General features: G+C 36.9%; 4 protein-coding genes across 5 annotated transcripts; 3 read left to right on the plus strand and 1 right to left on the minus strand.

Moving 5' to 3' along the window:
* Positions 1–42,809: 42,809 nt before the first annotated feature.
* On the minus strand, positions 42,810–94,309 carry LOC127811054 (ubiquitin carboxyl-terminal hydrolase 14). Of its 2 annotated transcripts, none has more exons than XM_052350770.1 (21): positions 94,196–94,309; positions 94,000–94,116; positions 93,405–93,576; positions 74,101–74,213; positions 73,536–73,872; positions 71,801–71,895; positions 69,479–69,612; positions 69,243–69,299; positions 69,032–69,109; positions 67,712–67,766; positions 67,587–67,628; positions 66,973–67,053; positions 64,005–64,203; positions 63,873–63,930; positions 63,673–63,795; positions 62,564–62,652; positions 62,373–62,462; positions 60,016–60,186; positions 59,773–59,906; positions 59,531–59,654; positions 42,810–43,528 (listed from the first exon to the last, which is right to left on the minus strand). In XM_052350770.1, exons 2-21 carry the CDS (start codon positions 94,093–94,095, stop codon positions 43,350–43,352), a joined length of 2,427 nt encoding a protein of 808 aa, XP_052206730.1. In that variant the 5' UTR covers positions 94,096–94,116; positions 94,196–94,309; the 3' UTR covers positions 42,810–43,349. The 2 variants fall into 2 exon arrangements, with proteins under 2 accessions (XP_052206730.1, XP_052206729.1); XM_052350769.1 differs by having other exon boundaries at positions 63,673–63,798.
* A 42,098-nt stretch (positions 94,310–136,407) lies between these two features.
* On the plus strand, positions 136,408–136,869 carry LOC127811163 (uncharacterized). Its single transcript, XM_052350870.1, has one exon. The coding sequence runs from the start codon at positions 136,408–136,410 to the stop codon at positions 136,867–136,869; it is 462 nt and encodes a 153-aa protein (XP_052206830.1).
* Positions 136,870–137,004: 135 nt separating this feature from the next.
* LOC127811164 (uncharacterized) lies at positions 137,005–138,065 on the plus strand. Its single transcript, XM_052350871.1, has 3 exons — positions 137,005–137,245; positions 137,357–137,483; positions 137,678–138,065. Exons 1-3 carry the CDS (start codon positions 137,005–137,007, stop codon positions 138,063–138,065), a joined length of 756 nt encoding a protein of 251 aa, XP_052206831.1.
* Positions 138,066–142,500: 4,435 nt separating this feature from the next.
* Positions 142,501–143,718, plus strand: LOC127812060 (uncharacterized). Its single transcript, XM_052352359.1, has 2 exons — positions 142,501–142,971; positions 143,067–143,718. The coding sequence occupies exons 1-2, from the start codon at positions 142,675–142,677 to the stop codon at positions 143,559–143,561; spliced, it is 792 nt and encodes a 263-aa protein (XP_052208319.1). The 5' UTR covers positions 142,501–142,674; the 3' UTR covers positions 143,562–143,718.
* The last annotated feature ends 461 nt before the right edge of the window (positions 143,719–144,179 follow it).

Here is a 144,179-nt window from a genome sequence, read left to right on the forward strand (position 1 = left end):
CTCACACACAAAGCATGTCCCCCAAATGAATGCAATCCAACCCCTTGCAGCACACATATCATTATATGCACAAAGCTAAGACAGGAATTTGGCAGTACCAGCTCTTACGACTTGTCTAACACTTATCGTAACAGCCGATGACTGACGCTCATACATCCAGCCATCTACTGCCATGATTCACAGTTGATAGTCAGTGGCTTTGTACCCCATACCCTTAGACCCCCATAGACAATATTAAGTTTACATCTTTTAGAGTTAGAGTCCCATGATCTTTCATGTACTCAGTAACATAAACATTAACATACCATATTTGTCCTCGTTTCTCATCATACATAAACACCTGTCTCAACACTCACATATTAAACATTCCATCTCTCTCATTGAGACTTTTAGCAAAACCTCATAAATCTGACCATAGCCAACTTCTTCTAAGAACTTAGCCCCCAACAAGTACAACATCATTCCCAAGAAAAGCAGAGCGATACAAAGCCTTGTGACAGACGAAGTTAATGACACAAAGAAACCATTTACTTGACTATTTTCATCACAAATAAACTCATTAGTAATTTATAGGTCATGGAAGGGTTGGCACGTGGATGATCATTATTAATGCGTGGAACCGAGTCATAGTGAGGGAGGGAATAAAATATGAGAAACCACGGAGACTCAAGTAAGAACTAGAGAATATAGGGTGAGGGTTAGAAACTTACTTGCAAATAGCCGATCCTAGCTTTTCTCACACTTCCACTGCGAAGTAATACAGTTAAAGTAAATAATGAATTCTCGGGCTCCAATTAATTAATTTCAACCGTATAAAATTAATATTTCCATGTATATAATGCTTTAATAATTTATTTAGCTTAAGTGGCCACTTAAAACGCGGATTAAACCAAATTTCCTCCCCACTTTCCTCAGGTTTTTCTCCCCCGCGTGCTGCTGGTTGAGGCCCCTCGTTTCCCACTTTTCTTTCTGTTCTTGCTGGCTTGGAGGCGCTCGAATTGGGCTTAAAAAGGTGCAAAACGAGTGGCTTGGGAAGAGCCACGTGGCGGTCGTGGAAGCAGTCGTTGGGAGTCACCGCCTTTAGGCTGAAACGACGTCGTTTTGGCCCTCCCTTGGCTGAATAAAACAATCTTTTCTCCCAGTACACGAGCCTCCCCCACGGATCGAACCTGCAACCGTAGGTCCCCCCTTGCGCACGCGTGTTGCCTGCGTTGCTGCCTTCTTGTCAATATATATACACCTTTAATTAATTTTAAGGTGACTTCCAACCATTTCCGAGATTTGCTGCACCACCCCAGAACTTCTGAAAATCCCATGTACACCCTACATCCGACTTTCCTCTTATTTAACTTTCGTCTCAAAATTTTCAGAATTTCACCAAATCAATTCATTTTATTCTTTCATTATTTTCATAAATACTCTCAAATAAAATAACTAATTATCCTAATTACCCATTTCCAACATAGATTATTATTTCTTTCTAAATTTTTAAATATTCAATAATATTCTTAAACACCAAGTTGATGATTATTATTTATTTCCCAAAATTACTGGACGTTACTGTTGAGTTACATAGATCTTATCATATGCGCAGCGGAAATTAAAATTTAATTTGGAGGTATCCCGTTTTTCAGAAATTATGGTTTAATAAAACGAAGGCATAAACGAAAAATACCTCTTTGATGAAATCTTATTTCACCGTTAGATTTCCCGCCGTATAATCCTCCAAGTGTAGGATGCCGAGTCGGTCCACCCGAAATCACTTCTATTCAAGAATATCAAAGAGAGAAGATAAGTAGAAGAAATTTTTCACAAAAATTTCTAACTTACCTCTTGGATTCAAGAACACTTCTCCAAAATTCTCTCTACATTCAAGTGAATCAAGAAGACACTTATAAGAGAAAATAAGAGTTTGGAGCTATTTATAGTTCCAATTAAAAACTATTCTTCATTAAATGGGTTGGGCTTCTCAAGCCCATTCCATTTAATGCAATTGGACCAAGCCCAATCCAATGGAATTTATTTGAATCCAATAGTGCCATTGGGCCAAGCCTAATGTACTAGCAAAAGGCCCAACCCAATCTATGATTAAATAATTACATTCATAATATAATTATTTAATTACTCTTATTTATCCAATAAATAAATGCACTATAATTAGTAATTATAAAATTACTAATTTATTTATTTTCTCTTTGAAAGTAATTTCTTTTTGGGTGGGACTTTCTGGGTCCACAAATAAATTGGCAACAAGAATAATCAACAATTAATTCTCGTAAACCATGAGTGACATCTAGCAATATATCATGATTACCCAATTTATTGTGAAGCGGGTATTGTGAACCTTTTACTACGTTACCATACAATACGGTCCTTCTATCATCCTATATCCCGACAAGATATGAGATCATGGTCAGTAGGTCGAATCTCTTAATCTTGTCATATGACCAAATCCAAAATCAATCTTGACAAATTATGACACAACCCGTATGGAACAAATTCCATCGTCATATTACCTCGGCCAAGGATTTATCGTCAAGTGATTACTGGATCGCATAGGATATCCTCCTCATAAATCTCGAGGTGATAGATTCCATGTCTAATGCACACATACCTCATGTATCACTGAATCAGGCACATAGATACGTATGATTATCCTTGATTAGAACAACCACATGATATCGTTGATATCCTAATCCACCAATACACAGATATCCATGTCATCTCAGGTCTAAGGACTAGTTGTAAAATCGCAGCTAACATTAAATCATTGACCCGTGAGAAATAACCCATGTGATTTAATGTTAACAGTCCCGTTCAGTGAACTCGTTCTTGTAACGAGCACCCACTTATCTTCCTTCTATAGCTCATACAGAATGGCACGAGACTCACCAACCTTATCTTTCAGTATCTCATACTGAAACAAGGAGGAAGACAATGTGCTGGCCTTTACGAGTTGCTATCATCCATGATAGGAATTCTATGGCCAGGAACATGTTTATAGTATAACAAATTGTGGATTATCCGTAACTCGTATTCTTAACACTTAAGAATGGTATCCACTTCTTATTATACTAATGGATATATGTTTTATAATTTAAACCATATTGCAATTTAAATAAAAACATAAACTTGCCATTTAAATAATATTTAAAGAATTACAAGATCGAGTCCCTTTGTGTCACTAGAACTGGTCTTTAGGGCTCATATCTAACAATCTCCCACTAGCACTAAGACCATTCAGTGTGGTATCTCATACCCCACCTATCTAGATGAAAATCTAGTTGCTTCTGGTTCATGGCCTTAGTCAGTGGATCTGCTGCATTCTGTGATGTATCTATTCTCTGCACATTGACATCTCCTCTACCAATGATCTCTCTAATGAGATGGAAGCGTCTTTCAATATGTTTGGACTTCTGGTGAGACCTCGGTTCCTTAGCTTGCGCTATGGCTCCATTGTTGTCGCAAAACAAGGGGACGGCAGACTTTATAGAAGGAACCACTCCAAGTTCTGTCACAAACTTTTTGACCCAGACTGCTTCCTTTGCAGCATCCGATGCTGCAATATACTCGGCTTCTGTTGTAGAATCGGCAGTCGTATCCTGTTTGGAACTCTTCCAACTGAATACTCCTCCGTTGCAGGTAAACACATATCCAGAGATAGACTTTCTATCATCAACATCTGATTGAAAATCAGAATCTGTGTAACCCTCCACTTTCAATTCTCCTTCACCATAAGTAAGGATCAAATCCTTAGTTCTTTTCAAATATTTAAGGATATTCTTAACGGCAATCCAGTGTTGCTCACCTGGATTAGACTGATATCTGCTTGTAACACTTACAGCATGAGCAATATCAGGCCTAGTACATAGCATTGCATACATTAGGCTTCCTATTGCTGAAGCATAAGGAATCCTAGACATGCGTTCTCTCTCTTCTTGTGTCTTGGGGCACATATCACGAGAGAGGTGGATTCCATGTCTAAAGGGCAACAGTCCTCTTTTGGAATCTTCCATGTTGAACCTCTTCAACACTCTTTCTATGTACTTATTTTGGGAGAGTCCTATCAATCTCTTGGTTCTATCTCTATAGATCCGTATACCGAGAATATAGGCTGCTTCTCCCAAATCTTTCATGGAGAACTTACTTGACAACCAGACCTTTATTTTTGACAACAACCCTACATCATTCCCAATGAGTAAGATATCATCTACATATAAGACCAAAAATGCTATTGCACTCCCACTAGCCTTTTTATAAACACAGGGTTCATCAACGTTTTGTATGAAACCAAACGATTTGACTTCATCATCAAAACGAATGTTCCAACTTCTGGATGCTTGCTTAAGACCATAAATGGATCTCTTAAGCTTGCATACCTTCCCTGCGTTAACTTTAGGTGTGAAGCCTTCAGGTTGTTCCATATAGATTTCCTGATCTATATAACCATTTAAGAAAGCTGTTTTCACATCCATTTGCCAAATCTCATAGTCATAATGAGCAGCAATGGCTAGTAAAATTCTGATGGATTTAAGCATGACGACTGGAGAAAAGGTTTCTTCATAGTCAATCCCTTGTCTTTGTCGATAACCTTTTGCCACAAGTCTTGCTTTATAGGTCTCTACCTTTCCATCTGAACCTATCTTCTTCTTGAAGACCCATTTACAACCAATAGGTACTATACCTTCTGGTGGATCTACAAGAGTCCAGACTTGGTTCTCATACATGGAATCCATTTCAGATTTCATGGCTTCTAGCCATCTTTTCGAGTCGATATCTGATATCGCCTCTTGGTAAGTGGTAGGATCATCTGAGTGATCATTGTCTCCTACAAGGAACAACTCTTGTTCATTTAGAAAACCATATCTCTCGGGTTGATGGGGTATCCTCTCACTTCTTCTAATGGGACGTGCAACACTCGACCCTGGCTCCTCAATTGGTACTTGGACATCTCGTGGCATAGTTTCAGGCTCGGTGAACCCTTCACCAAGTTCTATTTTCCTTTCATTGCCTCTTTCTTGAATAAACTCTTTTTCAAGAAAAATGGCATTCCTGCTTACAACTACTTGTTGCAGTTCAGGAATATAGAACTCATATCCTAAGGTATCTTTAGGATAACCCACGAAACTACCCTTTAAAGATCGTGTCTCAAGTTTCTCTGATTTAAGCTTTTTCACAAAAGCTGTACATCCCCAAATCTTAACATGTTTAAGACTGGGCTTCCTATCAAACCATATCTCATGTGGTGTTGTAGGAACTGACTTGGAAGAAACTCTGTTTAAGATATATATTGCAGTAAGAAGGGCGTGTCCCCATAGAAACAAAGGTAAGTCTGTACAACTTAACATACTTCGAACCATATCTAATAAAGTCCGATTCCTTCTTTCTGAAACTCCATTCAGTTGAGGCGTTCCTGGTGGGGTCCGTTGTGAAATAATACCTGAGACTTTAAGAAAATCTTCAAACTCGTTACTAAGATACTCACCTCCACGATCTGATCGTAAGGCCTTTATCTTTTTACCAGTTTGATTTTCTACTTCAGCTTTAAAATCTTTGAACATTTCAAAAGATTCAGATTTATGTCTCATGAGATAAACATATCCATATCTAGACATATCATCTGTAAAAGTTATAAAGTATTGATAACCTCCTCGGGCTATTACATTAATAGGCCCACACACATCCGAATGTATAAGTCCTAACAATTCTGTGACCCTTATACCTTGCCCAGTAAAAGGCAATTTGGTCATCTTTCCAAGGATACAAGATTCACAAGTTGGATATGGTTCAGAACCTAATGGACCCAAAAGCCCATCTTTCTCCAACTTAGTGATTCTGTCATCCCCTATATGACCCAATCTGTAATGCCACAGAATTTTAGAATTTGGGTTATCACGTGGTCTCTTATTATTATTTGATACATGCAGATGCTCACTATTATCAACAGTCACATTCAAAATGTAAAGACTATTGACAAAATTACCAGTAGCAATCAATTTATTTCTAAAATAAATTTCACAAACATTATTCTTAAAAGAAAATTCATAATTTTCTTTCACCAATACAGGAATAGAAATAATGTTCTTAAAAGCTCCAGGTACACATAAACAATTGTTTAAAATTAAACTATGTTCATGTGATAAAATTAAAGATACAGTGCCGATAGCTGTGGCTGCAACTCTTGCCCCATTTGCTACCTTTAGCACAATCTCATTATCTGCAAGCCTTCTACTTTGTTCCAGATCCTGTATAGATGCACAAACATGAGTTGTCGCTCCAGAATCTAGAATCCATAAAGTAGAAGAGTAAGCAATGGAAAAATACTCATGAACTATCATCATACCTGTCGCTTCCTTCTTCAAGGAACTAAGGTAATCTTTACAGTTCCTTTTCCAATGTCCCTCTTTGCCACAATGGAAACATTTTCCTTTGGCAACAGTTTTTCCCTTCTTCTTTTCAATCACTTTAGTTGCTTGGGTGGCCTTCTTTTTACCTTTCCCCTTTCTAGTCTTACTAGTAGAGGACACAGCCATCACAGTGCCTGTTTTCATGGTACTCTGGGCCGTTATTAGCATATTCATAAGTTCCGCCGGGGTACACTCAATCTTGTTCATATAGAAGTTTGAAATAAAACCCCCATACGAATCTGGCAAAGACTGAAGAATTGCATCTATTTGAAGATATTGATGCATTGGAGCATCTAATTCATTCAGTTTATCCATCCAGGAGATCATTTTGAGAACATGGTCTCCAACTGATCCTCCAGCAGACATCTTTGCTCGAAAGATTGATTTAGATATCTCATATCTAGCACTTCGACTTCGCTCACCATACAACTCTTGTAAACGAGCAATAATCGAATACGCATTTGGCATCTTATTATGCTGCCGCTGTAACTCTTGACTCATAGTAAGCAAGATGTAACTCTTAGCAACAAGATCATCATCTTGCCACTTATTGAGTGTATCTTGTTCCTCCTGAGTAATATGTTCAACAGTTGGCTCAGGGATAGGCGTTTCCAAGATATATGTGATTTTTTCCAAGTTTGTAATCAATTTCAAATTTAGAAGCCAGTCGTTGAAATTTGGTCCAGTTAGCCGGTTTGCGTCAACAAATTTAGAAAGTGCATTTAGTGAAGCCATTTGATATATCTGCAGAAAATAAGTAGATTATTAGATATCTTGTTTTCTTAACTATCTGATTTTGGTCTTTAAATCAAACAGTACCTCCCACTGAGTTTTTCAAATTCCTTACTCCCATTTAAAGGAACAAGCAAATTCACATTGGCATGAATTCTAGTGGGTATTTGGATTCTTATTAATTTTATTACTCCTCACATAATAGATTCTTGGAATAATAAATTCAATAAGTGGACAACGCTTGTCCAGTACATCTTATGTACGACCCAAATATTTTGTTTCGGCTCCCAGTCCAATATACCTCACATAATAGTTTCTTGGCAATTGAACATAGTTAAATCATACCATCACGCTGACAAGTCTACACAGTTGAATATCGATTGCCTCACATAATAGATTCTTGGGTCACGATATTTGTGCATCCCCATCTCATCAAATGTTTTAAATAGAAATTAAAGTATTTTAATCAATGTGCAACCCCTATGTATCCATAGCCGATCAACACACAAATTAAAAAGCCCCAATTTCTACCGTGATGGAGAGCCCCGATTAGATTGTCTTAACTCTTAAGGTCCAACCGGTTACAATTTAATTTTATAAATATGGGAGATTTTTTAATTAATTGGTCTCACTTTTCACATGCAACGTTTTAACATACATCAACTATGTAAATAAACATTGCATAAAATTAGTCGATATGGTCATGGACTCAATCATGCATTCTAAGCGCAATTCCAGCCATTGGAATTGTGCGGTGCATTCGTGGGTGAATAAATAAGGAAACGCCTATAACTATTACAAACATAACCCTTTCACATAGGGTCTTCATTTCCTTGATTATTTTGCCATCAATGACTTCACTCCAAGCCGTGCCTCGATTGATGTGAATCCATTGCTTTTACAATTTACTATAAACTACTTTTACAATAAAATTAAAACAATAAATAATTATTTTACAACCGTCATGAAAAAGACGGCTACCTTCGGCACGCAGGCCGTTAAATAAAATAATCCATACATCCACATCACACATACATCATCCATGTAGTGTCCTAAGTCCATGACCATTACCGATATGCAACAAGGCATCCACAACATGCTATTAACAATTAAAAGCATATTATAAGCAATCATATGATTATTGGACAATTGTATAACTAATTATACATTGGTATTTTTTTTTAAATAATAAAATAAATAAATAAAATAATAATAACAATTATTATTATTTATTTTATTCATTATTATTATTATTTTAAATAAAACAAATAAATAAAACAAATAATAATAACAATTATTATTATTTATTTTATTCATTATCATTATTATTTTAAATAAAACAAATAAATAAAACAAATAATAATAACAATTATTATTATTTATTCTATTTTTATTTTTAAATAATAAAACAAATAAATAAAACAAATAATAATAACAATTATTATTATTTATTTTATTATTATTATTTTTATTTAAAACAATTAAAAATAATAATAAATAAATAAATCTGCCAATGGCAGACAGAGGGGGGGGGCCAGCCCCCACTGCGCGCACAGTGCGCGCGCATAGTGCGCGCACTGCGCGCGCATTCCGCGCGGTGGTGCGCGGGCGGGGCCCGCGCACCCACCAGCGCGCGGCGCTGGTGCGCGGGCCCTGCCCGCGCCCCTGCCCGCGCGGCGCGGGCTAGCCCCGCGCCTTGCGCGCATCTGGGCGCGCCCATGCGCGCCCAGCGCGCCCAACGCTCGCGTCTGGGCGCGCTGGGGCGCGCCCAGCACGCACCCAGCGTGCTGGTTGCCCCCCGGGATGCACCCGGTACTGCCCGTCCGTCCCGAAACAAATTTCGATACTTCCAGCTACGCCAAAACTGATTCCAGCACTGTCTAACAGTGTTAAATCAGTTTTAAAACGCTGCCGGCATGCAACTCTTCTTCGGATCTCATCCAAAATTGTTTTATTTTTCAAAATACCAATTCAATGTCCAATAATCACATGAATAAAACCATAAAACTGAAAAACGATGTCTCTGATACCACTGTTGAGTTACATAGATCTTATCATATGCGCAGCGGAAATTAAAATTTAATTTGGAGGTATCCCGTTTTTCAGAAATTATGGTTTAATAAAACGAAGGCATAAACGAAAAATACCTCTTTGATGAAATCTTATTTCACCGTTAGATTTCCCGCCGTATAATCCTCCAAGTGTAGGATGCCGAGTCGGTCCACCCGAAATCACTTCTATTCAAGAATATCAAAGAGAGAAGATAAGTAGAAGAAATTTTTCACAAAAATTTCTAACTTACCTCTTGGATTCAAGAACACTTCTCCAAAATTCTCTCTACATTCAAGTGAATCAAGAAGACACTTATAAGAGAAAATAAGAGTTTGGAGCTATTTATAGTTCCAATTAAAAACTATTCTTCATTAAATGGGTTGGGCTTCTCAAGCCCATTCCATTTAATGCAATTGGACCAAGCCCAATCCAATGGAATTTATTTGAATCCAATAGTGCCATTGGGCCAAGCCTAATGTACTAGCAAAAGGCCCAACCCAATCTATGATTAAATAATTACATTCATAATATAATTATTTAATTACTCTTATTTATCCAATAAATAAATGCACTATAATTAGTAATTATAAAATTACTAATTTATTTATTTTCTCTTTGAAAGTAATTTCTTTTTGGGTGGGACTTTCTGGGTCCACAAATAAATTGGCAACAAGAATAATCAACAATTAATTCTCGTAAACCATGAGTGACATCTAGCAATATATCATGATTACCCAATTTATTGTGAAGCGGGTATTGTGAACCTTTTACTACGTTACCATACAATACGGTCCTTCTATCATCCTATATCCCGACAAGATATGAGATCATGGTCAGTAGGTCGAATCTCTTAATCTTGTCATATGACCAAATCCAAAATCAATCTTGACAAATTATGACACAACCCGTATGGAACAAATTCCATCGTCATATTACCTCGGCCAAGGATTTATCGTCAAGTGATTACTGGATCGCATAGGATATCCTCCTCATAAATCTCGAGGTGATAGATTCCATGTCTAATGCACACATACCTCATGTATCACTGAATCAGGCACATAGATACGTATGATTATCCTTGATTAGAACAACCACATGATATCGTTGATATCCTAATCCACCAATACACAGATATCCATGTCATCTCAGGTCTAAGGACTAGTTGTAAAATCGCAGCTAACATTAAATCATTGACCCGTGAGAAATAACCCATGTGATTTAATGTTAACAGTCCCGTTCAGTGAACTCGTTCTTGTAACGAGCACCCACTTATCTTCCTTCTATAGCTCATACAGAATGGCACGAGACTCACCAACCTTATCTTTCAGTATCTCATACTGAAACAAGGAGGAAGACAATGTGCTGGCCTTTACGAGTTGCTATCATCCATGATAGGAATTCTATGGCCAGGAACATGTTTATAGTATAACAAATTGTGGATTATCCGTAACTCGTATTCTTAACACTTAAGAATGGTATCCACTTCTTATTATACTAATGGATATATGTTTTATAATTTAAACCATATTGCAATTTAAATAAAAACATAAACTTGCCATTTAAATAATATTTAAAGAATTACAAGATCGAGTCCCTTTGTGTCACTAGAACTGGTCTTTAGGGCTCATATCTAACAGTTACAAAATTAGTTGACACTTGACTAGTACTGCAATAACCTTGTCCACTTTGACTAGAACATAATTTTTTATACTCATTAAATAGATTGTTGAGGGCTTATTTCACCTAATTAGAAACTTCCAAGGCTTTTTTTTTGCTTATACATTCTAGAAAGACTAATATTTAAAATATCATATTTCCTTTTAGGATCAAGAATAACTACAATCTAAAGGGTTATTAGCACGAAAAATTTAAATATTTTCATGTTCTTGTGATTTTATTTAAAAGTTTTAATTTTGACAATAATGTCTCGATTTAATCAATTAATTATAATTTTATTCACGACCTGGGTCCGATTTGTCGGCGTCCAAGATTCGCTGACATGATATGCCACTTGACATTTTAAAATATTTTGAATAGGCCCCACATGTGCATATGTAAAAAAAATAGGTTTATTAGCACGAAAAATTCAAACATTTTTGCCTTTTTGTAATTTTATCTAAAAATTTTAATTTTGGCAATAAGGTTCTGATTTGATCAATTGATTGTGATTTTATTCACCCGGATCTAATTCGAGAGGCATTCACGATCCGTTGACATGGCATGTTACCTAGTATTTTAAAATATTTTGAGTGAGCCTCACATGCATGTGTATAAAAAAATAAAAAATAAAATGATATTATATATATATATATATATTTAACATATTGTTTGGGAGATTGTCTCACATATTTGACAGCTGCACATATATGATCTATGGATTGATATGTTTCTTTTAAACCATCCCACACAACAAGATTAATGATGTGAGCAATGCATTTCATATGAAAATATTTAGTCTCAGAGATAAACCTCCCATTTGTGTAAGTTTTTTCTTCAAATATGAACGAGCAATATCATTAGCATTGTTAATAGTTATGGTTAAGACCTTATTTGCAAGTTCTCAATCCAATAATGCAGCGGCAACAGTTTAACCAATAGCCTAACCCTTATGACTAGAAATTACACAAAAATTCAAATTTTTTTATACGATTTCCAACCATTATCTATAAAAATGTGTAGTGAGACACATATAATTAAGAGATAAATTCATAATTAACAAAAAAAAATGGACACAATTGTTTTTAACTCCTTTTTTGGAAAAAAAAAAAAAACATTTTGAGTCCTTCAAACAAACTAATTATACTCTATAGCTACTTTTTTTTCAGTGAAGGTACCTAAACTGGTAATGTGGCAAGGTCAAAATGTTTAAATAAAAATGGTAGATTTGTAAAATTAATTGGCAGGGTCAAAACTGGTAAAGTAGCTATAGAGTATAACTAATTTATTTGAGAGGCTAAAAACTGTTTTTTTTCAGAGAAAAAGTTAAAGGCAAATTTCCTATTTGATATATGGTTGGTTTTTGCAATTTTTACTAATTAATCATTTATTAAATTAAAGTTCAAGTATTACTGGTAAGACAATCTCTTTGACATAAAGGTACTCAAAAACTCCTTTAAGTTTGTCCTTTTACTAATATAGAGTTAAAAATAATCACGTGGAATGGAGATACATAAAGGTTAGGAAGAGCTAGGACATGCAATGAACATCAAATTCTTAAAACTAGGATACTCAACAAACTTAATAGGTACTTCATCAACAATGATCATTTGAGCTATTGCTTTCCTAATAGCTTCTTGATCAAATTTCTAACATGACAGGGTACCCTTTCCTTCATGGTCCTTATCTCCCCCCAGTTGAAAATTCTAACTTTTTTTGTGTTTTTTTAGGTTTTTGTTAATTAGATGGATTTACTTGACATTCTAACACATTTTTAGTTTTCTTCCTATTAGGGTCAATGGCATAATCACTTCTACAAAAATTACAAGATGCCATAATAGCCCCATCTTCATTCTTATCTAGTAAAACAATTCTAAACCTTTAACCTGGTTGTTGATCTCTTTTTTAGGGTGTATTTCCTCGTCAAATTTGGGGAATTTTTTTTTTTTTTGAAACACTTCCCATAAGGATACTTCATCAACCTTTACGATTTACATGTTGTTTCAAAACTTTCACACACTTAACTTTACCCTTTTTCACTAATTTTCCTCAAATTCACCTGAGATTGTTCTCCTAAAGGACACTTAAGGAGGTTTACCTCTAGTGGCCCCTGCCTTTCCACTCTACCTCTTGTGTTTGGTTTAGTTTATCAAAACAAGATCTATATGAGTGCGCTCATTTTCATGGATCGAATCTAGTTTAATCCATAACTTGTACTAAAGTCCAAATTTATGATTTATCTCAAAATACAAGGTATGAACTAAACCAAATTTGTGATTCACACCCAAATTTACTACAAGTCGAGACATGAACATATAGTCATCTATTTCCACCAAAAATGATATAAAATAATAGACCTCAAATAAAAGTCATGTTTGTACATCAAGCCTAGCATGTTAATACATTTGTTATCTCTCAAAGTGAAAACCTATACATGTTTCTAGAGTTTCCCATAGGGTAAAAGGCAGTTATAGCATTCACAAACGTGACATGCTACTAAATACAAAAAAAAAAAAAAAAAAAAAAGAGATGAACCTTCGAAGTGAGGATAGATCCCTTAAAAATTGCTATGCTTAAAGTACTTCATTTCCCTTAAAAACTACTTGTATCGCTTAGAACGTTTGAATATTCTAAGAGATAAATCGAAATTATAAGATGAAACTTCGAAGTGAGGAAAATGAAAAAAAAAGTATTTATATAAAGAGTCGTGCTACAATACCTGGAAAGATTGACGCACGGACTTACCGAAAAATTCGATTGAAGTCCGCTAGGATTGCCAGGCGGGCGAACTTCATCCATGATGAAGTCTGCCCGGTGCCCGAATTGGGCGGACTTCACTTCAAGTGAAGTTCGCCCAGCAATATGGCTAGCGGTGTAAGGCCCACTTCTGAATATTCGAAAGAAGGTCCTTACATAGATGATATAGAACAAAACTGAACTCATCTCATTCATTTCTAGTAGCAGAAATTTAAATAAGATTTAATTACATTCCCAACATCTCATAACTCTAGGCTCGATGGCCATACAAAATATTAAGAGGCTCAAATGCCCATAACATAACAAATTCTCATTGTTACAAACATCACCAAATCACTAACTAGGATCTTTAAAGGTAGGATGCGTCTCCGTACACCACTATCCCTTGGCTACAGTCCTACAGGACTCGCCCCCAAATAACAATCGATCATTTACCTAGAATGGCAAAGAAGATCAAGTGAGCCACAAGACTTAGCAAGTTCGAGAAACAATAAACAATATATAGGATCCAAGAACACGATGACACCAAGAAGAGTAATGAAGGACTCCACAATTATATACAAGATTCATAATTCCTGAATTTATCAATTCACTTAATATATCATATCACCATGTATCACTATGCAAATGTACATAAAATTTCAATGTCATTATCAATTCTCATAGGCTCTCAAACCATCAATCAATAAATGCAAGAATGCATTATCTCATTATCAATATCAATTTTCCTGGCTCACAAGCCATAAATCAATGCATGCAAAAGTGCATAAGTTCCATAAAATCTCACAAATAAATATGGAGCCAACCTGCCGGGCTATGACCACCTCGTCCCGTGCCAGGTGCTCTAGGGTACCCTTTCTCTCTCAGCACAAAATAATAGGTGTGCAAAACATATATATATGAAACATGTACATGTATGCATCATGTATGCATTTGCCAACCACATGTATTTAAATTCTTGATTCTGCGATATTCATGCTGTTAACATCACTTACCCATATCGGGTATTTTCCCCATCATTAGATAAATTCAACATATCTTACTTCATAATGTTTACCACATTCAAGATGTAATTTATGACACAAAAATGCTTAATGTAATTTACAATACAAGAATACTTCTTTGAGAGATGCTATTTAATATTAAATCTCGATTCACCAGCTAAGGAGTATTATAAATTTAATAACTATTCTTCCCATCATATGATTGTTGTGATTTCATTTAACCAGTGATAATATGCATTTACTTGCATTCGTGTAGCTCAAATTCATTATTAATCCCCATGCAATCAAATGACTACACCACGCGAAATTGCTGACCAAACATAAACCTGAAATTTTTCTAAGGCAATGGACTAAATAGAACATATTTTGAAAATGTCTTCATTTTGAAAAACTAACTCTCGGTAATTTGATAACTAGCATTCATTGTTGTAAAAATGATTTTTAATGAATTTTTCAAGAAACGAAAACTATGTATTTTGATGGTGGTAAAATTGCAAATTCGTGGATTTGTACTAAAACCAAAATTTTAACTTTTTATTTTTATGGATTTTGATTTTTTTGATATTTTTATTGAATCCAAATGGGGGTACTCTCTTATTTACATTTATGTATTAAAGTAAATGAAAGTAAAATATAAATTAAGGAAAATGCAAACATTTACTTAAGTTAAGAAAAGGTAAATAGATAGGGTGTGAGCAAGAAGCTCCCATTCAAAGGCTTATGGGATGAGCTCGGGAATAGCTTGAGGTCTTTGAGTTCGCAGCTTACAGAGAGAGCTTAAGAGAGCTCGCGGAAAGGACAAGTGAACGAGCTCGAGGTCATGAGGTCAACATGAGTTCGCTGAACGAGCTCGCAGTCAAGAGGTTGAGCAAGAGCTCGCTAGAACATCAATGAAGCTGAACGTGTATATATATATATAACTGGGTTTGTCGAACAGAACAAAACAGGGGCATTCGAATAACTGTTTAAGCATGAATATATGGTGGATTAGCTAGGCAGGGCATGCTCTAATAAGATTTACAAATCTCTGAGGGGTATCAGCTCGTTACGCATGTTGTATATATGTATTTACAAGTGGGTCTCATATATGGGTGAACAGTATATATATTCTTAGTTGAGCTTTTGCTGTTTGTGTGAGACCTCTAAATACCTCAATGAAATCATTCGAATGGACTGAGCATTTTACATTCAAACACAACACATATACATATAAGAAACATTTGGATCAACAAGCTCATTTGGATATGATATACGCACACACAGATATATATATATATACATTTAACACTGCTTCTTTGGATGCAAAACGAGCAGAGATTCTCATCCTCACCTAGCTATATAAAATGCCATTCACGAAGAAAGTTTGGGATGAAAACATACCCCATTTCGAGACCACAAGGAGACCCATAAAGAGATACAGAAACAAAATGTTGAACACAGTGAGCTAAAAAAATAGCACAGCGAGCTAATATGAGCTAAAATGAACACAGGGAACCAACATGTATGCATCTATAGTTTCAGCAGAAGAAGATATAGGCTAGCTTGCACAAGGATATAAGAATATATAAAAGAACTTGCACTGCAAATCAAAAGGAAGTGCAAGAAGAACTTGCAGAACAATAAATGAGATAGCAGAAATCCAAGAGAATGAAATATAGGGCATATAACCGAGCTTGCATTGAAAACAAATAAGGAGTGCAAGAAAAACTTGCAAGAATGAAGAGAGAGTGAAAGAAGGGAACTTGCCTGATGACTTCGCTGTGCAGAAAAATCCTCTATTCCTGAAGCTCCTCTCGGCCAACAAGAAAATGGGACTAAAAGGTAGAAAGGAAAAAAGAAGAAGAAGTAGGAAGAAAGAGTTGCAAGAAATGGAGAAGGCAGGCACACAACAAATAAAGATTGCTGGTGCAGATGAAGCATGAAGAGGGAAATGTGCAGTCTGCACCTGCAACTTTATCCAAATGACCTGATTGCCCTTCACTTTTACAATGGTTAAATGGAAGATCAAGGGCACTATTGACATTTAATGACCAATTTATTTTATTATGATTTTCTTTCAAAAATTCCAAATCTCATTTCCCAATTGGGCTCAGCCCATACCATAGGCCATTCCATGGCCCAACTCATTAACCCAAATAAATTATCATAATCCAAACCCATTCGTAAAATAATTAAAATTTCAAACACATCTTAATGGCCCAATCTATTTGGACCTTCCCCACATTTTGAATCCCAATTGGATGGCTACCAAATTATTATTTCCACTACACTTCATTCCAAATATATATATATATATATTTTTTCAATCCTCAATTAATTAAAGCAAAAATTTTTAAACCCAAAATAAAATACTTGAAAATGTCTAGATCCCCTAACGGGTCATTACTGGCGGACTTCAAGTCCGCCAAGTCCGCCAGCCATACTACTGGGCGGACTTCATTTGATGCGTGAACGGTATGTTCGAGGCGATGCGACAATTTCAAGGTGAGAATATATTTTTCATTTGATGCTTTTTAGTCATCGCGTGTGTCAACTAATTCTGGTAAAGTAGCATTTTCCTATTATTATATGAGCCGTGCTATAGTTTTGTAAAGATTAACGCACGGACTTATCGAAAAAATTGATTGAAGTCCGCTAGGACTGTTGGGTAGGCTTTATCACTGATGAAGCCTGCCCAATAGTGTGGCGGGTGGGCTTCATCATGGATGAAGTCCGCCTGAACTGGGCAGATTTCAAATGTCCGCCCAACAGTTGGGCGGACTTCACTTCAGTTGGGCCGCCGCAACAATGTGGTAGGCGGACTTCATCCATGATGAAGTCCGCCCGGACTTCATTTGATGTGCATGCGGTATGTTCGAGGCGAGGCTGCAATTTCAAGGTGAGGATATATTTGTCATTTGATGCTTTTTTGTCATCGCGTGTGTCAACTAATTTGGGCAAAGTAGCATTTTCCTTATATAAAATGTGTGCATAAAGAAAAATGCAAGTTTTAACTCCGCGATGCCACGTGATTGTGTCGGCCTCTTTACAAGAATTTTCTCATTCAACATGAAAAGCACCTTTTGGAAGGTACTTGACCACATCACCTCATGCATATATAGAAGAAGATGAAAATTTCCACTCCACAATACCACTTATGATCGTGTTAGCCTCCTCCGAAAAACTATCTCAATTAGTGCCAAAAATGCCTCTTATCAGGTTCCTAACCACATCACTTCGTGCCTTAACGGGATAAGGCAAAAATAATATGGCTAGACAAGATTTATGGATATAAATGAGAGAGTAAAACAAAATGCATTTCTAAAATTGTTCTTTCATTATGCTAATGAGATGTTAAGATAAAAATGTACTTTCAAACCGATTTCTCATGCAACAAGAAGAAGGAAAAAACAGAAAAAGAAAGACCACAAACTAAGAGTTTGAGGGTAGGAGAATCTCACCTTAGAGTTTCTTCGATGAAAGCTTTGCTTGCTCTTCCTAGTTTCCCGATCTCCATGATGGGTAAGCCTCTCAGTCTTATTTTCTTCTCTTATTCCTCTATTCTCCCATTTTCCTGCTCTTGTTTTCCAACCTCTCAAATGGGAGAAAAATGTTATCTTTGTGTAATCTAATAGCACCTTACACCCAAGAGGGGGATGAATTGGGTATTTATAAATTTTAAAAATTTGTGGAAGTTTCAAAAAAATATCAAAATAGTGAATTAGGAGCAAGGGAATATAAATCAAGGTAATCAAAAGACACAAAAGATTTAGAATGGTGCAGTTCAACCCATTCTACACCACTATTCTAGCTCTCTACTAGAAATTTTAAAATCCACTATAATATATTACTTAATCAAGTAGGTCCTCTAGCAAAATCGATAGGAAATTACTGTTAGTGTTAGTGCCCTAATGCTATATTTAGATGACATCTGGCAATTGTAATTGTTGGACTAATGATGTAATTCTTGCGAATGTAATAAAATATATTTTCATATTTTAAGGTTATATCTTCATTCATACCTTTCTAATCAATCATATGAATGAGTTCTTAGATTTCCTGTCGAAGTCTTATTCTTAAGTGTTTAGAATATGTAACTAAGACTTTTAGATTAAGGATTTCTTAATATAATTCTCAAATCTTATATTTCTCATAAGAGGGCTATGAGTAATCAATTACAGATTGGCATATGGATTATTACCTTTGATTAGTATGAAATACTAATGATAAAATATGGTGAGTCACATGTCATAATCCATGAGATAGATATAGTAGACATGTGGGTAAAAGTTAGTTAAACATGTACTAAATGTGACGCATGTGATAGATCACATAACTGAGAGGATTTATGGTTTATCTGTAACGACCTGTTAATGGGTCTAGAATTTTATGAGAAATATTATTTTATTATGTGTGATGCATTTCGAACATTGTCCAAATTAAACGGGTCAAAAATATTTTATGTGTTTATAAAAAGGCAAATTAATGGAAATGTTAATTCATGGAAAAATGAAATGTAAGTGGAAAATTTAAATGAAGTATAAATTGGGTTGATCATGTCAACCAATGGGTTGGGCCAATGATTGAAAGGCCTAAATGCAATGGATTGTTGGAAAATTTAAAATAAACCCATCTTTAATGGATTACGCTGTTGAAATTGGGTTAAGCCCAAGTGTAATTGTGTTGTATTTTATTTTAAGTTAAATGGAATGGGTTGGACCAAGTTGAAGAGTTAACCCATTGGGCTTAATAAATGTGTTGGGTCGTTGATGTGGGCTTGAGCCCATGTGCAATAAAATGTGATGTTTTAATTAAATAAAAAATGAGATGGTGTAATGACTAAAGAGGGTTTATATTTTGTATTGTGTGTAAGAAAAAGGTAAGGGTAATGAGCGGATTTCGCAAATGAGTGGAATAAAGAAAATGTGAAAGAAATAAGAAATTGGTAAAGGACCAAAATAGGCTTGGGCTTATATGTGTGTGTGTGTGCAATTGAAGGGCAAATGTGGAATGGGAAAAAGGGGTGATGGGAGTAATTATGGGTAGACGTGAATGCCATGCCCCCTCCTTTTTATCTTGCTTTGCTTCTTCTTCATTTCATCTCTACCCCTTTCTCCTGATATTTTCTTCTTCTTCTCATTTCTCCTCTAATTTCTTCTTCTTTTTCTTCTTTCATTGTTCTTGTATTGGAGCTTTAAGAAGGTGGATTTCCAGCTCTAGCAAGTTGCTTTTTCTTCTCCTTGGTTCAAGCTTCAAAGGCAAGTTCCTACTCTTCTTCTTCTTCCTTCAAGCAAACATCCAATATATATTTCTTCTAAATGATGGCTAAAATGTTTCTTTTGTATAAATGATCATGGCTTTTATCCTTGTGGTGGTCTTGAGGACCATTTTTGTAGTTAATGGATTTTATTCCATTTCTTCCAAAATTTATGGGTTTTCTCTTAAAATGTTGTTGAGTCTCATTGATAGTCTCTATGGGGTTCGTTCACCCTATGTTTTCCTTTAAGGAATGGCATTTGTGGGTTAGGAAACCAACTATGGGATTGGGTATCTTATGTGTTCTTTTGTTGCCCATTCGTGTTTGTTCGTGAGCCCTCGTCATGACTTTGATCGACTAAAGTTGCCATTTCAATCGACCTAAGTCACCTAGTGGCTTATATGTAGTTTCGGTCGACATAAAATTATGAATAAGCATCCTGCCCAACTTCGATCGACTGAAGTTAAACTTCGATAGACCTAAATCAGAATTCGATTGACCTAAGCTTAGAAACCTTCATTTTGGCTAACTTCAGTCAACCTAAGTTAGATTTTGGTCGAATGAAGCTGAAAATCCAACACTCTACCCAACTTCGGTAAACCTAAGATACTTAGTCATTTTTCAGCACAAGGAGTTATGCACACCCTGTGTTTTTTTGGGCATAACTCTTCGTAGAAATATCGAAATCGAGATCCGTTCGAGTTGTAATCTTAACTCAATAAGCTTAGATTTGGTATAGGATTTGAACCATTTGGACAACTAGTGAGCCTCTGAGATTTCTTTGAAATGTATGCTTGATTCGTAGCTTTCTCCTTCCTTAAAATTTGTCTTCATTTAAATGTTGAATTGTGTGAAATAGCCAAGAATCTTAGTGGGCAAAAATTGAGGGGGGTGTATAATATGTTTGATTGTGCTCTCAATTACCGTGATTAACTCCATCTAAATGCTAAATGATGCAAGTAGACTTAAGGGCTTTAGAAGTAAAACAGGAATGATAATGTGGTTAATTATGTGGTTGCATGAATTAAGTTGTGAAATATGTATAAAAATTTCAAATACACTGAAATGTCCCTATAATTATATGATAGATAGGGGCCTTCGGTAAAGGAAATACACCCATAAAACACTAAGGATAATTAACCCATAATATGCCTTATGATTGTGATTATATAAGTTGCATGTGAAATTGATTGTGATGGTGGGATTATGGCATATATGAAGTATGTTATGCATGGTAGTAATTACTATTGTGCATTCATAGTATGGCCATGTGTATGAGCTATGTTTTAAGAGCTTGCATGTATTAAGGTATTTAATTTTGTAATGGCATACACATGAATTGCGTAAGAAATGTTTGAACATAAGGATATGAAGATGAAATTGTGCATATTTTGTATGGGGGTGTGTCTGTGTAATTATACAGCATGGTAGTAGTGGTAGTGGAAATTGGCTTGTGATTGTGATACGTAAGACTGTGGGTGGATGTGACGCCCCGTTCCCACTTACGGGTGCCACTCGTGAACAATTACCCGAATCGTCCACCTGCCCGGCCTTTAGCGAAGGGCAGACCATGTTTGAAGACGAAATGCTCTAGGTGGGAACTAGGCTCGTCCTTCCCTTCCCTCAACCCTAGGATTCATAGTAGAATTGGGCTTAACCACACCGCACTTGGCTAAAAAGAAAATCTCATTAAGACGCCCAATTACCATTTTCTCATTTATATTTAATTCTTTTCCCATCCAAGAATTTCACCGGGCTCCAAAAATCCACCATTTCAATCCATACATTGATTGATTACCAATTTTGGAGGAAAAACTCAAAAATTTTAAATTTTTAAAATTCGGCATTTATCTCCAAAAATGCCCGAAAAATCTATTTATTTTGAAAATTCATCCGGGGCCCAAAATCAATTAAGAAATGCCCCAAAATCCAAAAAAATTAGCCGGCGGGGCCTGCTATCGTGCCCCGCGTGCCTGCTGCTGCCGGATGTGGCCCCCTGCCGGCCAGCGCGGGCCCCGGCAACTGCTGCTGCTGCCTCCACTGCCTTTTCCTTTTTTTTTTTTTTTTCTTCTTGGGCCTTCTAACCCAAAAATTTCCAGATTTTTCTCATTCTAAAATAAACACCAAAAACTGTATCAAGATAAGATTGGAATACTTTTCAGACTAAAATATGGAATGGTCATTAGGGGACATATGGGTCTTTTTTTTTTTTTTTTTTATTTGTAAGGTTCAAAATAAATTTATCGGGAGAGGGGGAGGGGAGATATAAATTTCAAATAAATTTATCTAAACAATCATAGATAAAAATTATGCAACTTCTTTTCCAAGGGTTGTCAGATAAATTTAACAAATATAATGAAAAATATTTTTATCTGGAATGCTTTCCATATTTCACTTTTTCTAACTCATATATTTGTTAACAAACACTATCTTAAAATGACAACAAAATGCAATATAGCCGATTTTGCAACAATAAAAATATGTAATATCATGAGAGGTGTGTAAATGTAAGCTTTTGACATTTGCTCTTTGACTATAAAATTTTTGAACACCTTTATCATGATCACATAAATTTAAAATCTTTCCTTTTAAAATAGGTTTCTTATTCAAATCACTATTAGAAGATTTCGATTGAGTTTTGTTAAAATATTTTTCTAATAAAAACTCCTTATTGGAAGCAAGCAAAAGTTTATTTTTTGTTTGTAAAACTTTCAACTCATTTGATAAAAACTTCAATTGCTTTTGAAGAAATTTGTTTTTCAAGCAAAATTTTTCAAAATCGGTATGTAAACTCATTAAAAGCATTTAATAACTCTTCCTTAGAAAACTCATCATCACTAACATAAATAGAAGTAAAGATTACCTCATCTTCTTCCTTAGCCATGAAGCATGTGTTTGAATTTAAACTTTCTACTCGTGATGTAATATTCTAGTATTTTGAAAATAATAGTAATTAATTTTTGTATTTAAAATATTTCTTTTGACATCCATTAGAGATTATAATTGAGAAAACTAATGGGCTTAGAGTTAGTGGGCTAACTTGAAAAATAAAATATTAAGTAAATGGGCTTAGAGTTAGGAGGTTAAGTTAAAAAAAAAATAGAAAAAAAAAAGAAATGTTAGGTAAATGAGCTTAGAATTAGTAGGCGCTAAATTTTAAAAAAAGGCTAAGTAAATGGGCTTATAGTTAGTGGGTTAAGTTGAGAAATGAAAGATTAAGTAAATGGGCTTAGAGTTAGTAGGTTAAGAAAGTGAGCTTAAATTTATGGACTAAATGAAAGAATAGTCCATTCAAAATAAGATTTAGTTGAAAAATAATTAAAGATAGTGGGTGAAATAATGGAGAAATGTGGAGACAAAGTAGAGTGTGCACAAATAATCAAAGATAATGGGTGAATTAATGGAGAAATGTGGGAGACAAAATATGGTGTGAACAAATAATCAAAGATAATGGGTGAATTAATGGAGAAATGTGGGAGACAAAATATGGTGTGGACAAATAATCAAATATAAAGGATGAATTAATGGAGAAATGTGGGAGACAAAGTAGAGTATGGCCAAATAATCAAAGATAATGGGTGAATTAATGGAGAAATGTGGAAGATAATGTAACGACCCATTAGAGAGTTTAGATTTTTATTTAGAAATTATTGTATTTCTTAATTAGTTTGTTTGGAGAATTTTTGCCAATTAATTGTTAATGTGGCAATTTAGAGATTTAATTGAGAAAATAGCATTTAATTATGTTTAATTATTGAGAAGATTAAATGCAAGGACGTGTTGGTCATTTAAGGATTTGATATTAGAGTTTAATTGTTAAACAGAATTAGTGTGATTAAGGGATTAATTAACCCAGCCGTGAGAAGGATTCGATTTGAAAGACTCCTAGTTATATTAGGAGAGAGAGATGGCATTAGGGTTTCTCTTAAGCATATGTATATATATAATAGTCATTAGCCATGTTGTCTTCGCCGTGTGAAGAACAACAGAGGGAAGAAGAAGCTTCAACAGCGAATTAAAGGCTTTGCGTTGGAGGCTTCTGTTAGATCATTGGATTGATCAGAGAGTTTGAAACACAAGTTCTTCTCCGTGTAAACCTTTCTTACAGGATCGTATTTAGCATTCGATCATCAGTTTCAGCAACTCTTTGTTTAAGTTTCAGGTTTATGTTACAGTCAGTGTATATATATATATATATATAGGCACGAGCAGTGAGTTCAAGTCTTGCATAGGAGGCTCTCGTGAGATCATTAAGTCGATCAAGAAGATCATAAGGCAAGTATCCTTCCCCTGTAATCCTTTCTTACAGGTCTTGATTGAGTTGGATATCAGATTTCCATAATTGAATCAGTTCCAGTGCATGTATATTCATATATGTGCGTTACAGTGAGTTATTTCAGTTCAGTGCATGTTTATATATGTATTTACATGCGTACAGTGAGTACCAACCAGTTCATGTATATATTCCTTGCAATGTTTACATTAGTTATGATCAGTAAATCATCCCTCAAGTTGTTTATATATCAATTGGGATTGTTCTCCCAAGATTTCCTTTGGAATGGTGTAGTAATGCTAAGTTTTGAATTCAAGATTTGGTCTCTGTTATCGTAAGCTTCGTTTTGTATAAGTTTTCAATCATTCGAATGAGTTCAGTGGTATCCGAATAGGTTTCAGTGTTATCGTGATGTTTTTCCCTTATATTGTATCAGTCATTCGAATGAGTTCCTTGTCATTCGAATGAGTCTTGAGATATCGTATCATTCGTATGAATTTTTGAGGTTTTTTTACTGTCATTCGAATGAGCCTTGTTGTCATTCGAATGAGCCCTTGAAGATGTGAGTAAGTTGCTGCTTTGTATAGCTTAGCATTCGAATGAGCCTTCTTGTCATTCGAATGACCTTCAAATTGATTCGAATAAGGTTACTGTTGCATTCGAATGAGTCGAGTTTTGCCAGTTCAAAAGTTGAAAATTTTTAAAATTCATTCGAATGAATTTGAGAGTCATTCGAATGAGTCCCAGATCAGATCCGAATAGCCTTTGAATATCATCAGTCATTCGAATGAGCCTTCTGTCATTCGAATGAGTCTCTGTCATTCGAATGAGTTTTCTGCCATTCGAATGAGCTTGCTAAAATCCATTTTTTTCATTCGAATGAGCTGCTTTTCATTCAAATTGCTTCCTTAGACTTTCTCAATCATCCAAATAGTATCAAATGGCATCCAAATAGCTTCCAATAAATTCTTGATTCAAGTTTTAAATTTAATATGAATATTCAATTATTCAAATATTGAATTTTTATGCCAAGATATCATCAAATCCAATATGCCATGCCTATACTTAGAAATTTCAGAATATTTGAATCTCAATATTTCTAGTAAAAATCATATACCATGTTTAACAGTTCATTATGACATGGTCAGCATTATTTTGTGAGATTATGTGCATACACATTGTATGAGCATTGAGCATGACTTATGTGGAGCACTACATATCGTGTGCTAGCATTTATATGAGCATTGCATTATGCGCGCCAGGCGGCTTGTCCGCGGGGATCCCACTAGTATCAGTACAATTATATCTCAGTTATGAGATGCTCGCCTGATGTCGACCAGGGAGCTAGGGGCATATTGCCCAAAGTATGTGCTTACAGTTTTTATGTTTGCAGGACTCAGATCAGTCAGGTATGTGTTACAGTTATGTGGGCCTATGGGCCAAAGTTGCATACCTGCATTTAGTTTACAGCTTATGTGCATTTCATCTTATAAATTCCATCCAGTGATTATTATATCTCTCAGTACAAGTTCAGTAAGTATTTTTATCAGTATCGATATTCTTCGATTCAGCTTCAGTTATTCTTTCCAGTTTATTACTTGCTGAGCTTTGTAGCTCACCTTGTACTCTTCACCATTCCAGGTCCTAGTGGGGGAGTACCAGACGTGGGGTCTAGCAGCAGTGTCCAGTAGTGTGTGTACGTGGAGTCGCTCAAGACCAAAGATGTCTGGGAGTTATTAGTTGTTAGTTAGTGCTTGATCAGTTTAGATTCATTTTAATTTCCAGTTTAGGGAATTTCCCTTAGATGCAATTATGATTTCAGTTTTTGTTGACTCAGAGTCTTATTACAATTAATTGATATATACAGTATTGGTATCAAGATTCAGTTATCAGTTGGTTTATTTTATTATCCCCAGTAACACCTCTTCTCGGGCAGTTCTAGGAGAGGGGGTGTTACAGATAAAGTAGTGTATGGACAAATAATTAAAGATTATGAGTGAGATTTAGTGGAAAATAATTTTAAAAAATAATAAAATAATAAAATATAGTGGACCACTACAATTATACTAAACTTAATTCAACCTCTATAAATAGAGGAAACTTGAAAGGTTGGAGGACTTGAATTAGAAAGACAAAGGTTGTAAGAAAGAAGAATTTAAGAGTAAGAGAGAGAATTGAGAAAGAGAAAGAAAGAATATAGAGAAAAATACCAAGAATTTCTAGAAAAATCCTATAGGTTGGATTTAGTAGTTCGTGTAAAAATTTGTGGCAAAATGTGTTGTTGGATACGCAAACCGAGGCTTCATCGCAATATAGAAGAATACCGAATCACTCCGTGAGAAGGTAAGTTATTTTCAAAAATTTCTTTAAAAATTCCAGAAATATTATAATGATATTCTAGAATTTGTTATGGTGAAATTGGAAGAGAAATGCATGATTAGTATTTATTATGGATTTTTGAGGCAATAGATGCTTGAAAATCAAAGGGAAAATGAGAAATAAATAGAACATGAATTTTAAAATTATGAGAAAATTTTTGGGGCTTAAGAATATTGTTTTAGGAATTATTGTGAAGAGAAATTGAGAAAATTTTATGAGAATATATTTATTTCATAATCTTGAGGAAATAATACGAGGAAATTGAAGAAATTAGAGAAATTAGAGAAAAATTAGAAATCTGATTTTCTTAAGTAATTATGATGTCAGGGTACGTCAAGATTCATAATTAAGTACAATTGGAAGTCCGACGCGAATTTTGAAGCAAAATTACGCTAGGGGCAAAATTATCTTTTTATAAGGTAAATGGTACTATTCAACTAGATTTAGTTTATGAAAATGGCTTGTAAGTGGTTCCACCAAAAACTTGATTTTATGCAAATAATTTTATCATGTTGTCATGCCTTGATGTGAGTTTGTCATGTAGATTGCATTTACATGTATTGATTTATGAAATATGCATATCAGCATGATTAGATTCACGGTCATATGTTGCATGGGTTTGTGATTAGGTACTGGCTCCATTACTTTGCCAAGGGTGCACCCATACACCCCGGTCTGGTAGGGAGACTGGAAAAATGGTAAGTAATCTTAAGGTGCAGTCGAACCAAACATGAGAGTTATGATGTTATGTGCATTGCATACATACATATGCATTATGATGTACTCTTACTTAGATGATTCATCATCTAATGTGGGCGTTGTCCCTAGAACATTCAAACGTTCTAGATGAAGTTTGCAGCGGAGACATGGAAGTGGATGAACTGTAAGGACGCAAGACATTATGAAGTTAATTCCTGCATTTAGTTTCTGTATAAGGACCCGATCATGTATCAGTCATGCTATGTTATGCTTTAAGTTATGATTGTTATGTTTTCAAGTTATGTTGAAAAAAAAAATAAAAATAAAAAAACTGATGTCATGTTTCATGTTATGATGAAGGACTTAAGTACTATTGTCGAGTAATCTTGTGTTACTAATTTCGTTGAGACGATCATGTAATATTATTAATGTTTGAGGTATGTTGAGGTTCGATTATTGCTTCCGCATTTGATATTTATGATGATTCTCTTTGGAGATAAATAAATGAAAATTTTGGGATGAATAAGAGCAATGATATGGTTTAGTCTTAGTTTTAGTAGTATTAAAAAAAAAAATTATCCCAGAATAGTCCTGAGTTATAACGAGCTCGAAAAGCGGGGCGTTACAGTTGATATCAAAGTGAACTATAAGAAAACTTAGGAAAGATTATCAGGAATCCATGAACCCGAGGTTTAAAAAAACTTAGATTTAGAAATCTCTATTTAGAGATTCGGGGATAGATAATCGAAGTCTCAAAAGTTACTGGATTTAAGTGTGGTGTAGTGGAAGTGAATGTCTAGGAAAGTTCTGGCTAAGGAAAGACTTGGTATTTAAGTGTGTCCGTTTGTGACCCACCTCTCTTTCCTGGGAACTTACCTAGTGTACTAATCACATACAAACACTATACAGTTACTATTTAATAGTGAAAATTTGATCGATTTTTCAATGTCAGCATGGAAGAAGATTACCTTGAGCAGTTTTGGGTGACCCACTGGATCTTTCGTTGGGTCGATAGTGAACCGGTGGCGGAAGAAATCTTCGGCTGCCTAAATGTTCTCGAGCATATCTTAAGGGATATACCGCCCAGCTGCATTGCACGACCAAACCTGATTCATGCCCAAATGGAATTCCTGATTAATCACTTGGAAGGTGATTGGAGAGCCTTAGCTGAAGGGATCCGTCACGAAGGCAATCATGTGTCCTTATATCTCTTATGTCAGCAACTCTGTGAAGACGCCGCCCTCATCTACGAGGAGGCTATAATAGAAGATGAAGACTCAAATGGGGAATGGGACGCTGAGGTGATAGCCCTAGCCAACGAGATTGGTATCGATGACTTCAACTTCGATGATGATGAGGAAGGGGCGACTGTACTTGACGATCCTAATGGACTAGAAGTTGAGTCCGAGGACAAGGCAATGGATGACGACGCTTGGATTTGGAAATCATCTCGTTCATAGAAAAAGCCTCGGAATTTTGTTATTTAATAATGTGTCGATTGAGTATTTTGTTGTCTTATTACCTTAAGTAATGTCGAATGTTGGAACCTAAAGAACTGAAATTATTTTTAAGGAAATTTCCATGAAATGAGATATTGTCTTTCTTTTCAGATGGTAAATACACGACAAGCAACACAACCTATGACATCTGAAAGACGAACCAATGGCATACCTGAAGGTAGCTCAAGTTAGGTGGAGGAAAGATCAAATGGAAACCATTGGGATCAAATCGAGAGAATTGTGGGAAGCATGGCAAGGGTCATGCAAGGGATGCAAACCCAAAGCTGGCGTCCATCATTCATGTTGCACCTATACTGCTGACAAAACCCACCCATTTTCCAAGGAAAGCTGGGAGCCGATCCCAGTGAGGGAGAGTTCTGGATCGAACAGACTGAGAAGTTGCTCGACTATCTCCATTGTGGAGAGGACGAGAAGGTGAACTGTGCGACTTTTATGTTGCAAGGCGAAGCCCAATGATGGTGGAAGGGAGTGAAGAGGGCTATGGCCACCCCAACATCAGCAAGGACACCTTATGTCAGGTGGGAGCGATTCAAGGAGCTATTCAATGGTAAAGGAAAGGGAGTTCATGGATCTAAAACAGGCAAGGGACATGAACGTGGCTCAGTATGAAGACGCATTCACCCGACTGGTCAAATATATGCCAATATATGAGACAGATGAGAGAATCAAAGCGCAGAAGTTTCTAGGAGGGTTAAAGCTAAGGATTCAGAAGACGCTTGGTAATATAAGTACGGAGTCCTGTGTTGAAGTAGTACGGCAAGCAATGGCCGCCGAGGCAAATTGGGATCGAATTGACTCTATTCAAGGATCCAATCAGTAAACCCCCAAGAGCAAGTCAAGTACAAGGAAAATGTTGGAGCCCAAAAAGCCTCAGTTCAAGCCCGAAAAGCCTTGCGTGAAATGCGGCAAACTACATACTGGAAGGCCTTGCAGGCAAGGAATGAGCAGTTGTTACACTTGTGGGGACGAAGGACACCTCAGCCGAGAATGTCCAAAGAGAGGAACAATTTGCTTCAATTGTCACCAACCAGGGCATTTGTCAAGGGACTGCCCAAAACCAAGACCGTCAGGACAAATTCAGGTGCCAGCATCAAATTCCAGAGCTCAGCAAGGGAGAGTGTTCAATTTGACATGTAAAGACACGGCTGAGCACCCGGTCGTCATCCAAGGTACCATGTTTAGCTCTGGTTTTCCTATGCATGTTTTGATAGATTCAAGAGCAAGTCATTCCTTTATTTCACATGCATTATCCGAAATACTAGGGGAAAAACCAGAGAATTTGAAATGCCGTATGATAGTAGCAACCCCTATGGAGAAGTCTCTAGAAACCTCGTCAGGATATAAAAATAAAAAAATTCAGATAGGGGAAGCTGAGTTCTTGGTGGATTTAATCCTTCTTGAATTTTGGGAATTTGACATAATTCTAGGAATGGACTTCCTAACCAAGTACGATGCCACCTTGGATTGTAAGGCCAAGGTAGTTAGTCTCAAGAATGGAAACTCGATTATTAAATTTTGAGGACAGGGTGGAATAAACGAAAGGAAATGGGTCTCAGCCCTAAAGGCAGATAAAATGTTACGAAAAGGAGCTTTCGGGTATCTGTCATATATTCAAGAAAATATAGAAATCCCTACAGGAGTAAGTGATGTGTTAATTGTCAAAGAATTTGGAGATGTGTTTCTTGAGGATTTACCAGGATTACCCCCTCAACGAGATGTTGAGTTTTCAATAGAGATTGTGCCAAGGGCTAACCCTATCTCCATACCACCCTATAGGATGGCTCCCGCATAATTGAGGGAATTAAAGATCCAGCTTCAAGAATTGTTGGATAAAGGATTTATTAGACCCAATATGTCACCTTGGGGGGCGCCAATCCTTTTTGTCAAAAAGAAAGATGGAAGTTTGAGGATGTGCGTGGATTATCGGTAGTTAAATAAGGCGACCATCAAGAACAAATACCCGCTTCCAAGGATTGATGAGTTATTTGACCAATTGCAAGGTGCGAAGGTCTTTTCAAAGATAGACTTGAGATCGGGGTACTATCAATTGAGGATCAAAGCTGTCGATATACCCAAATCAGCATTTTGATCTCGATATGGTCATTACGAATTCCTAGTCATGCCATTTGGATTAACCAACGCCCCAGCGACATTCATGGACATGATGAACCGAGTTTTTAAGCCACATTTGGACAAATTCATAATAGTATTCATAGATGATATTTTAGTTTACTCACATTCTGAGGAAGAACACGAGAACCACTTGAGGATTATACTACAGACGTTGAGGGAAAACAAGTTATACGCCAAGTTTACCAAGTGTGAATTTTGGCTAAAACAGATGGCTTTCTTAGGGTATGTCATATCGGCCGAAGGAATATCCGTTGACCCATCAAAAGTATCGGTAGTAAGAGAATGGAGCCAACCCAGCATCGTTACCGAAATCAAGAGTTTCCTAGGGTTGGCCGTGTATTACAGAAAGTTCATAAAAGGATTCTCAAAATAGCCTCACCCCTTACAAAGCTAACTCAAAAGTGCGTGAAGTTTGAATGGAACGAGCAATGTGAAAGGAGTTTTCAGACGCTCAAAGAAAGACTCACAATCGCTCCGATTCTAGCCATGCCGAATGGGTCTGGAGGTTATAAGGTGTACACTGACGTCGCGAAGAATGGATTGGGATGCGTGCTAATGCAGTACGAAAAGGTAATCTCCTATGGGTCTCGGCAACTAAAAAGACGTGAACAAAATTACCCAACCCACGATTTGGAATTAGCTGCGGTAGTGTTCGCCTTGAAAATTTGGAGGCATTACTTATACGACGCGAAGTTTGAGATCTTCACTGATCACAAGAGTTTACAGTATGTATTCTCTCATAAAGATCTTAACATGAGACAACGTCGATGGATGGAATTCCTAAAGGATTATGACAATGTCATTCAGTATCATCCTGGTAAAGCCAACATAGTGGCCGATGCCCTAAGCAGAAAGGAATTGGTATGTATAGCTGGAATGATGATGTCCGAATGGGAATTAGTTGAAGCTTTCACTCTGATAACAGTGGGAGTTGTTCCGAAAGGAAATTTAGTCTACATAGCCAGTCTCACCATCCAGTCAGAAATGATAGAGCAAATACGATAAGCTCTCATTGAAGATCACAGAATAAAATTATGGGTTGATGAACAAGGTCAAGTAAAGACCTCAAAATTTGAATTAAGAGATGGCATACTCCGATTTCAGGTAAGGATATATGTTCCACGAGTGAAGGAACTAAGAGAAGCAATTTTAAAAGAAGCCCATCGATCTAGATATTCGGTCCATCCAGGAAGTACCAAGATGTATAGAGATTTAAAGATTGTGTATTGGTGGCCGGGAATGAAGAAGAGCATTGCAAGATACGTTGGGCAGTGTGATATATGTCAAAGGGTAAAAATCGAGCATCAAAGACTAGGTGGAAGTTTACAACCATTAGAGATTCCAAAATGGAAGTAGGAGCACATCACCATGGATTTCATAACAAGTTTACCGAGAAGCCCTAAGGGAAATGATGCCATATGGGTGATCGTAGATAGACTAACCAAATCTGCTCATTTTTTGTCTATGAAGGTAAGTCAACTTATAAATAAGCTGGCCCAACAATATGTCAACGAAATTGTTAGACTTCATGGCATACCAGTAAGCATTGTCTCGGATTGTGATCCGAGGTTCACCTCAAGGTTTTGGGGTAGTCTGCAAAAGTGTTTAGGCACTCAGCTTAGGCTAAGTACGGCCTATCATCCCCAAACTAATGGTCAATCAGAAAGAACCATTCAAACCTTAGAAGATATGCTGAGAGCATGTGCTCTAGATTTTTCAAGAAGTTGGGAAGAACACCTACCATTAGTGGAGTTCGCCTATAATAATAGTCATCACAACAGTATTGGTATGGCTCCCTATGAAGCGTTATATGGACGCAAGTGTAGATCCCCAGTATGTTGGACTGAAGTTGGCAATCGACAAATATTAGGTCCCGAGATAGTACAGATAACTACCGATAAGATAAAGACCATACAAGACAGAATCAGAAAGGCTCAAAGTCGACAAAAGTCTTATGCTGATGTCAAACGAAGAGACTTAGAATTTCAAGTCGGCGACAAAGTGTACTTGAAGTTATCTCCTCTAAGAAAGACAACTCGGGGCCACAAAAAAGGTAAGTTAAGTCCTAGATATATTGGACCATACGACATCATAGAAAGAATCGGGTCGGTGGCTTATCGACTTGCTTTGCCAATGACCTTATCCAATCTACACAATGTGTTCCATATGTCGTAGCTCCGAAGACATGAGCCAGATCCATCTCAAGTAATGCCATCTGAAGCCGCCGAAATACAGGAGAATCTTTCTTATCTCGAGAGACCAGTTAAAATTCTGGATCAAAGATATCAAGTGCTAAGGAACAAGACCATACCACTAGTACAAGTGCTGTGGAGGAATCCAATAAGTGAGGAGTTAACATGGGAATGAGAAACAGAAATGAGAAGTAATTTTCCATTTTTGTTTGAAGAATCAGTAGGTAGAATGGATGTAGAGTGAACAAATTTCGAGGACAAAATTTTTGTAAGGAGAGGAGAATGTAATATTCTAGTATTTTGAAAATAATAGTAATTAATTTTTGTATTTAAAATATTTCTTTTGACATCTATTAGAGATTATAATTGAGGAAACTAATGGACTTAGAGTTAGTGGGCTAACTTGAAAAAATGAAATGTTAAGTAAATGGGCTTAGAGTTAGGAGGTTAAGTTAAAAAAAAAAAGAAAAGAAAAGAAATGTTAGGTAAATGAGCTTAGAATTAGTGGGCTAAATTGAAAAAAAAAATGCTAAGTAAATGGGCTTATAGTTAGTGGGCTAAGTTGAGAAATGAAAGGCTAAGTAAATGGGTTTAGAGTTAGTAGGTTAAGATAGTGGGCTTAAATTTATAGACTAAATGAAAGAATAGTCCATTCAAAATAAGATTTAGTTGAAAAATAATTAAAGTAAAAAATAATTAAAGATAGTGGGTGAAATAATGGAGAAATGTGGAGACAAAGTAGAGTGTGGACAAATTAACAAAGATAATGAGTGAATTAATAGAGAAATGTGGGAGACAAAATATGGTGTGAACAAATAATCAAAGATAAGGGGTAAATTAATGGAGAAATGTGGGAGACAAAATATGGTGTGGACAAATAATCAAAGATAAAGCATGAATTAATAAAGAAATGTGGGAGACAAAGTAGAGTGTGGCCAAATAATCAAAGATAATGGGTGAATTAATGGAGAAATGTGGAAGATAAAGTAGTGTATGGACAAATAATTAAAGATTATGAGTGAGATTTAGTAGAAAATAATTTTAAAAAATAATAAAATAATAAAAGATAGTGGACCACTACAATTATACTAAACTTAATTCAACCTCTATAAATAGAGGAAACTTGAAAGGTTGGAGAACTTGAATTAGAAAGAGAAATGTTGTAAGAAAGAAGAATTTGAGAGTAAGAGAGAGAATTGAAAAAGAGGAAAAAAGAATATAGAGAAAAATATCAAGAATTTCTAGAAAAATCCTATAGGTTGGGTTTAGTAGTTCGTGTGAAAATTTGTGGCAAAAGGAGTTGTTGGATACGCAAATCGAGGCTTCATCGCAATATAGAAGAATACCGAATCACTCCATGAGAAGGTAAGTTATCTTCAAAAATTTCTTTAAAAATTCCAGAAATATTAGAATGATATTCTAGAATTTGTTATGGTGAAATTGGAAGAGAAATGCATGATTAGTATTTATTATGGATTTTTGAGGCAATAGATGCTTGAAAATCAAAGGGAAAATGAGAAATAAATAGAACATGAATTTTAAAATTATGAGAAAATTTTTGGGACTTAAGAATATTGTTTTAGGAATTATTGTGAAGAGAAATTAAGAAACTTTTATGAGAATGTATTTATTTCATAATCTTGAGGAAATAATAAGAGGAAATTGGAGAAATTAGAAAAATTAGAGAAAAATTAGAAATCTGATTTTCTTAAGTAATTATGATGTCAAGGTACGTTAAGATTCATAATTGAGTACAATTGGAAGTCCGACGCGAATTTTGAAGCAAAATTACGCTAGGGGCAAAATTGTCTTTTTACAAGGTAAATGGTACTATTCAACTAGATTTAGTTTATGAAAATGGCTTGTAAGTGGTTCCACCAAAAACTTAATTTTATGCAACTATAATTTTATCATGTTGTCATGCCTTGATGTGAGTTTGTCATGTAGATTGCATTTACATGTATTGATTTATAAAATATGCATATGAGCATGATGAGATTCACGGTCATATGTTGCATGGGTTTGGGATTAGGTACTGGCTCCGTTACTTTGCCAAGGGTGCACCCATACACCCCGGTCTGACAGGGAGACTGAAAAAATGACGAGTAATCTTAAGGTGCAGTCGACCCAAACATGAGAGTTATAATGTTATGTGCATTGCATACATACATATGCATTATGATGTACTCTTACTTAGATGATTCATCATCTAATGTGAGCGTTGCCCCTGAAACATTCAAACATTCCAGATGAAGTTTGCAGCGGAGACATGGAAGTGGATGAACTGTAAGGACGCAAGATATTATGAAGTTAATTCCTACATTTAGTTCCTGTATAAGTACCCGATCATGTATCAGTCATGCTATGTTATGCTTTAAGTTATGATATGTTATGTTTTCAAGTTATTTTGAAAAAAAAAATAAAAATAAGAAAACTGATGTCATGTTTCATGTTATGATGAAGGACTTAAGTACTATTGTCGAGTAATCTTGTGTTACTAATTTCGTTGAGATGATCATGTAATATTATTAATGTTTGAGGTATGTTGAGGTTCGATTCTTGCTTCCGCATTTGATATTTATGATGATTCTCTTTGGAGATAAATAAATGAAAATTTTGGGATGAATAAGAGCAATGATATGGTTTAGTCTTAGTTTTAGTAGTATTAAAAAAAAAAATTATCCCAGAATAATCCTGAGTTATAATGCGCTCGGAAAGCAGGGCGTTACACTTGAGACATGGGAACTAGAACTTCTTCTTTATTTTCCACATGTACACCATCAACACATTCACAACTTTAGTTAATAAGATATATTGAATCAAGAGTGTTTAATATATCTTTTGCATTAAAACATCCAGAAATTTTAACATGATTGTTCTCATTTAAAGCATGATGTAAAATATTCATAGCTCTAATATTTAAAGATAAATTCTTTTTGTCATGCTCAACCCACTCCAATTTTGGTTTTAAAACAAATTCATTTTTCATAATATTTCAGAAGTTAAAATCAATAGATGTAATAGAAATACAATTTTTTTTTCTCTAATGATCGTAATATGTGTCGTCAAAATAAAGGGTTATATCTATAGGATAACCTTTCTTAGACATAGAAACTTTCATGATTGTCATGGATCTCTCCTTAGGTTGTTAAACTTGTGAAAACAAAAACAAAAGAGACTAAGCTTTGATACCAATTATTAGTTTTGTGTAATCCAATAGCACCTCACATTCAAGGAAAAGGGTGAATTGGGCATTTATAAATTTTAAAAATTTGTAGAGGTTTCAAAGAAAAATATCAAAATAGTAAATTAGGAGCAAGATGATATAAATCAAGGTAAGCAAAAGAAACAAAAAATTTAAAGTGGTTAGATTCAACCCAGCCTACTCCACTACTTTAACTCCATATTAGAGATTTCAAAATCTACTATAACATCCTACTTAACTTAGTAGACCCTCTAATAAAACAACTAGAAAATTACAACCTCCTATTTATACCAAAGTATGCCTTCTAACACGACTGCTAGGAATTACAACACAATTAGATTAGAATAATATGAGAGTTAACACTCTCAGTTACAAAGATCTCTCTAAGAATTACAACAAGCCTTAAATAAGATAATACAAAAAATACATAGCCTTAGTGGAGAGAAAAATTGAAAGCATAAGCATTATTGATAAGAATAAAAACACTTGTAAGCTCTTACCACTTGATCAACCTCTTTAGTGCATCATTGGGTTGGTATTTATAGGATTCTCCAGTGCATTGAATTAATTAGCCGTTGTAAGAGCTATTGGGAACTTTTAATGGCTTCAAAAACTTAAAGTTTAAACATGTCAGTGAAGAAATGATAGACAATTTACCAAATTGTTCGATAGTTTTTTTCCAAAAATTTGAAACATCCTTGTAGCTTTAGGAAAATGGTCGTCTTCTTTAGAAAAATGGTCGACTATTTTCATAACAGGTCGACATTATACAGTAATGGTCGACTTATTTTGAACTCACGCAAAAATAATCGAGAGTTGAAATTTTCCCTATCAACAGTTTAAGAAAATAGTCGGCTATTTTTGCTAAAAGACTAAAAATGATCGAAGCTTTGCCTTGATTCTATAGTCCAAATTTCAAATGTACAAAACGGTAAACAATTTCACTAACATGGTCGACAGTTTTATCTTTAAAAAGAGTGTTCATGATTTGAAAAATATTTTGATACTCTTTTCTTATAAGAGATAACATAAAAATTTTGCCTTTAAAATTTGTCATCATCAAAGACAAAACAACAAAAAAATCCTTCCAATACATAGGTTCTAATTCTTTTCTTATAAAAATTAATGAGAAATTTTGTGTTATCTCTTTAAAAAATTACCTTTTTTTTTGGTGTAAAATCTCTATGTTGTATAAATTAAAAATGTAAGGCGCTTCCCAAAGCAGCCCGTGCATAGCCTCCCCCATGTATGATATATATAACACCTGCCGCCCCTTTACATATATATATTGTACATGCTGCACATTGCCCCTTGCATATATATAAATATATATATATATTATTTGACCCATTTTCCAAATAATTTTTTTCTTAAGTTAAATCTGAATTAATTTTCATACATCCCCAAATATTTCAAAATAAATCCATATAAATTACTCTCAAAATTTAGTCCCAATTTATTTCTTCCAACTTCTAAATATTCAAAATATGTATATATATTTTGGGGTAATACATGGAGTTGTACTCTTTTTTTTTTTGAAAATCTACCCTCTAGTAAAGAAAACAAATAAGTTCATTAGAAATAATTATTATTTATATAATTTAAAATTTATAAATATAATCAAGTTATATGAAAAATGAATACTTATGTTGCAAGATGGCATTGTTAATGAATCCATGGTTACTTACTAAGGGGGCATTTGTTAAAATGAGCAAGATAAAAGACATCAAGATAAGGTTGAAATGCATTCTAGATCAAGATATGGAATGATCAAGATAAGGTTGAAAAGCATTATAAAAGACATTAAGATATGGCATTGTTAAATTTTTTAAAATGCATTAGAGGACACAAATGTCTTTTTTTTTCCCTTATCTATAAAAACTAAGATATGCTTATCTTGAGAGGGAGGGTGGGAGGGGGGGGGGGGGGGAGAGATGAGCATATCTTGAAAGATCAAGATAAGAGGTAATTAATGATTTTTTTAAAAAAATTCAAATAAACTTAACAAACATGTTGGAAATGATAGAAATCCGGGATGCATCCCATATCTTGGCTTTTCTATCTCATATCTTGATTAACAAACGCCCCCTAAGGAAGTAACTCTGAAACACTGAATATGGTACCTATAAGTGAAATGATCATTAAAACATTATCTTATCAAAAGATATAACTAAATAAAGCAATGATAGAAGATGAAATGACAATCGCCTTGGCTAATGTGGTCGATAGTGACTGTGAGGAGGTGGAAAATGGTGGCGGCTGCAACAACAATAGGAAACCCTTGAAAAAGATGATAATAAAGGATTGCATATCTAAGAGTTAAGATTGAAAGTTGTTGATGGTTTGATTTAAGGGTTTTGATACTAATTTGTAAGATTTTAAAATCGAAAATTCACCATAATCAAATCATCAAACACACAAAAATTTATGTGAAAAATTCAAAATTGGAAAAAAAATTACAGGCAGGTAGGCACAGAGAAACAATATCACTATGATGAAATTAGTATAATAATTTCAGAGTATTGAATACCTATTTATATACATAAGATTTATCTATAGATATATACAAAAATATTAATTATACAAATCTATATTTTGATTAGAAAAGTCACGAAAACTCTTTAAATTGTTGATAAATTCCAAATACAATTAAATTTAAATTTCAAGTGACAATTATCACAACATATTTGAAAGAGGCATCTTCTAGTAAAAACATAGGTGTTGGCAATGCAAAAGTAAAATTGTTTGTCCTTTGTTTAGTTTTGTAGTGTCAGACAATCTCAATCTCATGGTCCATTGCTATTGCTTGTGAACATGGTAATTGAGCAATAAGTTAGTGGATTTTTAGGGTTACATCTTGGGACATTCATGAGAGAAAGCAGTTATGGGTTTAGGATAGTGTTTTTGTGATCAATCTAAGATTTTTAGATACATTGTTGTTTAATCTCTAAAATATAAAAGTTCATTTTTTTTTTCATTTATCAGGTAGGGGAATTTAAATTTTGATTCAAATTGAACTAGACTGGATTGAAGTACCTGGTTCAATCTAAGATTAAGTATACCCTGATCCAATCCTTGGTTCTAGAGTTGGGGAGCCCAGATCTGTTGTCCCAAAAGTATGTCTCATTCCCTGTCCATCCAATCAAATGCTGCCACATCACCCATTTTTAAATAATAATTTTTTTAAAAAGTTATAAAATCAAATCAAAAAATTATAAATGACATATATATTGATTATATATATGTTATTCTTTAATTTTATAATTTTTTAATTTGATTTTATAACTTTTTTAAAAAAATTACTATTTTAAAAATAGGTGATGTAACAGTATTTGATTGGGTGGACAGGGAAAGGGACATACTTTTGGGACAACAGATCTGAACTCAAAGTTGGGAGGTCAATTTACAATATTATTTAATATTTATAAATTACAATTATAAATACTATATGCATAATTTTGACTCTCGAGTAAAAGAGAAACCTTAATTAACTATTATCTCTCTCATCTTATCTCCTATTCTATAATTCAAACTTATAGACTTGGTCTTCACGCTCATTGGTGCATCGACTTGTGCTTGACCTGCCAGTGACAAATATGAAATATTCCAGATTATTTTAAAGTAAACAATGAAGAGTTAAGTCTAAAAAAATTTTGAGAATTTCTTTAAAGGGTATTAGTTGTAAGTTGAAAATTTTAAAAATTTTGAATATTTAAAAAATAATTAAAATTAGACCCAAAATGGGGATTAGTGGTAATTTGGTGAATCCTCGAGCCTTAGGAGGAATCTAGGAGAGTTAAACATTAATTCATGAAGAATCGAGTTTAAGTGAAATTGATTGAAAATTGTAAAAATAAGCCACTTTTGTTGAGTTAAGAAACCAATTTTGAGCACAAAATTAGATCAAACCAAATCAAATTTAGATGAGCCAATATTGGGTATCATAGATGGGTGACGAACTCATGGGACCCAAGTTTTATAGAAATTGCCAAGCGGATTAAAAGTGATTCGATTCTAAAATTGGTCGAAATATATGACGGGTTGGTTGGATTATCTACTTCAAACTTGAATAAAATTTGAACGATTTTGGATTGAAACAAACAAAAAGATGGCCATTGAAATAGGGATAACTAAAAACATGATAGTACAACTAAATTTCACAGTTGACCCTCAAATTGAAAATAATTGACCTTGGAAAAATGTGGAAAATTTTGCGTGAGACATAACAAATAATTTGGATAGACCACTTTAAGCTAAGATTTTGAGCAAACAGTTGCAAATTGTATTGAATTGTTTTATGATGCCTATAAATGACATGGAAGAAAACAAGTTGGCATTTTCGAAAAAAAATTCTAACCATAGATGAGTAAGATATTGAAGCTAAAAATATGTAAAAAAAAACTAAAGAAAATCAAATGAGACATCTTTGAATCAACTGGGCAATTTAAGAAATTCTTGGATTTGATCTACAAACGTCTTGGATTCATTACTAGTTGGTCTGAGACTTGAAATGACAAAAAAATTTCACAAAATCCTAAGAAAACATTGGTCCCGAGAAGGACAACACAATTGTTGTCAGGAGTGATCGATGGCAATAGGGCAATGTTACAAGGTGATTGGCGACATGAACATTGTGTGTACGGGTTGAAAAAAAAAAAAGGGTTATAAAAGCCTATATTGTCTAAAAAAGGAAAGGAACAAAAAGGAGAAAAAATCAAGATTTTTGGTTGCCAGAAAAACCAATCTAACGACCCAGATTTGTTGGAGAAAACAATCAGATGATGATTTCAACACTTTTCTAGCCTTTTCTAATAGCAAAAACCAGTGAACGAGAGTCAACGATGATTTAAGGGAGTTAGAAAGTTTCTTAGGTGGTAGGTGATAGACAGGGATCGGCAGGGGGGGGGGGGGGGGGGGGGAGTAAATTTAGAAGTTTTTAAGTTTTGCATGTGACACTTTTACCACAAAAGTTTAGGGTTATTGCATATAGACCCAATATTTTTAATTTATTATGCATGACTTCCAATTTCATTCAAATTGCGTTAGGACCTTGGAATTTACATTTTATTATACATGAGACTGTTTATTTAACATAAATTACACTACATAAAATTTTTTCCAAATATAAAGTTTATGTTTATTGCCTTAAAACCTTTTTTTGGGGCAAACATGCATATATCGTCATAGGCCTATCATAACTTGACGAATAAATAGAGGAATATACTATTATTAAGTAAGTGAAGCATTTCACCTTGAACTAAATAATTTAGGTTTGTTTGATAAACAATAAATGGTGATTATCATCCCATTTATTATAATTGGGTGTAGAAAATGTATTCATATAATTGTTTGATCATGTGTAAAAAATATATTTTTTATGTGTCATTAAGTAGTTCATCATCTTATTCGATATATTCATATGTGCTAACAAATGAATTGTGCATATCGAATGAAAAAAAAAAAGATGATTGGATAGAAAATTGTTTGTTAGTATTAATTTTTTACGATTTTATAGTCGACTAAACCTAACTTGAACATGAAATATTTAAATTTTAGTTATTACATGTCAATTAAGTTTAATTTAGTCATATTTCTTGCAAAAGTCTAATTAAAGTTAACGGGGCTAAAAAAGAAATTCTTAGAATAATATGAGGACATTTGGTGCAAAAATTTAATTATAGTTAAAGGAGCTAAAAAATAAATTTTTTAAAATAATATGAGGGTAGATATAAATTTAAGAAATATTAAACTTTCAAGATAAGGTAGCCGCTAGAGCGAGGTATTACATGATGACCCAATGCCTACATGCCAATTGATTTAGTGACAAAGTCATCATCCATAATCGACCCCTTTCTCTCGCCCTCGCCGCCTCCCCGCACTCAAGTGGATCACCTGTCTGTTGCTGCCCATTGCCCCCCTTTACCTTGTCGGCGCCTTTTCAATTGCCGTTATTATTTCATCACCAACTCACCGTCCATGAGCTCCCCCCCTTGGGTGGCTAGCTACTGGCATGCCGCTGCCGGCAACGACTAGGTCTACCAGCAGCTGTGTTTAGCTTTTAATTTTTGTATTCTTTCAGCGACAACTGTAGTCCGATCCAATATTTGACCCCATTTTTATAAATTTTATAGTCCCAATCCAATCCGATTGAACGCCTCTATTTAATACATCATAGTTAGCAACAAATTATTAATTAGGAACACCAAATTTGATGCTAACACGGTGCCTCAGAGGCACAAAATAATTTTTCCAAGAGTTTGCAGGTAAGACAAGTTATAAATAGCAACAAATCATCAATTTAAAACACCAAAATTTGTTGCTAACATGGTACTTCAGAGGCACAAAATAATTTCTCCTAATATAGTGTGAACAGGGTTTGCAGGGGAGAGAGCAATGGCAACCATGAAAATAGGAATTGGCCTGTAGGAACACAATGTGAAAGGAGAAGGGAGAAAATGTGAGACCAAGTCCCTACATGCTCTTTTTCGCCTGCCGCCCTGGCCAGATATCAACATGTTTTGTGCAGGGCATATATCCCCGATGAAACTCAGTAAGAACCATTCAAACAGAAAATCAAAATGCAATTTGATAACCAACATCATCCCTACAGAAAAATTGTAGGGAACAAGCATCACTGACCAAATCAAACAGCGCAATGAAAGATGTAATCACAAAATATGAAATTTGAATCTTGAACTAAGTTCAGAAAACTGTAATACAGTTATTTGATCCAACAGTACAACCTACTCTTGTTGTTCAACCTCCTCCTCTCCTCTTTCAAAGCTGAAACACTATAGCACCCTTCCCTCCAGAAATAAGTCAGAACTGAGCAGCAAACATAAAATCCTACGCAAGGAATTATTCCATTCCCGCCAATTTATCCTCTCTTTCCTTTGATGAACACTTTAGTTTGACATGCCACCAGAAACCTGTAACGTTCCATGAATGCTAATGCCTGAAGCCACAGGTACAAGTTAAGTATTAAATGGGTAAAATGTTTATCATGACCAACAGAGCAAAGGTCAACAAGATTCCAAGAGATTAATGCTCCTTTCTAGCTCTTCAATCACTCAAAAGTCTTTCAACTGAGGTATATCTTGGCTTTCAACTGTTGAGCCTTTCAAAAATATACAAGTATCCCATGTCCTTGGGAGGGTTTTTGGAGACCCCAACTTTATCATCATTGAAAATTACCCACCTCCCTTCTTTGTAGATGTGCGCGACATAGTGACCACAATGGGTAGAAGTACCAATGTGGCTTACTATGCCCATAAGTTTATATTCTGCGTAATGACAAAAAATAATAATAATAATAATAATAATAATAATAATAATAATAATAATTAGAACAAATTACCAAAACATAAAGCACCTAGCAGCATTAGATATTTCAAGCAGCATGTTATCCAAGTTCTAGACCAGATTTACCATTAATAATCAGTAGGATAACAAATTTTACAATTAAACTTCATAATCCAAACTGAAAACTAGAGCAGTAACATATACACTTCCCTTCGAGAAAATGTTGTACAACAAATACTTGCCTACAAGTAGTCAATTTCAGTGATAACAAATTTTCTTTTGAAAAATAATGATGATCTCAATAAATATTGCTGGACTACCGTAAACAATTCCAATAATATTCTAACAAACCAAATTGGACCAGTCAAACGCAACCATCAGGTCTTGCAAGTAATCTAAAAGTGTGCATGGAAGGCCATTACAAAAAGAGGTAGTGTGGACAAGTAGATTGAGTGGGCTATTGTCCCAGGACATCATTTCATTAGTAAGGGCTGCCCAAGGACCTCATAATGTGCTGGCATAAGGGTTATAATGGAGCTTAATGGTGTACAGACTGTACAAGGAAATGGGACTGTCAAGCTAGCTCAGGACGGGATTAGGAGCACAGCCAGAGAGGCAGTCACAGAGACTGAGAATCTGAGTTCCTGGGTAGTTGGTCCATTAGTTGGTCCATTATGTGTCCCTCATTCTACAAGATTCACTTAATCATTCCACTAGGCAGCTGGCGGCCAGGTGTTGGTTAATTGAATAGTGATTTGGACACATTTACAAAATAAAGGGCATCTCTAGTGCATCAGGCTCCCTTCTCAAAGAGGAGTTTTCCATAACTTGAACCTGTATCCTTCCAAATATTAAAAAGCAACCTCCTTATCGTTACTACCAAGGCACACTTGCACAATCTGCCCATCAAATTGATTCTTGACAGTTATTACTATTTGAAAGTGCATATGGTAGTGACACAAGATCAATTACTCTTCCTAAGTGTTTAGGTTAGATGATGGCTAACAATTTAACATGATATTAAAATTAGCAAATGCATTGTGATCAAACCTTAAGGTCAAAACAAAATATCTAAATACTTGCATGTATTAAGACTTCATACGTTGTTGGTAGATTCCATCTTAGAGAGCCCTCTCGCATGAAGGCAAGATTTTTCCTAAAAGGTTATATTTAGAGGGAAAGTAACTTTTACCTTTTCTATTATTTTTATTTATACTCTCTAGCTCCTAGCTAGACTTTCCTACATTTAGAGAAGTCTTATGGAGGGTTTTAGAGAAGGAAGGAGTGTTCATATTTCTAATATTCACGTTATTAAAGGCATATTATGGAGTAAAAATTGTCATAAGTTTTTCCTAAATCCATAAATACCATATATAAATAATTTTTTGTTTATCTCTACATCTTTTACATTAGTGAGTATACAGTTTCTATAATTTGACCTATTAGACATGAAACTTAATTGGTTTTCAGACACCTTGGTTTCTCTTCTCAATCTTTGCTTAATCACTCTCTCCAAAGTTTCATAGTGTGGCACATTAGCTAGATTCCCCTATAATTTTCGCAACTTTGAACATCTCTTTTATTCTTATATATAGGCACTAAAATGTTCTTCCTCAATTCATCAAACATTCTTTACGACTTAAGGATCACATTGAATATTTTCATTTTATTATTCATCATTTTTCCATGCTTTTATCAAGATATTATCTAGTCCAACTAATTTATTATTCATCATTTTTTCTAATACTTGCTCTATTTAGTTTGGACATATACATCTATAGAACACGTAATTCCTATCTTCTTCAAAATTACTAAGATGTCTCAACATATTTCTCCATCTCGATTAAATAATTTTGAGAAAATACTTCTGGTTTTCCTCTTTCATGCATCTCACTTGGCTCAAATCCCTTGTTTTTCTCGCTTACCATAAATAGTGCTAGTTTATATAGATCTCCCATTTCCATCTTTCGTGTTAAGTTATAGATTTAAATTTTCACAAGTTCATGACTTTGCCTACTTTATTTGCTTCTTTTTTGGCCAAAATATACCTCTTTTGGTGTTTTTTCCATTGCAATATTTATAGTGTCTATAAGAAATGCTCTTAATTTATTTTTTCATGCAACTCTTCAATCCATTTTGAATAGCAATAGTTATTTCCATCCACATTTGATTAGCTGTCACGGCTTGTGACTCAGATTGGCTAGCTAATTTAGAGTTAATCCGCGATAGTAGTAGTAAGCTGGGTAGAGAGAAAGAAAGGAAGAAATGGCAAGGGAGAACAGACGAATATAGAGGGAAAGAGTGAAATCTGAATTCGATTGATAATCTTGTTAGTGGACCCAAAGGTCTAAGAAGGATATATAGGCAGTGTTCTAAAACGCGCTAGGCATTAGTCGGACGCCCGATTGGGGCCTAGCGCCTAGGGCGCCTAGGCGAGGCCTAGAAATTTTTATTTATTTATTTATTTTAAACATTTTGATGTTATTTTTAAGTAAATTAAAGTTGAAACAAGTGAAATAATGAAATTAAGCTTGAGAAAATAAATTGTTGTTTGCTAAGAACCAACAATAGCAAGATGCAGCAACAAGAAGTTGTTATAAATATTAAATAACATTAACAAATATTAAAATACAAATAACATTTAACTTGTTTGCTCACAAGTTACAAATATTAAAATATTTAAAACAATAATAAATATTTAAATAACAAATTCACACATTAATAAATATTAACATAAATAATAAATTAACTAACAAAAATAAAAAAAAGGCAAGGCAACTCGCTTATTGCTAACCGCAGAGTAAGGAAGACGAGAGAGAGAGAGCTGGAAGGCAGAGTGCAATGAAGGTTGGCGGTGGCAGCGTGAGACGAAAAGGCTAACAGAAATGGAAAGCGACGACGACGACTCCGCAAGAGACGGCAGTGGCGTGCGAAGAGAGAGGCTTTGACAGAAAGGGCAAGTGGCGACGGCGACTCGACAAGAGACAGTCGGCGGTGGTGTGCAAGAGAGAGAAGGGGAAATCGACAAGGTAAGGGGAAACAAAAACCCTAATCGGCCAGGCGGTTCACGCGATTAAGCGGCCGCCTTGGCCGACTAGGCGCCGCCCGGTACCGATTAGCCGGGCCAGCGCCTAAGGGGGCCGATTAGGCCATAATCGCGACGGTCTGTGTCCGCCTAGCGCCTCGGCGCCGCCTAGGCCGAGTTTTCGAACACTGTATATAGGCCTCTGCATATAGACGATAACCAGAGGATTCCTTCCCTAAACGGTATAACAACCTATTTTGTCCTATTCAAGCCCTTACACGCGAGCTGCTTTTGGAATATTCTCTCTAACAAACTAATACAGCTGGAAATTAAAACAATAGTTGAATCTAAAGAAAGCAATAACATAATGTAATGAAAGAAAATCAAGAAGAGTATTGCCCGTGTGTGACATTAGCCTATACTTCTACAGACCAATTTCTTTTGCTACAAACCTTTTTCCTTCAAAATAGCTAGTTTTTCACCTTTTAAATCCCACCATCCGATTCTTTGACTTCACTTTTGTATCCATTTTCGATTTGAACATCAATGAACATGAGTCACATGTAAGTGGTCAAGCATTCTTTCAATATAGCTTCACAATCCTTGCAACATAAGAGGACCTCGTGATTAGAACAAATAACTAGATATTATAAATTAATATGTGATTATTTTATTTCTTTTATTTATCTCCTGTTTCCTTTTGTTTCCTAATTTCTTTTGATTCCTTTCATTCGTAGTTATGATGATGATGAGATTCAACACAATAGGTAGGATTTTCAGTGAATAAGGTGAGTTTTAGTTGTATTGCAACTCTCAATTACAAGGAAAAACAATGTAAACAAGCAACAAAGCTGGGCATTCGAGAGGCCCAGGACTCTCGAGCAAGAAAACTCTAAATTCTTCACACCCTTCTCTCTCTTCTAACCTCCTTTTTATGGTTGTTATCCCTCCTCCATAACCGTATTTAGTTATGCACATGCACATGCTGGTTTGTTACACAAACCAGCCAAGTGCCCACTCTACCCCTGGCGCACATGCTGGCTATTTTGCCCTCTCGCTGTGTCCCCAATATTCCTTTGATTCTTGTTGCGCCTTTGGTATGTCTGCAGTATCGACGGCCTAACATTACTCCCCTCCCCAACCTTCACCTTGTCCTCAAGGTGAAAAGAGGGAAATTGCTGCTGAATTAGGCTATAAAGCTCCCAAGTGGCTTCCAAATGAGGTAACCCCTTCCATTGAAGTAGGATATCCAATCCCCGTAAATTACTTCCTGTTCCTGGCCTGACCCCCAGCACTGCCTCCGGTTCAACCAACATCTCCAAATCTGCACTTAACTGATTGGAAATCTCCACAGTGGCTTGCAATGCACCCTTGGCTTCTCGTAGCTGGGACACATGGAAGACGGGGTGAATGCTGCAGTGTGAAGGCAGCTTTAACTTGTAAGCTACAGGCCCGATTTCCTTTTCAACTTCAAATGGACCATAGAATCTAGGAGCTAACTTCTCATTGGAACGACCAGCCAATTTCTTCCTACGATAGGGTCTTAGTTTCAAGTAAACTAAGTCCCCTACCTTAAACTTCACTGCTCTTCTTTTCATATCAGCCCCCTTTTTCATTACTGCTTGAGCTCTTAGTAGCTGTGCCTTAGGTTCCTCCAAAATGTGATCTCTTTCAACCAGTTGTTGCTCCACTACTGAAACAGGAGTGGATCCCCTTTCAACCCTGAATATTGCTGGCGATTCTTGCCCATAAACTGCCTGGAATGGTGTAATTCTCGAGACTGTGTGGTAAGAAGTGTTGTACCAAAGTTCAGCCCAAGGCAGCCACACAAACCAAGCTTTAGGTTTAGAGGAAGCAAAACAGCGAAGGTATGTCTCCAATGTCCTATTCAGCACCTCTGTTTGACCATCCGTTTGTGGATGGTAAGCTGTGCTGCGGTGGAGCTTGGTGCCTTGGAGGCAGAACAATTCCTCCCAAAATTTGCTCATGAAGATCTTGTCCCTATCGGATACAATGGACCGTGGTAAACCATAAAGCCTCACAATTTCCTTGATGAAAATTCCTGCCACCTCTCCAGCTGTAAAAGGGTGTTTAAGCCCGATAAAATGACCATACTTACTGACTCTATCCAGCACCACCAAAATCGAGTCCATTTTGCCCGACCTTGGTAGGCCTTCGATAAAGTCCATAGCAATGTCATCCCAAATTTGGTTTGGGATAGGAAGGGGCCACAGGAGCCCTCCCGGCTTCAGGGCTAGCACCTTGTTTTGCTGGCAGACAGCACAATGACTTACATACGTGTGGATGTCCCTCTTCATACCCGGCCAATATACATTTGCTGCAATCCTCTTGTAAGTTTTCAAGAATCCCGAGTGTCCTCCCACATTCCCATCATGTCCCTCATGTAAAAGCAATGGAATGAGAGAAGAGCCCTTCAGTAGGTACAACCTACCATTGTAGAGGAGGTGGCTGTCCACCAACTGGAAATGGGGTCTGGAAGTAGGATCAAGCTGGAGATCCTTGACCACCTTGCAGCCACTCATTTTCTTCTACTTCCCGAGCCAGCTGATCAAGTTGGAGAACCTGAGGGACGGTTAAGGCTAAGAGGGCAGCAAAGTGGCTGATGCGGGACAATCCATCTGCTGCCTTATTTTCCAGCCCAGGCCTATATTGAATTTCGAACTGAAATCCCATTAACTTGATCATCCACTTCTGATATTCTGGGCTCACCAACCTTTGCTTCATAAAAAATTTGAGGCTCTTTTGGTCAGTCCTGACCACAAACTTCTGTCCCAACAAGTAATGCCGCCACTTTTGCACCGCAAATACAATGGCCATCAATTCTCTCTCATAAACTGATTTCCTCCTTCCCAATTGATTAAAGGCATGACTGAAATAAGCAATAGGTCTATGATCTTGCATTAAAACTGCCCCCATACCTTGTCCAGACGCATCCATCTCAACCACAAATGGCTTGTTAAAATTCGGCAAAGCCAAAACAGGCAGTGACACCATGGCAACCTTGAGCCATTGGAAAGCTTGCTCAGCTGCCTCATCCCAAAAGAAATTGTTCTTTCGAAGTCTCTCCGTGAGAGGCCATGCTAACCTTCCATAATCATTAACAAAACGCCTATAATATCCTGTGAGACCAAGGAAGCCACGCAATTCCTTCAATGTGGTAGGAGTGGGCCAATCTAACATAGCTTTTACCTTGCTACAATCAGCTGAAACCCCTTGTTGTGATATAATGTGGCCTAAGTACTCAATTTCCAGTTGTCCAAACAAACACTTCTTCCTATTTGCAAATAGTTGGTTAGCTGCCAGCACCTCCAAAACACAACATAAGTGTTGTGCATGCTGTTCAAAATCCTTGCTGAAAACCAATATGTCATCAAAAAATACTAGCACAAAACACCTCATTTGCTCCCTGAAGATGTCATTCATCGGTGACTGAAACGTGGCTGGCGCATTAGTCAATCCGAAAGGCATTACGAGGAACTCGTAATGGCCTTCATGCATCCGAAAGGCTGTCTTTGGGATATCCTCAGCCTTAATGCGAATTTGATGATATCCAGATTTAAGGTCGAGTTTGGAAAAGACCTTGGCCCCATGAAGCTCATCCAACAACTCCTCGATCACTGGAATTGGAAACTTGTCGGGCACGGTCACCTTATTCAAAGCCCTATAGTCTACACAAAAACGCCACCCTCCATCCTTCTTCTTGACAAGTAGGACCGGACTAGAAAAAGGGCTGGAACTAGGTTGTATAATCCCCGCCGCTAGCATCTCTCCTACCATCTTCTCAATCTCGTTTTTCTGTAGGTAAGGATAACGATAGGGCCGCACACTGATCGGTACCATGCCTGGTAGTAGGTTGATTGCATGATCCCTTTTTCTAGAAGGAGGCAGCCCTTCAGGTGTTGTGAACACCTCCTCAAACTCAGCTAACACTTCTTTTAGGAACGGTGGAACCTTTGCCTGACTGTCATTGTATTCAGCTACCATCGTTCCCAGTTCAAGCAACATCCCTTCTCCATTCTCCTTGAAGGCCTTCATCATAGCCTTCAAGGATACCAAGCTTTTGCTCAAGCTGGGATCTCCTTGCAATGTCACAGCCAATCCCCCAACCTGAAACTTCATAGTCAAAGCCTTCCAATCCACTCTCATCTTCCCCACTGCTGCCAGCCACTTCATCCCAAGGATTACATCAGAACTACCCAACTCCAAAGGCAGAAAATCCTCCACGATTTGTAAGTTTTGTAGGTGCAATTTCACCCCCTTGCAAATGCCGGCCCCTTGCACTGCCATTCTTGTCCCCATAATCACCCCATATCTGGTAGTTTCTATCCGTGGCAGCCCCAACCGTTGCACTAGTTCTGCCGCTATAAAATTGTGCGTCGCCCTTCCATCAATAAGTACTACCACTGGTTGCCCTTCTATATCCCCTTGCAACTTCATTGTTTGCGGTGTTGTCAACCCCACCACTGAATTCATGGAGAGTTCAATGACCTCACTGCCTTGCCCCACTTCCTCTTCTTCTTCCCTTCCTTCTCCTGCTTCCACCTCGACTCCTTCCTCTTCCCTTTCTTCATCATAAATCATCATAACGTGCAACTCCTTGTTCTTGCACCTGTGGCCAACTGAATATTTCTCATCACAACGAAAGCATAATCCCTTCTCCCTTTTGGCTTTCCACTCGGCCTCACTCAGTCATTTAAAAGGGGCATTGTTGCCACTACCAACCACTGGCAGCTTGTTGCTCACCTGACCAAAGACTCTCGAATGAGGAGTCGGGCTTCTTGATTGTATGGGAGGGGGTCGAACGACATTGGTTGTAGAGTGGGTAGGGAAATTACTCCTCGCTGGTCTGAACGCCCTACTGTAGCTGAGCATGGCTACATTTTTATCCTCGATACACTGCGCCATCATCATGATCCAATCCAACCCCCTAGGTTGCAGTACCCTGATCTCAGCCTTGATTTCTGGCTTAAGGCCGTTGATGAAATGACCCTCCAAGAACGCCTTAGAGACGTCCGACACTGGCACGGCCAAAGTCTCGAACATCAGCCGGTAATCCTTGACAGTACCATCTTGTCGTAGAGCCAAGAACCTCTCCTCTAGCGACCCCTCTTGAGTTGGACGGAATCGGTTGAGAATTCCCTGCTTGAGCCCTTCCCAACTGCGGATCCCTCTGCGCTTGGACTCCCACTGGAACCAAGCGAGGGCCCCTGCCTCGAAGCACAACGCTGCGGACTCGATCTTCTCATCATCGGACAGCTGGTTGATCGCGAAGTACCTCTCCGCCCTGAAAATCCAATCGTCCAGATTGTCTCCCGCGAAGGTTGGCATTTCCAGTCGCCGTCCTCTCCCTTCCTGTCACCATGCAGCACTCATGCCGCCCTCCATTCCTTGGTTCATGCCCCAACCCGTGGTCACTTCGCTCCCATGGGCCTTTGCCTTCCTCTCCCGTTCCTGTTCATCCCACCTTGTTCGCATGATGGCGAACTGTTCGAGTATTTCTGCTACATTCCGGTTTATGATTTGAATCTCTCCCCTCATTGTGTCGACCTTCTCCTCCAGGTCCCCACTCTCTCGGTTAGGTTTACCATGGTGATCAACGGATGCTCTGATACCAAAATTGATGAGATTCAACACAATAGGTAGGATTTCTAGTGAATAAGGTGAGTTTCGGCTGTATTGCAACTCTCAATTACAAGGAAAAACAATGTAAACAAGAAACAAAGCTGTATTGCAACTCTCAATTACAAGGAAAAACAATGTAAACAAGAAACAAAGCTGGGCATTCGAGAGGCCCAAGACTCTCCTGCAAGAAAACTCTAAATTCTTCACACCCTTCTCTCTCTTCTAACCTCCTTTTTATAGGTTGTTATCCCTCCTCCATAATCGTATTTGGTTATGCACATGCACATGCTGGTTTGTTACACAAACCAGCCAAGTGCCCACTCTACCCCTGGCGCACATGCTGGCTGTTTTTCCCTCTCGCTGTGTCCCCAATATTCCTTTGATTCTTGTTCCGCCTTTGGTATGTCTGCAGTATCGGCGGCCTAACAAATGATTGATATTGATATTGATTATTGAGTTTATTGCTTGAGTTTTCAGTTTATTCTAGTGTTCTTCTGGGTTCTACATCATGTGTCATAAGAAAGTAATCTGTTTGAGTAGTTGATAAGCCATTTTGATATATGAGAAATTGTTCCATTTCTTAAACTTAGCTTTGGCTATGATGACCTCATATGTTATCACAAAACCCAAAATAGTCTCTCTCGTTATTTCTATCTCCAAATCCATAATCTCCGTGTACATCTCGATATCCATTCCCTTTTCTACCCACATGAACATTTTTAAGTCACCTCATATAGTGATCTCTCCTTTAGGTATTTCTTGTATGTTGCCCCCTAAATCTTCTCAAATTTCTCTTGATAACCTCTTCTAACCCAACTTGTGGCCCATATGGACTAACAGTACACAGTCTCCTCTTAAAACAACTTTGGCTGCAAAAATTTAATCTCTTGTTCTCTTTACATACTACCCCATCCATTAAAATCCTATCCATAATAATTTCCACTTCATTCTTTGCTCAATCCTTGCTAGGGCTTAGTTTTGTCTCAAGAGGTCTTGTGATTTACTTTTTTTGCTTAGACACCTTTCAATTAGTTTTAGTCCTAATGGCATTAATTAAATTAAACTAAATCAAATCTAACTTGATTTACTTCTAATCTTTCTCTAATTAATAATTATAAAAAACAAAAATAAAAAAAGACATAGAAGAACAGAATCGTCGATGACAGCACTGTGGAACCCATCTCTCTTCCTCCATGGCAGAGGTCTCCAGCAGTGAGATTTTTTTCTTCATCAGCGATCTCCTGCATATCTTCTCCCGTCATTGCCTCCGGGTTCCAAGACAGTCTGCAACTTTGAAGAGAAAATCTGGAACCCTCTTGGCTTACAGGTTTCTACTTTGGAGTTCATTGAACAACCTTTATGTGTTTTCAACTATTTTTCTCAATTCATCATTTATTTACAAAATCAAAAACAATATTCAGTCACAATTTTTAAGGAAGTTTTGTCTCTGTTCCAGAATCACAGCTAATAGAGAAAAGATTACAATCTCCTCATTCTCATTATTTTCCAAACATATGTCATGTCCTCAGATCTGACAAGGTCAATTCTTTGCTAATTGAGAGAATTAGGGCAGAATTTAGGGACAATTTGGAGAAAGAGAGGGAAACAAAAGCAGGCGAGAGAGAGAAACAGAGAATTTCTGGAAAAATGCTTTTTGATGCCTTTGCATTCAGCTGGATTAGGTTTTTATACTACTCAGGCAGTTTAGTTTGGTGCCAACAAGGCTGCCAATTCAAAGTACAACTATGAGCAGCTTGTTACAGTACAACTGCTGTACAAATACCAAGAAACCCTTATACAAACATTCACAATTTACACCCCCCCTAAAAATTTCTTGTCCTCAAGAAATGGAGAGAAGGTGGGCAGCTTGAGGAAACTGAGTAAGCAGATCGAGTAAATACTCCCAGGTATTATTATCATGATGGCAGTGAGACCACGGAACCAAAACCTGTGTTAAGGGAGTCCCACGCCTGTAAATGACTGTTTGTCCAAAATGAAAGCCGGTTCCACTGTAGGAGGAGCATCAAGAACAAATGATGGAAAAGAATGACTAACCATCTGTGTTCCCACTGATTTTTAAGCAGTGAAACATGGAATACCGGATGAATTTGAGAGTCAAGAGGCAGCTGGAGCTTGAAAGTTACAGTTCCAAATTTAGCTACAATAGGAAAAGGGCCATAGAATTTAGGACTTAGCTTAGAAACCTGCTCGTAAGTAAGAGCCCATTGATGGGAGTGTTTCAACTTTAAGATAAACCATATCTCCCACCACAAACTCCCTTTCACCTTGTCTTTGATCAGCAAACTGCTTGATCCTGTTTTGAGCAGTTGCTAGATACCCTTGGTGGGTACGAAAGGTTGTTTTAGGAATGTCTTCCAGTCTCATCCTAATTTGATGATAACCAGATTTTAGGTTAAGTTTGGTAAAAGCAGTAGCATGTTTGAGTTCATCCAAAAGGTGATAATAGGAATGGGAAACTTGTCTTTGATTGTTATGGTGTTTAATTGACGGTAATCAATGCAAAATCGCCAAGAGCCATCCCTTTTCTTGACAAGTAACACTGGTGAAGCAAAAGGACTATTGCTAGTTTGAATAATGGATTTTTGTTTAACATGTCTTTAACTAATTTTTCAATTTTGGTCTTTTGAATTAGTGGATAATGGTATGACCGAATATTAATGGGCTCAATATTAGGTTTAAATGGGATGGCATGATCAAATAATCTTTTAGGTGGTAAGGATGTAGGTTCTACAAAGGGCTACTCATACTCAACTAAAAGCATGTGTAAGGAGTCAAGTTCATGTACCTCCCATTTCGGTTGAGACTGGCTGCTGACAGTCACCAATAACTCACCAGATTGCTTCTGTGATCCTTCCATTTCATCAATGGCCTGCATGGAAAATAGATGTGCCACTTGTGCCAGCTTGTTCTTAAACACCTTCTGCAACTTTTTTCCTGTGATCATCTTACATAAGCCCGTATCTAGGCTGCCTGCAAGAATCAACTTCCTTCCATCTTTCTGAAAAGTGACTTCCAATTTATTGAAGTCAAAGCTGATTGGACTGACTCTTTTCATCCAATCCACTCCCAAAACTATATCACAACCACCAAGTTTCAATAACCTCATATCAGTTGCAAATCTCTCCCCAGGCATTTCCCACTGAAAGTCAATACAATAGAATTTTCTGATCACCTTGCTGCCATTAGACAGTCACTGATAATGGTTGAATGCTAGAAAGCCTGGAACCTAGTTTCTTGGCTGTATTTTCGTCCAAGAAACTGTGTACTTCCACTGTTAATCAACACCATTAGTTTATGGTTGCATACCTTCCTTTCCACCTTAATAATCTTGCTGTTTGCTGAGCCTTCCTTTCCACCTTAATAACTGCCGGAATTTCCTCCATATCCTATATTTCCTCTTCTCCTTCCAACAATAGAAATTGTCTCTTGCATTGGTGTCCCAGCATATATTTATCTCCACATCTAAAACATAAACTGGCCTGCCTACATTGCTCTACATAGCCAAACTTCCCTCCTGTAGGCTGCTTTGAGATAGCAGTTGGTTGAACTGTGAAATTTCTGAAATTCTGATTGTTCCTGGTGACCTCTCTGTTAAATCTACGATTCGCTGCCACTACATGATTTCCTTGTTGACTGGAATTTTAACTTGTTCCTCTTATATGCATTCTCTGCTTTTTCATCAGGGCTTCTACTGTAAGCTCCTGTAATTTCGCACTTTCAGCTGCCTATTTAACCATTTTTTGCTATAACATCTTAACTGTAGGCCTCAATTCATCACTCAAGCCACTAATGAAACTTGAGACAAAATAAACCTCAGGGATTAAGGTTTAGCATCAAGGAGTTAAGCTCCTCAAACTTCACCTGATAAGTCTGAACAGAGTTCTCCTGCCTCAATTTATTAAATTCCTCCACAACATCAGTAATGTTTCCATCACCGCATCTCTCACAGAAATCCTCCACAAATTCTGTCCACTGACAATTATCTCTTAATCGGATCCATCCTTGAAACCAAGGGTCCACCAATTCGTTCAAATAAACAGAGGCTAAGGTAAATCACTACTGATCCAGTATATTATACAGAGTAAAAAAATTTTGACATCGCCTAACCCACCACCTAGGGTTTTGAGAGTCAAACAATGGAACTTCTAACTTAGGCAATGGAAAGTAAGGCTGATTTAATGCAGCCTGTACCTCCTGCCTCCTCTCAATTGCTCTTTCAATCACATTTTCTCCAACTACAGCAGGTTCAATTTTAAATTCAGAAGAACCAGCTGTTCAATGAATTTCTCCATTTCCTTGCAGGATTGGATCAGATCGTTCCTTGGGAGGAAAATTAGCAGGAAGACTAACCTGAGGCAATTTGGAGAACATTAAAATAAATCCATCCAGCCTTCTTGCTAAACCTTCCATAGACGTTTCAAACTTCCCATCCAATGAGAGGATCACATTGTGATTTCTGCTGGACCCAGCTTCAAGTCAGTCAACATGAGCTTGAAGATCGAAAACAGTTGCATTCACCTGCTGCAACTGAGCTTCAAACTGCTTCATGCGAGTTCCATCAGCAATGGTGGAATTCCACAAGAAACTGAATTCAATGGCCTAGGAACAGCTCTGATACCAAAATCTCAGGTTCTCAGATCTGACAAGGTCAATTCTCTACTAATTGAGAGAATTAGGGCAAAATTTAGGGAGAAATGAGACGAAGATTCGGAGAAAGCAAGGGAAACAGAAGAAGGTGAGAGAGAGCAAATTGGAGAGAGAAATTGAGAGAGAGAAACAGAGAATTTCTGAAAAAATGTTTTGTGATGCCTTTGCATTCAGCTGGATTAGGTATTTATACTAATCCAGGTGGTTTAGTTTGGTGCCAACAAGGCTGCCAATACAAAGTACAACGATGAGCAGCTTGTTACAGCAACTGCTGTAAAAATACCAAGAAACCCTTATACAAACATTAGGTGCATGACAACATATTATTAAATCTAATAGAAATACTCTTTTATTGTTTGTTAAAATTAAAAACAAATAGAACCTTCCAGCTATCCGAATTTGGGGTTCCAGGATCAGAACCCTCTATCGGTTTTCAAATTGCTAGAACCTTCCAGTTCCTGATCTGGAAATCTAGAACCCAAACAGCAATGGGTTCTGGAAGCCATAGCTGCTGCTCCCTCCCTCCCTTGCTGTTGCCTTGCCAATGCACAACCACTGAAACCCGTCGGAGAAGAGACAGCCTCCACGTTTCAAGAAATGAGACCAATGTGGCATGGTGGAGGCCCTCTGTGAGGAAGAAAAGCCTGTGCCAACTGCTAGAGACCTCTGCCATGGAGGAAGAGGGATGGTTCCATGGGGCTGTCACTGGCGATTCTATTCTTGGTCATCTTTTTTTTAATTTTTATAATTATTAATTAGTAGAGATTAGAAGTAAATTGTTAATTTTAAATTAGATTTAATTTCATTAATGCCCTTTGCACTAAAAAATAAAAAAAAGGGTGTTTGAGCAAAAAAAGTGATCCACAAAGACATCTAGAGACAAAAATAAACCATAGGGGGGTCTGATGCAAATGACCTAAACCACAGGGGGTCTAAGTGTAACTTACCCAAATAAAAGGAGTCACTGTAAACTTAGACAAATAAAAAAAAAACAAATAATGCAACAGAAAAGCAGAAAAGAGAATGCAGAGGAAATCTATACATACACTGTAGTCAACAAAGCAAAAAAATCGAAGTGAAGATACATGGGAGAAAATATGTTATAAAGTGCACACACAAAATTCTCACAAAGATTAGAAAAATATCTGGAAGAGGCACATCAGCAAAAAATATGGATGCTTATATATGCACATGAAAGTAAAAGATATACTACTTAGCAGGACCAAAAAGAAAAAGAAAAAAAAGAAGATATACTTCTTTAACTTTTAGGCCACAGATACTCTTATCATGTCAGACTAATAACAAGTCATTTTCCAATTCCGGGTGATTTTCTTTAAACTTTGTTACATATTTTACGTGCCTAAGCAACAAACACGTGTCACTAGCGTATGTTCTTGAAAACATAATAAACTAGTAAGGCATGGATAGTTTCAGCAGTGCCCAACAAGGGCCCTAACATAAACACGACACATGCTTCTTCATCAGCACACATAATCCCCAAATAGTGAATACTACAAATAATTCAAGCATTTTCACAATTATTTCCTGAGTCCATGAGAAATGTAGATCAAGGACTCATTTCTGCAAGTGCTTCAAAATATATGGCTTTTCTTCATTGAAAAGTCTTGTAAGATTTTCACCTAATAATTATATACATATATATATATATATTTCCCAAATTCAAATTACACGAAATAAATCCCAAGACCCAATTTTAAACCAGTGGTAACAGAACATAAGTATAGTTCTTAATGTGTACTGTGCTTAACCTTGTTTATGGTAAAGATCAACTTTGCAGCAAGGTAACCCGAAAATCAGTGTTCTAAAAATCGGCCTATGCAGCCCGCGAGGCGCTAGCGACTATCGTGAATTTGGCCTAGTCAACCCCCCTAGGCTCCAGCCCGATTAATCAGCTGGCGGCTGCGCCTAGCCGCCTGGGACGCGTAATGTTTTGCTTATCTCTCAGCCGTCTCCCCCTTCTCTAGCCCAAGGCCACTGCTGCCTCAACGCCGCCGGTACCTCATCACTGCCTCCGGCTCCATCGCGACTGCCGACCTCCTCACCGCCTCTATGCCATCGCCGCCTCAACTCCGCCGATACCTCATCGCTACCTCCAGCTCCATCGCAACCGCCGACCTCCTCACCACCTCTACGCCATCACCGCTGTCAAGCTCCATCTCCACCGTTCTTTCTCCGCCATATATATATATATAAGTTTTTATATAAAATTTATATATTTATCTGTTTATATATATATAAACATATATAAGTTTCTGATTTATATATATATAAGTTTTATTTGTCTTTTTAATTTTGGTTTATCTGAAAATAACATAAAATTATATTAAAAACTTAAAAAAAAAAAAAACAACAGTCTGCCTAGGCATCCTCGGTGTTAAGCCCTAGTCTGGCGCCCGACTAGCACCTAGCGCGTTTTGGAACACTGCCGAAAATATTGCAAGAACATGAAATTACAACCCTCCAGTCCAGTTCATTGTCCTCAAATACCTCCAAGAAGACTAGAAATCAAAGAACAGCCTAAGAAAATTGCTACTCTGAAGACTGTAGAAGTCACGCAGCAGAGGCAGTAGAAGCACTCTCACATGTGCATGAACAAAAGTATAATAAGAGGGAACAAGGAACTCACTTCCTCCACCATCAGGCAGTGCAGAATCAACAGTTGATGCAGTGCTTGATGAAACATCCATATCTGATGAACCAGAGACATTAAGGTTAAAGATCCAATCTGTTGCTTTCTCAATGTCACCACCCTGGTATGAATTACATATGCAAGAAGGAATGGTTATGGAAGTTTCAGCAGCCTAGGAAATGAAATTTTCAAAAGCAATTTACTTAAAATCTCAAAAAAGATTAACAGTAAGCATTTACCGATGCCTCCAGTGCTTTCCTGGCTATCTTTTCCTCAAAACCAAAAGAAATCAATGTGTCCACTTTAGATTGATCAACAAGTGATGATAGCATCCCATCACTTCGAGCATCTTGGCAGATTGGTGCATCAATATCTGGAACATAAAGTGCGCATTAGTACCTTCTGCAGTCTAAGATAATGTCAAAGAGTTGCATAATTGCGTGAAAGCAAAACTGTTATTAAGAGAGTTCCAAGTTAAGCACCTGGATCATCCATGTGAGATAGTAACCAATTCATTGCCTCTTCCACTCCAGCATTTGAACTGTTGATAGCAGCTTTTTGACAATGAAGATGGTTAAACCCCATTGACACAAGTTGAGAAACTATAACCTCATCAGCCAAAACATTCTTTGATTGTGCCAGATCCCCATTATCTGTGTAAAATAAATAGGAAACTTAAATTATCTGTAATACAAAGTAAAACACCATAAATTGCTTAATAATAATCGACAAAATTTCATACTCAATCATAATTTTAACTAGACTCAGTTCTTTGTGGTGTAGAATAAATTCAGGAAGCAGTATATAGAAGAAAGGCATTCTAATGATTTTACTAAGCAAAAAATATTGATTAAAACATGTAATTAGTGCAAATTAGGGATTACTAATATATTCTTGATTGTTGTACATTAGGGATTGATGATTCATTCCTGATTGCTGTAAATTACAGATTGTTGATTGATTGTAAATTAATGATTGATTGTTTGGGATTGTTGTAAATTAAGGGTTGATTGATTGGGAATAGGTGTAAATTCCTCATGCTTTTTTTATGATGGGATGACCTTGTAAACGTGTATAAAGTATAAATGAAAAATGATATCTCATCACCTATTAAATTTGCAGCCCTCATTCTTATTTAGTTTTTTTTAATGATTGCTTTTTTAATAGTTTATTTTTTTATTCTATAAAAGTTTATAAATATGTGTGCTTCAATTCGCTTAAGTGCACTTAGTGTTTTTGAAAACACTGGTGTTGAGCTACTATTCTTCCTTTTTTGGGCTTTGTTCAAGTGAGCCTTCCTCTGAAGCTTTTAAAGTTTCTGCTCCTTTAAATGGGCTTATTTCTATTATTAATTCAAACTGAGTCTGGTTTTACTTAGTCCAACAGTGAAAGAGCCTTGTTGAGACCCTATGTTAACTGTAGCAGGTGGGCTCATTGGATAACACCTTTGTAATGTCCTAACCCTTTTTATGTACTATTTTTAGGTACTTGAGGCTCATTAGAGAACTAGATAGAATTCAAGTAGTTGACCTCACATAGTGGGATTAAAGCTTGATATGTTATTATTTTGGCTTAACTCATTAATAAATTGGACAGTGGCGGAGCCAAGAAAGAATTTTAGTCCGAGCCAAATTATAATTTTAGTCCTTATCAAATTATAAAAATTATAATTATTTATAGTAATATATATAAAAAAATAAAAAAGTCAGCTGGGGCCAAGGCCCCAGCCAAAACGTGGCTCCGCCACTGAAATTGGAGACTGCCCAAAATAGTAAGCATAGGTTTCCAAAAAGGGAAAATGCCTAGGCAGGCCAAAATAGCCAATTTTTAGCTTAATTCCAAGGTCAAAGTGTATGAAGGAATCCTAATTGGTAAGTTAAGGCTATGGGTCATGAGAATCATTTTACACAGCCTCACTCTTGCTTTGCAAGTAATTTCCATAACTCTAACCCAAGATCTTCCCATCACAAAGGAGCAACCTTTCTATTATTACCAAGACCCCCCTTCATTTTACAACCCAATAAGGGTTTCAAATCTATAATAAAAAGTTAAACGGCTGGTGATAAATTTGAGCATGAAGCTCCTCCCCTTAATCCCTTGCTTCTTTGAAAATGCTTGCATATGTTGTACATATACACATAGGAAAGTGTATCTTGAAGCCTTTCCCATGCAAATGTCCAAGAAATGATAAGCATACTTTAGTTAGGTGTCAAACTAAGAACCATGTTTAGCCAACATGCCAACTCTCCTAATTATCAAAGGGAACTAAAATACAACACTAAAACAACAACAAGAAGCCTTAATCCCACTAGTTGGGTTGGCTAAAATATAACACAAGACTCATTTCCAAAAAATAGTGTAAAAACACCAGGCAATTAGGCTTTTGAAAGGGTAGACAAAGATACCTACCTCTTTAGCTTTCCCTTTATTTATAACTCCAGAATTTACAGTTTAGAAATTTAGAAAGGAAAGAATATACATAGAAACATTATCCTAATCACAGCTTATATACAATAACTGCCATTTAGATTGTATGCTATCTTCCTGTTTTTGTCTTCCCTGATTTATGCCATAGAATCTGCCATTTACAGTCTTGCACAACCAGTCAACCCTTCTATAATAAGCCACATACTCACAGCTGTACCAGCTGTTTACCCGAGAATCCAACAGATAGATTGAATTACAAATTGTATATTTACATTAATAACATCCTAGTAAGAAGAAGTAAGAAGTAACATATATTTTAGCTACATATAAGCAAAATATTACTAACCTTTGTAGTTCTCCATGTCATTTATAATTTAATTATGATTTAACAAAACTAGACAGTATCACATACCGTTTTCAGGTAAAAGCTCCTCCCCAGGTTGAAGACCCTTGCTGCGCATGTAACTAATATCTATGGTATCGGGAACATCGATATAGACATCTAAATAGCCAATGAACAGATTAATAAAAAATAACTAAATTACCATCACTATGAATGAATTTCCTTTCTAAGGAAATAAGTAAAGCCATATAAAAAATTACCAAGCTTTTTTGGAACCCAGCCTTCCTCCATCACAAATTTTCGCATGTGCAGCACCAGATAATCTGGAAATGAAGTCAAACGAGCAGCTCTGTGGGAGAAATATAACATAAACATGTCAGAAACAGAAAGGAAATGGAACTTGAAATGTTTCCAGGCTTCTTAACATTCTTATTACCATTGTTGTCAAACTCGCGAGTCAACTCGTACGAGTTTACGAGTCACGTAACTTTAAACGAGTCAAATTGCTTATAAACTCAGATTTTCATAGAATCAAAGTTGACCCACAATTCAATACTGTAAACTCGATCTGTAAACTCGTAAACTATACTTTTGTTAGATGTTTAACAATGAGTGTTGTTTTTATTTATATTAGATTATAATTGATTTATGAGAATTTACATTATATATAAATTAATATTTGAAATTTTGATTATGGATAAATAATGACAAAAGATGGACTTAATATTTAGAAATTTCATATTATTTAGTATTTTTGAAATAAATAGATGAATTTATTTTAAAATAGGTATATACATGGTACTTTATTCATAAGGAATACGGTTATAAATTGTAATAATCATGTTATTAAGAAATATTAATTCATTTTTTTATAAAATCATGTCATTTTGAGCATATATTTACATACATTAAAGAGTATTTTTAATTGTCTCTAAAATCTTACGATTTTACGATCCAAGTTTACGATTCGTTTTTATGGACTCTCCTTCGATCTCACTTAAAATCTCGATTTTAACAATCTTACTTATTACATTTATGCAATTAGTATTAGGACACCTCGTGATTTTCCAAGTCTATCATTAAATCAAGTGAAAACAGTAGTTTATCAGCAAATGGCAGCTCCATAGTTCTGGAATAATTTCTCCAAAACACCAGGACAATAATCACAACAGATGACCCACTACATTATAAAAAGAAAATCAAGAGAATTTGAGCACTAAAAAATAAACTAACGGCTTGTTTAGCTAATCAAACTGTTCCTAGCTATAGATTTTATGAATTTACAAGTTGGTGGTCCTGAAACCACAAGTGGTGGGGGGGGGGGGGGGGGGGGGGGGCGCAAATATGCAAGGAAAATCAGGAAACCTACTTGGTTGCTGTTACTTTAGCTTTTAATTCTGTGCTGTAAAAATCATGCACCTCCTCTTCTGCAACAAAGCTCAATAAGCAATCATGCAAATGTACTCTTGGGCGAATAATTTGATCAGCAGACCTGCTAGAAATAAATTAGCTAAGTAGGATACGTCAGAAAACTAATTGAAGCATTAAAAGTATCCCACTTGTACTCACATTTCTTTTCCTTCTGAATTTATTTCTGCCTTTGATTTGTTCATGGCTTCCAGCTCATCTGGATTTCCAGTCCATGACATAATGAAAACCAGTGACAAATATTCCAGACAAGCAGTATATGCAGAAGCTTACCTTTGTTAGTAGCTTTATACAGTGGTATGCTTAGAGAAAGAATATAGTCATGCCTTCTATTGTAGGCAACTTTTCCAGAGGGACATGCCAGTCGCTCTTCAATGCCAAACTTGAAACTCCTTGAAGGATCTGCTTCAGGCTTCGCAGAATTGACTCGTTCAACTTGGTCAATGAAATGAAGAAAGAATTCTAATGCATCCTACACAGTGATTGTTTTACAAAAGATTTAGTGAGTAAAAAAGGACTACTATAATAATAGCAAAGAAAAAGGGGCCCAGGTGACCCACAGATTGGACAAACCACCTCTAACCTAGGCATTTAAACTGAGGGACTGTATGCCAAAAGACAAGCCCCCTATCAGTTGCCCACATTTTCTTTTTTAGGGGTTCAACCTCTGTGAACCCTGAGCACCATTGTTGAAACATCCTCAAACTCGCAACAAACCAGTGATGCAAACTTAGGCAAAGTCACACATGTCATGGACAATACCATGCCATCATTATGGACTGCCAAACCTTCAAAAAGAAAAGCCTCAGCAAGGAAGTGTGGAACCATTATCGAACCACAGTCAACGAAGAGAATTTGTTTAAGTTGAATAGATTAATATTTGTGTTAATAGTTAAGCTGCACCCTATGGTTAAACCAATACTGTTATGTACTGGACAAGTAAAAATGGATCTTTAACTCTCCATTTGGGTCAAAGGATTTGAAGAGAAAGTGAAAAAATTGTTAAGAAATAATAACCAATTAGTATATTCAGACTTGTGAGAATGGAATAATCCGTTCATCCTTCTCATTATGATACAGCCCTAGTTATAGGGTCGAGTATTTACAACTTAGGAAATATTACAATAACACAACTTAGGAAAGTATCCTAAACTGAAATTAAGAAAGTATCCTAAACTGAAAATAGAGATTTCTAAAAAACATAAGATCTGGATTAGCTTCCAATACTCTTCACACACGTTAAGGCAGCTTTCCTTTTCCCTTTCTCTTGATTTTCTTACGGGAATCAACAAATCTTTTATACTTGTTTCAATTGAAGTGAAAGGAAAATGAATGGAAGTATAAATTATAAAAGAAAGTGAAGGGAAGAAAAATGAAAACATGAATGATCTATCTTCTCTTCTTAAGAGGGGGGGGGGGGGGGGGGGGGGGGATGACACTTCTTTCTTCTCGTTTCATTAGGAAAAAATTATGAGAGAACATGAAGTGGTTAAGTTAATTAACTAAATTTTAATATATAATCCATAGCCATCTTCTAAACATTAGGCTATGCTTTGACATTTGAAAAATAGTAAAATATCAAACACTTCATTTTCCTTCATTTCCTTCCAATCCAAAATTGGAATGAAATGAAGGGAAAGGAAAAATGCTTAAAAACAATTACCCCTCTTAAAAGTTCTTAATCTTTCCATTTGCCTCCCTAACTCTCCCAAAAAAATATCCAAAGAACCTAACTCTCTACCATTTCCTTCCAAATCGTCACTAACTCTAAACACTTAATCCAAAACAAGTGGTAGGAGAAAAAAGAGAAGCAAATTGAAGGGTTAAAAAGTGTGACAGGTTAAATCATTTTAAGTATTTTTCTTTCCCTGCATTTTTTGTCTTCTTTAGAGAGGAAATAGATGGAAAATGAAGTGTTTAATGTTTTAATATTTTTTAAATGCCAGCAATTGTAACTCGCCAATCATTTCCATCCATGTTCACATTTATGTAGAGTAATTATATTCCATGTAATGACTAAATTTTCTTAAGTCTTTCTCTTCCTCTTTTGCTATAAACTTTCTTATTCCTTCCAGTCTCACGTTATGTCCATTGGTCTTCAGTTCATATGTCCAAAGCATCTTAATCACATCCCAAGTGTTTTATCTTCAATATACACCATTCTAATCTTATTACAAATTACCTAATCTATAGTTGTATCTTTTCTCGTATGGCCTCTTATCACCTATAACACCGACAAGTTAATTACACTCATATTTTGCACATACTAATCTTATAACCATCCACTAAAACTTCCCTTTTTAGTTTTAAAAATATATATATATATATAATCACATAAATTAACAAAAATGCTTCTTCACCTTAATTATCCTACCTTAATTATGTGACTAGCATTCCCAATAATTTCCCCATCTTAAACTGATCTTTTCTTGGAAGTACTTAATCTTCAAATGTCACAAAAATATCATCCACAGTTCAATTTTATTAAACTCACATTGCATATATTAGAATTGTTTAATCAATTAGATTTGAAATATTTGGATTCTAAGGTGTCTTTCTATGACTAGAACTTTACATTTACATGAGATATTTTTTCAACCAATTATGACTAGATATCTTTTCAATGTCAAATGTATCTAATTTTAAAAGATAACTAAAAAAGTCCATTGACCAATTTAGCTATATAACTGTTGCATTTCACTTTCTCATTTTTCCCTAACCAAACAAGAGGAAGGAAATATTTTGTCCCCAGACCTTGTCTAACCAAGGAAAAGAAAGTACACATGCCTTCACTTTATTCCCTTTCCTTTATTTCCTTTATAACCTAAACCCTAAAAGCCAAATACTTAGATATCTTTTCAATTTCAAATGTATCGAATTTAAAAGATAACAAAAAAATCCATTGACAATTTAGCTATCTAACTTTTGCATTTTGCTTTCTCATATTTTTTTCCAACCAAACAAGAGGAAGGAAATGCTTTTCTTCCCAGCCCTTGTCTAACCAAACAAAAGAAAGTGCGCATGCCTTCATTTTCATTCCTTTCCTTCATTTCCTTTATAATCTATACTTTCATTCACTTTCTTTCACTTCAACCTGAAGGAAATGCAAGTCACTCTGTTCACAAAAATGCAGTATATGAAAACTTTGGATGGAACAAAATCATCTCTTTACATAAGAAAACAAATAAGTAAATAAAACTAAGCGATTATTCATAAAGGATTTAACAATATCTGGCCAAACCTGTTGTCTCATAGTAGAAAATTCGGGATGACTAGCAGCAATGACTTGCTTGAACATACGAGGTGGTATACCCTCCTGTTTCTGAGAGTTTAAAGAGACGTGAAAGTGAAAATGTAACAAGTCAAAAGATGAAAGATGAAAAGAAAAGGAAAAAGCAGAAATAAAATCAAAGTTAAAAAAAAAAAACCTAACATATGAAGTTATATATTACCATACTAGTAATGGGGTAATAGAAAATTTAGTCAAATAAAACGTAAAAATACTTATAAGGAAATGACAACATAGGTGGCAGATTAAAGAAAAGATAGAAGGCATGCAGGTGAGATAAGTGTCAGAGAACAAAGAAATTGCATAGCCAAGTTTTTTTTCCCTAATTAAAAAAGGGTCAAAAGGAAATAGTTGAATAAAAGCCTGAACTTTTTTCCTCATACGCAAGTTGCATAAAAGAAACTCTTTCTTAAAGCTCTAGCAAGAATATAAATTATTAAATATCCAAACCGAAAATAATTTAAATCAAAATAGTCACAGTTTAATTCAATGGATTGATTCAAATTTGCTCGTAGCAATTGCAAAGACTTAGCACATGCCAGAAAAAGGAACAGCTGGAAACTTACCGTGGTTGGAGTCGAGTTTGCAGCATGTAAGCAGTCATCTTTCTAGAAAGAAAACAAGAAACAAAATGTAAGCAAATGGAGCAGAGACCAACACATGAAGATTCCTCATTTTAAAAATAACATACCTCTGATGCAGGTACTGAATATTTACCAGATAGTAACCCATTTGCCAGTTTAGTTCTAAAACATAAAGAGTAAACATATGAGATTTTCTGAGTCATGCAAACCTGAATCACACTCAATAATTGCTTCAAACATTCTCATTTGAATCAATCAGACACTTGCAACGGTAAAAGGTTACAGGTTGCTAGAAAAGGAAAAAGAAGCATTAAACAGAAGGCACTCCAACCCTAGGAAAATCCATATTTCTATGTTCTATCAAATAAATTTCTAAAGGAAGAATTGGAGCAATGGTTGCTATTGTCATTTTAGCCAATATCAACAAAGAACATATCAATTTTGCAATAACGTTCTAGAGGGAGACTATGGCTTTTATTTACCACAGGAGAGAAAAGTTCCATACATTTGGACTTCAACAGATCACGAAAGAAAATATCCACTAAGAAAGTACTCCATAGTTCATTTTATTTCAGAAAGCAAAAGCGTGTACAGAGTCGTAGTAGCACTTGCCTGAATCGGCCAAGGCCACAGCATTGAGTCACTATCAATTTGGGAATGGCCAAATCCTAGAGAAAAAGCCAACAGATACAATCCATGCAGCAGAAGACATACACCATAAATCTATGTTAAAATATCTTCAATTTACCAAGGAGCTAACATCAATGCGAACCATAGACCACTCCAACATGCTCGTCTCAACTTCCGAGCCTCTAGCCAGAATTCCAATGCAAGTAACTGAAAAGCTACTATAACATCAATCCCACCATAACATCTACCACGTGCTTGAGAGGTAAGCAATACCATCTTAAGATCTACTACACATTTGAGATGATCTAGTTACATTCTTCATTATTATGTTAGCTGGCCAGGTTCCTGAGGCAACTATCCCATCACTATGGATCAACTCGAGTTCTAGTTTAATTAAATATGGGTACCTACCAATCTCAGAACAATAGCAGTTACTATAATTGTTTTGCATATAGAAGATTTTTTCATTTCATTAACACTATAGGTAATTAACTTTTTTTTCTTGTTTGTAATTCATCTTTCCAACTGTCAATAAAACAATCTACACCTACAATCTTACAAAAAAATGGTTTTGAGAAATCTCAACACACAATTTCAACTAGTTATCACTAGAAACAGAATATTCATATTGTACCTAAGCAAAAGAATAAGAATAAGAGTACATATCTATACATCACTAACAATTTATTATCAACAAAAGACCCACTTCAATATGCAATTAAAGAAGACCAGTGAGCCCTTAAGAATGTTGTTAGATGATGTACACAGCATTAATATTGTTTTGAACTGCTACTTACAGTTGCATATTCAGGTCTACAGTCGGATCAGCTGGTGCAGCCTCAAAAGCTGTTTTCAAACTTAGGTTTTTGTAGTATCTGGTGAAGGAATAACATATGAGACTACAGAATCCAAAAAAGCTAACGAAGCCCAAGCATATAACACAAGTATTTCTGTACTGAAACTTGATCATTATACCTTACGCAAAAAATAGAAAAAAAAAATACTAACCGTGAATAAAAGGAATGTGTAGAGAACACGACTTGCATAGTTGCAGCCATGTAGCAACTGAAATGAAATATTGTAGTATCAAGACACAATAGTAACTAATAAATAATAAAATATTAATAAACAAAGGGTGAAATTCATGTAGCTGTCCCCACGGAGTGGGATTAAGGCTTGATATGTTGTTGTGTGAACAAGTAGTAAAATTGTGACCAACTGCTGCTTTCTTCAAGTACTGTTACCTATTCCCCAAATTGACAAGTCCTGTATAACCAGGTCCAAAAAGTGGTTCCATCTCCTGTCCACTTTCTTGAATGCGGTTCCAATCATAGTTGGTGTTTTGGTCAAGTTCCCTTTCAGCAGTCGTCATTTCAGTCTGAAATTTATCATAAGCATTAAAACCAATAGGAACACAACATTGAAATCAAAATTAAAATCACTAAAATAGCATATCAACTTCAAATGAGTGACTAGTATGGCTATATATGTGCATGAACCAACTTTATCATGCAGATACATGTATTTCAAATCATAAATGTACATGGGTCCAGAAACACTAAAAGCCTCCTTATCAAGCGCAAGACCTGGACAGTTTGGATGAGAATATAAAGAGAAAGAATCCCATGGTTTCTGCTCAGGATGTTAGATAGTTCCAACTCAGTACACAAGCCAATTCAAACCTGGATATTTGCTTGGTCCAACTGAAACCCAAATAGCTAATCCTACATTCATGATTCTGATTCAAGAAAAGCAAAGGCAAATGTCCTGCCATTCTGCTCAAAAGTCAGCTCTTCAGGCGGTTCTTAGAGAACATATCATTCAAGGTTAATTTACTTCTTTTCTTGGATAGATGCTGGATGATTTATTCTTTAAATTGTCAAATTTTGTGTATGGTAATCTTATGGCCCCATTACCATTTAAGGCACTCTTAGAAAATCAAGTAGCATCTGCTGCTTTTCTCATTAAACATATCAGTCACAACAAGGGTGCAATTAAGCACATAATAGGAACAATTTATGCTTAGTTTAACTGATATTGCACAGGAATAAAATAAAACAAAATCTATCATTTCTGTCTTAGAAATAAGTTATCCATAATCTCTTCCACTCTTGGCAGATTTGCAATTTAAGACGTTCCTATAAATATCTAAATCTTCAGTTCTCCCAGAAATATTTTCAAGATTATGCATTGACACAATTCCACCACTTTCAGTCTGGATAGTGCAGGCTTAATTCCAATATAATTTAGCAAACATCTGTATGAGGGTAACAATAATATTTAAAGTCATAGCATCAATGTTTTACTGATGTCAAATCTCAAAATTCACAACAGAACACAGTCATTTATAAACGAACCATTATTTCTTAGAAATTCTAATTATGTTCATTTCTAGAAGCTACTGTTCTCAGCAAGATATATGATAATCAATTCTGCACTCCAAAAACATAATGAAAGTACCATGTATTAGATTACAGGATAGTTTGAAGCCTACTCCACTTTGTTTATAAACGATTTCACAACCAAAGAACAGTATTTATATTATCAAATTTTTGTTAAATATCAGAATTGATCATAAGTTTGATTACATGCTTATTAATTGTAACCCTGGAGAATAAGCAGAAACAGAAATACTTTTCTTATCTCTGCATAGCAGGCTTCGAAATTCTTTTGTGTGGATTTTAGAAGTTACAACAAATTTCAAATGCGCCAAGAGCTATATAAGAGAAAGGTGAGCAAATTTTTTAACGTGCACATAAATTATGCAACTTAACATGCTTCAATAACATGGCTGAAGGAGAAGAAATATTTTCCATCAGACAGTTAAATTAAATGAACCATGTGCATGTATATATAATATTCCATTCGTAATATTCCTTCTCAAGTCTGGGCCACTTTGCTACACCGTGTGTGTGTGTGTGTGTATTAGTTGAAGCTTCCTTGTAAGGCATGGCCACACTTTAATTTTCAGGTTTATTTTTAAAAAATGAAATATGCATTTAAAGAAAAGGATTACAAAAACAACCCCTTCAAAAAGTTTTTGCAGAAAGCCATTGTCATTGCTGTAGGGAAGTCCCTGAGCTCAGGAAACAGCCATCGTAATCGCCATCACCTGTAATGGGGAAGTCCTGTTTTCCAGGAGGAGCACCCCTTGAATCACCAAAATAAGCTCCTCTAACTTTTCAGCTGGCCCCACAATGGGATAAAGGCTTGATATATTGTTTCGTTGTGTGAATAGAGCAAACTAATTCTTTCTACAGTGTAGTTTCCGCAACTATAAAGGGAGGACGGGATGGTTTGGATGGGTGCTGAAAAGAGAAAAAAAAAGAAACGGAAAAGAAAAAAGAGAGTGCATGCTGGAACAGGCTTGGGCATTCCAGCGGCCAAACTGGATGAAAGACAGGTAGGAGAAAACTGATGAAACAGATACGTTAAAATAAGAAAAGCAGAAAACAGGCAAGCAGGAGGTGAAAACAAACATACATTGTGGTATACAAGAACATATTCCCATGCATTATCATGAGCAAATCTAGGAGAAATTAACACAAACAGAATGTCTAACAAACCTTCTGTAGTGATGAAAAATCAATGCCAAAGAAAGCCAGATGCTGCCCTAAAAGTGGATCCAGAACGCTTTCATCCTCCGGATAAGAAAAAACATCTGAACTGCCACAATATCTATCTCACAGTTTATTGAATTAAAGTAAATTATATAATAAAATTCAAGAGCCAGTTGCATGATGATGAGGAGAGATAGAGATTCATAGATTACTTCAATTAATTCAGCACCTACCAGATCAAGTATGTTTATTTAACAATACATGACCACAAACACAGAAAAGGAAAAAAAAAAATCACTCCTATCAAATGAAAAATGAATAAACACCCAAAACAAAAGGATAAATGAACTTATGGGAAATTTTCCCCCTTTTTGGGATGGGGGGGAGTGCTGGAGAAGGGGTTCAGATAAGAACAGACAACAATAGATCAAAATTATGCATGATATATTTCTTCCTTCTACTTTTTTTGCTTCCCCACCTCTTTATGTCCACTTTGAGAATCAATTTCCTAAATCTAGGTCTACCTTGAAAAACCAGATTCATTCACTATTACAGATTCAACCTCTCCTTAGCTTCCAAATTCCCACCAAATTCTGTAACTTCACAGATCGCCTTCATCAGTGGGACAATTTAACTTGCATTACAAAACCACCAAGTCTGTTCTACATAATGACTAGTGTTAAAAAAATAGCAATTATGCTTGACATTTTCACATGAAATCACATGACTAATTTAGATTCTCTCTTTAAAATATAATTTTCTTTATAATTCAAATGACCATCAGATCATCCTGACAAAGATAGTATGGAGAAATTTTATGGAGAATTTTTTCTTGTACACTTACCTTAGCTGGTTAACAAGGTTGGCAAATTCTCTCACAAGTCTTTAGTATTCTAACTTCCATGTTTCTTCTTAAGCTGCCAATAAACACTTGGTTCTAGATTTCCACATTCCTCAATACACCAAATTCCAATAAAACAGAGTTCAACTTCAGAGTTCACATTCATTTGGTTCCAATCCTCGAACTCTATTATGCAATGCAATAAATGAAACACATTGCATTGACATTCTCTGCTCTGTGTGCTCAAATCATGAAACTAGGGAAAAGTTGTCTAGGCCCTGAACCATCTCAAATCAGAAATCATTCTCTCTCCTTGATTTTCCACAAGATTGTGATCCTACAGCACAAGCATGACACAATGTAATCACGAGATGTGGTCCTGCATCTCATTGGAGAGCCAAAGATTCAAATCAATGTTGAGATGCAAACTTACAGCTCAAGGTCATGCTCATTTGTTAGATAATGATACATCTCAGAAATTGTTCTTTTGTACACTATGATTCAGAGGATCCACACTACGATATCCTCATCAACAGCCTACAGACAGGAGCAAGTCAGCAGGTGTGACACTCACTACATTTCCAGGAATGGAAACATAACAAACTTACTGTTGACAACAGCTAGGGGTTTTCCATTCCTTTTTTCCAATTTTCTAATCATCAGTGATTAATCTGTTATTTGGACACAATCTCTGTGACTCATAAATACAACAATAGACAACATGACATTTAGAAAAAAATTTCAAACCCGATGACGAATGAACCCCTAACTAAAACTTAGGCACGACAGTTGCAAAACATACTTGTGGCTGCTATATACAAGGACCAGTAGGTTTCGGTGTAAGAAAGAGTGGCAGCATATAGAGAACAAAGTTCTTCTTAAGAAGCATAGTAGCTTTACCTGCTGCATCTAGATCAGCAGTTATTGTGCCAAGCTTTACAGCAAGAGGGTATCCTGTTTCATTATAATGTTCAATGGCATGATTGTTACCACCACTTCCATCCCAATTTCTCCTACCACAAAGGATCATTCCATCAGTCAAATTTAACCAGAGATTTTCAGTCTTGTCACACTTGGCACATTTCCAGCCAGATGGAGGAACAGTAACTCCATGGTCAAGCTGTTGCAGATCTGTGGCATATGGACTAATTTGTTTCTTATCAGCAGTCCAGGATGCAACTTGCTCCTTCCTCTCAGCCCCCTCAGCCATCAAAATAGCATCAACTGCCAACCTAACCTGTAGATTTGGATAAATATGACATCAACAATTGACAACCAAATTCTTTAGCACGATAATTGCTTTCTCACAAAATTAAAATCAAAAGGACACAATGCTTTAGGAAAAAAGCATGATGAAAAGTGAAAAAAAAAAAACAAACAAAAACAAAAAAGTAACCTTAAATATCAACAGCATTGTAAACTAAAGTACCAGAGAGACGGGAGGAGATGGTAAACAAAAGAGTACCTTCTCTGGCAATTCAACAGATGGAAAGGGAAGAGATATGTAGTCGGGCAAAATAACTATATTGTATGCTTCTTCATATTCAGGTTCATTGTTGTCAAACCCCCCTTCAAGACCTGCAAATTCAAAAATATCAAAGAGGAAGTCATACTTATGATACTAAAGCCAAAACACTCCTATTAAATGTATTTTTTTCAAGAAAAACAGTTAAGCATTGATAGGTAGTCTTAGACTGGTGTTACATAGGCAAGGTAGTTGTGACTCAGTGCATCAACTTTTCCTCTATTATAAAGAGTAGCAGACTGTTTCAAACTTAGAGTTTATGACGATGGGTGCTCATTGAGTCATGCCAGAGCAAGTGATTGATTTTTCTGTTCCTGAGGGTAGGGTTGTCATCAAGTGGCAAGAGATCAGTTTGGTTGACTCTCCCTGTGAGTGTTTAGTGGTACATCAGGCCTAAGAGAAATAGGAGATCTTTTAAGAGTTCAGTAAGAATTCTATTATTTGTGCTCTTTTCTTTTGGTATAGAAGAGGAACAGGGAAGATACTCTTCTTTGCACGCCCATCATCATAAAGTTTTTAAATGAGTTACTAATCTGTATTTCTAGCTAGCTGGAAACTCTTAGCTTTCGACGTAGTCAGTTATACAAGATTTTCCCCTTTAAGGAAGTTCTTTCTATGTACTTGTTTATTTGTCTGAAAATTCAGACATTGATATGTACAACAAGGCAACTATGAGAATGGTTAAAGCAGAATTGGCCAAGGCCAAGAACAGGATGAAACAAATGGAAGACCGAAAGAGATGTGAACGAAAATTTTCGGTGGGTGAAGAAGTGTATTTGAAGCTCAGTCAGCAAGACCTCAAGGCACTGACCAAGCAACCCTGTTAAAATGTTGTCTCGAGTATAGGATAAAAAGATTAGTGAAATCAGTGCATTTGAGGAGCCAATGAAGAATTAAATAGGAGTTTATATCCCAATCAATAATTAGTGATAGTTGAGGGGGTTAAACTGTAAATATGTTTATGTCTTCATTGGGATATCCGCCTACTCTATAAATAGAGGGCATGGGGTGTGTTAAGTTTTGGAAAAAAAATAACCTTACTGTCTCAACCTTTCATTCACTAGAAAAGCTTGATTTATACAAGCTTCTTTACAAAAATAGGAAACAACTAACTTTAGGAAAGAATCCTAGAATCTATACAATTTAGGATACAACCAAGATAGGAAACATAATCTAATCTAGAGGATACAATTTTTCTTTTAGGAAATAATATATACAATCAATCAATCTAGGAAACATATATAATCAATCATCAATCAATCAATCATCAATTAATCAATTACCAATCAATGATTGAATCATTCCATATCAGCTGCTGACACTCCCCCTCAAGATTGAGCGTGTATATCTTGCATCCCAATCTTGCTTATCATCATGTTAAATACTGGTGCAGGCAGGCCCTTAGTTAGCATATCTGCTAACTGATTTTGGGATGAGATGTATGGTGTGCATATCAGCCCACTATCTAATTTCTCCTTGATAAAGTGCCTATCTACTTCAATGTGCTTTGTCCTGTCATGTTGAACAGGATTATGAGCGATACTGGTTGCCGATTTGTTGTCACAGTAGAGTTTCATAGGCGTAGTCCACTCAATCTTGAGATCATTTAGAAGAATTTTTAGCCACAATAATTCACACATACCTAGAGCCATGGAACGAAATTCTGCCTCAGCACTTGACCTAGCCACCACATTTTGTTTTTTGCTCCTCCACGTTACCAAATTGCCTCCCAACATAGTATAATATCCGGAAGTAGATCTTCTATCTACAACAGAGCCTGCATAGTCTGCATCTATGTAGGCCTCAAGGGTCATAGCTTCTCCCTTTTTGAACAAAATGCCTCTTCCAGGTGCTCCTTTTAGATAGTGGAGTATTCGATACACAGCTTTAAGATGGACTTCCCTTGGGTTATGCATGAATTGACTAACCACCCCCACAACATAGAATATATCTGGCCGAGTATGGGCCAAATATATCAGCTTTCCAACTAGCCTTTGGTAAACTCCCTTGTCAACCTTATCTCCTTCTAGAGCTTCTCCCAACTTATGATTTGGGTCAATGGGTGTGTCACTTGCTTTGCAGCCTAGCAATCCGGTCTCCTTTAAAAGGTCTACCACATATTTTTGCTGAGATATGAATATGCCATCTTTAGAATGAGCCACCTCTATTCCCAAGAAATATTTTAATCTCCCCAAATCTTTGATTTCAAACTCCTTTAACAAGCACTCCTTTAATTGAGTCATCCCTTCTTTGTCATTGCCGGTAACAACAATATCATCTACATACACAATTAACACAGTTACTCCCCTGTGGCCGAATGTTGAATAAAAAGAGTATGGTATCCTTGGCTTTGTCTATACCCCATGCCAAGCATAACACTCGTGAATCTCCCAAACCAAGCCCGTGGGGACTGTTTCAGTCCATATAGGGCTTTTTTTAGTTTGCATACAACCGGCCCTTGTGTGGCTATTTCATAACCTAGTGGTATTTCCATATATACCTCCTCCTCTAGGTTACCATGTAAAAATGCATTTTTCACGTCAAACTGATGCAATGGCCAACCTAGATTAGCAGCTAACGAAAGGAGGACTCTAACTGTATTTAGTTTAGCCACCGATACAAAAGTGTCCAAATAGTCTACCCCATACACTTGTGTATATCCCTTGGCAACTAATCTTTGTACCGATCTAGAGATCCATCAGACCTATATTTCACAGTATAGACCCATTTACAACCCACTGGATGTTTTCCTTTAGGCAATTTTACCACTTCCCAGGTCTGATTTTTTTCCAAGGCTGTCATCTCAGCTTCCATGGCATCCTTCCAATTCTTATTCCCTATAGCTTCAGAAAAACTTTTTGAAATAGGGATGGTATGTAGGCTGGTAAGAAAGGCTTTATGGGTAGGAGACAACTTAGAAAAGGAAAGAAATAGGTGTAATGGATGCTTGGTACAAGTTCTTTTCCCTTTTCTTAGAGCAATGGGCCAATCAAGGTCATAGGTATCTAGTTGGACAATAGCTTCAGCAGATTTTGTAGAGCTCATATAAATCATATCAAGAGAATTGGTTGCATGAATACCTGGTGATGACTCTGAAATGGCAGGATTGTCAGTGTTATTCCTGCTTGTAGAGACCGTAGGACTAGGACTTGTAGAGGATGCAGGAGCTTGCATAGGACTAGATTCGGTTTTATTCCTCCTTAAGTATACCTGCATAGGCCGAGGAGTAGAAGGTGAAGCTTTCTCAGGTGTCATGTTTTTCGAGTCTTTCTGTTTAGGAGATGGGTTCAAGGATAGCAGATTAGGGTCAGGAAGAAAGGAGGAATCCCTATTAATCAAGGTCTGATTTTGTTCTAAAATAGTTGATGATCTGAAGTACGACTCATTTTCAGCAAAGGTAACATCAGCAGATACAAAATATTTCTTTGAGGGAGGATGATAGCATCGATAGCCTTTTTGTGTAGATGAATATCCAATAAATACGCATTTTAAGGCACGAAGATCTAGTTTCCCTCTATTGGCTGTTGGAATATGAACATAGGCCGTGCACCCGAATATCTTGGGCTGCCAATTACTAGTCACATGGAAGTCAGGAAAATGACTCATCAATAGTTGAATAGGACTTTGAGATTCTAGGGTTTTAGATGGCAATCTGTTGATAAGAGTGGTGGCAGTTAGGGCTGCTTCTCCCCAATAATGTTGAGGGACATTATGGTGAAAAAGAAGTGCTCGAATAACAGCTAGAAGATGACCATTTTTCCTCTCGGCCACCCCATTTTGTTGAGGGGTGTAAGGACAAGAAGACTCATGAATAATACCTTTTTGTTGAAAGAAAGCAGATAGAGTGTGATTGAAGAAATCTCTAGCATTATCAGATCTAAACCGCTTTACATTTACCCCAAACTAAGTCTTAACCATGTTGTAAAAATTGGGGAAAACATGGCTTACTTCTGACTTGGCTTTCAACAAATATAACCACACCACTCTAGTACAATCATCAACAAATAAGACAAACCATCTTGTCCCAGAAATATTGGGAACACTTGATGGACCCCAAATGTCACTATGAATTAAAGAGAATGGGAAATCAGTCCTTTTATTAGAAAGAGGGAAAGAAACTCTTTTATGTTTGGCAAGTTCACAATCAACACAATGAAAGTGACTAAAATCCAGACCTTTAGCTAAATTAGGAAACATTAATTTGAGAGTAAGAAATGAGGGATGACCCATTCTATAATGTTGTAACCACATCTCATCCTCGTTGGATTGAGCTAGGCATGACATAAGAGGAAGAGACTCCTCCTTATCTGGCCCTACTGATTCCTCGAGGTAATAAAGCCCCTCTTTAGCCCTAGCAAGCCCAATCATCCTCTTCTTGCCCTGTTCCTGTATCTCACAGACATTGGAATAAAAAGATACACTGCAATTAGTATCCTCAATAAGTTTTTGAACAGATATAAGATTAGCAAATAATTTGGGGACATGAAGGACATTCTTGAAGGTTAGGTGATCGTTGAGAAGAATATCTCCTTGACCAGCAACAGTAATGAGTGAGCCATCTGCCATTGTAATTTTTCTAGAGCTAGGACAAGGCTGATAGGAAGTAAACAATTGTGGATGGGATGTCATGTGGTCTGAAGCACCTGAGTCTAGGATCCAACAATGTTAGTGTAAAGTTTCTGAAGCATGTAAGGAAAAAGTGTAGGAAGCAATACCTGTGAGAGCAAGAGAGCTACCTTTTTCTGCCTTTTTGTCTAGAGATCCCCGAAAATTTTTTTGTCTTTCAATTTCTGCCTTGTTGAGTTCAAGAGACTGTCCCCCATGCTCCAATCCTCTCGGTTCCAGTTGCTGATTGTTGGCTGCTGCTATATGCACTTGACTCCTCGCTGGTCCCCCTCTAGATGGCTTTCCATGGAGCTTCCAGCACTTCTCTATGGTGTGCCTAGGTTTCTTACAAAAGGTACACCATAAAGAATCCCTATCCACTGGTTTTTTTTCATCCCTAGGGCCTTTGTTTTGATTATAAGTTTTTAAAGACACTAGGGCAGAACTCTCACCGGAGATAGCTTCTAGCATTACACCCCTTCTCCCTTCTTCTGCCCTTATTAAGGAGATTACCTCATTCAAGGAAGGTAAATCCTCTTTGCCAATAATCTGCACTCTAACCGCATCAAATTCACTGTTGAGGCCGGCCAAGAAGTCATATATCCGCTCATTTTCAACAAATCTCTTATGGAGTGCAGCATCCTCACTACATTTCATCTTCAAACATTGGTAGTGATCTAGCTCTTGCCATAGAGTTTGCAACATATTTGCATACTCCGTGATGGTCTTCGAGCCTTGTTTGGTTGCTGCCACCCTTGCCCGTATTTCATAGATTTGGGCTGCATCTTTCACCTTGGAATAGGTCAAGTTTATGGCCTCCCAAATATCCTTGGTTGTGGTCAAAAACATGACAGTGTCACTAATCTCTAGAACCATGGAATTCCAAAGCCAGGACATTACCAAGGAATCTTCCTCGTCCCATGCTGCGAACGCTGGATCACCTTCTTTTGGGCCCGTTCCTAACAAGTGGCTAAGCTTCCCCTTCCCCTTTAAGAAAGGTCCGGATCAGTTGTGACCACTTTAGGTAGTTTTTCCCGTTCAAACGATAGGCTGCCTGGAGAGACTGCAATTCTCCTCCCAAGGTCCCATTTTGAGTTCCAACAATTGGAACTTCTGAGGTATGGCAGGAATTGGCTGTATCTGATGTAGGTTCTTGGACGGAAGACATCTCTTGGCCAAGATTCAGATGAAAAACAAAAGATGGGAAGACTGGTAAGGATATGCTTTGTAGATCCCAGAGAATTGTAGAACAAAAACAATCTCTAGGGCTCTGATACCATGTTAAGTTTTGGAAAAAAATAACCTTACTGTCTCAACCTTTCATTCACTAGAAAAGCTTGATTTATACAAGCTTCTTTACAAAAATAGGAAACAACTAACTTTAGGAAAGAATCATAGAATCTATACAATTTAGGATACAACCAAGATAGGAAACATAATCTAATCTAGAGGATACAATTTTTCTTTTAGGAAATAATATATACAATCAATCAATCTAGGAAACATATATAATCAATCACCAATCAATCATCAATCAATCAATCAATCATCAATTAATCAATCACCAATCAATGATTGAATCATTCCATATCAGATGCTGACAAGGTGTGTGTGCGAAATGATTCATTCTAATTCTCTATGTTCAAGTGCAGTGTGTGTGAGGAAAGATTTGTGTCCAAGAAAGTTCTTTGTAATCTCCAAGAAGATTGTACTCGGGTGAGATAGAGAGGGAAGAGAATGATCAATCATCTTCTCATTTCTATTGTTATTGAGTGCAATTTCATTCTAAGAGAAAGGGTAGAAAGGTAGCTTTGTAATCTTGTGGAATGAGGGATTGTTGTACTCGGGTATAGAAAGAGAAGGGATGCCATTGTACTGATCGATTTAATCAATAAAGAAAGACTGCTCTGTGAGGGGTTTGGACGTTGGATGTAGGGTGGCAACTCGTGCAATCCGAACCAGGATAACTTGCGCGTGTTCACTTCTTGTGGTTTGATTGTTTCATTTTTGTTTTCATTCATTTAAATTATGTTCTTGTTTTTCAGTTTATTATTTTTGTTGTTGTTTCTAGTTTTGACTAAGAGTGAGAGAGATTGGCATGCAATTGAGAGGATCCTAGTGCTCCTAATGTTAACAAATTAGTATCTGAGCCAAGAACTCTTTCAAGAACTGCCAAGAACCCTAGAAATCTATAGTTTTAATTCATGTCATGGCTTCCGCACCCTCTTCTGCTAGATATGACATAGAGAAATTTGATGGGTCAAATGATTTCGATCTATGGAAAATTAAGACGAGGGCGTCGTTGAGAAATTTGGGATTCGAAGAAGCCTTAAGAGGCAGAAAAGAAATTGCTCGAGAATGCCACTAAAGAACAGAAAAAGGATTTCAGTGACCATAGGAAAGAAATCAACAAGAGGGGCCTTTAATACTCTAATTCTAAGTTTAGGAGATAAAGTTCTTAGGGAAGTTTCAAGGATGGAAACGGCTGAGACTTTATGGTCTAAATTAGAGACTCTTTACATGACAAAAACCTTGTCAAATAGGCTGTATTTAAAGGCAAAGTTTTTTACATTTAAAATGCAAGAAGGGCAAAAACTAAATAATCACATAGATGAGTTTAATAAACTATGTCTTGACTTAGAAAACATAGATATTAACTATGATGAGGAAGATAAAGCCCTTGTATTATTGCATTCTTTGCCAAGAACATATGAAACCTTTGTTGATATATTAAAACATGGTAGGGAAAAACCTATCCCTAGAAGATGTTTTCGGGGCATTGAACTCTAAGGAGTTGCAGCAGAAATTAGAAGGAACAAGTTCAGCCAAGGATCTCCTAACTACTAGAAGTAGGACTAAAAATAGAGAATTTAAATCTAGGGAGAAGTCTAGGTCCAAGTCTAGGAATGATAGGAAACCAATGAAGTGTTTCCACTGTCATGAGAAGGGCCATATCAAGAGAAATTGCCCAAACACGAAAAAGGAATCCCAAGAAAGAACCAGGCCGGAATGTTCTAGTACCATGAGTGGATTTAACTATGAGAGTGTGGATGTCCTATAATTTTTTCTAGAAATGCTGGAAAAGAAGCATAGGTTCTAGGTTTAGGGTGCACTCCTCATAAGAAAATGGTATTACTAGGCAACTATTAAGAGTTAGGAGTCAAGGGAATTTGAGATGTGAAAATTAGGATGCATGGTGGATTTGTTTCCAAAAGTTTAGAATCTATAAACTTGTCCCTGTTTTAATATAAACCTAATTTCCTTAGGAGAATAGATAGAGAAAGGTATCTAAGGCTAAGGATATTAGGGGAGGGAAAGGTATAAGGGAATAGAAATCATATAGTTTGGTAAGTTTACCAAATGTAGAAGTCTCCAAAACAGACCTTCTATATGTCAAAATCTCATTAGAGATCAGTCTCTAGGATCTAGGGGGGATCTATCTAGGCCTTGTCTCATGGTGGAGCTAGGTGAAGTGTATCAAGTGGAGATGATGTGTCCCTAAGAAATTCCCAAGCGTGTAAGAGCTTGCTGGAATTGAATATGATCTTGCTAGAATTTGCTTCTGGTATAAGGGGTTAGGTGTGGTAGAGTTGTGGAATAGGTATGCCTAGGTCTCCTACAGCTAGGTTTCATACCTATGTAGGAAAACTCTACCAATAGGACATGAAATTAGTTGTTTCTAAGGTCAAGGGATGAATCTGGAATGCTGTGTAACGAAGAACAACAAGTATAGTCCTTTGGGAATGTCCTAAACTAACCTATGAACCAAGGTATAGCAATAGGTAAACCTGGAAATTTCTTGTGTTTGATCATCCTCATTGTGTAAGCAAGGGCTGAATTGCAAAAGAAACTAGTGTTTAAGATAGTTGGACAGTGAGGGTCCTCGTGAACAGTGAGGGGGAAAGGGTGTATGCAAGTGATGTCTTGTATGGTGCAGCCCATGATGATCAAAATCCAGGTTAAGCAAGGAAAGGGAAGGACAATCATCTTGTAGGTAATGAGCAAGGGAATAGAAAAGTTTAGACCAATGCCTAGGATGGGTAAACGATAGAACTCAAGATAGGTACCAATAAGGTATGGAAAAGTTTGGTTTTAAGTATACTTATGCACTGGTTTGAGTGCTAAGGAATAGGCTGGAAAATAGAAACCTCTTGTATAAGAAGAGGAGATGCACTCTTGTCCAAATGAATGGCATGGAGCAATGAAAATTTGGAGAGAAATGAAACTTAGACTTTAAGTGAAAGATCCCTTCAGGTTAAAGGGGTGGAGTGACTATTTGTGAATTAAGGAAGGTGCTGGAAATGGGGAAAAGTCTAGAAAAAGGCTAAACAAACGGCCATTGGTTAAAACAGCACATGAAGGCTTAATTTCAGGTCAAATAGGTATCACTAACAGCCATTATCCATGTGAAAATTAAGGGAAAATTAACCTTATAGAGTAGCCCAAGGGATTAGGTCTCTCTATGAATGATAGTAATTCCAAAGGAGAAGGTATAAGAAATCTGATCCCTCTAAGATAAGTCCAAGGATTAAAATGGAGTGCATAAGGAAGTTGTGAGTATTTCAATGGTATGCCCAGTGAAATGTAAAGCATCTTCACCGGAAATTGTCCATGAAAGACTCTCAAGGTGTAGCTGAGAACTTAGGTCAATGTTTGAGTGTGTAAGATAAAGGAGAAGCTGGAAGGATGGAATAGAAATTGACAGCTTATGATAGCCTAGGTTATCCAAACCTAAGCATATCTTGATAGGCTGGTAGATAGAAGAGGCACAAGAGAGATAGCAAACATAAGAAGGAAAGACAGTGGTAAAGCCTAAAGGCCGGTTTTGGGAGCTAAGAGTAAGTCTAGCAGCGTTGAAACCAATCCCAATCCGGGTAAGGTGCACTGTTGTTGTGATGTTGTGTAAAAGTTTGGACCCTTTGGGATGGAGAAATAACATTAAGTATGGATTTGGTTTATGGTGGAGTGTACTTAGACAGAAAGTTATGTATTTTAGGTTGCAAGTTATACAACTGGAACCCTAAAGGAATTGTTGAATCCTCTGGATTCAACAAGGTGTTCTCTCGTTTCGTAGAGAGAACTTGGCGGGAATTATGTAGGGAAAGAGGAATTAGAGAAAGGGGGGAAATTAGAAGATGAAACGAGAGGGAGAAAGAGAAATGAGAGGGAAATAGAATTGGAAATTGTTCAAATGTTATTCGATGCTTCTCCATGAGGCAGGCCGGGTTTATAAACTCAGTCCTAGTAGAAGTTGGCGCCAGAAATGGTTGCCACTTCTGCATTTAATTGACTACATTTCTCACAATTACAATTACGTACCAGCCTTCCTTGTTTATTACAATTATTCCCCCCTTAGGTACACAACAACTCACCTCCCCTTAGCTAATTCTTGTCCTCAAGAATGCTGAGCAACCTGGCTGCGTTTGGGAACTGCTAGAGGAACTCTGGCAGATATTCCCAAGTATTATTGTCTGAGTGCAATGAGGACCATTACACCAATACTTGGGTGAGTGGGGCTCCTTGCTGAAAAATCACTCTTTTTATCTAGGATGGCTACTGGGGTGACGGCTGGCTCTTCCTCCCTGAGTGGAATGGGAATGGTTTGACTGGCAATTTGGTTTCCAATTGCTCCTCTGGGTAAGGACACGTGGAACACAGGGTGAATGTGTGTTCCCTCGGGCAGTTGTAGCTTGTAGGCTACTGGTCCCACCTTGGCAGTAATGGTATATGGTCCAAAAAACTTGGGGCTTGGTTCAGTAACAGGCTACCTCGAAAGAGTTCTCAAATAGGGCTGACTGAGTTTGAGGTACACCTTTTCTCCTACTTCAAACATTCTCTCACTCCTCTTTTTATTCGTTAGCTGCTTCATCCGATTTTGAGCCTTGGCCAACTCTGTTTTCAAGGTGTGTAGAATCTCTGGCCTGTTTTGTAGATAGGTGTCAGCTGCTACCACCGATGTTGGCTCCCCCATAGATTATAGGCTGGGCTTGTATCCATATAGCGCCTCAAATGGTGTCATCCCAATGGACCGTTGGTGGCTGGAATTGTACCACCATTGCGCCAAAGATAACCACTTGTGCCATTCCTTGGGCTGCATAAAGCAGAAACTGTAACGACCCGATCGAGCGATAGGAAGGACCGGAACAACTTACTCTGATGGGCCTACACGAACTTCCCAGGGGGGTCACCCATCCCTGGATTACCCCAGGTCAAGCACGCCTAACTTGGGAGTTCTTTGCCAACATTCAACCCAAAAGGTATCCAGCTAGTGTTGTTTCCTTTTTTACACTATCCTCGATATATACTAACTTCTCTGGGCTCTCGAGGTATTACATTCTCCCCCCTTTGAGCACATGACGTCCTCGTCATGCGATCTTACAACCGGTCCCAGATCTCTCCCCGATGCATAGCCGATGTGGGATTTGCCTAAGGTGCCTACACGCACCCCCCCTCAGGGACTCAGCTTCCTCGCTAAGGTTTGCCCCACCACCGTGCTCAGAGGCTTGGGGGTCGGCTCTGATACCACCTATAACGACCCGATCGAGCGATAGGAAGGACCGGAACAACTTACTCTGATGGGCCTACACGAACTTCCCAAGGAAGTCACCCATCCCTGGATTACCCCAGGTCAAGCACGCTTAACTTGGGAGTTCTTTGCCAACATTCAGCCCAAAAGGTATCCAGCTGGTGTTGTTCCCTTTGTTACACTATCCTCGATATATACTAACTTCTCTGGGCTCTCGGGGTATTACAGAAACACCTTAGGTAGGTCTCAAGGCACAGATTAACTCTCTCTGATTGGCCATCAGTTTCAGGGTGGTAAGTTGTGGACATGCGGAGTTTAGAGCCCAAGGATTTCAGTAAGCCTTGCCAAAATAAACTAGTAAACACCTTGTCCTTGTCTGAAATTATCGTTTGAGGCACCCCATGTAACTTCACTACATTATCCAGAAACATTCTAGCCACCTCTTGTGCTGTGAATGGGTGGGACAAGCTGATGAAGTGGCTGTACTTAGTCAATCGATCTACTACAACTAGGACACAGTTCCTCCCCTCTGAGTGCGGCGAACCTTCAACAAAATCCATAGTTATGTTAGCCCACGCTTGATCTGGAACCCCTAATGGTTGCAGGAGTCCGGGCTTAGCTACTGATTCATGTTTACATCTTTTACAAGTGTCGCACTGCATTATGAACTCTTTTACTGATTTCTTTAATCCAAACCAATAAAACACTTGTTTAACCTTGCGGTAAGTGTTTTGGATGCTTGAGTGTCCCCCCAAGGGCGAGTCGTGCATGGTTTGGAAAATTCTCTTCTTCAAGTTCTCACAGTCTCCTATCACCAACCACCCCCGATACCTCATCAAGCCATTGCATATAGTGTACCCCTGCCTGCTGTTGTTGTCCAGACTCAACTGCTCCATTAACTCCTTTGTCCAGGGGCTCCTTTATCATAGCTCGTTGTCACCTCTTGGTACCAATCTGGTACCAATGTCGTAATGGCTACACAATCTCCCTCCTCATAACGCCTTGATAAGGCATCTGCAACCACGTTTTCTTTTCCTCTTCTATACTGAATCACAAAATCCAGCCCCATCAGTTTTGCCATCCCCTTCTTCTGCAAATTAGTGTGCAACTTTTGTTGAATAAGGAACCTGAGGCTCTCATGATCTATTCAGATTATAAATTGTCCCCCTTCCAAAAAATGCCTCCATTTTTCCACTACCATCAGCATACCCAATAACTCCTTGTCATATGTGTTGAGCCCTTGATGCCTTGGGGCTAAAGCTTGACTCATGAAAGCTAAGGGTCAACCCTCTTGAGACAACAATCATACCCCGGTTCCACACAAGTCGGTCTCTAGGAAAAACGCCTTATTAAAATCAGGGATCCCCAGCACTAGGACTTCGCACATAGCTTGCTTCAACTGTCCAAATGCATTTTCTGCCTCTTCATTCCATCTAAAGTTATCCTTTTTTAATAATTATGTCAAGGGCTTACTTATCACTCCATAGATTTTCACAAAACGCCTATAGTAACCCATTAGCCCCAAGAATCCCTTAAGGACTTGATGTTCTCCGGTTTAGGCCATGCTACCATAGCTGAAATCTTCTTGGGATCAATGCGAACTCCAGCACAAGAAATCACATGCCCCAAATACTCCACCTGCTTTTGGGCAAAGTCATATTTGGACCTTTTGATGCATAGCCGATTAAGTTTGAGGATACTAAATGCAATTCTAAGGTGTTCTAAGTGTTGGGAAAAAGTTGGGTTGTAAGTCAATATATCATCGAAAAATACTACCACAAATTTTCGAAGATGAGGCTCAAAGATGTGGTTCATTAGGGCTTGAAATATTGTTGGTGCATTAATTAATCCAAAGGGCATTACTGTAAACTCATAATGCCCATGGTGGGTTCTAAAGGCTGTTTTGGGTATATCAGTTGGATTCATCTGGATTTGATGATAGCCGGATCTTAGGTCAAGTTTGGAGAAAACAAATGCATGGTTTAGTTCATCTAGGAGGTCTTCAATGATGAGAATGGGAAATTTATCTTTGATTGTGATGTGGTTAAGCTGGCGGTAATCAACACAAAAACGCCAGGTTCCATCCTTTTTTTTTAACTAAAAGGATGGGGGATGCAAATGGGCTTTTGTTGGCTCGGATTATAGAGTTGTCCAACATTTCTCCTATTAATTTCACAATTTTAGTTTTGAGCTTTGGTGTGTATCTATAGGATCTTATATTAACTGGTTTACCATTTGGTTGTAGAGGGATAGAGTGATCAAATGGTCTTTGGGGGGGGGGGGGGTAGGTCCTTAGGTTCTACAAATAGATCCCTAAACTCAATAAGTAATGCATCAAGGGAGGCCAGCTCCTGTACCTGCCACAGGTCTGTGGTTGGCTTGCTGGTAGTTATTGAACATTGGCCCTCTTGTTCTCCTTGTTCCTCAGTCTCCTCACTAGTCTCAATCGAGAATAATTGAGCCACTTTGGAGAACTTACACTTGAGCAATTTGTGCAGCCTCTTTCCCTTGATCAGTTTGCATGACCCTGTTTCCATATTCCCTTGAAGTTTAACTCTCTTGCCTCCCTTTTCCAACGTAACCTCCATCTTATTAAAGTCGAAGCTGATAGGACTTACCCCTCTCATCCAATCAACTCCCAAGACTATTTGGCACCCCGGCTTCAACAGCCTAAGGTCGACTTCAAATGTTTCCCCTTGCATTGTCCAACAAAACCCCATGCAGGCTGATTTGCTTAACACCCTACTTCCATTAGCCACAGTCACTGCTAAAGGTTGGGTGTTAGATAACTCACATTTCATTTTTCTAGTTGTCACTTCGCCAATAAAGCTATGGGTACTCTCACTGTCAATTAGGACCATAAGTGTTCCTTCTTACACCGTCCCTTCAACCTTGATAATATTATTACTAGCCACTCCTTTTATGGCATGGAGGGATATTGTGATGTTGTCTTCCTCCTCCCCATCATCACTTATCGCCAACGCCTCTTCTCCTTCCAACAAGAGCAATTGCCTCCTGCATTGGTGTCTGGGGAAGTACTTATCCCCACACGTGTAACATAACCCCGATGATCTCTTCTGTTCATTTCCTCGGCTTCCTTGTTGACCCATGTTAGTAGGCAGTAGTAGTGCTGGTGGCTTTGGCATTGCCCCAGCCCTATACATCTCCCTTCTTGGCAGTGAGGCACCCAAGCTGTTTCCCCTGCCCTGATTCCTCTGTTTCTTTATCAATGCCTCCACATTTAATTCCTAGAGCATATCACTCTCCACCACTTCCTGGACCGTCCTTGGCCTTGTCATCTTGACCACGAATCTGAGTTCCTCTCCCAATCCGCTGATAAAACTTGACACGAAATAGTCTTCAATCAAGTATGGATTCCTACTGAGCATCAAAGATTTTAACTCCTCAAACTGGAGCTGATACTCCTGCACCGATCCACTCTGTTTCATTTTGTTGAACTCCTCAACTAGATCCGTAGTCCTCCTTTCTCCGAACCTCTCACATAATCCCTTCGAGAAGTCATTCCAGCTACATTCTTCTCTCACTCTTGACCATCCTTGATACCATGCATCCCCTACGTTTCAAGTAGGCCACTACCAGGTTAACCTTCTGCTCCTCGACTACTTGATGTATTCCGAACAACTTCTCACATCGTCAAATCCACCACCGTGGCTTAGCCTCATCAAACACTAGTAGTTCCAATTTCGGAACCGAAAAGTTGTGGTGGGTAGAATTTACCTGGATCTCCGACCTCCTATCCACTCCATCGATCCCGTTGCCACTGGATCAGTCTCACCTCCGATGATCCTACCATCCTCTGGCAAGTGACAGTTCCCGGTAGTATCGGCTCTGATCTTTCTCGTGAGGGAAAATCTAGAGACATCCTCATCTGCGCTTGGCTTGAAAACATAAGCATAAACTATTGCATCTGATCTTGCAGCATATTGCTCTGTTCTCTCATCTCTGATCTAATATGATTGTGCATATCCCCGCAATCAATCCGAGGCTTCCTCCATCCGTCTGTCCACCACCACTCCGATCGAGTCCTCTATCGATTCGACTCTAGCCTGCACGTACATCAGCATGGCCGTCACCTGCTGAAGCTGCAATTCCATCTGCTTCATACGGGTGTCGTCTGCCATTGGTATAACTTGTCAAAGTTCTGGGGCCAAGATCGAAGCTTTGATACCAATTGTTGAATCCTCTGGATTCAACAAGGTGTTCTCTCGTTTTGTAGAGAGAACTTGGCAGGAATTATGTAGGGAAAGAGGAATTAGAGAAAGATGGGGGAAAACTAAAAGATGAAACGACAAGGAGAAGGAGAACTGAGAGGGGAATAGAATTGGAAATTGTTCAAATGTTATTCGATGCCTTCTCCATGAGGCAGGCCGAGTTTATATACTCGGTCCTAGCAGAAGTTGGTGCCAAAAGTGGTTGCCACTTTTGCATTTAATTGACTAGATTTCTCACAATTACAATTACCTACCAGCCCCCTTAGGTACACAACAGGAATGTCTAGGTAGAGAAAGTGAAATAGCCAATGGGTAGTCTACTTGGCTTAGATTCAGTCCCACCATGGAAAGGACCAATCATATTGATGTTAGGAAAGTTATTAATTAGGGAAATCCTTGAGAAGGAGGATCAATCCTAATAAGAGTTGCTAGTATTGGTAATGCAGCTGGAAGTATTGTCCAAGGTGTTCCATTGTTGAAATTTACAGCAACGTTTTGATATTCTTAATGTTTGTTGTTGTTTTGAGTGATCAGGTTGTGCAGCAGTCTAGATTAGAGCAGGTCAAGCTCATCTATTGGAAGGCCAAGGCTTGTATGGATGAAGGTTAAAGTATACTTAAGACAATGGTGGAGAATTGTTAAAATGTTGTCTCAAGTATAGGATAAGAAGATCAGTGAAATCAGTGCATTTAAGGGGCCAATGAAGAATTAAATAGGAGTTTATATCACAATTTGTAATTAGTGACAGATGGGAGGGTTAAACTGTAAATATGTTTGTCTTCATTGGCATATCTGCCTACTCTATAAATAGAGGGCATGGGGTGTGTGTGCGAAATGATTCATTCTAGTTCTCTATGTCCGATTGCAGTGTGTGAGAGGAAAGATTTGTGTCCAAGAAAGTCGTTTGTAATCTCCAAGAAGATTGTACTTGGGTGAGATAGAGAGGGAAAAGAGTGATCAATCATCTTCTCGTTTCTATTGTTATTGAGTGCAATTTCATTATGATAGAAAGGGTAGAAAGGTAGCTTTGTAATCTTGTGGAATGAGGGATTGTTGTACTCGAGTATAAAAAGAGAAAGGTTGTCATTGTACTAATCGATTTAATCAATAAAGAAAGACTGCTCTATGAGGGGTTTGGACGCTGGATGTAGGGTTACAACTCGTGCAATCCGAACCAGGATAACTTGCGCGTGTTCACTTCTTATGGTTTGATTGTTTCATTTCTATTTTCATTCATTTAAATTATGTTCTTGTTTTTCAATTTATTATTTCTATTGTTGTTTCTGGTTTCAACTAAGAGTGAGAGAGATTGGCATGGAATTGAGAGGATCCTAGTGCTCCTAATCTTAACAAACCCATATCCAAACTGAATCCCAAGTATTATGGACCATTTCTAATTCTGGAGAAAATAGGTGTCGTGGCCTACTGACTACAACTGCCCGAAGAATGTCAGGATACACCCCATAGTCCACGTGTCTCTTCTCAAGAAGGTTGTGGGAACACAGAGATCGACCCCTACGTTGCCTCCTATGGCGAGAGAAGTACCAGCAAACGTCGAACCAACAGCTATTATTGACAGAAGGGTGATCCACCGAAATGGAGTCCCTCTTATTCAGGTGTTGGTCTAGTGGTCCTCTCTTCACTCGGACAATAACACCCCGTACCAATTCCCTAATGCTTGTTTCTTGCAGACAAGAAACGCTTTAAGGGGGTGGGGATTGTTCCGGTAGCTAGCTAAGCAATTGTTGTAATTAGGCTACCCTTGCCTATATGGTAGCTTATAATACTTAGACCTTGTTTGGCATAGCTGAAGGAATGTTCCAGCATACTGTTAGAAGGTTATAAGCGCAAGGGGGCGCAAGTGGGCAAGTTGAGGCAACTGTTTTTGGTGCCTAAACTCAGCTCAGATCAGTATAAACAATGCTGATCCGCGCCAAGTTGCAGATGTTGAATGAAATTGGAAATTAGTTTCCTCCAATTCTCTCTCTCTAAATCTCTCTCTCCGTTCTGATCTCTCTCAATTCCTCGAGAACTCTCCTGTCAGATTTGTAATCTGACAACTACCTACCACAAGGTGAGGCAACTGTTCTTTTGGACCGACTTGAAAGATGTGACCGTTTTTGTGTTGTCATGTGCTTAGCATTGCAAACATGAACAAGTCGCCCACCCCAGTTTATTGTAGCCATTGGATATACCTAAGTAGGCTTGGGTGGGAATCTCTATAGATTTTGTGGAAGGATTGGCCAAGTCAAAAGAAAGAGCTGTTATTCTAGTGGTGATTGACATCCTTACAAAGTTTGCTCATTTTTTGAGTTTGACTCGCCTCTTCACAGCCCAAGAGGTTGCTCGAATATTTTTGGACTCTATAGTGAAATTAGATGGGGTTCCTACATCTATAGTATCTAACAATGATAAGATCTTTACCAATGTTTTTTGGCAAGAACTATTTAAAAGTTTGGGGGTAGGATTACATATGTCCACAACATCATCCAAAGACTGATGGACAAACGAAGAGGGTAAATCAGTACTTGCAAGCCTATTTGCAGTGCATATGTTTTTCAAAACCCAAAAGCTGGAATAGGCAGTTATTCTTGGCTCAATGGCTGTACAATTCCATCTATCATTGTTCCTTAAAGAGAACCCCTAATTCAGTGGCCATGGTTGATCAATACTTGCAGTGACGGCAAGATATGCTAACATTGATTAAGGAGGAGTTAGTCGCAGCCCAAAACCATATGAAGTAGTATGCTGATAGAAGATGTGAATGTGGGTGATAAGATTTACCTAAGGGTGAAACGTTTTCAACAGCATTCCTTTTCTAATCTTCCTGCCTCTAAATTGAGTTCTAAATACTACAGGCCTTTTCTAGTTGTGGCCAAGGTTGGGAAGGTGGCCTATCGATTGCAGCTGAATGTGAATTGCCATCTTGTGTTCCATGTATCTTTGCTTAAAAAATCAGTGGAACCTACTCCAACCACCAGTACTAATCTTTCTCCAATAGATGAAGATCTTACAATGGAAATTGAGTCCTTGGTTGTTATGGAGAAACGAGTGATATATCAAAATAGACTGCCCATTACACAAGTTTTGATGCAATGGTCTCATTTGCATCCAGACCACACCACTTGGGAATACTTGTCAGACATACTTAAGCAATTTTCGAGGGCGGCCCAGCTACTGTGATTTCTTGGGGACAAGAAACCTTAGCTTCTAGGAAAATAAATGCCACCAATCAAGCAAGTGCAAAGTCGATTTACAAAATAGCTAACTCTTTTTCAACACTTGTACTCTATCCAAAACATGCATGTGTGGGCATAATCTCATAGTCATAACTAAAATAACATTGAGGAAACTGAATACAGGACACTTGAGTGGCAACCTTCCTAAGAGAGTGTTAGACATGTCTCTACCACCAGCCACTCCTCTTCTTTAGCAATTGCTTTCTACAACTTGCAGAAATAACAACCCACAATGGTTCCTCCACCTTATATGATAACTAGTTGGGGACACTTAGGACATACTACTTACTCTTTGAATAAACATATTCCAACCTGAATGTGCAATACAGTTATACCATAGCTCATGGCTCACCTGTTAAATTCATTCATTCATTGCATTTGCATTTGCATTGGATACTCAGCATACACCTTAAAATGAAATCATTTTCTACAAATGCCTTGTGCTAAAGAAGTGATAGCAGCAAGTTAATACTGTACAACCCCTTAAATACTTTAACTCAAGTCTTAGGCATACAGCAGCTGCCACAATGATGGAAGAGCACGGTAACAACAGAACATCTTCAACCAGATGATGACATTGATGACAACATGAAAAACAGTACTCTAAGAAAAGACAAGGATCTTCCACATTAACTGAGATACCTATAGCCAACCGGGTGGGTTTCTTCCGAGGTCTATCTTCAGAAACTGGCTTTTCTGTCTGCTTTATATGCAAATAAACTCGATTTCCAGTCTTCTGAAAATTCCATTCCACACATTCCTTCCCAAAGGCAAGAAATGTGTTCATATCAACAAACAGCCCACCTTCAGATTTCTGGAAAGGGAAAAAACAAAAAAGAAAAGCCATGTCTAACAGAGTCAGAAAACAAGTGATCGCCAAAAAACAGGGTAGGTTCAAAGTAAGATGCTGCTCCTCTGGTTGGTTGTCAAGAAAATCCAGAAAGGAGATAGAAAAACACTATAATGTAAAAAGTGAAAATAAGAAAAATAAAATAGAATACCTCAATCACCCTAATTATAAACATATATAGAACCTACAAACATATACATATATGCATATTCGTATATCTGAAAGGTTAGGTCTGTGCAGATTGATACAGCGAACTAGTTAAGGAAGGGAACGATTTCGAATTCTTTTGGTTCTTCATTGCGATAAACAGGGCCAGCTGCCCACAGGCTTTCACGGCAACCAAAGAGACGGGAATTTTAAAAGAAGAGACAAAGGTGAAGAAAGTACCGGAGTATCGAAAGAAATGCAGCACTCTTGCTTGTAGATTCGAGTGGTGGGTTCAGGAATTCGAACCCTAGAGAGGTTCGCTCGCAAGAGCTCCATATCCGAGTTCAAATCCACAATCTGCAAATAGGAATGAAGATTGGAAAGCGATCGGTACACTCCAGTTTATGTATAGATTTTATATATTCTTTGCCCTAACCTCGAGCAAACCACCAGGGAGGGATGGAAGCGTCTTCGTTGCTTCTCAAATGAGTCCTTTTTCCTTCTCGCGAGGGTTCAGCCTTCGGTCGGTTGTGATTTTGAAGGGTTTTTGCCAACGCGACGAAAACCAAAGAAAATAAAATATACGGAAGAAAGAAAAGTGGGTGTAAAAAAATGGGGTTAAAAACGTAAAATGCTTTGGAAGTTAAATTATTAGCGCAGTTGTATGATTTGCACTACTATTTTCCAAGTAAAGAGTTTATTTTGATGTGAAATACAAATACTTCGAGGCAATCCAAACAAAATAGATATTAAAGTGTGTTTAATTATACGCATTTATCATGAAAAATGTGTAATATATGGAAAGTAATCAAATATTTTTAATTTTTCTATGAAAAAATATGTATAGTACAAGCATTTAAAGTTTATTTTTATGAAATTCATTTTCCAAGAGAGTAAAGTGGTTTTTATTTTCTAGGTTAGGTGTGTTTGATTGAATTTAGGTGGAAAGGAAAGTATTTTCCAACTTATATGGAAAACAAAAACCATCTCCCCCTAGATGGAATTTTTCATGAAAAAGAGTCAAAAACAAACTTTAATGGTTGTACCATAGAATTCATTTTTATGAAAAATATAGTGTGTCAAACACCCAACATGGAATTCAATTTCTTGGATGAGACATTTTTCATGCATTTTCCATGCTATCAAACATACCCTTACTAAAATATTAATTTTTTATTTTTAATATTATTAAATATTTTATATCTTTCAAAATGTCATTGCTTTTTTTTTTTTATTAACTAACGTCTCCACTATTCGGCTCCACGATATCAGTAGAAGATGTAAATCAGATGACTCAGCTAGTTCGATCCCTAACCCTGTCGCAAATGTGAGGGTGCTAAGCGATTTTTAATTTTCAAAATCATTCTAACTACTAAGATTCCTCCTGGTCAGGGCTCAAACACTGAACCTGAAGATCCAAAAAGTAACACCCTAGAGTGTACTTCCTTTCTAGCAAAGCTATGCCCTAAGGGCAATGTCAGGCAATGTCATTGCTTATTTTGATCTTGGAGAAGATGGATTTCATCGTAATCAAACCCTCTTTCCCAGCCCACCCCTCTTCGCAAATGTATCTCTCTTAAATCTCAATGTGTGGATGATGTGCGCCAAGTATACTAGCTTAGCTTTCTCATTCTTTTATCGCTCAAATAGTTAATTGTTTTTCTTCATATAGGCTTTTTTTCCAAATAATCATTCAAAACTTTAAATAGGTTTTTGATCATGTTAAGATCTCGTTGGTAGATTTGTGAGTTGATCTAATGATGAAAGCTTGACAGCAAAAAGTTCACTTTCCTTGGGTAATGTTGGTTAATCAAGTTAGTATGTACGAGGAGAGAGATTAGCCAACTGAGCAAAGTAAGGACAGTGATCATACTCAAAAGTATTTATAAGTAAGGTTGCCTTTTTTATCTTTAAGGACACTTAACTCCTACAAATAGTTTGCATACCCAAAAAGATGCCATTGCTAGGCTTTACCTAGTTAATGAAGGCATTATCCAACCAATAACAAATGGTTGCAATAACTTGGTCGAATAAGTGCCAAGATGTTATATATTTAGTTCACCCAACTATTGCCAAGTTGACATATCATGTGGCCAATGTTATCTATCAACCACACCCTCTTTTTGCATAGTGTTTTAGGCAAACAAGAAGTTGTTGTCATTATAAAATTGTAAACTTTATTTATGTTCATGGTAATATTATAGTGATATGATTTAATTTGTACTCGTACAAATAGTAGAGGGATGGGTAAAGTCTCTAAGGTTTGATCTAGTTATAGAATGTATCCTTATATCTTGAAAACTATACTGCTCTCATTTACTTTACAAAAAATGTATCATATTGTCTTACCAATAAAAAAAACATCAACGATCTCTAATAAAAATAAGCGAGGTCAACAAAATTATGTTGAACTTCCCAAAATGTCCTCAAACAACTAGAATATCCATTATACCCTTCAATAAAATTACCAATTTGCCCACAAAAAATATTGAATGTGCAATATATAACTAGGGTTATAACTCCAGTTTAATGAAAAATAAATAGAAAAATATTTGAAGTATCGTTCCTTCTTCGACTTGTGGAAAGGTATACTTTGGAGTTTGAAATTCATTTAAAGCAAAAGGGACATAACAAAGAAGACACTAAAAGAAAATGAAAAAAGTAAAATAAATAAATAAAATTCTGATACTTTAGTAGTTTAATATACATAAAAATTAGAAGAATCTATAAAACTATTGATTTTCTCGAGATCACGAACAAGATCCAAGAATAAGATTAAGATTAGTTGATGGAATAAGGGGATAGATCTGACTAAGGATCAACTGGTAACAAGAGAGTGAACCACTTGTTCCTTGAATTTTCTTTCATTCAAAAAATATATCTATCTGATTGATAGTCTATAAGTTGATATGTTATAAAAGGACAATTCATAGTTCAGATGCTTAGGCTTAGTACAAATAAGAAGAAATAATCAAATTGAGTTCATAGATTTACCTTAGTCAAGTTATAGACTAATAAAGTAAAGGATTTTTATCTTCGAAACCCATTAGAAGGGGCAGTGCGTGAGAAATCATACATAAATAATACGCCCTGAAAATGCTATGAGGTGTTCGAAAATGGTCGAAGTAGTTGAATATGAGGATTACTATGACTATAGCTTTTGGTAAATTTACCAAAGACGAAAGTGATTTATTTGATATTATGGATGACTGGTTATGGAGGGACCGTTTCATTTTTGTAGGCTGGTCTGGTTTATTGCTCTTTCCTTGTGCCTATTTTGCTTTAGGGGGTTGGTTCATAGGTACAACCTTTGTTACTTTATGGTATATTCATGGATTGCCCAGTTCCTATTTGGAAGGCTACAATTTCTTAGCATCTACTCATGCTAATAGTTTAGTACATTCTTTGTTGTTACTATGGGGTCTTGAAGCCCAAGGAGATTTTACTCGTTGGTGTCAATTAGGTGATTTGTGGACTTTTGTTGCTCTCCATGGCACTTTCGGACCAATAGTTTTCATGTTACGTCAATTTGAACTTGCTCGATCTGTTTAATTACAACCTTATAATGCAATTGCATTCTTTGAAGGCAAAGAATAACTAGTTATAACTTGATAAATAGTTGGTAGTCAAAGCACGTGAAGGCAAATAATAATGGTTGATAGTTGGACCTTCAATGGTTACAACTTGATAAATAAGGGGCAAGTTCCACATTACTAAAGGAGAAGCAAGGTAAATTGTAACATCCCAAAAGTTTACAAGATCTTAGAGTTACTAATTTTTAAGAAAAAAAGTCTTTAAGTGAATATCTAAATAATTAATGAAAAACGAATTTGGAGAACCAAATTCTTTTGAAAAAGTATGGGTATAACACCTCCAAAGTTTTACAAAATTTGGAGTGATAATTATAGAGAAAAATTATTTAGATGAACATTATTGATGATTAATTTGGAAATTTTGGGTGCAACTATAATTTATTAAAGTGCAAAGATTTGACTTAGCATATAAGTGAAAAATAATTTTCGGAGCTAGGTTGTAAGTGAGTGGTTGCAATACCTAAAAATGTTTCTATTTTAATGGAATATTTGTAATTGATTAACACTAATCAATAGAAAATGTTCAAATTCAAAATAAGATGTAATAAGTATACTTAATTAATATGAACATATTGTGTGCTTATTTTATAGTATGCTTTTTTAAGGAAGTAATAAAAAAATGATAATTTGTTTAAAAAAATATTATAAAGGATGGCTCAAGTTTTCCTAAATCACTTATACCAAGTATGAGGTTTTAATAGTATATTTATAAGTTATGAATAAAAAATGGATAAATTACACTAAAACCTTTTATATTTTGAGTTATTTGTAAAGAGACATTTGTATTTTAAAAATAATTTTAGAGGCCTATGTAATTTATTTTTTTTGTTCAAAAACCTTATCTGAAAATATATAGAAATTGTCACTACGAGATGGAAGACTTTTAGTGGCAATCGCTACCCCCACTAAAGATGGAAAACTCTCATATTAATTGTTTTAGTGCAAATCAGCTTGTGCTAGATGGAATGCCACTATAGATGTTGTCATAAATTCGATTAGTGACAGCTAAGGTTGTCTTTGTCACTAAAGAGATAATATTAGTGAAGCCCAACTAAAACTTATATTAATAGAGATCAAAGATAGTCCTCACTAAAAACAATATTAGTGGGACCTTATTGAGGTCTCCACTAAAACTCACCTTACTAAGAGTTAACTTAGGCTTCCAATAAAAACAATTGCATTAGTAAAGGCCAAGTGTGGCCTCCACTAAAACTCATACTCATGGGGATCCTAAATAGTCTCCACTAAAAACAATATCAGTGGAACCCATTTAAGATCTCCACTGAACCTCACATTAGTAAAGACCAACCCCAATCTCCAATAAAAGTGATATTAGTGGAGAACAGTTCTAACCTCCATTAAAACTCATATTGATGGAGGACAACTTTGATCTGTAGTAAAAATTATTAGTAGAGACCATTGGCATCCTCTATTAAAAATAGATTTAGTTCAATAGTGGCAACTTCAGCTCCATTAAATATTCAATAAGTTGTCACTAATACTTTATTAGTGAAGGTTGGGGTCCCCACTAAAATTTCATCAGTGACATGCTTGACCTCCAGTAAAAGTTTTACCTTTACACAACTCAAATAAAAAATAAATTTATTTTGTAAAACCACCTATAAAACATATAATCAAACAAACAACCTATAAAACAAAACCAAACAACTTGTCCATGATACTTATCAAACTTGTTTCATTCAAACCTAAACATCAAATCTCACAAAAGGCTCGTATTCAAGTAAAACAATACAGCACAAAATGTAAAACATTGATCTGTTTCACATACAAAATAAGATTTAATTTCTATCACAAATTACTATATTAGATTTCATTTCTATACTCCTCTTTATTTCTTTTCTGCTCTTCTTCCACCACTTCTTTTTATTGAGTCACTTCTTGCTTTAGTTGTTAATTACATTACTTTGAAATATTCAGTTGATCCATAACTCATTATTAATTCAAATAGTGAAGCATATTTTTCATAGATTCTCAAAATATTAAGGATATAACACTATTTGATACGATATTTAACAAAATCTAATACAACTACTAAGTGTCCTTTCACTTAGGACTAGTGGGCCTACAAATCCATGCATCAACTTCATCTTTAAACTCTGAGGCAGGTCCCTCATGGTCACTTTGAGATTCCTCTGAATCCATCTCGTCATCAAAGTTGATATATTCGAACTCAAGGGGATTATTTTCAATCTCAATTTTTACTACGTTTTCTTCTTCTTCTTCTTTGTCTTCACTTGGGTCTTGTTCTTTTTCTTCTTCCATTGGTTCCTCTTTTATTACTTTTTCATACAGTTCTTCTAATAGATGACAAAGTCTATCACAAAAATAGAAAAATAGATCGAAGTTTTCATTCTGCCGAACCCATTCGGCAAAGGTCTTCAATTCTCCTTCCAGGACGTCGATAAGAAAATCCATTAGGAAATGAACTAAGTCAGGATATTGACAATAACTCAGGATATTGACAATAACTGGGTGGAATATCCTCAATGATGTCCTCCATCTTTGCTAAAAACTCATAGATATTTTCATCGAGTTCTGGCTCCCTGGTGTTAATTCGATTAACCCAATGATCAACTAGAACCTATTCAGGAAAATGTCCAGCCATCCTGGCATTTCATCAAAAATCCCATTAGAAACTATTTTGCAAAAATCTCAAACTTCGTGATTTTAATCCCTTAAGGCCATCACTAGGTCACTAGTGTTCATTGGGTTATTTTCTATTAGGTTTCTACCTAATTTGCTCTGATACCAACTGTAACACCCCATTTTCCCGGGCATGTTATAACTCGGGAAATTCTGACTATTTGTTTTTATATAACCTTTATATGCCTAAAACAGTCATTCTAGAATTCCCAAAATTTCCATCTACCTATCTAATATGAAAAATCATCATACATCATATACGCTATACTAGCTATTTCATCATTAGCGGAATTAAGAATTGAACCTAACATTAACATTTGCCATAAATCAGATCATACATCATTGACTTTCAAAACGTTCAAAATTCCAAATAGCAGAAACTTAAATACATAAATTTCATAATCATAAAACATTATACACTTGCTAAGTGCTGTCACATGCCTATTTCATGCCTACTTTTGCTACATCTTCTTCTGAAACGTTCGAATATTCCAGGGGCAAAGCCTAGGTTAGATGATGAATCATCTAAGTAAGGGTACATCATGCATGTATGAAAAATGCAAAATATCATCATTCATTTTGTTTGAGTCGACCACACCCCAATGCTACTCTCCATTTGACACGAACACCCTTCTTTTGAATTTTTTGTGACCCTCTGCCATACCCCATCTTACCGACGTCTAATCACGGCCATACTTGGCCATTTCTCGGCCATACCCGATCCCAATTGACCCACCATGCTTTGGGGCCCATTTTCATGCCTTTAGATGACCCTAACGACGTCAGCCAGACGTTGGTCGGCAGTGGCCATGGCTGCCTTTTGAAATTTTACATTCTTAGCCCTTATTATTTTTGAATTCCATTTTGACCCTTATTCGAAGTCTCTAAGCTTTGATATCTTACCATTTGAACCCAAATTTCCATTCTTTTCGTTTATCCCAACAAATTTGAAAAAATATCACTTCTAACCCTAGAATTTAAAATTACACTTAGGCCCAAAACTTATGTAAAATCACGTTTGATTGTAAATCCTTTTGTTTTGCCTCAAACCCACTTCAGGGTTGTTCCTTATGCAACACTTAAATTCTCTTAGGGTTCCGTTGCTTTTTCAAAAGTCCCTTACGATGATTTTATTTCCTAGGCTGCATCGCAGTTGTATTAAAAACAATTCCCATTCTAATTTCTTTTCGCGTCATAAATTTTGCCTCGAAATGCTCTTCAATGATATACCTTTCTCTTTGGGTATTTATGTTCTAGGTATTCATTTCCATTGATTTGGTAGTTTCGAATCCTTAAACTGTCTTTTAGACTTATCTCAACAACACAAAATATGCAATACTTTACATAATAATGATATATTTATTTATTTCAACTTGGGATATTACATCGAGCAAGTGACAATAATTGATCGGACACTCCTTCACTATTTGAATTGTGTATTTTAGTCACCTATTCAGTACAAACATAAAAAATATCTAAAAATTAGTATATAAACTAATAAATTTATAAAGCATCACTAATGTCAGTTTTTGCAAATGTGTGCAATACTCACTTGAATTTCAAACCACTTTGCAAAATCATTGTAGTGAATAGTATCCATATTTCTTAGGAAACTATGTGGTAAGGAACGAACTAACAACTGTTTATGTTCTCTTCAAGAAAAGTACACTATGTATATATAAGGCTAATGAAAAAAAAAGATAAAACTAAAAATTTAAAAATATATAATTTTCACTTACTCGATGAATGGTTGGACTTCATAACAATTTTTTAAAACATAAAGATGGGCTTGCAACCATTCATCTCATGTAAGCTTAGATAATTTGCTTTTCCTAAAACTAAAATCTTAAAAATAGATAATTTGCTTTTCCAAAAGCAAGCCCAATTTTGATAAAAGCAGATACTCCTTCACTACTTGATTCTCCAAGCTTCCTATCATAATTTCTTTCAACATGATTAAATTTAGTTTCAATTCCATCCAAATACCTAGAAAAAAATGTTAAGTATTCATTTGTAAGATATCCTTCTGCAATTAAACATTCCGAATAGCTTTTATTACGCACATAAGATGTTGAGAAATTTGTATTTTGATTTATTAAGAAAATAATTTTTAAAAAATATATTTTCGATAAATTTGGTAATTTCCAAAACATTTTATTCTTCTCTTAAGAATGAGAATTTCATACTCGTATATCTCTTTAAAATAGTCGAGTATATTTTTGTATTAGTCGAGTATGCTATAAAGCTTGTGAGAAAATCTTTATGAAAATCAAGTAATTATGAAAAAGCCTTCTTATAATCAATCGAGTATTGCTCAGCATTCTTTTAAAAACAATTGAGTATATGACTTGGTCCAATCGCCTATCATATGTTTCTACTCAAGTATGTTATGCAAGTTTTGTTATCTTAAAGCTAAATCTAGTATGGAGCTTTTGAAATCAAGTAAGGATCTTTCATCATTCGAGTGAGCTTTTCTAAAAAATTGAGTATCTCTAAAACTATGTAATCTGGGTAGTTTTTACTCGAGTAAAGTTTAGTTTTCAATCGACTAATCTATTTTATAAATTGAGTAAATATATGTATTAATCGAGTGAAGATAGATTGGTTTTTGTTTAGGTTTCTAGACCTAAAAGCAATCGAGTAACCAAGTTGGTACTCGAGGGAAGTTTTATGTTAGTCGAATAATCTCAGCCTTGTAATCAAGTGAATAATGCAAAGTTTCTGTGGCTTTTGTGTTAGTCGAGTAATGACTTGGTCATACTCTAGCGAGCCTATCACATATTTGATTGAGTGAAAAGTCCAATTGAGTAAGTCATCATATTAATCAAGTAAACTCATATATTGGTCAAGTAATTGTTGTCAGACTTTGAAAAATATAGCTATTGGACACATTAAATGCTTGTCAGTTTCATCTTTTAAGTTCATTTAATGCATTTAAGACAATATGGGCATTCTTTGATGAATTAATATATATTCTTTAATGTTTATAGAGACACAAAATGGCAGTTGTGAGACAATTGAAACATTCCAATTGTATTATGTCATGTCAGCTAACATTCAATCCTAGGAAATATTTAAGTTCTCCCATCATACTCATTTCAAATTCTCCTTGTATAAGATTTGCAAATTGATCACATAGAGATTTGTTTGTGGATCCAAATATGATATCATCCACATAGATTTGAACTAATAATATATCTTTGTCATGGTTTCTTATAAATAAGGTTGTATCTATTTGACCTCTTTTGAATCCTTAATCTAAGAGAAATTTACTAAGCCTCTCATATTATGCCCTAGGGGCTTGTTTTGGACAATATAAAGCTTTGAAAAGTTTGAACACATGGTCTTCATACTTATTATCTTTAAAGTTAGAGGGTTGTTCTACATAAACTTCTTCATTAATGTATCTATTTAAGAATGGACTCTTAACATCCATTTGGTATAGTTTAAAGTTTTTGTAGCAACCAAATGCTAATAGCATCCTTATGGCTTCTAGTCTAGCCACAGGGGCATAGGTTTCATCATAGTCAATACCCTCTTCTTGGCTATATCCTTGAGCCACTAACCTAGCTTTATTTCTTATGACCATGCCATTTTCATCCATTTTATTTCTAAATACCCATTTTGTGCCTATAGTTGAATAGTCTTTTGGTCTTGGCACCAATTTCCAAACTCCACTTCTTTCAAATTAATTTAATTCTTCTTGCATGGAAATAATCCAATTTTTATCATCTAAAGCTTCTTTGACATTCTTAGATTCAACTTGAGATAAAAAAATGGCATATTGGCATTCATTTCTAATGGATGATCTAGTTCTAATGCCTTTAGATGGATCTCCTATGATTTCATTTTCTTTGACATATTTTCTTTCTCTTGGAAATGTTGGTTCTTTTTCTACTTAAAGCTCTTGATCTCTTTCAACTGAATCTAGAATGTTTGAATCATCATGTTCTTATGAGAGTCTTTCAAGATTTTGGGTTACTTCATTTTCACAATCTTTTCTAGGTTTTGGGATTTCAATATTTATGTCATCAACTATTACTTGAATTGTTCCTCTTACTATTATAGTTCTTTTGTTGAATACTCTATAACTTTTGCTTTGGGATGAGTATCCTAGAAATATACATTTATCACTTTTAGCATCAAATTTGCCTAGAGATTCTTTTCCATTGTTAGGAATATAACAAGTACTACCAAAGACATAAAAATGACCTATATTAGGTTTTCATCCTTGTATAGTTCATAAAGGGGTCTTCTTCAAAATGGGTCTTATAGAGACTCTATTTAGAATGTGAGAAGTGGTATTAACGGCCTCCGCCCAAAAATAATTAGGTATGTTTTTATCATAAATTATTGATCTAGCCATTTCTTGAAGAGATTTATTCTTTATTTCTACTATCCCATTTTGTTGAGGAGTTCTAGCACAAGAGAAGCTATGGTCTATACCATTTTCTTCACAATATATTTTCAAAGATTCATTCTCAAATTCTCCTCCATGATCACTTCTAATTTTTGAAATGCAAAAACCTTTTATTTTTGAACTCTTTTACTAAAAATTTCAAAGGACTTAAAAGTTTCATTTTTAGAAGCAAGAAGAATTACCCATGTAAATCTAGAATAATCATCTACTTTGACAAAAACATATTGTTTTCCTCCTAAACTTAACGTTCTCATTGGACCAAATAGATCTAAGTAATGTTAGAGATCTAGATGTTGACACTTAATTTGTAGGTATGAATGAAACACTAATTTGTTTACCTTTCATGCATGCACCATAAATGTGGTCTCTTTCAAATTTTAGTTTTGGCAATCCATTAACAAGGTCATGTTTTACTAATTTATCGATCAAGTTCATACTAGCATGCCCTAATTTATTATGCCATAACCACGTATTTTGAGAAGAGTTAGTAACTAGGCAATTTTCTATTCTAGATGGCTCTAAAAATGTAAGATAAACCATTTCCTATTCTATTTCCTCTTAGTTTCATTTCTTTTAACCTAGAGCATATAACTTTGCAAGCATTAGCATCAAAGCAAACTTCATAATTCGTATCACATAATTGACTTATACTAATCAAGTTGTGTTTAAGACCATCAACAAGAAACACATTGTAATACCCCAGATTTTTGAAAGGGCTCAAGAGAAATTTTAACGTGGGTTATAAGTGAAATTATCAAAAGATAAGGGGCTTAAGTATAATTTCTTATAGTTATAAGTACCGAATCGGCTGCAAGGAATGCCCTAGAACGTAGATGTGTAAAGAAACGGATATGGTATTGATGAGCATTCCAAGATGAGATTTACAGTATTAAAAGAAATCAGAATTGAGACAGTTTTTGGTACAACTTCGATTCAGACTAAAAAAATGAATCATTGTAAATGACTCCCAAAAAATTAACGGAACCCTAGGAGGGCTTCGATTTTGCATAAGAATCAACCCTGAAGTTGTTTTAGGATGAAACAAAGGTCTTGAGAGAGTGCAAAGACAAAATCGTCCTTTTCGAGTAAGCCTTGAGTTATTAATTTTGGATTTTAAGTATATCGATGAGAATTAATTTGATGTTGTAATTGCAATTAGAGAATTAGGCAAACGAAATAAGAATGAAATTAGGAGTTCATATCAAAGCTTGAGAACTTGAAATAAGGGCCAAAATGGAATTTGGAAGAAGTTTAGGGTATTAGCTTTGGATTTCAAAAACTATTTAAATGTGGCTTTGGATTCTAAATCCAATTTAAATCCAACTTTGAGACATGTGGTGCAAGGCGATTTGGCCACACAAGAAGGTCACGATGAAGCCTCATAATGGAAAGACAAGTGCCACAAAGTGATTAGCCACAATTTGAGAGGTAATTATGAGGGGATAAGTGGCATAAAATGATTGGCCAGAAGGTAATTATGAGTCATGATGAGGGGACAAGTGGAACAAAGTGATTAGCCACAATTTGGAAGGTAATTATGAGTCATGATGAGGGTGCTTGGGTGGGAAGATACATGGTGAAGTGTGATTGGACGAAGGTGTTTATAAAAGGTGACTTTGGGTTATAGAATTGAGCATTCATGAAATCAAGGAGAAACTTTGGGAAATTTTGGTGGAATTGAGATAGAAGAAAGGGAGGAGTGTGTTCTTGAGAAAGAGAGCAAAAATCTACACAAAGAAGGGGAGGAATTGGACATGAAATGAGGGAGAACGGGATTCGTCGGGAAAAATCAAAGCTTCATCAGAATTCGTCCCAAGAGTCTGAAAAAAGGCGAAGTAAGCCCAATTTTTTTTAATATTCCTATAGAGGGGGAAGAAAGAGACTCTTAGGTTCAAATGGGGGTCGAATCGAAGTTAAAATGAGGGAGATATGGCCGAAATACAAAAGTGACGCAGTGTTGTTGTGGTGGCTCGTGAGATACATGCGTCACGAAGGGCTGCGCGTGAAGGTGCATGGGCCACTTTCCTAGGGAGCGTGAGGGTGCCTGTGGGGCCTATTTTCATTGAAAAGTTTCAGTTATGACCCATATTTAATTCCCTTCAATCCTATATAAAAATATTAGAGGTTAGGTTTACTGAAACTCGTGTCTCATACAGAAACCTAGGCCGTTTGCTGTGAAACCGTAACTTCCAGAGATAAACCTTCAAGGTGAGTAAAATTTTCTAGAAAATTTCAAAAATTCAGGAATGTTATTTTATGAATTGTTATAGTGAAATATTTGAGAAATATTTAGTTTGGATTTATTGAGGAAAAATAAGAAGAAATAGAGAGAAAAATAAAGAAAATTATAAAAAAATAGGTTTTAATGTTTATTTAAATAAATATAATGATTAGGGTGCTTTGAGGCTTAAGATGAAGTGACTTGTGCGAATTTTGAGATTGGAATGCAAATTGAGATGATGCACGTATTTTAAGGCAAGGCGCGAATATCGAGGTAGCCCAATAAGTTTGAGAAGGTAAGTGGTTCAACCCAAAAACCCAATTTCATGAAAGCATTTTGTTATCATGTTATCATGTCTTGGTATGCTATGCATCACGTAGAGTGCATTTACATTTTCTAATGATGAAATATGCATATGAACACGATGAGATTCACGATCATGCATTGCATGGGTTTGGGATTAGGGACTGGCGTCGTTGCTTTGCCAACGGTGCACCCATACACCTCGGTCTAGTAGGGATACTATAAAAATTGCAGGTAACAGTTGGGTGTGGTCGATGACTGTGCTTAACTCTGTGCAATTTATTAAACAAACACACGAAAACAAATAAAGAAAAAAATCAAACACGCAAGCACAGAGCGTTTATACTCGCCAGTATACGAGTGTGCGTTGCAACACAATTTAATTTTCTGGGAAAGTCCAGGTTAATTCACTGGGAGATTGTTAATAAAATGAAAATAAAGCCGCGATATAAATTGGGTTGTCAGGCCAATTCATTTGATTTTAAGTGAGCAAGAATGAAGTACTGTAACTGTAAGAAGTCTTGAGTCAAGGCAATGTTCAGTGCCAATCCCATAACTTCCAACAAATAGATAGGTACCAGAAACATCAATTTGAATTAAGGTTATACTATTAAAATGCAACTCAAGATGATGATAGTTCTTGGTCTCGCAATCTCCATATATGGCATGAGAGATTCTAAGTTAAGCAACTACCATAAATTAAAATACAGTTAATATGCAGTAATCAGATAACTCATTTGGATTTGGGGTATGATACCATCTCCAGTTTAAGTAACCTCCATACATGGCATGGAGACTCTAAATTAGGCTTATTCTCCACTCCAAATTCAAAGATTCAATGTATGTGCAATACTCAAATTAAATTAGGTTTCTGGTAATGCAATTGGAGTTCGGCTATCTTGGGAAATCTATGGCATTGGACACTGTCCTCGCCTTGGCCCAAGTTTAAGCTTAGTCACACATCTCCAAAGAAAAATTAAAGAGATAGGAATTAAATTGCAGTATTTAAGTGACTGGAGTTAAAGAGACAATAATTTAAGTGCTGGACTGTAAATACAAAAATTAAGATTGCAGAATGTAAATAACAGAAATGAAGAACACTGTGTTGATGGAACAAAATGAAGAAACAACACTATTGGAATGAAAGAACAAAAAGAAAAGAACATAACGGAATGTAAAGAACGTGAAAAGTGCTATTGTCCCCTTATTCTGGTCAAAAGGCGGATGGGGACTCTCTCTTCTTCTTGATATTGTAGTCTATTTATAAGCCACTGGTAACAGAAACTCTCAAATCTCCCGACAATCTTCTGAAACATTTTACATATTACTTTTGTCCGTTCTTTGCCAAATTCAACGTGCTATCTTGAAATGGCTTTATGAGGCACGTAAACGCGTGATCTGCTTGGAATAAGGACTCGTGTAAAACATCACACCTTAGCTGTTGTCTTTGTGTATTTCTTCTCCATGGGCTTGTTAGTGTAGGTGCTCTAGACCCAATCAGATTGGGCATGTTGTACACTGACAATTGTAATCATGTTATTATTTGAATAAGGAGTTATTCAAATTCACAAGAAGTCATTCTATTAGTTTGTTGTTATTATTGTAATAACCGAATGAAACTAGATAGAAGTCCATATGATATATACTGTGAATAATCTATAAAGATGTGAGATGATGCATCACAGTTTATAAACATCATTAAACATCCCAAGTCGTAGCAATGCAAGAATGGACATTGACAATTGCGGTAAGACTTGTATGTGCTATGTTTTTGCTATGTGATAGCAATGGGGGTCTCACACCCATAGGCATGGGGATGCCTAAACAAGTACATAGGTGACCAATGTTGGAGAACGTGTCACTGGACATGACTCGCCATGAGAATCCATTTTGGTTATATGTTGATGGAATTCTCATACGAGATGGGTGTAACTAATCCTTGGACCTGAGGTTGTCACAATCATCTCATAAGAAGACTGGTATGCTTTGACATCGTTTCGATGGGCCTAGACAAAGGCTGTACGTGGGCGATCGTTGGGTATATCATGAGGCTTATGGAGATGGAGATGGATGCATAGCCAAGATGGGACTCGTCTATCCCTTGATAGAGGATGATGTATCTAAGGCGCCTTCGGTAGATATTCACTTTAAATCCATGGCCATGGTGAAAGAGATCAATAAGGAGTTATTGATTCACTTTCTATTAAGTGCAGATATCCGGATAACCGAAGAAAGACTTATGTGATCATAATCAAGCAACACATTGCCAACTTGAGATCACATAGGATACATTGAGGAGAGGATTGAATTACACGGTAACCATGCTCGTGAAAGGTTATTTGCGGATTATGAATCCTTCTGAATAATTGGGTAGGCATGACGCCTTGCTAGAGGTCAATCTTGTCTTATGTGTTCGTACCGGCACATTGCCAACATATTCGGAAGCCTAATGAGTCATACGCAATAGGCACGGTTCCTGGCTTAAACTAGGAAAGCGGACGTATGGTTAAGTGGGACACTTCGGCAAGAAGTTGTGCCGTCGTAGGTTCTCACGGGAAAAGAACAAACAGACGTAATGACGTCGATATGACGATGGGTCGTCATAAAGGAAAAAGTTTCCTAAAATAGCAATTGATTAAATTAGAAAGAAGTTTCTAATTTAATAATTTGGGCTTAATTTAATACTTGGGCCAAATAAAGTATTTGGGCCAAATATTAAATTAAATTAAATATTTGAGCTAAATTAGATTTGGGTCAAATATTAAATATTAATTATTTGGGCTTGAATTAGATTTGGGCCACATATTTATAAATGAATTTGGGCCACTTTAATTTCTAGTTGGACTAGAATTAATTGGCTAGCCCAATCCATATCCCCTAGGGTTTGGGAAAACCCTAGGAGGTTGCTTATTTATAAATAGCCCTTTATGGGATGCCTAAATCATGCCTCTTATTTTGTTGGTTTTCAAGAGTTGAAAATCAATTATTTTCCCGTCCATTCATAAGCCTTGTTAGGAGAAGGAGCTAGCACTCCCATTTCGCTCTCCTCGCCAACGGACGCGCGCCGCGTATCACAAGTTAGAGGCCGGACACTTGGACGGCTTGAATCCGCAAACGACTTAAAAATCTAAAGGTTAGATTTACTTTATTATGTATGTGATTGTTTGATTTCGACGTTGATCCAATCGCCGGGATCGGGGTAAGGTTTAAAAATTTTGAACTACGCTGCTTGCCCCATAGCGATCTTGCTTAACTTACATTGGTATCAGAGCCATCGTCGAAATATTTCAATTCCTTACGTGCGGATTCGGTTATGTTGTTATTTGTGAAATAATTAAATGATTGTTGCGTTTGTATTTTTGGATTGTAAAACGTTTTTGGGTGAAGGGCAAAAGATCGTGTATGACACGAAAAAGGGCAAAACGGGGTTCGGGGTGCATACGGATGCACCGGGGCGTAGAAAGACGTGGCCGAGCGGGGCCCGCGTGCGCTGGGCATGGCCTGGGCGCGCGCAGGGCCCGGCCAGGCGCGGCCGTGTGCGCTGGGGCGCAGCCGTGCGCGCGCATGGCGCGCCCAGGTGCAGCCCCGCGTGCGCGCATGCGCCCCCAGGCACGGCCGCGCGCGCGCAGGCCCCTCATGCGCGGCCGCGCGCGCGCGCAAGGCGTGTCCGGGCGCGGGCGCGACCCGTGACCCGCGAGCAGCGCGCGGCCCGCGGGTGCGACCGGCGACTCGCGCGCGGCCTTGAGCGGCCCCCCGCTGCCCGCGCATAGCTTTGGGCGCCCCGCGCGGCCCCAGTGGGCCGCGCTCGCCCCCCAGCGGCCCCTACCGCGGCGGCGCCAGGCGCGGCCCAAGCGCGCCCATGCGCGCCCCATGCGCGGCCCATGCGCGCCCAGGCCTGGCAGCATGTTTGACATGCTGCCCAACCGCCTCCCGGCCCCTCCCGCTCCCTCGGGCTTCGGTTTGACCCTTCCCGGGGGTCCCCGTGAAGCATCGGACCGACCCTTCGGTGGCCCAGTGCGTTCCGTTCTCTTTGGTAGGGCCCGGCCAAATTGTTTGGCTATTTTTATTATTTATATCCGATCTATGAGTGTATGACACTTATGGGCCGTGATTAAAAATGGGCTAGGGCCATTAATTGGGTTATTTATTAATTATTGGACTGCTAATGTATGTTTGACATACATTGGTTGATCCAAGGCCTGTTGAGCCTTGTTAGTTAGACTAATGGATGAAACCCAAGCTCAACACAATTAAAACAATTTTGTTTTTCCAAAATCATACAAAATTTTCAATTTATTGAAAGCGTTTCATTAAGATTGAAATAGATGCGACAATTAATTAACATAATCTAAATGAATCAATTAGATTGATTGCATGGGTGTATGGTATGGATCGAGTCGACCATTTATTTTATGTTGGGAATGAATGCTTGTAAATTTGGTTTTTGAAATAGGGCCTGCGTGTCCTGCTTCTATTATACTCTGATGTACATTCTCTTCTCATCTCACTCCCCCCGAATGTAACTCGGGGTTTCTGATTCTATGTAATGTATGTAGAATAGAATAGAGCATCGATAGTTGTAGTTTGTATGAAGAGCAAGAGATGGAGCCAAATTGAAGACAAGATTCGAAGACCAATGAAGGCTTGAAGAATGTGCTTATGAAGCAAGATGTGATTCTTCACCTAGGTTTGACCCGCTAGCTTCCCTTCTATGGCTCGAGGGGACTAGCCGTAGTTATCCATACCATACACCGGTTTGAGTCGTTTATTATGCATTATTAATTTGATTAATTGCATGTGGTGAGACCTAAATAAATAAATAATAAATCCCTCATTAATATTAAGCCAACTTGCCTTCCATCATTATGAAGCATTAGGTTTCTAGCTGGCACTTGATTTGTTGAGTCACTCAAGGTCATGTGTCACCTATGATTCCTATGCTTCATGGGCCATGAGATGTCCCTAAATGATGGGTTCGACTTAACTAGAAAGGTGGGGTTTGTTGAGTCACTCAAGGCCTTACTGAGTATAGAGGCAAAGATTGGGAGTCACATAAGATGTGCTTGGCAAAGAGTTGTCAACCCAATGAATCTAGGAGTTGCATGGAGATGCAATTGGTAGCAAGTACCTACCTAATCGATCCTAACACAATTTGTTGAGTCACTCAAGGTTGTGCGAGGGGAGATGGGATCCTAGCTCACTAGGAAATCTTCCAACGGGATTTCCCGAGTTATGTCTAGAGGGTGGCAAACTCGTAGAAAATAGTGGGAGCAATCATAAAATGTTACTTCTTGCAATTTATGATTTCGTAATTCAATATGATTATAATAATATCTCTATTCAATTGTTGATCCAGAATGTCTGGAAACATGTCGATAAGATCGATACTCGAGGGAAATAATACCTTCAACGGACTAATTTCTATGACTGGGAGATCATCTTGAGGATAGTCCTCATGTATGATAAGATTCTTTATGCGATAAAGAGCTATCTTCTTACGAAGCCACCAGTTAAAGAAATAATAGCACATTAGGCCTGGACGATGCACATGGGTGATATGATCATCGCTTGATATATCGTCTTAGCTGCCATGACCCGAAACATAGGTCGCCACATAAGAGTTATGATGCCTATGAGATCATGGCTAGGCTCAAGGACCATCTGTTGAGAAGCATGCCATGGAGATGATATGTTTTATCAATAGGTTGCTAGAGCTGAACTTGGGTATGGATGTTGAAACTTACCTTAGATTTGCTGTTATAGTCCCTCCCTAAAAGTTATGGATAAGACTCTTAGAGAGTAGCTGTCCATACTAAGGGAGACCAAGCCTAAAATTGATTATAGGCCAAGAGAAGTGTTCTCTTAGTTGAAAGGCCCAAGGCGCACAAGGGTAAGCCCAAGAGTAAGAAAGCCAAAAAGGAAGAAGAGTTCTTCTATAACGCAATTTGGAAGAGTCCAGAAGACTAAAACCCAAAAGGCAAAAAGGATGCAATCTATCTCCACTGTGATAAACCGAGAAGTGTAGAGTAAGAAGAGTTCTACTCAAGGCACTTCAGGTATTTATGTTATTGGAATTAATCTATTTACTTCTGATCAGTCCACATGAGTATTAGATACTGGATCTAATGCTCATACTTACACCTTCGTGTATGGGCTTAGGAGTACGAGGAGATTAATAATAGGAGAAGTGTACCTACACGTGGTAAATGGATCAAAAGTTGTTCCATTAGTTATAGGGACCTATTTATTGACATTATCCACATGGCTTGTGTTAGATTTACATAACTGTTACTTTATTCCTAGTTTGACTAGGAATATTATTTCTATTTCTTGTTTGGACAAAGATGGATTTTCATTTTTATTTAAGAACAATAGTTGTTCATTTTAAAAATGAGTTGTTTTATGGTAAAGCAACAATATGTAACGGTTTGTATATTCTTGATGTTGATACTCCTATTAATAACATAAATATTAAGCGACTGAAATCAGGTGATTTAAATAGCACTTATTTATGGCATTGTCGCCTTGGCCATATAAATGAGACTCGCATATCCAATTTGTATAAAAATGGATACCTTAGCACATTTGATTATGAATCATATGGTGCTTGCGAATCTTGTTTACTTGGTAAGATGACTAAATCTCCTTTTAAAGGAAAGGGAGAGAGGGCCACAGAAGTGCTAGAGCTTGTGCACACTGATGTGTGTGGGCCCATGTCCACCCAGGCTCGAGGTGGGTATGTCTACTTCATAACCTTTACTGATGATAGATCACGTTTTGGTTATGTGTATCTCATGAAACACAAATCAGAAGCTTTTGAAAAGTTCAAGGAATTCAGATTTGAAGTAGAGAAACAAACTGGGAAAAGTATCAAAGTACTTTGATCAGATCGAGATGGTGAACACTTGAACAGTGAGTTTCTAGATCATCTGAAGCAGAATGTGATTCTCTCACAATGGACTCTACCTAGAACATCATAGATGAATGGTGTGTCTAAAGGAGGAATATGACCTTGTTGGACATGGTCTGGTCCATGATGAGTCGCGCTGAACTCCCTATTTCATTTTGAGGATACGCACTCCTCACCGCGATCTTTGTTTTGAATAGGGTTCCAAGTAAATCAGTTACTCAGACTCCATATAAGATATGGAAAGGAAAGAAGCTAAATTTGTCTTTCCTTAAGATTTGGGGTTGTCAAATTTATGTTAAACGTGTTGACAGTAATAAGCTACAACCCAAATCGACGAGATATTTGTTTGTGGGATATCCAAATGGATATTACTTTTACCACCCATGTGAATAAAAGGTGTTTTGTTGTCAAGCATGTGATATTCCTTGAGAAGGAATTCTTAGATGCTGTGGCTAGTGGGAGGAATGTTAAGCTCGAATAAGATTCGAGGCGAACCACAAACAAATACTCCCTTCCAGGAACCCGAGAAAGGTCAGACACAAGAAGTTGTGTCAACTCCCCAACCATCTACACAAGAACCTCATAGGTCGATGAGGGTTCGTTGCGAGCAAGAGAGATATGGATTTCTCATCTCGGCACATGGAGATGTGCTTCTGGTTGTGAACGATGAGCCTACTACCTATGATGAGGCAATGTCTGACATTGACTCTGGGTTATGACAGATGAATGACAAAATAGCTTTCCTTAAAGGAAACCTAGTCGAGGATGTGTATATGACACAGCCTAACGGTTTTGTTACTCATAAACATGCAAATAAGATTTGCAACTTACAAAGGTCCATTTGTGGACTAAGACAAGCATCCCGGAGTTAGAATCAATGTTTTGATGAAAAGATCAAAAAGTTTGATTTTTCACAAAAGGGAAGTTGATCCTTGTGTTTACAAGAAGGTTGGTGGGAGAGTGGTGGTCCTTTCAGTCCTATATGTGGACAATATATTGCTCATAGGGAATGGTGTTCCCATGATGCAATTAGTTAAAATATGGCTTTAAAATATTTTCTCCATGAAGAATTTGGGAGAAGCAACCTATATTCTGGGAATAAGGATCTATAGAGATAGATCCAGGAGGTTGCTAGCACTCTCCCATAGCGCGTACATTGACAAGGTGCTAAAGAGGTTTAGCATGGAAGATTCTAGGAGGAAAAGTCTTCCCATGTCACATGGAATACATCTCTCCAAGGCTATGTGTTTGAAGACACAAGATGAGAGAGATAGGATGAGTCGAGCGCAATATGCCTTGGCTATTGGCTCGATCATGTATGCCATGTTATGTACGAGGCCTGATATCGCATATAGTTTGAGCATATGTAGTAGATATCAAGCTGATCCAGGTGAGAAACACTGGATTGCTGTGAAAAACATTCTTAAGTATTTGTGAAGCGCTAAAGAGATGTTTTTTGCCATATGGAGAATAAGAGCATACCATGAAGGGGTTCATGGATGCTAGTTTCCAATTCGACCATGATGATTTTAAATCACGTACAGTCGAAATTCATATTCTGCCTATATGGATGGGCCATGAGTTGGAAGAGTTCCAACAAGAGATAGTGGCAGATTCAACAACTGAAGTCGAATACATAACAACCTTCGAAGCAGCTAAGGAGGTTGTATGGATCCGTAAGTTCATTGATGAACTTAAAGTGGTGTCCAGCATTGTTGATCCAATAACAGTTATTGGGACAACAAAGGAGCCATCGCGTAAGCGAAGGAACCACGGTCTCATCAACGGACCAAATTTGTATTGCGATATCACCATATGATAATGGAGATTATCAGCTGTGGTGACATATATAGAGAAAGTGTCGACGGATGACAACGTCGTAGATCTCTTGACTAAAGCTCTGTCCCAGGAGAAACATGAAAGTCATGTTCGATCATCAGGTATAAGATACATGAGTGATTGGCTCTAGTGCAAGTGGGAGATTGTTAGTGTAGGTGCTCTAGACCCAATCAGATTGGGCATGTTGTACACTGACAATTGTAATCATGTTATTATTTGAATAAGGAGTTATTCAAATTCACAAGAAGTCATTCTATTAGTTTGTTGTTATTATTGTAATAACCGAATGAAACTAGATAGAAGTCCATATGATGTATACTGTGAATAATCTATAAAGATGTGACATGATGCATCACAGTTTATAGACATCATTAAACGTCCCAAGTCGTAGCAATGTCAAGAATGGACATTGACAATTGCGGTAAGACTTGTATGTGCTATGTTTTTGCTATGTGATAGCAATGGGGGTCTCACACCCATAGGCATGGGGATGCCTAGACAAGTACATAGGTGACCAATGTTGGAGAACGTGTCACTGGACATGACTCGCCATGAGAATCCATTTTGGTTATATGTTGATGGAATTCTCATACGAGATGGGTGTAACTAATCCTTGGACCTGAGGTTGTCACAGTCATCTCATAAGAAGACTGGTATGCTTTGACATTGTTTCGATGGGCCTAGACAAAGGTTGCACGTGGGCGATCGTTGGGTATATCATGAGGCTCATGGAGATGGAGATGGATGCATAGCCAAGATGGGACTCGTCTATCCCTTGATAGAGGATGATGTATCTAAGGCGCATTCGGTAGATATTCACTTTAAATCCATGGCCATGGTGAAAGAGATCAATAAGGAGTTATTGATTCACTTTTTATTAAGTGCAGATATCCGGATAAACAAAGAAAGACTTATGTGATCATAATCAAGAAACACATTGCCAACTTGAGATCACATAGGATACATTGAGGAGAGGATTGAATTACACGGTAACCATGCTCGTGAAAGGTTATTTGCGGATTATGAATCCTTCTGAATAATTGGGTAGGCATGACGCCTTGCTAGAGGCCAATCTTGTCTTATGTGTTCGTACCGGCACATTGCCAACATATTCGGAAGCCTAATGAGTCATACGCAATAGGCATGGTCCCTGGCTTAAACTAGGAAAGCGGACGTATGGTTAAGTGGGACACTTCGGCAAGAAGTTGTGCCGTCGTAGGTTCTCACGGGAAAAGAACAAACAGACGTAATGACGTCGATATGACGAGGGGTCGTCATAAAGGAAAAAGTTTCCTAAAATAGCAATTGATTAAATTAGAAAGTAGTTTCTAACTTAATGATTAAATTAGAAAGAAGTTTCTAATTTAATAATTTAGGCTTAATTTAATACTTGGGCCAAATAAAGTATTTGGGCCAAATATTAAATTAAATTAAATATTTGAGCTAAATTAGATTTGGGTCAAATATTAAATAATAAATATTATATTTGGGCTAAATAAGATTTGGGCCAAATATTAAATATTAATTATTTGGGCTTGAATTAGATTTGGGCCACATATTTATAAATGAATTTGGGCCACTTTAATTTCTAGTTGGACTAGGATTAATGGGCTAGCCCAATCCATGTCCCCTAGGGTTTGGCAAAACCCTAGGAGGTTGCTTATTTATAAATAGCCCTTTATGGGATGTCTAAATCATGCCTCTTATTTTGTTGGTTTTCAAGAGTTGAAAATCAATTATTTTCTCATCCATTCATAAGCCTTGTTAGGAGAAGGAGCTAGCACTCCCATTCCGCTCTCCTGGCCAACGGACGCGCGCCGCGTATCACAAGTTAGAGGCCGGACACTTGGACGGCTTGAATCCGCAAACGACTTAAAAATCTAAAGGTTAGATTTACTTTATTATGTATGTGATTGTTTGATTTCGACGTTGATCCAATCGCCGGGATCGGGGTAAGGTTTAAAAATTTTGAACTACGCTGCTTGCCCCGTAGCGATCTTGCTTAACTTACAGGGCTGAGCTGGGATTTAAAGTGATCATTACATTTGAGCCTTCAATCGCTGCTTCACGTTGGGCATCAAATTGGGCATGCACAGCTGGCCTTTAAATGGGCTTTAAATTGATCTGCAAACTGGACTTGATTTGAGCTTGCCTCCAACCCTTGGTTCACGCATCCAATGACATTGTACATTATATATATATTCTTATATATTAAATTATATATATATACTCCACGCATGGCATTCAATTAAGTTATTAATATTATATATATATGTATTGAACACATGAATATGTAATATATATAGATATGTATTATATTTATATATGTTATATATATTATATTTGTTTACTATTTTATTATTATTATATATATATATTTGAGAAATCTACATATAACCATGAAAGGTATATAAATATTCAATTAAATCCAATTTTAAGGTCAAAATAAGGGTAAAAATATAATAAAATTTTGACATTTTTGAGCATCAATCAATCGACCCAAACATAAGAGTAATGATGATATGTGCATTGCATTCATTACTTCGATAATTCATCATCTAACTTGAGTTTTTCCCCTAAAATATTCAAACGTTCCAGATGGAGATTGTAGCATAAATGAGGATGAATTAGGCATGAAATGACACTTACCAAAGTGCATGGTAAATTGAATGTATGTTATGTAGCCTATGTATTTAAGTTCTGCTACTTTGAATTTTGAATGTTTTCAGGAATGATGATATATAATCTTATGTATGTTTAATGTTTAAGTTAAGGTTCGATTCTAGCTTTCGCATTTGATGTATATGATGATTCTCTTTCGATATAGATGTATGGAAATTTTGGGATGGATATGAGGAAATGATATGGTTTAGCATTAGTATTGATTTAAAAAAAAATTATTATTCCAGAATTGTTCTAAGTTATAACTCGCCTGGAAAGTGGGTTGTTACACACATTATCTAACATAAGATGTTCAAAGGAGATAGAACCCATACCTATGATCTTACCTTGAGAGTTATCACTATAGTATACGTTACCTCCTTCTTTGAAGATGACATTGTTGAGAAGCATTTGATCTCTTGTCATGTGTCTTGAGAACCTACTATCAAGGTGTTAGTGTAGGTGCTCTAGACCCAATCAGATTGTGCATATTATACATTGATAATTGCAATCATATTTATTATTGAATAAGAAGTTATTCAATTTCATAAGAAGTCGTTCTATTAGTTTCCTATTATTGTTGTAATGACTAGATGAAACTAGATAGAAGTCCATATGATGTATACTGTGATTAATCTATAAAGATGTGAGATGATGCATTATAGTTTCTAGACATCATTAAATGTCCCAAGTAGTAGTAATGTCAAGAATGGACATTGACCATTGTGGTAAGACTTGTATGTGCTATGTTTTTGCTATGTGATAGCAATGCATGGGGATATCTAGATAAGTACATAGGTAACTAATATTGGAGAACGTGTCACTGGACATGACTCTCCATGAGAATTCATTTTAGTTATATATTGATGGAATTCTCATACGAAGTGGGTGTAACTAATCCTTGGACCTGAGGTTGTCACGGTCATCTCATAAGAAAACCAGTATGCTTTGACATCGTTTCGATGGGCCTAGACAAAGGCTGCACGTGGGCGATCATTGGGCATATCGTGAGACTTATGGAGATGGGTGCATAACTAAGATGAGACTCGTCTATCCCTGATAGATAATGATGTATCTAAGGCACATTTAGTGGATATTCACTTTAAATCTATGGCCATGGTGACAGAGATCGATAAGGAGTTATTGATTCACTTTTTATTAAATACAGATATCCGGATGATTGAAAAAAACTCATGTGATCGTAATCAAGCAACACATCGCCAGACTTGAGATCACATAAGATACATTGACGCGAGGATCAAATTACACAGTAACCATGCTCGTGAAAGGTTGTTTACGAACTATGAATCCTTTTGAATAATTGGGTAGGCATGACACATTGCTAGAGTCCAATCTTGTCTTATGTGTTCATTCTAACACATCGTCAACATATTCGGAAGCCTAATGAGTCATATGCAATAGGTACGGTCTTTGACTTAAACCAGGAGAGCGGACGTATGGTTATGTTGGATATTTTAGCAAGAAGTTGTGTTGTCGTAGGTTCTCACGAAAAAAGAACAAATAGATGTAATGAACGTCAATATGACGAGGGGTCATCATAAAAGAAAGAGTTTCCTAAAATGAAAATTGATTAAATTGGAAAGGAGTTTTTAATTTAATAATTTTCTATTTGTTGGAGTGACAAATAGGAAATAAAATACATTTGGGCTTAAATTAATATTTGGCCTAAATTGGATTTGGGCCACTTAATTAATTACTAGTAGGACTAGAATAAATGGGTCAGCCCATATCCACTAAGGTTTTGGAAACCCTAGGAGGCCTTGCTCTTCTATAAATATCCCTTTATGGGTTGCCCAAAATTAATGAATAGTTTTGTGATTTTTTCAAGAGTTGAAAAACAATTGTCGTTAACTTTCTCCCTTTTCCTTCTGCATCAATTTGAAATGAGGAGGTTCTTTCCGTCCATACACAAGTCGCAAAAAGGAGAGGGGGCTAGCACTCCCATTCCACTCTTCTCGCCAATGGACGCATGCCGCATATCATGAGTTAGAGGCCGGACACTTTGACGGCTTGAATCAGCAAATGACTCAAAAATCTAAATGTTAGATTTATTTTATTTTGTATGTGAATGATTTGATTTCGATGTTGATCCAATCGTTGGGATAAGGGTAATGTTCAAATTTTTAAACTACGCTGCTTGCCCCGTAGTGATCTTGCTTTACTTTCACAAGGAACCACTTGCTCCTTAAATCACTTCAAACCAAAGCCACCTACACGAGGAATAATTCATGTTGTTCCCTTTGGTACCCATTTCATCTTGGGTCCATTTTTGTTAGAAGATGCTACATTCTTAGGAACCCAAACTTGTTTGAACTTTTGGGGATTATTTCTTATGAAGTAATTGTTGATCGAATGACCATTTCTACCACAATAATGACATGTAATGCCTCTCTTCGAGAAGTTTGGTTTGTGAGTTACATTTCTTTGAATGAACTTTAATAGAATTGAAATGCTATGGAACACACCAAAAGGGGGGTGAATTGATAAAAAAAAAATAATTCCTTTTTCCTTAAAAAAATTCTTTCGAGAAACAAAGATGTCGTCTGTGAAGACCACGGCTTTGTTAAACCTCAAGACCTTAAAATGGCACGATAATTTATCAACCGTGTGAAGACAATCACGTCTTAAGAATAATGAATATGAAATCTTTATGAATGAGAGGTTAAATACACAAATTAAGTAGGGAATATAGAGATGTTGAAAAGAACAAGCAAACAGAAAGCACAAACATAAGAGACGATGATTTATAGTAGTTTAGCTTTTCAAGTCTAGTCCACTACCTTAGCTTTCCACTAAGGATTTTGAAATAAATCCACTAAAAATGCCCTACTCAAATCGAGTAGGTCATGTAGTCCATGACTAGGTAATTTACAAACCTCCCACTCGAATGGGCCCTCTAACTTACGCTAGGTAAACTGTAACGAATACAATGAAAATAAATCTAAGAGTTAAAAACTCTTAGTACAAACCCTCTTTACAATAAATGCGAGGTTGTAAATGAATGAAACAGTTGAATGCGAAGCCTCGAAATGAAAAACAAGAGAGTACAAATTGAAAGTGTGAATACAAAGTGAATGCTTAATAGGTGATGGTACTAAAATGTTTTTTAGGAACCTTTAATGTTCCGTTAACCACCTATTTATAGTTGATGGTGGAAAAATCCAAAAATCGAGCCGTTGGGGTGGTTGGCCGAGCATTAAATGCAGCAAAAACTAGCCGTTATGATTTCTGCAAAAGAGATTTTGTCGACAGATGAAAATGGTTAGTCGATAGAATTAGATAAAATGATAAGCTTGATTGACAGACAAAATAGGTTGGTCGACCAAGTTATAAAATCACCAGGACACTTAGTCGACCAAGACAAAAATAGGCATGACACTTAGTCGACCAAGGCTATCCTTCTATCGACAGACTAAGAGAGTTAGTCGACTAAGGCAAGATATAAGCACTGTTAGTCGACTAATCTTATAGCTTAGTCAACTAGGCTTATAACTTAGTCGACCAAGACATAAACAGGCATACTGTTTGTCGACAAAGCCTTTAACTTAGTCGACCAGGTCAAGTTTTAAACTTGAAATCTTGTTGACTTGATTTACTTTTAGAATTGAACCAATTTACAAATTTAATTTGAGACTTTGGCTCAAATAATTGTTTTGACATTAATTTCTTTTTAGGAAACTTCATGAAATTGATTTTTGAATACATAGAAAACATTTAATACATTAATTCCAAACTTAATGAAACTTACATCATTTGACATTATATTTGTCATTATCAAAACCATTTGATCACAAGAGTAAGATATTTGATTTGAGGCCTTTATAAAGATTGTTTTACTGGAACTTGCATGGAATGGATCAAATCAATCCTTGCTTGTCTCCAAAATTTCTTTGAGCCCCAAGAATCATTTCCAATTTATTCTTTCCTTCAACTAGTTTCTCAAGAGACTATTTCATGTCTTTATTTTCTTTTATAAGATCTTCTTTTTGACTAGACAAAATATTTCTTTCATTTTCAAAAACTTATTTTTCAGATTTCAAGTTTCTAATTTCACTTTCCAATGAGCTTATTTTCTTTCTCAAATAAGTGTTTTTTAAATTCATATGCTCACATTCACCTAGTAATTCATTAAATGCATCATGAGGTTCTTCAAATATGAATTCTGAAATTGAATTTGAGAGTTAAGAAGTTACCTCATTTTTGAACTTTGTCATGAAGAAAACATTTGCCACCTCTTCATCTTGAGATTCATCGCTTGAGGATAATTCTCCTTCACTCCATATGGCTAAGACCTTCTTCTTTACCTTCTTCTCCTTGCGATCATTCTTTTTCAATTGGGGACATTCATTTCTCATATAACCTAGCTTCTTACATTCAAAACATCGAATCTCATTAGAAGCATTAGCTTCTTTTTTATCTTTGTCCTTTTTGAAATTTCTTCTTTGATTGAATTTACCCATTTTCATAAATTTTCTAAATTTTATAGCTAATAAGGCAAACTCATCATCCTTACTATCTTGTGAATATTTTTCATCATTTTCAGCCTTAAATGCTACATTCTTATCTTTCTTTGATTCAACATCATTTCTTTTCATCATTATTTCATGAGTCATTAATGAACCCAATAGATTATCAAATTCAAGTTTGCCTAGATCTTTAGCCTTAGTTATAGTTGAGCCTTTGGATCCCATGACATAGGCAAACTTCTCAAAATTTTTCTAACTTTTTATCCATTAGTATATGTCTTTCCTAAGGCTTCTAAGGTGGAGACAATATCATTAAATCTAGTGTACATGTCTTTTATAGATTCATTTTCCTTCATTGAAAATAATTCATATTCATGAACAAGAATATTAATTTTAGTTTCTTTTACCTGATTTGTACCTTCATGAGTTACCTTGAGCTTATCCCACATTTCTTTTGTTGTTTTGTATGTTGAGACACGATTGAACTCTTCTGAGCTAAGAGCACAAATTAATGTGTTCATTGCCTTGGCATTGATTTCCATGTCTCTCTTTTCTTCCACTGTCCATGATTCAATATTCTCCATATCAGACAACTTTATTTTCTTTTGAATAGCCTGCATCAAACTAGAGTCCTGCATTAAATAAAGTTGCATCCTTGTTTTTCAGTAGTTATAATTAGTTCCATCAAAAAATGGAGGACGACTAGTGCTTTGACCCTCGATTTGGGATGTAGATTCAAAATGTGCCATTAGAAAAGATCTTTTTCCCTAGGTTGTTAAACCAATGAAAATAGTGGGAACCTCACTCTTATGCCAATTGATATAATTGTATAGCAATGGCACGCACCAAGAAGGGGGTGAATTGGTGTATTTAAAAATTTCTTACTAATTTGAAAATCTTTTTCAAAGATAGATTAAAATATAGTAGAAGAGATGGTTTTAGCAATAGAATGGAAATGACAAATAATGAAATAAAGATCAACACACAAAGAACACCAACGATTTATAGTGGTCCGTCCAATATGGCTTATGTCTACTCCCTTAGTTACCCACTAAGGTATTTGCATTCAAATCACTTAAAAAACAATCCTCTATTTAGCCAAGTAGGTCCTTTAGTCATTGACTAAGGGAAATACAATCTCCTATCACTTGGATAGGCCCTCAAGCTTACAAGCTTGGAAGAGAAAATACAACAGGAAATGAATTTGAAACTCTAAGAGCTTATGCTCTTAGTTACACGTTCTCTCGAAATAAAACTAAAAGGCTGAAAATGAGTTTAAACAGATAAGAACATAGCCTCGGTATATTAGAAAATGAGAGAACAAAAATTTAAGGCGCGATTGATCTTGAATGCTCGGTAAGTAAGAATTGAATGTGCTTCAGCAGCATTAACCGAGCCACGAACTTTTTATTTATAGATGATGGTGGTTGGAGACAAAAATAGAGTCGTTAATGGTAGTTGGGTGAGCATTTAATGCGAAAGAAACTAGCCATTATTTGTTTTAGAGTAACAAATTGTTGAAAGACAAAAATAAGTTAGTCGACAGATATATAACAACAATGAGACTTAGTCGACAGATACAAACTTTTTTTGAGAGAGTAAAAAAATAAGTTTTGTTAGTCGACAAAATCCATGCCTTAACTGACAGAATGAGACTAACCAAAAGCGTCAAGCAAGATGGATCACTGTTAGTTGACAAAAGCAAGGCTTTCTATTGATAGATTCAATTTCTTGAACATTGGTAGTCAACAGAAGAGCTGCATTTAGTCGACAGAACAAAGGCAAAAACTACCCCTTTGTCGACAACCTTTACAAGAAGCTAGTTTTTGAAGAATACCTCTTTTTATCTTGGCTCTTTTGAAGATTCATGTTTCTCGAGAATACTTGAAGCATTATTTCTAATGTTTGGAGAAAAATTTGAGTATTCATGCTTTGTTTTTCTAATCTCCTAAAACATGATTTAATGCTCCTTTTGAAAATCATGATTGATGCTTTCTTTAGAACAATTCTTTGATACTTTAAAGACTTGATATATGTATTTCTTTTCAATCAAAACACTTCTTGAAACTTTGAAACATGCCAAATACTCTTTGTACAAGTATACTATATGAAATCATTGAAATTGATTTTTGAGACACTTAGAAGCAAGTTGAGTTTGAGTTCTTTTGATATAAAACTTGTCATTATCAAAACCCTTCTTACAAGAGTAAAATATTACAGCACACCCACAAATACGCATTAGTTTAATATCATGATATATAGGCACCAACATAGATTTATAATTGTATTCCCCACAAATCCCCTCAAACATTACTCAACATAGCTACATGTTAGCCCATAGTTATATGCTAGCCCTTCATCATACACACATACATAAGCCATTCCCATCATATTTAACACAATCATGACATACCACAAATTATGCACGTGCCCACGTATCAATCATCTATTAACATGTTTATGGCTACTCATTTCATCATACACATCATAGCCTTCCATATCCATGAAAATAAACCATAATATAGAAACCAAGATCCCCACCCTCTAAGAACGACAATCAAGATTTTTATTTGTGGAGGATCTTTTTAAAAGTCAACATGATGACTAGAGGGTGAGTTGCAACCATCAAAAGAAGAATTGGGCGATCATAGGAGAAAATCAGTTGATAGACAAGAAGCATCTGTCGACTGGAAGAAGCTTATCCTCCCAATCGGTTGACAGGAGAACTTGTATATAAAAGTAAAGAACAAATGGAACTTGCCTCTCAAAAGATAAAGAGGAAGAAGAACTTGCCTCTATAAGAAAAGAGGAAGGAGAACATGCCTTGCTTTGGATGGTTGAACTGAAAAGAAGAAACAACCCACTGGAAATCTAAAGATCTCACCTTTTTTAAGCTTCCGAAATCAAGGAAGAAGAAAAAATAAAGAAGGGAAGAGAAAGGAAGAAGAACAAGGTGGAGGAAATGAAATAAAGAAGACTTACACCCCAAGCTTTTGCTTTTACCAACCCCCGAACTTCAAATTCCATTCCAATTCCATTTATAATACACAAACATCACATCATCTTTACCTTCCTTCTGTTTCCACCTAGATGCACCACATTTGATACATTCATTCTTGTCTGCATGTTCTTTACTAAATAGTATACAATTATTTGGACATACATCAATCTATACGTCATTAAGACCCAAATCTCGAATAAATTTTCTAGCCTCATAATAAGAACTTGGCATAAGAAATGAAAGTTTTGATGCATGGGTACATCCAGTATGCAGTGGTTTCTTAGCATCAGACAACAACTTATAACATTTCTTTTCCACTCTCATTAGGCTCCACATGACTTGTAGAATCAACATTCATATCCTTTCTCATTTAAGACCTTTCAAAAGCATCTTCTAGCATTTGGTACATATCATGAAAACCATAAATGTTTAATACATGCATATTCTTGATGAAAGAATGTGGTATAAATTCATGGTTTTGGTCCCTAAGCTTGATAATCCCTTTCACTTCATCATACACCATCATTCGGGGTGTTTAAGAGCTTGGAAGAACCGAACCAACAGAAATATCAAAACAATAATGGCTGGAGGTAATATTATCCATTTTCCACATTGATCTAAATGTTATTTTGATATTTGTAGCATGTTAGATCACTTTATTTGTCTAACAAGATAGACTTAATCGCCAGGCGGGGCTTCATCATAGATCCTAATATATAGGATCAAGCTCATAATATCCTTCTATCTAGTAGCAACTACAAATGTGATAGTCATGATGAAGAGCCATGGATAGATGAGATTGAATCCAACAAATCAAACTGTTATCTTGAAAAAGATGAATTAGAGAGGTGTCCCAAGCGAAAGATACAGAATGTTCCATTAATACCAAGATTGGCCCTTACTTACCACCATGGTAAGCTAGAATTCAAATGGATGGACAACACTTCATTTCAAAAATCAATATACGCGCATGTATATATGCTAAACAAAAGTAAAGAAATCCATCAATGAAGAGTTGTGTAGAGAGATACAAAAGAAGTTAGCTAATGCCAAGCTTTGCTACAATGAGGACTCAACAAAAGCCTTTGATGATATGCAGTTTGTGAAAGATGATCGACATTTCTCAAGATATATATATATATATACTATATATATATAGTTTCCTTATTCTCCTATCCATTGGCAATTCCTTCCTTCTCACAACCGATTTGAGGAAGGAGAAGAGATGATAGCCAACTTCATCAATGATCATGCGGGAGAGCCTAATAATGAGAACAATTGATGCACCATCTAGTTGGCAGACTTGTTGGAACTAGAAACTGAATCCTGATGAGCTGAAAAGGAGAAACAAAGAAGAAAAGACCAATGATCCCATTTATCTTCTTGATCTTCTTAGGAATGAAGTAGTTGATGTTGTCAAAATGACAAACGCCAGTTCTCATTCATCAGTTTTGAATAATTTGTTTCGCTCAGTCAAGGAGTTGAAGTTGGTGGGAATCTATTTTAACTCTAGCCATTCATATTGATTTTCTAATATCAAGTTTGAGTCTAAAAGCTTGTTTGGATGCCTCAAAATATCCCTCCTATAACTATCATTGTCAACTTTTAAGTCTATTCTTTTGATTATGGTGGCATATGAAGCCTGCCTCGACACTACTCCTAATGATTTTGTAGTTTCTTTTTATATTGATCGATCATGCTATGAGGTAAAGAAGTTGCAATCTAAGCACATAATATTCCACTACCTCAACAGTGATGAGGAAATAACCAAACTTTTCAACTAGAGAGGCAAGAATTTGATGATCAACCCTAGCCATTTTGGAGCGTTAAGAAGTATATTGAAGTCTATTGTAGAAGTCATGTAATTTTGTGGTGGCCCAATGCTTGCAAGCTCATTTTAGTAGGCTTTAGACTGCAATTAGTTTTAGTCCTTGGCTCAACTGTCACACAAACTCGTTTTTGCCACCCAGATCAAGAAATGATATGTCGTAGTATATTAGAAATGATATGTACATTTGAGTAATATAATAATATGAACAAAACTTAGCAATATTTAATAACATTAGTACTTGTATATGGTTAATCCTACACACAAAGAATATTATAACTATTTCCATAATTGAGATCCTTGTGCTTTTTACCTGATTGAGATTGCATTCCCAAATATTCTTAAGTTAGTCCCAAAGAAAAGTAATTGATTGAAAGCATGTCTACTTAATAACAAAATAATAAAATAAATACATGAAAAAATAAATAACAAATACAACTAAAAATAAATAACAAATAAATATTTGGGCTATAATAAATCAAAGAATTCCTTTACAACCCATAACCAATATAATAATGGAAAAATGTTCCTGCCACCGTAAGGAACTTTACATTCTCCCACTTGGTCCAAACGTTTATCCTGATGCCTTAATTTAATCTTATTGATTGTCATTTCTTAAGAAATAAATACATGAATCATGGCGATAAGTCCTCTAACAATGAGTATTACCTTCCATGTATTACAATGTATTCAGTTTCTTAAGAATTATACTTCATGTGGTAACATTACTTTATGAACAAACCCTATGTTTATTCTTGGTCCTATATAGATGTGTCTTCTCAAATAAATTAAGGCGCACATGAATATGAGAAAACATCACAACAAATAAGAGTTTCATTCAAATACCAAATGTATACAATTACATAGTGGAACCAAGTCCCATCTTATCAACTTGATCCTTGAATTTTAATGATGGCATGTCTTTAGTCAAAGGATTAGCAATCATCAACTCAGTACTGATGTGCTTAATGACCACTTTCTTTTCTTTAACATGTTCCCTTATGGCTAAATACTTAATGTCGATGTGTTTACTTCAACTTCCACTTTTGTTGTTCTTAGCCATAAGGATGACAACTAAATTGTCACAAAAAATTCTTAATGGCTTAGAAATGGAATCCATAACCTTAAGCCCTGATATGAAACTCTTGATCCACATATCGTGTGAAGTAGCCTCAAAACATGAGATAAACTTGGCTTCCATTGTGGAAGTAGTAGTCAATGTCTACTTGACACTTTTCCATGATACAACTCCACTGACGTTATAAAAATGTATCTTGATGTTGATTTACTAGAATCAATGTAGCCAATAAATTCGAAATCTGAGTAGCCAATCACTTTCAAATTATTCTTCCATCTATACATAAGCATGTAGTCCTTGGTCCCTTGAAGGTACCTCAGAGCTATTATCCTTTCCTCCATCGCGCACACATGGCTCATCAACTTTTCCCACACTCCATCCAATCTATGGGCTGAAACTTGGATGCCTTCTACAAGTTTCATGAGTCCCTAGGCTATAGTACATAGTAGTGCCGGGAGTTACGTAACTAGATCAAGCAGCTGATCAGGGATGGGAAGCTTGATTGATTTATACTGAATAAGCCAAAAAACCAACAAGGAAGAAGAGATGGACCTAGGAGAGATAATCAAAGGAGGCCCCCTCGTCCTAGGAATGATGCTCCAAACAAGAGGGAAAACCAACAACCAGGACAGAGGGAAGGAGAAAGAAACAATTAGTGGAGAGAAGAAGTAGGGCCAAGCGCAAGAGAAAACGACAATAAGCCCGTTATGGAAAGGATACACGTGATCTCAGGGGGAAAAAAATTGGAAGGCGATTCCTTTTCAACCAGAAAGGAATATACGCGCCAAGTGCTACACGTGGACTCGATAACAAAAGTTTTAGAAAATAAGGATCCCGTTATTTTCACACTCGAAGACCAAGGGGATGTAAAGCTTCCTCACAATGATCCCTTGGTTATCTCTGTTGTTACTTCCAAGCACCTCATTGAGAGGATACTAATGGATAGTGGTTCTGTTAACCTGTTATACTGAAATTGCTTCGAGAAGATACATATTGCCCATGACCGACTAAAGACAATCACCTCCCCTCTGTATAGCTTCACAGGAGAAGTGGTACCCCGTGGTTGGATCAGTTCAATTGCCTATTACACTCGGAGACTAACCCCAAGTGATCACCCAGCATTTTAACTTCATGGTAGTCAAGACTTTCTCCCCTGCTTACAATGTGATTCTGGACTGCTCTCTCATTAATGCCATGAGGGCCGTCATTTCCCCGGGGTATTTGCTGATGAAATTCCCCACGCCATAGGGGGTAGGCTAGGTGAGAGGTAATCAGAAACAAGCAAGGGTATGCTATGTGAGCTCTATCAAATGTGATATTTTACTCTTGTATTTGGTTTCGATGATGAAAAATAAAATCAATTTATTCCTTAAGAAGGAGATTTGCACAAACAAGCTTTAAGATCTAAAGAATCTCCGAAATGATTTCACCAAATTGGTTTTGAATAATTGGATAGTGGATGTTTTTACTTTTAATATAATTTTTCTAAGTCTGGAAGATTAGTGTATTATAAGGAGACATATATGAAAATATTTTCATTTTGAAAAACTATTTTCCGATATTTTGATAGTTAGTATTCATTGTTGTTAAAACGATTTATATTGAATTTTTCAATAAATATAAGGTATGTATTTTAAGAGTGAAAAATTTGCTAAATCCCGAGTTTGTACTAAAACCAAAATTCTATTTTCTTATGGTTAAGGATTTTAATTTTTTGGATATTTTTATTGAATCCAAATAGGAGGTATTTTCTTATTTACATTTATGTATTAAAGTAAATGGAAGGTAAAATATAAATTAAAGAAAATGAAGACATGTAAATATATCCTCATTTACTTAAACTAAAGAAATGTAAATATGTTGTAATATATTGGATTGACATTTCTTCATCTGTCATTTAAGTCTTCTCATTCTGTCGACTAAGTATTTCATTCTGTCGACTAAGCCTTAGGCTCTGTCGACTATCTCCTTCAATTGGTGGACCAACAGTGTGCTTGTTTTAGTCTTAGTCAACTAACTATAAGCATTGATCGACTAACAGTGTATATGTTATGACTTGGTTGACTAACTCTTTAAGTCAGTCAATAGAGGGTTAGCCTTGGTCGACCAAATGTCAAGCATGTTTTTGTCTGAGTCAACTAAGTGTCCTATTGTTTTTATGACTTGGTTGACCAACCTATTTTATCTGTCGACCAAGCTTGTTATTTTTCCTAATTCTGTTAAGATGGATGTGTGGCCATGCAAGAAAAGATAAAATTAGAAATGAAGTTATTCGTAATAAGGTAGGAGTAGTGCTAATGGAGGAGAAGATGAGAGAGACTAGACTAAGATGGTTTAGTCATGTGAAAAGGAGACCAAGAGACGCTCCTGTGAGGAGAGTTGATGAAATGGAACAATTAGTAAAAAAAAGAGGTAGAGGCAGACCCAAGAAGACTTTGAGAGGTACTTCATGTTGTTTTTTCTTGATTTTAAGGCTATAATCGGTTTCGGGAGGTCGATATTAAGGGGAGGAGAAGCTTTTTTTGAAGCTTTGATGCCTAGCATCGTCGCTGGTAGCGAGAGGGCCGCCGGAGAAGATGATCCAGTCTGGCACGTGGCTGCATGCGCCCGTGAGTGGGAAGAAGGCGCATGCCTTCCACGTGCCCGCAAGAAAAGAAAAGAATATAAAGGAAAAGAAAATAAAGAAAAAAAAAATAAAAGAAATAAAAAATTTGCAAATTTTTTTATTAAATCTGGAATATTGTTTATGTCTTGTTTTGTGAAAAATATTATGGAAAATGCTAAATTAGTCATTTATTTAAATAGTTTTCTATTATGGAAATAAGGAAAAAATAGGAATTTAATTTGGAAAATTCAAAGAAAATTCCAGAATGCTAGAAATATTATTTAAGGAGTATTAGTAAAGAGAAGTTGGATAATATGGAAGTCTAAATAATTATCATGTAATTTTGAAGAAATAAGGCTTAGAAATAAAGAGAAATTGTAAAAAATATGAAAAATAGTAAAGTAATATTCTGAAAAATAAATTTAATGTTTTAGGAGTCCTTGAGGGTAAGAGGATTGAGAAATAGCTGCTTGACACGATTTTCGAGGTTGACACGCTTTTCGAGGCAACTTAAAGTAAGTGTACCATTTCAAACTTAGTACGATTATAAATGTTTATCTTCGAGAATGCTTTCATTATATTGAGATACTATGATATGTACCCAACACGTAGACTGCATCCATAACATGATTATGAAGTGCATAAATACACGTTGATATCATTGATCACACGCATTTGAGGCCGTAGGGAGTACGAACTGGCATTGCTGCTTTACCAAGGGTGCACTCATACACCTTGGTTTCGAAAGAGCTGGCCGTAAAAATGGTAGGTAGCATGAGAGGTGTAGTTGACACCTACGAGGAAATACATTGCATACACACATGATATAACATTATGCACCCTTACTTAGATGATTCATCATCTAACTTGGGTTTGCCCCTAGAACATTCGACGTTCCAGTCGGGATCTGCAATGATGATACAGAGGTTGAAGATGTGTAGTGACGCGAGATGTCAAGAAACGAGTAAATGTGCCATGTTATGTTGTAATATCAATAGTTCAAAAATTATGTACGTTTTAATTTATTTTCAGAAGCTTATATATTAACTTTGTAATGAATGCCATGTTTAATTATTTATGTATGTAATGCCATGAGCAGGTTCGATTCAGCTTCCATTTTATAAGGTTGTATTTACCTCTAGTGTATAAATTAAGCACTAGATAGGTCTTAAGAAATTTCAGGAATAATGTAATTTAGAAAGAAAGAAAAAAAAAATATAAGACCAAATTTCCTAAGGCATAACACGCCCAGGGTAAGTGGGGTGTTACAGTTGGTATCAGAGCCCAACCAAGTAGAATACCTAGAGAGAAAAACTTAGCACTTATATCAAGGATCTAAGAAGATTAGGAGTACCAACTCGAGGACAGTTAGGGTACTAACGGAAGTTGTGATAACAGGATGCTGGAAACTTCTCAGAGTAGGTCTTAGTTGATCATTGGGCACACTGTCTGGAGAACCAGATCCTGAAACCAAATGAGGGTATCATGGAACACCTAGTCCAAATGGAAGAAATCCTTGATGACGTACCCCCGAGTTACCGACTCTGGCCTGACCTAGTCCAGCTCCAGATAGACATGATGGTCGATGTTTTGGAAGGTGACTTGCAGGACTTCGCAGATTGGGTTCGGCAGGGCGAGCAGTTCCCTGAATTCTATCTTTACTACGCACGGATTCGTGAGCTACTAGTGGAGTTATACGAGCCGGTGCTAGCAGATGAGCTCGACGAAGAAATGAGGGACCCGCTCAAGGAGGAAGAGGAAGAAGAAATGGAGAACCCGATCACGCCAGGAGAAGCAGGAGAGATGGGAGATCTGATTGAAGTAGAAGAAGAAGACAACATACCTATATTCTGGGCTGAAGATGACCTTCTCGAGTTCGAGGACATGGACTCTGAGGACGAGGAAGAGATTGAAGAAGTGATGGACGATCCCGAGGCACCACCGTACGAGTCCGAAGACGAGAAGAACGTCTGGATATGGAGGTCATTGAGACCAAAGTAGATCTAGCTAGAAATATTCTAACTATCTACGTGACTTGTATAGTGTGTTGTCTATGATCTACGTGACTTATGTAGTGTGAACCTATGATGTTTTGCAGTCGAATGTATAATATTTATAGACTTAATGAAGGATTAACCTTATCAGATGGTAAGACCCTGTTATCTAATCCAGAATGCTACTTTTTTCAGATGGTGAACACTCAAAGGAGGTTAAAAGTAGGACCTAAGACACCCAACCAACAAGCTGGCAATATAGAAGGAAATGCAAGTGGCCTCCTGGAAGGCGACTCTAGCCAGGAGACTGGGAGTAGTCGATTGGATCAGATGGAACGAATACTAGGGAGCATGGTGGGATTTATACAAGGGACTCACTCCCGGGATGGCCATGCAGTCAACATGTTCGATCTCTATCGTCGACAGAACCCTCCCATCTTTCAAGGGAAACTTGGTGCAGACCCCAGGGAAGGGGAATTCTGGATCGAGCAAACGGAAAAGATGCTAGACCATTTACATTGTGGAGAAGAAGAGAAAGTCAACTGTGCCACCTTCATGTTGTAAGATGAGGTAGACAGATGGTGGAAAGGAGTTAAGAGGGCAATGACCCCTCGAGCTAGGGCACCCTACATTACTTGGGAGAGATTCAAGGAACTCTTCAATGAGAAGTACTTTCCCTTAAATCTAAGAATGAAGAAAGAAAGAGAATTTATGGAGTTAAAGCAAACCGGGGACATGACTATCGCCCAGTACAAGGATGCCTTTAGCCGATTGATCAGGTATATGCCTATTTATAAAGGGGATGAAAGGATCAAAGCTCAGAAATTCTTAGGAGGGCTGAATCTGAGGCTTCAGAGGGTCTTAAGCAGTATAAGTACTCAGTCTTATATAGAAGTGGTGTTGCAAGCTTTTACTACTGAGGCTAATCTAAGCCGGATCGAAGCTATCCAAGGAGAAAGTCAGCAAATGAGCGGTCATAAAGCAGGCAAGAAGCTAGATCTCCAGAGGCCGAAGTTCAAGTCTGGTACTCCGTGCACAAGATGCCAGAAGCAACACCCTGGAAGGCCATGCCAGCTTGGAACGAAAGGTTGCTACAATTGCGAAGAATAGGGACATCTCAACCAGAACTTCCCTAAGAGAAGAATCACTTGTTTCAACTGCCAGCAGACAAGACATTTTGCAAAGGATTGCCCCAACCCGTGACAGATGAGTCAACCCCAAGGATCGTCCGAAAATGCTAGAGTACAGCAGGGAAGAGTGTTTCACCTAACTCGGTAAGATGCGGCAGAAGACTCAGCCGTAATTGAAGGTACCATGTTATTATCTGGTATTCCTATGCATGTTTTGATAGGTTTAGGCGCAAGTCATTCATTCATTTCACATGCATGTGCTGAAGTACTAGGAGAAAAACCAGAAAACTTGAACTGTCATATGATTGTGGCAACCCCAATGGGGAAGTCTCTAGAAACCTCTTCAGGATACAAAAATAGAAAGATTCAGATAGGAGAAGTTGAGCTCCTGGTGGATCTGATCCTTCTAGAATTTCAGGATTTTGACGTGATTCTAGGAATGGACTTCCTAACCAAATACAACGCTACATTGGACTGTAAAGCTAAGACAGTCTGTCTCAAGAGCGGAGACTCGAACGTCAAGTTTCGAGGGAAAAAGAGGGCAAGTGAACGAAAGTGGATCTCGGCTTTAAAAGCTGAGAAACTATTACGTCAAGGGGCTCAAGGATACTTGGCTTGTGTCCAAGGGAAAAGTGAGGAACCATTAAAGATCGAAGAAGTGCGAATCGTTAGAGAGTTCAGGGATGTGTTTCTCGAAGAATTGCCTAGATTGCCACCCCAGAGAGAAATCGAGTTTTCGATAGAAATTATGCCAGGGGCAGGTCCGGTTTCAATACCCCCATGTAAAATGGCCCCTGTAGAATTAAGAGAATTAAAGACCCAACTTCAAGAGTTGTTAGACGAGGGGTTCATCAGACCAAGTATGTCACCACGGGGAGCACCAGTGCTCTTTGTTAAGAAAAAGGATAGGAGTCTGAGGATGTGTATAGACTATCGATAGTTGAATAAGATAACTGTCAAGAATAAGTACCCACTCCCCACAATAGAGGAGTCGTTTGAATAGTTACAAAGAGCCAAGGTCTTATCAAAGATCAACTTGAGATCAGGTTATTACCAATTGAGGATCAAGGCAGAAGATGTGCCCAAGACAGCTTTTCGTTCTCGCTATGGGCACTACGAATTTTTGATGATGCCGTTCGGGCTAACTAATGCCCCAGCAGCTTTTATGGATACTATGAATCGAGTCTTCAGACCATTTTTGACAAGTTTGTGATCGTGTTTATAGACGACGTACTGATATACTCTCCCTCGGAAGAAGAGCATGAGTCACATTTAAGGGTAATATTGCAAACGTTGCAAAAACATAAGTTGTATGCCAAATTCTCGAAATGTGAATTCTGGTTGTACCAAGTGGCATTTTTAGGGCATGTTATATCGGCCGAAGGAATATCGGTTGACCCGGCCAAGATAACAGCTATGAAGAATTGGAAGCAACCTCAGTCGGTTACCGAAGTTAAGAGTTTCTTGGGATTAGCTGGATATTATAGAAAGTTTGTGGAAGGATTTTCCAGGATTGCAACGCCCCTCACCAAATTAACTTAGAAAGGGGTGAAGTTCGATTGGAACGAGCAGTGTGAAGAAAGTTTTTAGACACTTAAGGATAAGCTGACAATCGCTCCAATACTGGCCATGCCAAATGGATCAGGAGGATTTATGGTGTATACTGACGCCTTAAGAAATGGTTTGGGGTGTGTGCTGATGCAGCACAGTAGAGTCATTGCCTATGGATCCCGATAGCTCAAGAACCACGAGCGAAATTACCCGACTCACGATTTAGAGTTGGCTGGGGTGGTATTTGTCTTAAAGATTTGGAGACATTATTTATATGGCGAGAAGTTCAAAATTTTTACTGATCACAAGAGTCTACAATACGTCTTCTCGCAGAAAGAATTAAATATGAGGCAACGAAGATGGATGGAGCTATTAAAAGATTACGACTGCACTATTCAATACCATCTCGGTAAAGCTAACGTGGTGGCAGATGCCCTAAGCAGGAAAGAAACCACTTGTGTGGCCAGAATGATGGTGGCAGAGTGGAAGCTAGTTGAAGCTTTTAGCCTGATGACGGTAGGGGTAATTTCTCGAGGAAACTCTGCCTACGCAGCTAGTCTCACGCTGCAACCAGAATTAATGGATCAGATACGACAAGCCTACTTAGAAGACTCTCGACTTAAGATGTGGATTGATAAGCATGGACAAGCAAAGAGACCGAAATTTGAGGTAAGGGAAAACATCCTTCGGTTTCAACGAAAAATATATGTACCTTGTGTGAGGGAATTGCGGCAGGTAATTTTGGGAGAAGCCCATCAATCCAAGTACTCGATACACCCTGGTGCCACCAAGATGTACCAAGACTTGAAGGCTGTGTATTGGTGACCAGGAATGAAGAAAAGCGTGGCAAGATACGTTAGTCAATGCGACACGTGTCAAAGAATCAAGATTGAGCATCAGACACCGGGTGGAAGTTTGCAGCCATTAGAAATCCCAAAATGGAAATGGGAACATATTACGATGGAATTCGTGACAGGATTGCTAAGAAGTCCTAAAGGAAATGATGTTATTTGGGTGATAGTTGACAGATTGTCCAAGTCTGCTCATTTTTTGGCAATGAAAGTCAGCCAACCGATTAGCAAATTAGCCCAGCAGTATTTGAATGAGATTATCAGATTTCATGAAGTGCCTGTAAGTATTGTATCGGACTACGACCCGAGGTTCACTTCTAGGTTTTGGGGAAGTCTGCAAAAGAGTTTAGGTACTCAGCTTAGGCTAAGTACAACCTATCATCCCCAAACTGATGGTCAATAAGAAAGGACCATTCAAACCCTAGAAAATATGTTGCGAGCCTGTGCTATTGACTTCCCAGGTAGTTGGGAAGAACACTTACCATTGGTAGAGTTCGCTTACAATAATAGCTACCACAACAGCATTGGAAAGGCTCATATGAAGCTTTGTACGGACAAAAATGTAGATCCCCAGTATGCTGGACTGAGGTAGGAGAACGTCAAATCTCGGGACCCGAGATAGTTCAAGAGACAACAGAAAAGATAAAGATCATTCGAGAAAGAATCAAGGAAGCTTAGGATCGTCAGAAATCTTACACGGATGCGAGAAGAAGGAATTTGGAGTTCCAAGTGGGTGACAAAGTGTATCTAAAGATATCTCCACTAAAAATGGTAACTCGTAGCAACAAGAAAAAGGGCAAGTTAGGTCCCAGGTATATAGGACCGTATGATATAGTAGAAAGAATTGGACCAGTCGCTTATCGATTTGCTCTACCCTTGGCCCTATCAAACCTCTACGATGTGTTTCATGTATCACAACTTCGTAGGCATGAGCCAGATCCCTCCCAAGTAATGCCAGCTGAAGCTATCGAGATTCAAGAAAATCTTTCGTACGTTGAGAAACCGGTCAGAATTTTGGATCATAGGGATCAGGTCTTGAGAAACAAGCCAATTCCTCTTGTACAAGTTTTGTGGAGAAACCCGGTGAGCGAAGAGATAACTTGGGAGCGAGAAGAAGACATGAAGCTCAATTTTTCATACCTTTTTGAAGACCCTATGAGTGAGGAGTGATCAAATTTCGAGAATGAAATTTTTGTAAGGAAGGGAGAATGTAATACCCTGGGATACTGTAAATATCATGATTTTAGGCCCTAGAAAAATTATTAAAATTTTAGTGAGTATGTATAAATTTAGTAGCGAAATTTATTTAATGATATAAGGTATGTGACCCTAAAGAAATTATTAGAGTTTTAAATGTTTATTAAGTATAAATTTATTTTTAAGTTGTATGTAATTAATTAGTTTAAATCATATAGTATAATAAAAATATGCTTATGTATCAGAAATTATATAAATAGTGCTTATGCCAGAAATTATAGTATGTATTTTCTTACTGTTATATGTATAAGTATGTAAATAAGTATAAATGTATATGTATATGTATGTATATGTATATATACATATATATAATAAAAAAAATCAGCAAAAATCTGGAGCAGGCGCGCGGCCATGCTCTGGCTGTGTCTGCAATCAAGCAATCAGAGGTACGGGAGGCTTTTAATGCCTCAAAGGACGTCAGGTATGGCTTCCAGGACGCATGGCGATCGTGATGGGACAAGACACTGTTAGGAACCAGGCAACCGTGAAGATATGATTCTGCCTTGATTGATCCGTAGAGCCGCAAACACGAACTCCTCCAAGTCGGTCCACACGATCGGCCGTTTCCACGAACGCCTTGAGTAATGCTAGTAACCCTAGGCGCCTCCAATGAGAGATCCGAATTTCTCCTACTTTTTCCAGCTTCTTAAGTGGCCTATTTATAGAGTTAAAACCCTAATTATGCCTTTGGAAAAACCCTAAATGATTTAGGTCTGGCCCATAATCATATTGGGCCGTATCTCTCTTTTAATTTGTGGAACGGACTCGACCCAAGTGTGTGACCCCTTAGGTCCACCATTAGGCTAGATGTAGGGCCAATTCTATTGGGCTATATGAAGGCCCAACTCCTTAGAATAATTAAACTCTTTTAATTAAACTTATGGGCTTCATAATTAACTCATCTCATGGGCTTCTTAATTAAACTCTTTAATTAATAGTTTTAGAATTAATCATATTAATTCTAAAACCCTACATATCATGGTTAACGTCTAGGAACATGCCATGAACGCCTAGCCAAAGATGAAAAACACGGACCTTTTCGATTGCAATTACCGTACAGTAAAATTCTTTCATCAACTATGTCCCGATTGAATTTAGGGTATGGTTTTATGACGAAACCCTAGTCATTCAATAACTATGTATCCATTCCAGATTTATGACTTGTTCGATGAAATCAAAACACCTTTTGATTTCCATCTCACCTTGGCCAAGGATTTCCTTAGTCATGAAATCATCGGAATACATAGGACATCTTCTCATCTTGTCGATAAGTGATGAATCCTATTTCGACATTCACAAGCCTTCATATGTGATAAGGTTACGCCCAGTGATAATTTGTTAATGACTCCATTGGAATCCAAAAAGAACCAAAGCGTAACCAGTCAAATATAAGACTACCATGATGTCTCAAGTCTAAGGACCAATCTGCACTACTGCAACACAGAAATTCCAATTCGACAATCAACAATTACCATTAGGAATTCTGTAGCGGGTCAGTTCAGTGTACTTATTCTTATAATAAGCACCCACATATATGCACTAGTGTCCACACACCAATGTCTATGAAACAAGACATTCTCCTAATTGAGCATGCATCATATATGCTAGTCTATCCGAGTTATTAGTGTCCAATCCTAATAACTCTATGACTAGGAACATTTAAGATCAAGGCTTATAAGGAATATGTTTCATGATCGTCATCTCTATGCACGACCACATTCCATGAGCCTATTTGATCTATGGACTTTGTCAAGAGTGGAAATAATAAAGTCAACCATCAATGACAACTAAAACATAATGCCTTACAATAATAATTGATTGAAGATAAAGAGTCACAATAGAAAAATATGATCAATTACATGTAAATATAATTGGCTTGTGGGGCATAACTCTAACAGACACGTCGGGTTTTGGCTATAAATAACCGAGTTCGCACGAGGCCTTCATCAGATTTCTTTTGCTTCAAAGATCGGGTATTTGGGCAGCGTTTGAGAGTTTTCATGAGTATGGTTTTGATCCTCGAGTTGTGGGCAACGTTTCTGGAGAGTTTGGTGGCTAACAGAGCAGTGAAGAAGGAGATCCAAGCCTCATCGAAAAATCGCGACTTCGCCGGAGCCGCGCCTTCAAACGCTAAATCGAGGTACTTCGTGTTGTTTTTTCTTGATTTTAAGGCTATAATCGGTTTCGGGAGATCGATATTGAGGGGAGGAGAAGCTTCTTTTGAAGCTTTGATGCCCGGCATTCATCGCCGGCAGCGAGAGGGCCACCGGAGAAGACGATCCAGTCGGGCACATGGCTGCATGCGCCCGTGAATGGGAAGAAAACGCATGCCTTCCACACGCCCGCAAGAAAAGAAAAGAAAAGAATAGAAAGGAAAAGAAAAGTAAGAAAATAAAGAAAAATAAAAGAAAAGAAAAAAAAAATTGCAAATTTTTTTATTAAATCTGGAATATTGTTTGTGTCTTGTTTTGTGAAAAAATATTCTGGAAAATGCTAAATTAGTCATTTATTTAAATAGTTTTTCTATTATGGAAATAAGAAACAAATAGGAATTTAATTTGGAAAATTTCAAGAAAATTCCATAATGCTAGAAATATTATTTAAGGAATATTAGTAAAGAGAAATTGGATAATATGGAAGTCTAAATAATTATCATGTAATTTTGAAGAAATAAGGCTTAGAAATAAAGAGAAATTGTAGAAAATATGGAAAAATAGTAAAGTAATATTCTGAAAAATAAATTTAATGTTTTAGGAGTCCTTGAGGGTAAGAGGATTGAGAAATAGCCGCTCGACACTATTTTCGAGGCCGACACGCTTTTCGAGGTAACTTAAAAGTAGGTGTACCATTTCAAGCTTAGTACGATTATAAATGTTTATCTTCGAGAATGCTTTTATCATATTGACATACTATGATATGTACCCAACACGTAGACTGCATCCATGACATGATTATGAAATGCATAAATACACGTTGATATCATTGATCATATGCATTTGAGGCCGTAGGGAGTACGAACTGGCACCGCTGCTTTACCAAGGATGTCCCCATACACTCTAGTTTTGAAAGAGGTGGCCGCAAAAATGGTAGGTAGCATGAGAGGTGAAGTTGACACATACGAAGAAAGACATGGCATACACACATGACATAACATTATGTACCCTTACTTAAATGGTTCATCATCTAACTTGGATTCGCCCCTGGAACATTCGATGTTTCAGTCGGGATCTGCAGTAATGATACAGAGGTTGAAGATGTGTAGTGACGCGAGACGTCAAGAAACGAGTAAATGTGCCATGTTATATTGTAATATTAATAGTTCAAGAATTATGTACGTTTTAAATTATTTTCAGAAGCTTATGTATTAACTTTGTAATGAATGTCATGTTCAGTTATTTATGTATGTAAAGCCATGAGCATGTTCGATTCAACTTCCGCTTTATAAGATTGTATTTACCTCTAGTGTATAAATTAAGCACTAGATATGTCTTAGGAAATTTCGGGAATAATGTAATTTAGAAAGAAAGAAAAAAAATATATATAAGACCAAATTTCCTAAGATATAACACGCCCAGGATAAGTGGGGTGTTACACATTGAGTCAGCCCAAGTGGGCCCACCTAGCGAAAGAGTCCCAAGTGACCGAGAGATCCTTGAGTAAGCCAGATGCGGCATGTGGCCGTACAAATTTGACCCGTGCAGATCGAATGGCCGAGTGGGCTGAGTGACCTTGCGAATGGTGGCATGAGCGAATGAGTGTGCTGCAATGCCTTGTAACCGAATGGCTACGCCACAATGCCTCATGACCGGATGACAAACATTTTGATTTTGATTGTTTACGTTTTCCATTGTGCGAGAGCCAGACATAATCTCATTGTTTAGATCACACACACTCCTCTAACTTTGTTATTCATTAAAGTTGCAACCGCTCACACTAATTATTGTGCTATTTAATTGATTTTGATTTGAGACATAGATTTATCTCAGTTGATAAACTATAAATATCATTGGCTTAATTTAAAAGTGAAAAGGACAATTTGACACTTATTTAAGAGCAAAACAGTGATACAGCTACTTACCTACAATCCGTCATTAATTAGAAATAGGATACAGCTAGCCAAGAAAAAAGAAAAGAAAAGAAACAGGATACAGTCATACAGATCCAAAAAGCATAGTGAAAATAGAATTTTCAAACAGTATAGTGTATGAGAATTTGAGAAATATTCAGTAACAATACAGTCTATTCCTCATTAATCCGCGTGAAATATTACAAAATTAATTTCCCTATAGGCTATATTCAGTAACAATACAGTGTATAAATATTTTTACAGACGAAGGAGCGTAAACCCAGCAGGCCCTTCGATTCCGACGCGACGCCACCAACCGCCACAGCACGACCGTTTGTTTTCTCTTGTCGTCCATTTTCCCACGAGCCCCCTTTTCCTCAATTTTCGCGTCCACAAGTGTCTAACCAACCTCCAAATCTCTCTTCCTACATAACCCACATATTTAGCCTCTCTACGATGGATTCGCATGCGAAGAAGACACGGCGATTCAAGACTTTTCTCTGTTTCCGGCCTGTCGCCGTCGACCACTATTTAGTCAAGCCACGCCGTGACGGTTGTGTCGACGACGGCAGTTCCGGCGATCCGGCCTTATTCTCGCACTTATCTGAAGACGACAGCATGGCGCCCCCCAAGATCTTCACTCGTATTTCCAAAGATGAGGTCAATATTTGCTCTGATGAAAATCTCGGCAAAGGAGGGTCTCGCCGCCGTTTTACTCGTGTTCTTAAAGCCATTTTTTTCGGGGCTTCATTGGTAATTGTTATTTCAACCATTTTCGTACAAATCTTGTCTGTTTTCAATTACATTATTAATGAATATGGGTCGTACTGTTTCGTTTCAATCGACAGGCCAAGAAGGTTAGAATCAAGAAAGCACGGAAAAACTCCAACGCATCGTTAAGAAGCAAGAGCGTGTCTGGAAAAACCAATGGAACTTTGGATTCAGCGAAAGTGAAACCTGTCAAAGAACAATCTACGGTCTTTAGACCAAAGAGTACTTGTTTTGGTGGCCCAGCCACTTCGACGACGCCGTTCTCTTCTTCATCCGCTTCGTCCATCAGTTCCAATTCCAGATCCTCGTTGTACCGGAAAGTGGAAGAAGGTTGCATTTCAAATGTGGGGTTGTGCTTTCTCCTTGTTTTGTTGTTGGTTTTGATCGTTTGGGGGAAGGCTTGCTCGATAGTCTGCACCTCATCGATGCTATTTCTGGTTCCCAGCCGGAGGGGGATTCACTCGCCGGAGGCCGTCGTTTACCCGGCGGAGATGGACTCGGCGGAGTACAAGAAACGGGTGATCATGGATGGGCTGCTCGAGAGAAGTCGCAATCGGGTAGCGTATCTCTGAACTTTGACCATTGGAATTGAACGGTTTTCTATAACGACCTCGTGTTGGACCAACAAGGCTAGAGAGTAGCGACAAGTCAACGCCTGTGTAGTATAGTGCCCTTCACATTTTTCAGTTCTTGTATTTTGCCAAGGGAATCAGCAAAATTTTCCCTTTAAAGCTGCTGCGATTTGTAAATGTATGAACAGATTTTAGTCGTCTTTTATTATAATAAAATATGTATAATACGGTACAAATATACTGTGAAACATAAAGCATGAATACAATTATGAAAGATTAAACCAAGAATGATCCAAGAAGGAGGCAGAACCTGCAGGCATTTGAACTGTTGTAACGTACTTTCTTGGCCGATGCAATCTTATGAAGGAAGACCGAAAATTGGAACCGATAGACAGACGAAGCACACGAAGAAGAAACAAATGAAACCCACCAAGTACGCTCTCTCTTCTTAACGATGGCTGCGAGTTTTTTCGAGCTTTCCTGATTCTAATTAATTAACAACCCACCAAGTTTCATTAACCAAACAACAAATGAAAGAAACAAATTAATATATCATGAAGGATCAATGATGTGTTGAAGATGGTACGTACTTCTTTCGGGATGTGTTTTGGTTCGCCA

Source organism: Diospyros lotus, chromosome 10, assembly GCF_014633365.1.
Source record: "Diospyros lotus cultivar Yz01 chromosome 10, ASM1463336v1, whole genome shotgun sequence".
In the NCBI taxonomy this organism is placed as follows: Eukaryota; Viridiplantae; Streptophyta; class Magnoliopsida; order Ericales; family Ebenaceae; genus Diospyros; species Diospyros lotus.

Excerpts from the sequence above, each read along its gene's own strand:
- LOC127811163 (XM_052350870.1), top strand. The coding sequence starts at position 136,408 with ATGGAGCTATTAAAAGATTACGACTGCACTATTCAATACCATCTCGGT.
- LOC127811054 (XM_052350769.1), bottom strand. The coding sequence starts at position 94,095 with ATGGAGCTCTTGCGAGCGAACCTCTCTAGGGTTCGAATTCCTGAACCC. Across the intron at positions 73,873-74,100 it reads CTGTTGAATTGCCAGAGAAG|GTTAGGTTGGCAGTTGATGC; the intron begins GTACTCTTTTGT and ends CCAAATCTACAG. Across the intron at positions 63,799-63,872 it reads AATTCAGAAGGAAAAGAAAT|CAGGTCTGCTGATCAAATTA; the intron begins GTGAGTACAAGT and ends ATTTATTTCTAG.
- LOC127811164 (XM_052350871.1), top strand. The coding sequence starts at position 137,005 with ATGGAATTCGTGACAGGATTGCTAAGAAGTCCTAAAGGAAATGATGTT. Across the intron at positions 137,246-137,356 it reads AAGTCTGCAAAAGAGTTTAG|GTAGTTGGGAAGAACACTTA; the intron begins GTACTCAGCTTA and ends TTGACTTCCCAG. Across the intron at positions 137,484-137,677 it reads CCCCAGTATGCTGGACTGAG|CAACAAGAAAAAGGGCAAGT; the intron begins GTAGGAGAACGT and ends GGTAACTCGTAG.
- LOC127812060 (XM_052352359.1), top strand. The coding sequence starts at position 142,675 with ATGGATTCGCATGCGAAGAAGACACGGCGATTCAAGACTTTTCTCTGT. Across the intron at positions 142,972-143,066 it reads TTTTTTTCGGGGCTTCATTG|GCCAAGAAGGTTAGAATCAA; the intron begins GTAATTGTTATT and ends TTCAATCGACAG.